Source organism: Pituophis catenifer, unplaced genomic scaffold (assembly GCF_029215685.1).
Source record: "Pituophis catenifer annectens isolate HBS135680 unplaced genomic scaffold, rPitCat1.0.hap2 SCAF_2, whole genome shotgun sequence".
In the NCBI taxonomy this organism is placed as follows: domain Eukaryota; kingdom Metazoa; phylum Chordata; class Lepidosauria; order Squamata; family Colubridae; genus Pituophis; species Pituophis catenifer.
The window spans coordinates 164,466,929-164,583,323 of record NW_027256882.1 but is presented as its reverse complement, the minus strand read 5'-3'; the positions used below and the strand labels follow the sequence as shown (position 1 = coordinate 164,583,323).

The 116,395-nt window shown below is 40.9% G+C and overlaps 2 protein-coding genes across 4 annotated transcripts; both read right to left on the bottom strand.

Moving 5' to 3' along the window:
• Positions 1-2,008: 2,008 nt before the first annotated feature.
• On the bottom strand, positions 2,009-46,690 carry LOC139312832 (sterol O-acyltransferase 2-like). Of its 3 annotated transcripts, none has more exons than XM_070937961.1 (16): positions 46,625-46,690; positions 40,960-41,057; positions 39,336-39,394; positions 38,692-38,819; positions 36,959-37,015; positions 36,142-36,249; positions 31,484-31,766; positions 30,550-30,625; positions 29,407-29,488; positions 29,173-29,218; positions 28,405-28,534; positions 22,701-22,798; positions 21,480-21,578; positions 20,945-21,080; positions 20,249-20,394; positions 2,009-2,684 (listed from the first exon to the last, which is right to left on the bottom strand). In XM_070937961.1, the coding sequence occupies exons 1-16, from the start codon at positions 46,687-46,689 to the stop codon at positions 2,634-2,636; spliced, it is 1,662 nt and encodes a 553-aa protein (XP_070794062.1). In that variant the 5' UTR covers position 46,690; the 3' UTR covers positions 2,009-2,633. The 3 variants fall into 3 exon arrangements, with proteins under 3 accessions (XP_070794062.1, XP_070794063.1, XP_070794064.1); XM_070937962.1 differs by having other exon boundaries at positions 39,336-39,391; XM_070937963.1 differs by having other exon boundaries at positions 40,960-41,111; positions 46,625-46,681.
• Positions 46,691-51,090: 4,400 nt separating this feature from the next.
• On the bottom strand, positions 51,091-91,236 carry LOC139310743 (sterol O-acyltransferase 2-like). Its single transcript, XM_070934955.1, has 15 exons — positions 91,146-91,236; positions 87,961-88,019; positions 87,255-87,382; positions 86,877-86,933; positions 85,562-85,669; positions 76,164-76,455; positions 75,601-75,676; positions 74,783-74,864; positions 74,551-74,596; positions 73,805-73,934; positions 61,264-61,361; positions 60,277-60,375; positions 59,772-59,907; positions 57,763-57,908; positions 51,091-51,525 (listed from the first exon to the last, which is right to left on the bottom strand). The coding sequence occupies exons 1-15, from the start codon at positions 91,234-91,236 to the stop codon at positions 51,475-51,477; spliced, it is 1,599 nt and encodes a 532-aa protein (XP_070791056.1). The 3' UTR covers positions 51,091-51,474.
• Positions 91,237-116,395: the final 25,159 nt, after the last annotated feature.

The following is a 116,395-nucleotide window of genomic DNA, read 5'->3' as shown; positions in this document are numbered from 1 at the left end:
AGCTAGCTGCCCAGGTGACTCTGGCATTCATTGTACTACACATAAAAACAGGAAATCATTAAACAAAATCTAATGTACGTGGGTCAGCAACCTGCGGCTATGGAGCCGCATGTGGCTCTTTCACCCCTCTGCTGTGGCTCCCTGTCACTCAAAATGTGCGTCACAACCACCAATGTGTGACACCTGCTGGCACGCAATTTATTGAGCTTTTCAATCCCCGGTAGGCCAACTATGGATAAATCCAAGAAAAGAAAAGTTTCAGAAGAAAACAGAACATTTTATTCAACTACATATGCTAGTTTTGTGGCTGCTCAAGAAATAGTCAGACACGGGAAGGGTTTTTGTGGCTCCCGGTGTTTTCTTTTCTGTGGGAAACAGGTTCAAATGGCTCTTTGAGTGTTTAAGGTTGCAGACCCCTGCCTTAATTCAATCAATCAGAATAGAACTGGAAGGGAGCTTGAAGATCTTCTAGTTCAACCTCAAGCAGGAGACCCTATGCCAGTGATGGCTAACCTTTTTGCCATCGCGTGCCAAAAGCAGGGGGAGTGTGGGGGGGTCGTGGGCACACGTGCCCACACCCATAATTCAATGCACCCCACCCCTGCGCTCCCCCCGCTTTTGGCATGCGATGGCACAGTGGGCCCAATAGGCCTGTTTTTTGCCCTCCCCAGGCTCCAGATGCTTTCTTGGAACCTGGGGAGGGCAAAAATGGCCTTCTCTAGCCCCCTGGAGGCCCTCCAGAGGCTGGAAACAGCCTGTTTTCTGACTTCCAGAAAATTAGCTGGCCGGCACGTGCATGTGCGCTGGAGCTGAGCTAGGGCAATGCTCGCGTGCCCACAGATATGGCTCCGTGTGCCACCTGTGGCACGCGTGCCATAGGTTCACCATCACAGCCCTATACCATTTCAGACAGGTGGTTGTCTAGTCTTTTCTTAAAAACCTCCTGTGATGTAGCACCTACAACTTCTGAAGGCAAGAAAGTTTCTCCATAATTCCAAGTGGCTTCTCCCCTTGATTAGTTTTCATCCATTGTTTTTTGTCTTGTCTTCTGGTGCTTTGGAAAATAAGTTGTCCCCCTCTTCTTTGTGGCAGATCGTGATATACTGAAATACTGCTATCATTTCACCCCTAGTCCTTTTCTCTAGACTGGCCATACCCAATTCCTGCAACTGTTCTTCATGTTTTTGTCTCCAGACCCTTAATCATCTTAGTTGATCTTCTTTGCACTTTCCCCCCAAAGTCTCAACATCTTTTTTGTAATGTGGTGACCAAAACTGGATGCAGTATTCCAAGTGTGGTCATTAAAGATTTATAAAGCAATACTAAAACTTCATGTGATTTTGAATCTACCCCTGTGTTTATACAATCAAGGATTGAATTAGCTTTTTTTTTGCTGCTGCCGCACACTGCTAGCTCATGTTTAAGTGATCATCCACTAAGGCTCCAAGGCCCCTCTCACAGTTACTGTTTTTGAGCCAGGTTTCACCTAATCTGTACTTGTAGCTTTGGTTTTTTTCTGTCTAGGTGTAAAATCTTGCTTTTTTCCACATTGAATTTTATGTTGTTGGATAGGACCCATTGTTCAAGTCTGTCAAGATCTTTTTGGCTCCTGAGCTTGTCTTCTGGGGTGTTGGCTACTCCTGCCAGCGTAGTGTCATCTGCAAATTTGATGAGTTCCCTTTTTATTCCCTCATCTAAGTCATTTATGAAAATATTGGAGAATACCGGTCCCAAGATGGAACCTTGTGAAACCCCACTGCTTACTTCCCTCCATGTAGACATCATGCCATTAAGGACTACTCATTGAGTACAGTTTGTCAGCCAGTTACAAATTCAAATTCAAGTGGTGGGGATGTGTCTACCCCACATTTTTCTAGTTTTCCAAGAAGTAGATCATGGTCTACTTTGTTGAATGCCTTGCTGAAGTCTAAGTATACTATGTCCACAGAATTTCGCTTGTCTACTAATTTAGTCACTTTGTCAAAGAATGAAATAAGATTGATTTGGCATAATCTGACTTTATTTCCAAATATAGTTTCAAAAATCATTCACACAGTACAGTAGGTACTGCTAGAGATAAAATGTTGAATGAAAGTTTAAAGATAGAAAATATAAGCAGTAATTCTGATATTGTTGAACTGTAACTCCCATCACTCCTCATCAATGGACGTGCGGGAGCTGGATTTCACCTGTATCTGGAAAACTGCCTATCGATCTAAGTCACCTAGTTTGGATTAAAGCTGGGATGTGGGATAACCTATGTTTCAAGGTGGAGCTCTCACGTTTTCTTTTAAGTAGGTTAAGAAAGAAAGGTAAGTCTTATAAGTCTTGGAGACAACCAAGGATTGTCATTTATACATTTTCCCTTGTCCATTTTGCCTGGAATTTTAGCACCAAGAAGACCCATGAACTTCACACAGCAGGGATCTTTGTAGATGTTTTGTCTCTACTAGATGAGAACCTTTGAACCTACAAACCAAATTTTAGCAGCCACAGGTAATGAATTTCCAAATACAGCTTTGGAAGCCCTTGTTGAGAGTCCTTGTTGTCGCAGCAGCAGAGTCATGTGCTATCCTTGTCAGACGTGATTTCTGAAGCAAAGTAGAAGGCTAGGGTAGGCTGGAAATAGTTGCTTATGGGTGGCAAGACCAGGAACGTGGAGTCACTAGCCCCCAGAAGGTCTTCTGAAAAAAGAAAATGATGACTATGTCAAGAGAGAAAGAATAGCTAGAAGGGAAAGAACTATCACATGACTGCGTAGATCTGGGTCAACAAGATCAGCCATATATATGTTCCAACATAATCAGGAGCCCATCAGCACAATAATATTCCCAAAGTCTCAGCAATGTTGAAGGCAGCACTGGAGAGACTTTGAATTGCAGGCCTGACCTATTCTGGGATGGAGAATCTGGCAGTTTTGCTTCTCAGGCCCCTCAACTCCTGGAGGCAACCCAAGGTAGCCCAGACTTGAAGGATGCTGCTTGTCAAAGGCTTTCCTCACCACACCTGGCCCGGCATCACCCCTCCCCTGCCAGTCACTACTTGTCACTCCTGGCCATTCACTTCACCGGAGCGAGTAATTTTCAAATAAAAAGAATGCTCACCTTTTGCAAATAAATAACAAACATCTTGACTTCAGGTTTGATGCATCTTGCAAAGTATTACTGCTCATTCTAGCCTCTTTTCTTATTAACAGGTCCATCTCAGATTGTAATTTGCTACAACTTTTGCATCATTCTAGGGGAGATTATTCTGAAATGTTATCTGTGATGTTTGCAGCTTTACAAGTTTGTTTCCTCCAACCCTGTTTTCACATGCAATTCTTACAAGTTATTTTGACATTCCTTCCTCCTTTTTAAACAAAGTAGTGGTTAAAGTGCTGGCCTAGAAACCAAGAGACTCTGACTTCTAGTCCCATTTTAGGCTTGACAAAATGGCTGAGTGACCAGTCACTCTCTCACAGCCAAAACCACTTCTTAAGTTGTGGTTGTGGGGAAACTAAGAGGAGGAAGGAATATTAGGTAAGTTCTCCACCTTGAGTTCCTTATAAAGTAATGAAGACAAAATAAACATCTAGCAAAATAAATAAATCATTTGTGAGAATGATGTCCTTCTAAAGGAGAAGGGGTGCTGACTGCCTTGTCACATGCCTTACACTACTGCATTTATTTCATTTTTATCCACTTTATTTTTCTCTACTTTTTGGTTTATTCTTCAGTGATGGCATAGCCTGTGAAATTCTTACCTGTCTCACATCCTAGGATTATGTGGGAAAACATCAGGTAAATACATCCATGTGACTGAAGGCAATGGTAGCAGAAATCACTAAGCAGCTACATTAAGACAGAAAGGTGGAGGTACCAGGGTGCAAAAAGTAGAGGTAGGTAAAAGTAGTAGGGAGAAGAGAGCTGAGACATCCACCTTTCGTCAAACTGGCACAACCTAATCAACTAATTAATGGCTGACGCGAAGCCGCGGTAACCAGCAATCAGATGGAAGCAAGAGAGATCGGATGCTGCAGTGAGGATTGACACACACCTTCCCTGCATTGAGGAGAGAAGACATCAAGAAAGGGGCCGGTGAAGTCGGGCAGGAGCGTCTCACAAACGAGAGAGGCGGCGATTAAAAGTTTCCTGAGTATCCTGGCAGAGAGAGAGCCCAACGAGCCGGCATCGAAATAAGAAAGGAAATCTGTATTGACAGTGTGCGTGCCAAGAGAGGATCGGAAGCTCAGCCATTAGTGTGACATGACGGAGGAATAATCTGCCTAGCGGTGGACAGTTTGGCAGCAAGAAATACCATAGAGTGCTGAACTTGGAGGAACGTCCTGAGCTTGCAGAAGACCAGAGACTGAGCAAAAAAAGAATTGAGTATATCCCAAGAAGGAGAAAAAATTATATATATATATATAAAAAAAAAATTAATTAAAAATAGCACTTGAACTTCTAGATATTCTGTCTTCAGTATCCTGACTGTTAAAATTGAACATATCTTGACAAATTGATTTTTTCTTGGACTAGATAAAATTATATACTTTCAAGCTTTGATATTTTAAATCTTTCTATAAACTTACTTAGCTGCTTAGCATTTATAGTATCTACCAGTATTTTTATAGTATCTAAAATTACAATTGTATTTAAAATTAAATATTCAAAAATTTCTATTTATAGTATTTATAGTATTTTAAGTATTTAAGTATTTAAAAGTACAATATTTAGCCAAATTAATTGCTATATTGCTATATTCGATATATTGATTGTAAACTGTTGATTAACTGATATTTTGATTTATATAGTATTGAACTATTTAACTTATATTTATTAAGCCAATTTAATATTTAATACATTTAAATAATACACTGTGAGGAAGAGATTAGAATTACAGTATAGATATTGATATTGATTGCCCACCGGAAAACTAGCTATACTTGTCTATAAATTTAGAAGGAAAAAGTAGATACAGTAACATATATATACAAATATACATTTATATAAAAAAAAAAGATAATAGAGGCGCTAACTGGCGAATGAGAATTTGGTGTAATATTGATAGGATAATTAGAGAGCAAAAGAAAATCTTGAAAGAAATGACAAGCATGGCATCCACAGTGGGGAAAACAGGAAAAAAGACTCCCTCTAATCCCACTATAGCGACAACCTCTCCGGCGACACAAAAATCAACAGAAAGCCTGGCAATGCAAACTCTGCAAGCATCATTAACTTTGATCCAAGAAACGATGATGGCAATGCAGGAAAAACTGTTAAATAACCATGTTGAATTAAAATCAGACATACATGCATTGGACCAGAAAATGAATGATATCCAAACATCAATAGTTAATAATGAAGTGCGAATTCAAAAAGCCGAAACAAGAATTGACCAAACTGAAAAGAAATTAGATATTGTGGACCAAACATTAACCAGCCAAAATAAAGAGATTGAAGATACAATAATCCAATTGGAGATGGACCGGGCTTCCTTCTATTTACGATTTCAGAATGTTGTCGAGGACAAAGAGGAAGACCTAGGTGAAAAGATGGCGGAGCTGATAGCTGAGGCACTTCACCAAGACAAACAGGCGATAATTAGGGAGCTGGACGACATATATAGAGTCCAGACTAACTATGCAAGAAGGAACAAGCTTCCTAGAGAAGTACATATTCGCTTCGCACGGAAAAAAGTTAGAGATATTCTTTACAACATGGCAAGGGACGAACAGATTACATACCGAGGAAAAGAAATAATAATTTTAAAACAGATACCAAGAAGAGTCCGGGAGATGAGGAAGGGATATAGATTTTTGGCTATACAGTTGAATAAAAGAAAGATACTATTCAGGTGGCTTCTCCCAGAAGGGATGCTAATAACCTGGCAAGGAAGAAAAATAAAAATAGAAAGCCTGAGTACAGCACAAGACTTCCTTGACCAGTTAAGAGGTGTGGAAGAAGAGCAGGGGAGCAAGGAAGAACTAGAAACAGCAGTAGTGGAGGAGGAAGCCCTACACCAACAGAACACAAACGAAGCAACTGTAGAGGAGAAAACAGAAGAAGAAGAAGAAGCCAAAGAGAAGAAAGCAAGACCAGTAAGGGCCGTAAGAAACAAACAAGAACCAATAATCAGATAGGGGTATAGAGATGAATGACTTGAAGCTAATATCCGTAAATGTTAATGGACTAAATGATTATAAAAAGAGGAAAAGAATATTAACAAAACTAGGTAAACAAAATGTTGATATAATGTGTTTACAAGAGGTGCACATAAAAAAAGAAGAAAGTAAATGTTTAGAATATAAAAAATTTGGTCAAATATTTGATTCGCTGGCAGAGAAAAAGAAGAGGGGGGTGGCTATCTACGTAAAAAAAGGAACTGAAGCAGAATTGAAATTCAAAGATACAAAGGGTAGAATCCTTATGATTGAAATTAAGAGAGGGAATTCCAAGGTATTATTAGTGGGCATTTATGCCCCGAATAAAAAACAGGGAGAATTTTTTAAGAAACTTCACGAACAATTAGTGAAAATGGCATATAACGAAATCTGTATGATAGGGGATTTTAATGGCATTGTGGATCCGGAGAAGGACCACAAGAGCAATAAAGTAAAAAAAAATAAAAGGACAAACTTACCGAGAGCTTTTTTTGAGTTAGTTGATGAATTGGATCTAATTGACATCTGGCATACCTTGCACCCAAATGACAGACAATATACCTTCTTTTCAAACCCACAAAAGTCGTGGTCCAGAATTGATATGGCATGGGTCAGTAGGAGTTTGGGGTTAGAAATTGGAACAGCTGTAATTAACCCAAACGATTGGGCAAACCATAATCCATTAGAGATTAGATGGAAGCCTGTTCAGAGAAAATACCAACGGAGGTGGAGGTTCAATGCTAAATTACTGGGCGACAAGGACTGTATACAAAAATTCAAAGAAGAAATAAATTTCTTTTTCAAGGAAAATGAAAACAAAGGCACATCCCGTGCAATAGTTTGGGACACAATGAAGGCCTACCTGAGAGGAGTTGTGATTTCATACACCGCACATAAAAATAAACAAGAAAGGAAGACCCTGGAAGACTATTTAAATCATATAGGAGAAGCAGAAAGAAAACTCCAAGATGATCCAGAAGATGAAGCAGCCAAAGAAAATTGGATGATGTGGAAGCATAAAATAAATATCATGGAGCAAGAAGAGTTGGCACAAAGAATGAAAAGAACGAAACAATATCTTTTTGAGAATACTAACAAATCGGGGAGGTGGCTGGCCTATAAATTAAAAAAGGAAAATGAAAGGGGAATAATCCATACTTTAGAGGACTCTAAGGGCAAATTATTGACTAACGAGGAAGAAAAACGAGATAGGGTGAGAGAATATTACGAATCTCTATATAAAGAAGGGGAGATATCGGATGACAAAATAGAAAAGTATTTGATAAAAGCAGAACTCCCACAAATAACTGATGAAGAGAAAGAAATGCTTAATAGAAAGATTACAATTGAAGAATTAAAAATAGCCCTCTCCAAATTGAAAAACAATAAAGCCCCAGGACCTGACGGATTTCCAGGGGAAATATATAAAAAATTAGAAGAAATACTCCAACTGAAATTAGTAGAAATTTTTAATGACGCACTGTTAGACCATAAAATTCCAGAGTCATGGAAAGAGGCGCATGTCACACTTGTGCCGAAAGAAGGTGCCGACCTAAAACAAATTCAAAATTACAGACCAATTTCGCTTCTAAATACGGACTACAAATTATTCATGGGCATAATTGCGGAAAGAATGAAAAAGATTTTAAATAATTGGATATATAAAGACCAGAACGGATTCTTACCGGGGAGACAAATTAGGGATAACATGAGAATCGTGCTAGATACGCTAGAGTACTATGAGGAACACCCCGGAAAACAGATGGCTCTGATTTTTGTCGATGCTCAAAAGGCATTTGACAATCTAAATTGGAAATTTATGATTAAACAAATTGAGATTATGAAATTCGGAACAAATTTTGAAATGATGATCAAATCCATCTATAACAACCAAAAGGCGAGTATCCTGGTGAATGGGGATAGGACTAAAACATTCCAAATTAGTAAGGGAGTAAGGCAAGGCTGTCCCCTATCCCCTCTATTGTTCATTCTGGCCCTAGAAGTCCTTCTACAGAAAATTAGAGCTAACGATGAAATAAAAGGATTGAAGATCAGGAAGGAGACTTATAAGACATAAGCATTTGCAGATGACGTAGCCCTAATCCTTGAAGACCCTATAGAGTCGGGACCTGAAGTATTGGAGGAATTAAGTAAATATGGAGAGGTGGCAGGCTTCATATTGAACAAAACTAAAACCAAAGTATTGATTAAGAACATAACTGAGAGTCAGCAAAACGAGATAGAAGAAGTATTAGGATTACAGGTTGCCAAAAAAATTAAATACTTAGGAATTTGGATTACATCAAGATGTTCGACCCTGAAAGACGATAACTATATTCCCCTAATTAGAAAAATAAAACAAGACCTAGATAACTGGAAAAAAATAAGATTATCACTTTTGGGCAAGATAGCCACAATTAAGATGAACATCCTCCCCAGAATATTATTTCTATTCCAAAATATACCGATAAATTTAGATAAAAAATTCTTTCTAGAATTAGACAAAATCATTAGAGAATTTATATGGGAGGGGAAAAAACCGAGATTTTCCATTAAAATTTTAAGAGGCAAAAGAGATATAGGTGGATTTGGACTCCCGGATTGGGAAACATACTATAGGTCAGCCAAGTTAGTTTGGATAAGAGATTGGATCACCCTGGAAAATGTGAGAATTCTTACTCTAGAAGGCCATGACTTGCAAAAAGGCTGGCACGCCCACATCTGGGAAATGGAGAAGAAAAAGAAGACATATTTCCATAGACATAAAATTAGAGATTCCTTGATACAAACATGGACCCAGATCAGACAAAAACACTACAAGAAAATCCCAAATTGGCTCTCAACGATGGAGGCCCTGACTCACCCAAATAGGCGGGAGAGGGAGAAAATGGCCAGATATAAAGATATTCTAGACGAAGGAGGGAGGCTTAAATCAAATGATACCTTACGAGAGCAAGGAATAACTTTAGATTGGTGGACCTACTCACAAGTAAAATCCAGATATCAGAGGGACAAAGAACAATACGGTCTAGAACCGGGACCAAATGGATTCGATAAAGTCCTGATGGGAACAAATAAAAAGATTCTGGCAAAATTATACAATTATTTGCTAAGCGATGAGAAGTTTGAAGATGTTACAAAGAATCAAATAATTGCATGGGAGAAAAATATAGGGTGCAATATAAATTTTGGGGAATGGGAGGAGGCATGGAACAGAAATCTTAAATTGACTAGAGCGGTGGCATATAAGGAAAATCATTACAAAATGTTTCATAGATGGTACCTAGCCCCGGCCAGACTAGCGAAGATATATCCCAATATACATCCCAATTGTTGGAAATGTGGCCATGGCCAAGGCACCTTCTTTCACATGTGGTGGACATGCCCGGAAGCGAAAGGATATTGGAGTAAGATCAGGAGATGGTTACACGAAATAATTGGGGAATATATTGAACTAACACCAGAGATTTTCCTCCTGGGAATAATAAAGAAGCCATATAGAAAGGAAATGACACATTTAATGATCCATATAATTACAGCCGCTAGATTGGCATACACACAGTACTGGAAAGAGAAAATTCAACCACCAGAAGAGCTTACAATTAAGAAAATACTCGAGTGCGCAGAGATGACTAAATTAACTTATGAATTAAATGATGAAAAGTCAGTATACTATATGGTGTGGGAAAGGTGGTACAAGTGGTTGCATGATAAAATGGAAGAAAGATCTAAGGTGTGTTAAATATTGGTTAAAAGTGAGTCAAAATATCAACAAGTATCATTTATGTAAATAGTTAAAACACTGCACATCCGATACAAATTGAAAATGTTTATTATATTTATGTGTTCTACGTTACTGTTTGAATGATTGTTTGTTTGTTTGTTTGTTTGTTTTCTTTTTATTTCCTTTTTGTTCTGTAAAAAATCTCAATAAAGTTTCTATAAAAAAAAAAAAGGAAAGTCATTTGGAACCCGGAAGTGTTGCAGCAAGCCTGGTGAAAACTCAGCCAGACGAACCGCCGTTGGGGGGGGTCTTCGGACTGGAACTGTCCTGTAGGGACAGTGAAAAAGAAGAGGCATCTCGGTTGGCTAAAGAGGAACAGGCAAGTTTCTCGGAAAGCCAGAGAAAACTCTTCGATCCGATGGCGGTGGGGCGGCGGCCATTGTGAACCACCATGAAGCTGGGGCAACCGGAATAAAAATTATGCAGGAGCGAAGATTTGGACGGAGTATTGGTACCGGGTGAGTGATTAGCCAACTCACAGATAATAAAAGAAAAATTGGAAATTTTTAAAGTTACCCCAGCGTGGAAACAGCAGCTAAATAGCGTTGGGGGGAGACAATTGACAGAGAAAAGAAAAAGCGGAAAAGTGAAAAACATTAAAGCCCAAAATGGAATCTGATGCTTAAACTTTAAAGGTGGATATTGAATTTGGAGAGATTAAATTGAACATAAGAAAAAGAGCCTCAAAAGAAAATATTTTTAACAGGATTGGACATAAACCATATAGAAAATTTCAGATTTGATAAATTTGGACTGGACTATAAATTGATTTGGTGCATACAAAGCAGTGCTGGGTTTCCTCCGGTTCACACCGGCTCTATAGAACTGGTAGTAAAACTGGTGGGAAGCTCCGCCCACCGACCTCAATGTCATCAAAACGCTTCTGCGCATGCACAGACAAGCGCGTGCACACGCGAGCGAAGGGCACATGTGTGTGCTGCCCCACTGCGAACTGGTAGTAAAGGTAAATAGAACCCACCCTTGATACAAAGGCAAAAAAGAAGAAGAAAATTAAAGTAGTAAAGATCGTAAAAGTGGATTGCAAACAAAATGGATACTCTTTTACACTGCTGACTCAGATTGTTGATTGTAGAGAGACATCTTCAGGAGAAACAAGATCATTACAGTACTAACATTTTGTTTTGGAAACCCATAACAGCCGTGAGAACTTCCAAAGAGGGTTTGTTTGTCTACAAACGGTTTGACTTTGATGATTAAAAATGGAGGACTACAACACAATTTTAAATTGGAATAATATTAACTTTAAAAGAACAAAATGATGCAAGAACTTAAAGAAATGATGAAAATGATGTATTTATCACTGAAAATGGATATAAGGGAAATGACTATAATATTGCATGGAAAATCAAAACCAGATGATTTAAAAATTGAGTTAGAACACATGCAAGCTGACAAGGAAACAACCAATGAGAAGCAAGAGAGACTGACAATAAAGAAGAAGACAAAGACAAAGAGATGGATCATGGAAAATTAAATGACTATGTCGGTAGTAATAATAAAAAGGAGAGCTTTAAAGATTACATTGGGATTAACAATGGAAAAAATAGAAAAGGGGGAAAGAGAAAAAGAAGGAAAAGAGGGTGGAATAGAAAGAATAAAAAAAATTAAGTGATTACACTGAGATTAACAGTGGAAATATTAGAAAGAAGGAGAAGGGATGGAAAATAATGGGAAATACAGAGCAAAATAGAGGAGCTTATGATTTTAAAACACAAAATGATTACACTGGAATTAACAATGGAAAGAAAAGAAAAAGGGGAAAGAGATGGGAAATAATGGGAAATATAGGATAAAACAGGAGAGTTCAGGATTTTAAAGCACAAAAGAAAAGAAGGGGAAAGAAAAAATAAATAAATAAAAACAGAAAGAGAAAGGGAATGAAATAAAAGAGGAATATGTTGTATACATTTAGAATTGAAATATGAATTGAAGTATGATTTATAGATGAAATGAATAATGGTAAAAAGATGAAATTGTGACAAGTTTTAAAAATATGAACAAATTTAATTGGGGAAATTTTAGTAATTGGAAGGTGAAATGATATTGTATTTTGAAATAGTTAGACTGTGGTGAAAGTAGAAATGATAAAAATCGGAATACTTTTAATTACACTGTTGGAGTTTATAACAACTGGAAGGGGAAATGATACTGTATTTTGAAATAGCTAAATTGTGATGAAAGTAGAAATGATTAAGATATTGTTTGAAGAGATATAAATATATATTTTTGACAAAGTATTTGAAAATTAGAGATAAGATTTAAGGATATAAAGAAAAAACTGTTATATAATTAATTGATTTTTACTAAGATACTGGAATGTATGATGTGGAACAAGACTTAAGGAAATACATGGTATAAAATGTTTTTGATTTATTATTTTGATATGAAATAATGATTGTAATATTAGGAATTATGTTAAATGAGATTTCAAACTTAAGGGGTATAATATAGAGAAGAAGGAAAAAATGGAACTTGGTTAAGATTAGAGTTAGGATGAATAGATAATATTGATTTAAAAAAGAAAAAGAAGGAAGGAAGAAAGAAAAAAATAGAATAAATACTATGGCAAAAAGGGAATATATAAATTGTGTTGAAATGACTAAAATTGTTTAAATTTGTGAACCGGCCAATACTCTGTTCAGAAAAAATACATTGTATGTGTATTTGTCTCTGTGTTAAAAAAAATTTAAAAAAAACTTTTTATATAAAAAAGAAAGGTAGGAAAGTCATCGATGCCTCTTTTATGTGCTCTTTCCATTGGAAATTTTGAGATTGTTTCAAATTGACAGTGCAAAAATTGCACCAGCTCTACAATACTGGTGATCGTTTTAATGTTCTTTCACTTTTTCTCTCGAGAAGTGCTAAAAGGATTTAAAAAGCAAATTTAACCATGCCCTCTTTTCCATTTAATCAATTTTGCCAAACATCTCCCCAATTCACAATAAAATAGCGCTCACAACTCACAATACAATAGCACAATAAAATAGCACTGTTCCAATATTTGAGGGGCTCCAAAAAAAGTTAGGGGTCCATTTACCTAGGACTAAGGAGAAATTTCCTAAGAGTGAGACCAATCAACCAATGGAATAGCTTGCCTTCAGAAGTTGTAGGTGCTCCATCACTAGAGGCTTTCAAAAAGAGATGGGACAATTTATTTGTCTGAAATGATATAGGGTCCTGCTCGAGCAGGGAGTTGGACAAGAAGACCTCTGAGGTCCTTTCCAACTCTCTAGGTTCTCTATGTTCTAAATCAGGTGCTTCACAGCAGAAGCAATACAGCTGGCTGGACCACACATGCATTACATTCACGGCCTGTATGATCAAGCTGCTTCATTGTCCACTCCTGTATCTTTTTCCCCCAGGAAGAAACAAGAAATAGCTAACACTGCAGCAGCTATTAAAGGTCTTGGGAAACTCCAGGGAGTATCAGCTGATCACAGAAGTGTTACTTAATACTCTTTATAATGAAAATGTTTGTAATCTTGTCTTTCTTCCTGAAGGGAAGAGGTTAATCCCAACCCTAGATGGGTGATTGATGGGTTTCCTGGGTGTTACCCTGCCCTAATCCTGTCAGTTTCTGTTCTTTATTGACTTTATTCAAGGCATGTGTCGGCTTTTATCGCAACTAAGTAGCCTGTTAATTGATGAATGTATCTTTCCTTTTAAATTTTTAAATTAATTTTTCAATAAACACGAAACCAAAAACATACATACAAAAATACAAGCAAAAACAACAACAACAAAAAAGAATATAAGAGATACAAAAAAAGAAAGAGAGAAAGAAAGGAAAAAGAAAGAAAAGGGAAAAAAAGGGATGGAAAAAAAAAAGAACAAAAAGAAAACAACCATTTTTTATGCAGAACTGTGTCATTTACAAAACTTATCCCTATAAAATACTTATGGTCTATATATTTTACTTCATCAAATTTTGTTATGTCTGAGCCTGTTTCATCTTTCTCTTTTTAATCCATTCGTACCATTTCTCCCATGATACATAGTACTCCGACTCTGTCATTTCTTTCAGTTCCAATGTTAGTTTGTCCATTTCAGTGCAGTCGTAATTTTTTTTGATTATTTGATCTTCGGAGGGCGTCTTCACATTTTTCCAACATTGCGCAAAAACCAATCTCGCCGCTGTCGTTATGTGTAAAATCATATGTCTTGTCTTCTTATCGTAGGTTTTTCCCATTATTCCCAGGAGGTATAGTTCTGGTACAAATTCTAATTGAACACCTGTTATTTCTTGCAACCAATTTTTTATTTTTTTTCAGTATTTTTTTGATTCTGGACACAGCCACCATGAGTGTTTCTGTCCACATTTCCAGCAATTTGGGGCCAAATTTGGATATATTTTTGCCAATCTTGAGGGAGCCAAATGCCAGCGGTAAAACATTTTATATTGGTTTTCCTTATATTTTACTGATCTAGTTAGTTAATTATTTTTATTCCAAATTATTTTCCATTTTTCTAATTCAATATTGTGCCCTACATTTTTTGCCCATGCTATCATCATTCCCTTCACTATTTCCTCTTCTTTATCAAATTCCAAAAAATATTTATACAATTTGGTTATTAATTTTTCATCTGGGCCAATCAGTAGTTTATCTAAATATTGTGGAACCAATTCAATACCATAATCCTCTTTGTTTTTTGAATACCGTGATTTTATTTGTAAATATGGCCACCAATCAATAATAATTCCTTGTTTCTCCAGATCTTGCCTGCTTTTTAAATTTCCTTGGGGGTCTAAAATTTCATAATATTTGACCATTTTGTTCATATCCATAGCGTTTGGGTGTATCATTGCCTCTATTGTCGACACCCACCAGATATTTTCATATAAGTTTTTTAAAAATTTCTTGCGATATTGGCATTAAGGCCTCTTGTATTTTGTGATGAAAAAAATATGAATGGGATTTATTTTCTTTATCTCATAGAAAGGCATGCCACCCTTTTTTAAAAATCATGCCCTTCCAGTATAAGTAATTTTTTATTTCTTAAATTTGTCCACTCCTTAATCCAGGTTAAAATTGCTGCTTTATAATAGAGTCACCAATCTGGGAGCCCTAGACCACCTCTGCTTCTGCTATCTTGGAGGTCTGTTAGTTTTATTCGTGGTTTTCTGCCAGCCCATATAAATTTCAGTGTAATTTGGTTCAGTTCTAGAAAAAATTTCCTATCTAATTTTATGGATATGGTCTGGAAAAGATATAACAATTTTGGCAAAACATTCATTTTGATGGTTGCAATTCAGCCCAACATAGATATTTGTAGTGCATCCCATCTTTCTAAATCCAATTTTATTTGCTGTATAAATTTTGTATAATTATTGTCTTTTATTGAGGAGCATCTCGCCGTCAACCATATTCCTAAATATTTAATTTTTTTAGCGCTTTGTAATCCCAATTTCCCTTCTAATTCTTTTTCTTGTTGTCTTATCATATTTTTGACTATCATTTTTATTTTTGTCTTGTTGATTTTAAGGCTGGATATTTCTCCATATTTTTCTATCTCCCTTATTAATATCGGCCCTGTCTCTTTTGGATCCTCAATGAAAAACACCAAATCATCTGCGAATGCTTTTAATTTATATTCTTCTCTCTTAATTTTGGTCCCCTTAATCGCTGTGTTTGCCCTAATTTTTTTCAAAAAAGACTCTAATGTCAGAATAAAAATCAGTGGTGATAAAGGGCATCCCTGGCGAACTCCTTTTTTTAATCTCGAATGATTTTGTAATTTCCCCATTAATTATAATATTTGCTTTTTGGGTGGAATAAATTGTTTCGATCATCTGTTCAAATTTAGTAACAAATTTCTTTTTTTAATTGTATTATCATGTACGTCCAATTTAAATTATCGAAGGCTTTCTGCACATCCAGAAAAACAAGGGCTACTTGTTTCTCTGGATGCGCTTCGTAATATTCTAATATATTCAAAACCATCCTTGTATTATCTTTAATTTGCCTCCTTGGGAGAAAGCCATTCTGATCGGAGTGGATAATTCCATTCAATCTTTTTTTCATCCTTACTGCCATAATGGTCATAAAGATCTTGTAATCAGTATTCAAAAGAGAAATTGGTCTGTAGTTTTGAATCTGGGTTGGGTCAGTACTTTCTTTCATGATGACTGTGATGTATGCCTCTCTCCACAAGCTGGGCATTTTTGCTTCCAACAATACCTCATTATACAAGTCTAAGAGTATCAGTTCTAGTATTTCCCCCATTTTTTTATAAAATTCACCTGGTAGCCCATCAGGTCCCGGAGTTTTATTAATTTTTTGTCTATTAATTGCTTCTTTTAGTTCTTCCAAAGAGATCTCTCTATTTAATACCATCTGTTCTTCATCCTCTAATCTGGGCATACCTTCCTCTTTTAAAAAAGTATTTATTTTTTCCATCTCCACTTCCTTTTGATTATACAAATTTTCGAAATATACTAATGTTATCCTAATTTCTTCCTTACTATTTTGTAAATCGCCCACCTCATCTTGTAATTGGTAAATTATCCTGCTTTCTCTTTCTTTTTTAAGTTTATATGCCAGCCACCTCCTCGGTTTATTTGTGTTTTCAAATTGATATTGTTTCATATATTTAATCTTTTTGATATGGTCTATTTGTTCAATTAAGTTCAGTTCATGTTTAACTGATATTAATTCTTCTTTAATCTGAAGGTCATCTAAATTTAATTGAAATTTATTTTCTAGATACTCTAATTTTTTCAGTAGTATATCCTGTTGTTGCTTTTTCCCCCTGTTCCTCATCGATGTATATGCTATTGTTATTCCTCTCGTAAATGCCTTTAATGTATCCCATAAATTCTGTAATGATGTGTAATGTTTTTTATTTATGTCGAGGAATAAGATCAATTCTTTTTCTATTTTCTCTAAATATTTCTTTTCCTGTAGTATTTGTATATTTAGAGTCCATCTCTTAGGTTTCCTTTTTTGGCCTTTCCAAGTTATTCTCAGGGGGTTATGGTCTGCCTAATCATTAGGGAGAATCTCTATCTTTTCAATTTCTTTAATTATTTCTTTATTTGCCCATACCATATCTATTCTTGAAAAGGAATCATGTGGATTAGAATAGAAAGTAGATTTCTTTTCTTTGGGGTTTAATAACCTCCATATATCATTTAGATTCAATTCTTCAGTCATATTAGAAAAAGTTTTCAGCAGTACATTCTTTTTTTGTTTTTGTTTTATTGCAAATATAATAATTTCTTATATCTATTATTCCATTATAATCATCCACTATACATATATTTGAATAGTCCACCTCAATAATCATATCATGCAGTTTCCTATAATATTCCTTCTGTTTTTTGTTGGGAGCGTAAATATTAATTAATAACATCCTAGTTTCTCCTCTTATCACTTCAATCATAAGTATTTTTCCTTTGGGATCCTCATAAATTACTTTAGCTATTATTTCTTTTCTGACATATACCACTACCCCTTTCTTCCTTTTTTCTGATAATGCTGCAAACAAGTTCCCTAATTTATTGTATTCCAGGTATTTCTTTTCTTGTTTTCTAATATGTACCTCTTGGAGACATATTATATCTACATTCTGTTTCATTAATTTTGAAAGTATCTTTTTCCTTTTCGTCTGATCATTTTTGGTCTACCTGTTCTAATTTTTTTTCCAGTTTGTTCTGTTTTCATTTCAACTGATTTAATTCTTTGTCCATTTTTTTGCATTGCCTGTTGAATTGAATCCATTTTGGTATCTAATGTTTGTATATCCAATTTCAGGTCACCATGATTTTTAACCATTGTCTCTTGAAGTTTCATCATGGTGTCCTGTATTGTAACCAGTGTAGATTGCATCATTTCAACTGATAAGTTAGTATTAGGTTTTTCTACTGGGAGCATCATGTCTATTGTTTTCTGGCTCGACGGGGAGGCCATCACCACCGTCGGATTTGATGCCACCTTTTTCTCTGCTCTTAAGGTTGTGGTAGTAATACTAGTCATTTCTTTTAAGATTCTGCTTTGTTCTCCCAGAATATTATAAATTTTTGCCCAAATTACCATCCACTGTTGTCACTGAGTTGCTTATCTATTATTTATAGTTTATATATATTTTACGCTCTAGTTTCTATTTCTATTGTATTATCCTTAATTACTTAATCAGAGATTTACAATTATATATCAATAACCCAACATAGAGATACAGTACAATATAATTACAATCCAGTTACAAATTAATTGCTTAGTTAATTACTTACTTATAGTAAGTTGAACTATATTATATGAATATAATTGATATAATAGGTATTTCTACTCTTAAATATTTAATTTACAAGAATTTATAAACATTTATAACTATTTCTCTGTTGAATCTGATTTCTTCACCATAATCTAAATAATCAATAATTATTAATAATACTAATAACACTTAATGTATATATTTTTAGATATAATCTTACCAAGGAACAATATCAAATATCAAAACAAAAACCAACAAAATTATTCAAAGGAAGAAAAGGGGGAATTTCTATTTCTAAGTCATTAATCATTTTCTATAATTTATCTGTCTTGTCAATATTCCACACAAGACAAGCTCCACGTGCCTTCGAGGGTCCCCAATTGCGGAAAAATCAGAGGTAAAGGACGGAGCTCGTCCTTTTCCTTCTGCACCGCCCCAACAGCACCACCGGAAGTCTATCAAAGCATCTCCGTATCTTTTCTTTTATGTACACTGACAGCGTATGCACCAAGACAAATTCCTTGTGTGTCCAATCACACTTGGCCAATAAAGAATTCTGTCCTGTCCTGTCCTGTCCTGTCCTGTCCTGTCCTGTCCTGTCGTGTCCTATCCTATCCTATCCTATCCTATCCTATCCTATCCTATCCTATCCTATCCTATCCTATCCTATCCTATCCTATCCTATCCTATCCTAGGAGACTGTGAATTCTAGGCTTCCCTTAGGGATGAAAGTAAGCTGAGTGACTTGGGGCCAGTCACCCTCTTTCAGCCCAGCCCACCTCACAGGTTTGTTGTTGAGAAAATAGGAAACAGGAGCATTAGATATGTGTAGCACCTTGAATTGACCAGAAATAAAAGCAGGTTAAAAATAAAATACATATTTATATGTATAGCATAGATACAGGTAAATAAGGCTAGGATTAAAGAACGTTGGAAAAGAAGGAAGGAAACAGAAGAGAAGGATGACCAGCAGCAAAGTGGATGGAGTTATACTGGCTATGACTGCACTATAGGGAGACTTGAAAGAACAAGTAGGCATAGATCCACATGGAGAAGATTTATTTATGTTGTAACTAGGAATCAGAACCAGCTTAATGGCGCAAATCAACTGGTCAGTCGGTCGGTCAGTCTGTCAAATTACTTAATAAGTATATATTAAGGCTGGGGCCGGGGTATCTACGGGACCGCCTCCTGCCACCAATTGCCTCCCACCGGCCAGTTCGCTCCCACAGAGAGGGCCTCCTCAGGGTGCCGTCAGCCAGGCAATGTCAGCTGGTGACCCCCAGGGGTAGAGCCTTCTCTGTGGTAGCACCCACCCTCTGGAACAATCTACCCCCAGAGATACGAGTGATCCCAGACCTCCGGACTTTTCGTCGGGCTCTCAAAACCTATTTTTTTCAGTTAGCCGGGCTGTCCTGATTTTATGATTGGTTTTAAATAATTTTGATATGGTTTTAATTGGAATGTTTTAAATTAATGGGCCAAATTTATTTAATTATTTTAAATTTATTTTAACTTTTGTATATAAAATGTTTTATTTTTTGGCTGTTCACCGCCCTGAGTCCGAAAGGAGAAGGGCGGTATAGAAATTTGAATAAAGATAAAGATAAAGATATATAGGTACAGACTATATTAGAATCAGCTCTAAGGAAACAGAAGAGAAGGATGACCAGCAGCAAAGTGGATGGAGTTATACTGGCTATGACTGCACTATAGGGAGACTTGAAAGAACAAGAAGGCATAGATCCACATGGAGAAGATCTATTTATGTTGTAACTAGGAATCAGAACCAGCTTAATGGCACAAATCAACTGGTTAGTCGGTTGGTCAGTCTGTCAAGTTAATTAATAAGTATATATAGGTACAGACTATATTAGAATCAGCTCTTAGCTTTATAACAATTTCATTTGCAAGTTCCTGGTGTTTCTGAATTCCCCACCTTCTTTACCTTAATTTTAGCAGATGGAATATATACCAGTTAGTAGGCTTGACCCTCTTGGAAGAAGAGATATTTTCATTAATGAAAAATGGTATAAAGACGGAATCCAAGACTTATTCTATCTCCACAAGGTAAACTGCCTACTCACCTCCTTGAGTGGACAGTGGACCTGAGCAAACCACTCTTGGAATAATAAGGAGAAAATAATTGTTGAGCCCAAAGAGAGGCATATCCACATGATGATGTTCCAGAAAGGGCCTTTTCTCTTATCATTGAGAACAAAGTTAAAGAACACTATAAAGACAAACAAAAAAAGGGTTAGTTGTGTATATTCCAGCCACACTGAGCCAAGGAGATCTCTCAGTTACTGATTTCTAATAACTCTTATCTACAATAAGAACTTTCCTCATTATCAAAACTAAAATAACAGCAATTTCCATTTTAATTACAAGTCAATATGCCCCATCCCTTCTCCCATGGAGGTAAAATAATTTGGGAAATAGAATTCTCAAAGCAATGCCCTTGCAGGTGGAACTCTCTGCTCCTAGAACCTAGAACCAAGGCCTAGGCTATTTTCCTGTTGCTCTTCTATCTGTGTCCTAATTGTGACTAAAGCATCTGTTTTGGAAATGTAATTGGACTTCTGAAATAACAAAATTTTGTTTTCCAGATATTAGCTTTGTTTCTGGTCTTGCTTTTCAAGTGTAGAAACCCCAAACCAAAGGAGGGTAGAACAGAATGAAAGAAGGTTCACCAGGAGCAATCCATGCCACATTATTTTTTAATGGGCCTTGCTTGAATCCTCTGAGGAAAGGTTCAGTCCATTTCCTGAGGCAGTACTAACCTCCAGGCATGACAAAAAGCACAAATATGACAGGATAGAAGAAGCCAAGGGACAAGGTGAGTATGTATTCATGGAAAACTGCTGACAAAAGGAAGACGAAGAGCATAGCTCCAGCTCGGGTTCTCCCTCCAATCAGCTGGAAGAGAAGGAGCACAGGTGAATTATAGACCTCATCTTGGTGTTCACCAATAAACAATGAAGATAGGCATCAAGAAATTACGCACGGCTGGTTTACTTTATGGGGTAATATAGGGTGGGTCTGGTAAGCTTGTCAGCCCTTTCAGGTAGTCCAGACAGTAAACCAATAATAGTACTTTTATTGCAAGGTTACAGAAATAGAATCTTGCAAGTCTGAAAGCACTTCCCCCATTCCTGACCTTTATTTTCTGAACCACAAGGAAGAATCCCTCCTGAGATGTTATTGTACCCCCATTCCTGCTCCGAGCTGAGACATCTCCTTTTGACCATTGCCCTGGCTGCAGTTCTTCCTCCTGCCCCCAAAGATTATTCTCACAGCCCATTACAGATTACCTACCCACAGAAAATCTTGATAAATATAGCAGTACAGCCAGTCGTGTACAATCACATTCCATGACCGAAAGAATGTAGAGAATGATGTGGTATTCCACCAGTCCTAGGCAAGGAGAATGAAATAAAGAGCATGAAAAACATAGAAATGCCAGGCTTGAAACGGGAACATCACTATATTTTGGCAAGGAAAGAGACAATCCACCTTAGCTTGTCTGTGTACAGGTAGTCCTTGAGTACCTGTACACAAGGGGCGTGCATAAGTGCACCAGCGTGCCTACCATCCCTGTTCTAATATTCCTTTTTACTTACTCTTTTCATGTATTCAAATTATGTTTATACTTTTACCTGTTATCTTATATATCCTTGACAAATAAATTTATGATTATGAGTTAAAAGGGCAATCGGGATTAGGATTTCCATCACTAAGTCAGTGGAGAAACCAGTGGGAAATTGCAACTCCCAAACAGGCAGGTAAGTGGCTACTGTCAGGTGTGGGAGAGCAAGGAGATGCACAGGGTGTTAGGGAAGGGGTGAGATCAAGGATAGGGGAGGGTCAAGGGGGGGCATGAAAAGTTAGATTTCAGCCATTGAGAAGACATGAATGAACCACCATGTGGGGTCTTGCAAAGTCTTTCAGAACATGTTATTTGATCTCTCTTATAGTCCCTAAACATACATGTTTCTACAGGCAATATTCATTTAGTGACCACAATTGGGAGCAGCAACAAAGTTGTTAAGCGATCATTAAGTGAAACAGTTATGATAGTTGCCTAATTTATTTATTGCCAAATTTACATGGCTGCCTATCTCACCTAAAGTGACTCCGGTGCCATATGATAAAAGCAAAAATTAAAATATTTTACAAGCCCATTAAAACAATTAGTATGGAAAAAACAATGCTTGCAATCTTAGTTCTACTTTGTTTTGCTTTACAGACCTGCAGAGGTTGTAAATGTGAGATTTGATCATAACTTTACTTTATCATCAAGTTGTAACTGCACCCAGTTGCTAAATGAGCGACCACCTGTATTTATTACTTTGATTACAATTAATCAGATACTTCAATGTCAGCTTCTTCAGTACAGTTGTTTTAGTAAATTGAAATTTGCTTCTCTTTTAGAGCCATAACCTCTCAGAACTCTGTGCGAAGTTTTTCAAACTGTTCTTCATGGCCTTCCAGACTCCCCATATCTTTCTTGCAACCTCCGCCACCCCTTGTTATCACCTTGTAGAAAGAACGGTCTGCAAAGCGCAGGATCTCAGCAAATATGTTTTGCCAGCAGTCCAGCAAAATATAGGCGATCAAGAGTAGCAAAGTTGTCCCTGAATGAGAGAGGTAAAGAAATACATCAGTTCTTCCCAGAGATTAAAAACTCAATTATTGTTACAAATTGAAGACAGACAATTGCAACTCATATTAGACTTTTAGGTTAGTATCCTAGTGGAATATCTATTGAGATTCTTAATCATCCAGGTCATGGTTGGTCCAAGCAAAGCTGCCTTTTGCAATTAACTAATAGTGGTTTGTCAATGCTGATGGTGCTGAAGTGGTGCAACAGATGTTTTGGGATTGCACCCATGGTACCTATTATTATGAGCACTCTCTTTGCTTTCTTTGGCTACAATTGTTCTGTTTACATATCTTTATATTTTGTGATTTTTCTGCACTTTTTTTCTCTTTACTTCTGCTGTTTCCAGGTACTACAATGTCTACTATCCAGACTTTTTTGTTGAAGGAGCCAATCTGGGTCAGTCACTGGGACCAGAGGTTTTGTCTTGTGAACTTTCGGACTCTAGCCTAGGCTGGAGAGAAGTTCCCTGAAAATGGGCTCCAGCACGAGTCCGAAAGCTCAGGAGACAAAACTTCTGGTCCTGGTAAGTGACCCAAATTGGATCCTTCAACATTATCCTGGGACACATATATTCGCCTTCATTCGTGAATTTTGTCTTATCAATAATTGTTAACATAAACTGTTATGTGGCAGGTACTTGTTTATTTTAATTCTAAAGTGTCAGTGCAGATTAATCTCTTCATTTTCTACTATTTGTCTATTTGGTGCTCTTATCAGTTCCTGCTTGCAGGCAAGTGTTGTTATTATTATTACCTTTTAATCCACCTTTTGAATATATAAGTCAAGGTGGAAAACATACACAATATTCAGCCTTCTACTTTCTTCGCAACAATCCTGTGATGTGGATTGGGATGAGAGGAATTGACCGGCTGCCTTTCATGCTTCTTAAGGCAGGCCTAGAACTCACTATAAACTGGTTAGAAGGCCAGCAGTTTTACCATTATACCCAACTGGTCTTGTTCCCAACATGTGTGCAGAGTATCTGGAGGCAGGCAGCCAGCCAGCCAGCGTAGTTTGAACTGAGGCATCACTCCGCTCCATAATTCAGTAAACACCTATGAGTGATTTTAGCTGGGCACAGAGGGAAGATAGCTTCACATTTTTACAAGGAAAGAGGATTGGTTTAATATAAATCATTCTTTTTCAGAGGCAGATAATAGGCTGCAGTCAAATAATCAAAGGATCTGAAATGCAGATGCACTGCTAAAATTATATTTTTATAATTATCCCCCCACAAAAACCTAAAGCAATATATTTACAATTCTGTGATCAGAATAGATGAATTGCACAATCGCTTTATATATATATATATAATATATATATATTATGAAAATACTATGGGAAGTCCTACCTCCCCGGAACAAAATTTTCTACAGAATATTAAAAGAGGCAGAATAGAATATTTCCCCTAAAGGAGAAATATTCTCCTTAATAAATGCAGAAAGCATCCCCCAGTCTTTCTGCTATAGGAAAACACCCTCAAGCAGAAGCCTGAAGAGGCTAGGCCAGTGACGGCTAACCTTTTTGTTGTCATGTGCCGAAAGCTCTCTCTCTTGTGCACCTGCATCCATAATGCAATGTGCACGTGAACCCCTGTGCCCTGACCCCCTGCGCATGTGTGCGCGACCCCCCCGCGCTCTCCCCATACCCTATTTTGAGCCTAGTAGGCCTCTCTGCAGCCTCCTGGGAGCAAAAATGGGCCATGGGGAGGTCGCACTGTCCCTGATGCCCCATTTTGGGCCTCATGTCAGCCCCGGTGCGCCTGGCGGCATGGGGCTGCCACTCCAGCGGTGAAAGGTGACACCAGGGCAGTTCCACTGGGGCAGTTCTAGTGGGGACCAGAAGACTCTGAGGCAGTGCTACACCCACTGCGCCCTATGCTTGTGGACCTCAGCTCCATTGCAGACACCGACTGGGTTCTGGCTAGGCTGGGCCTGGCCACCACTGCCGCCGCCGCGGATGTCAATTGGCTAAGGGCTGGCCCGTGGGAACGTTTAAATGGTGACAGGGAGCACTGGGCAACTAGCCCTGATTTCATTTCACTCTATTGCACTCAGTGATGGTCAGTTTGTGCCGGAGCGAAGAAGATAAATATACTACGACTCAGGACTGAGTTTTGTGGAGTTTTCTTTTCTTGACTACCAGAACCTGACAGGAACTCAGAGCTACCTTTGTCAGCATGGCTGAGGGAATGCAGCCGGGTCTGGAGGCTGCAGGCTCGGCAGAGTCCATGGACCCAGTGGAGCCTGCCATCCTGGAGGCCCTGCCAGTTCCATCAGTGGGCCCTTCCTGGGTGTTCGACTCAAGGAATGGCCAATATCAAAAAAAACCCTAGCAGGCCAGGACATGTTGGAGGCTTCTCAGGGTATGTTGCCTATTAGGCCTCCCTGCAACCCCCTGAGAGCAAAAATGGGGTGTGGGGGGGCGCACCGCACCATGTTGGGCCTAGTAGGCCTCCCTGCACTAATAACCCATAATGCAATGCACGTTCGACTCCCCCCGCCCACCCACACCTGTGGACGTGCTCGCTGCGCCTGCCTGCATGTGTCCTGCATGCACCCCACCCCCCTGCACATGCGCACCAGAGACTCAAAAATCAGCTGGCCAGTGGGAGGTGCGCACACATGCACGATGGAGCTGAGCTTGGGCAATGGCTCGCGTACCCGCAGAGAGAGCTCTGCATGCCACCTGTGACATGTGTGCCATAGGTTCGCCAGCACGGAGCTAGGCTTTGTGAATGGATATTTTGTATCCATTCATAAAGCCAGTCCTTCTATTCATAAACAAAGGAAAGTAAATAGCTCCAAATAAGCAGCACAATAGGCAAGGAGCCGAAACTGACAAGATTGCCTCAAATGAACAAAACACCTGGATATTGCATTTCCCCTTCTGCCTATAGAACCAGTCATGACCCCTACATGACGCCATAGGAATCTGGCAACAGCCATTAAGATAATCCCTACTCACGGTCACTCATGCCCTAGTCGCTTCCTGTCTTGACTATTGCAACACGCTCTACATGGTGGTGCCCTTGAAGAGCATCCGGAAGCTCCAGCTGGTGCAAAATGCAGCAGCCCGCATGGCTTTATGCAGACCTCGGTGTGCACATGTATCACCTCTCCTGCGGGAGCTGCATTGGTTGCTGATTTGCTTCCGGGTGCAATTCAAGGTGCTGGTTGTCACATTTAAAGCCCTTCATGGCTTGGGACCAGATTATCTGAGGGACTGTCTCTTACCGGTCACATCTACCCAACCCACCAGAGCGGGGAAGCAAGGAATGTTGCGGGTCCCATTCCCTAGCCTAGGGAGATACACCTTGTATGACCCAGAAGAAGGCCCTTCTCTGTGGTGGCTCTCTCTTTCTGTAACATCATTCCCCCAGAGATTAGAATGGCCCCCACTCTAACACTCTTCCGGAAGAAACTGGTTCTTCCAGTGGGCCCGGGGAACACAGAGCAAGGATGGAGCCCATTAAATGGCTCGTGTGATGTGTTGTCGCTGGGGTGGGGGGTTATTTTATTTTATTGCATTATTTTATTATATGATTATTCTCATTTATTAGTTTTATTATTTTATATATGAGGTTTTTACATTCCTGTAAGCTGCCTTGAGTTGCCATGTGCGAATAGGCAGCAATATAAATTTCCTGAAATAAATAAAATTAAATTAAAATATTTAAGGGCATGAACAGGCATCTCAATCGGAAAGCCCCCCCAAATTGTATAAAAGCCTATCTACTCTCAACCAAAATTTGTCAGCCACATCATAGACATGCTGCTGTTACTATTGTTTCTGGCTACCAAATAAATGCAGACCTCCTTTCCAACTGCAGCTGCCTTCAGTTCATTTTTCCTGCATTTTTCTCCCAGCTTGGAATAAGAACCAGACCAGATTTTACTTCCCACAATGCAAAACATATCTTTGCAACCAGGACTACAAATTTCCATTTAGAAGTAAAAGTAACATTTTTGGCAAGTAGAATTTTATGAGCAGCACCATATTCTCCAGCTTTATCTCATGTATACAGGATTTTTGCATATCCCTTATTCAGGGGTGAAATCCAAATTTTTTCCCTATCGGTTCTGTGGGCGTGGCTTGGTGGGCGTGGCAGGGGAAGGATATTGCAAAATCTCCATTCCCCCCCCCACTTCAGAGGAAGGATACTGCAAAATCTCCATTGCCTCCCCACTCTGGAAGAAGGATATTGCAAAATCTCCATTCCCACCCCACTCTGGGGCCAGCCAGAGGTGGTATTTGCTAGTTCTCTGAACTACTCAACATTTCCGCTACCGGTTCTCCAGAACCTGTTAGAACCTGCTGGATTTCACCCCTGCCCTTATTGCAAAGAAAGATGATAGACTTTGACAATTTGAACAGGACAATGTTCAAATGGCCATAGAGCACAGCAGTTGGAGAATAATTCAGGCAAAAGAGGTGGATGTTACATATAGTCCAAAATCATATATATATATATATATTGGGCTGTAAAATGAGGTAATTAATTATTTATTAAATTTATATACTGCTTATCTTGCTACCCAAAGCAATTCTGGGTGGCTTACAATGTATCACTTAGCTGCTACAGAGTCCTCGACTTATGATCATAATTGAGCCCAAAATTTTGGTTGCTGAGACAATTAAGTGAGTTTTGCCCATTTATTTTTTTTTAATTTGATTTATATGCCGCCCTTCTCCGGAGACTCAGGGCGGCTTACAATGCGTTAAGCAATTTTATGACTTTTCCTGCCAGTTGTTAAGTGAATCCCTGCAGTTGTTAAGTTAGTAACCTAGTGGTTAAGTGAATCTGGATTCCCCATTGATTTTGCTGGTCAGAAGGATGCAAAAGGTGATCAAATGACTCCGGAATACTGCAACCACAATAAATACATGCCAGTATTTATGGCATGTAGTTTGATCACTTGAGCATGAAGATGCTGCAACAGTCATACTGTATTTTTCGGAGTATAAGACACACCTTTTTCCCCCCAAAAAGAGGGTGAAAATCTGGGTGTGTCTTATACTCCGAATGTAGCCCTGCCCAGCTTCTCAAACGGAGGTTTCAGAGGCTGAAAAAAGCATCAGAAACGAAGCTTCAGAAAAGAAGCCCCCAAACATATTTTCAGAAGCATTTTTTCTGAAGCTCTGTTTTGGAGGCTTTCAGAGGCAGGAAAAAAAGTTTTTTCTGAAACAGAGTTTCAGAAGTTTCAGAGGCAGAAAAAAAAAGCCAAAAAAAAAAAAAAAAAAAGCAAGGCACAGAGCTCACAACCAAAGAATCTGTTACTAAAATTCACCTCTGGGAACAGCTGATTGGGGGTATTCCAGGAGGCAGATCCACCTGCCAATCAGCTTTTTTCTTATTTTCCTCCTCAAAAATTAAGGTGCGTCTTATACTCTAAGAAATATGGTAAGTGTGAAAAACATTTATAAGTCACTTTTTTCAGTGCTGTTATAACGTTGAAGGTCCCTAAATAAATGGTTGTATGTTGAGAATTACCTGTAGTACGTCTCTCTTCACTTTTTCTAAAATGTTACAAATCAGCCTGATCGCATAATCCTATTACAGGAATTTCCACATACCGGGTACAACTGAATCAAAGATGTAGAGCAGCAGGATTTTGATGGTGAAGGGCTGTTTATGCATGTTGCTGAAGTTAGGGATGAAGTAGTATTTCAGAAGGAAATTCATAAAATATACACTCGCCAGAAACTGTGGGACAAAGAGAAAGTACTCTACCTTAGTGATCTACTGACATCTCAGTATTCTGGCAAGGCATACTGGTTGCCAGCTCTTGGCTATAACTAAGAACAACCTTCTTCTGGTCTATGATCTCAGAAGCTGGATTTGGCTGCCATTTTAATATAATCCTACAATGCCCAAATGCTGTCCTCCAACACCAGTCCCTCTTCTGTTTAGTTTTAGTCAATCTGTCATAGATTTCTGCACCACTCACTTCCTGAGTGGCTCTAAGTTCCATCCCCCCTTTTTCCTTTTGTTTTCCTGTGTGAGATATTTGAAAATATGTACGTTGTGTCTAAAGTTTTAAGTTGAACATCTCTTAGGAAAGTGAACTTTTTTGCATCAAAGATGACTCAGGACAAATATTATAATTCATTCACTCAAGGCTAGAGAACTCTGGGAAATTTAAATGGTGGTCTTTGGTCACTCAGGGCTTCTTAAATAATTATTGCTACAGTATTTACTACCTTGGCCAGCTAAGACCCCTTAGGGTTTCCAGATCAGCTCAGTCTCAAGGGAAAATCCAATTGTCTCCAAGCTCATTTCTAATCCATAGACAGACCAGATAAAACCAACCAGCCAACGGAAACTTAATGTGTTTCTCTCACCTCAACCAGTTTTTGGATGACATAACTCCAGCGGATGTATGGATCTCTATAAGGAAAGAAGCAGGGATGGAGTTGAGATATGATAAGAGAGTTTTCCCTTTTCTCGGGTTGTACCATTGCTCTGGGGGCATGGGCCGTAGATCCAAAAGCCTGTTTTGCCCACCCTTTTTCTGATAGAGCTGAGAAACCGGGGGAGGGTGTGCAAAAACACAAGGATGATATGCAAGGAATTACCTTGGATAGCTCTTTCTGTAGATCAAAGTAGGGCAGAAGAGAAAATACAAGTAGGTTGAGAATTCAGGAGGGCTTATCTTCCCTGGAGTGGGGGGAAAGAAGCAAAGGAACAGTTGGAAGTACACAGGGACAAGTACAGAGATAGCAATTTGTATTATACACTGAAGAAATAGTTGTCCTGGAGGACACATGGTACTCAAGTGCAGGCATCTTCTCTCTGCATGCCGTTTCAGCAGGAAGAATGCAGAGCTTTATGTTTACGTGATGATAGCAGCAGCAATAGTACTCTTGTATACCATTTCACAGTTCTTTACAGCTCTCTCTAAGTGGTTTACAGAGTCAGCATATTGCCCCCAACAATCCTGGTCCTCATTTTATTGACCTTAGAAGGATGGAAGGTCAAGCTTGAGCTGGTAAGACTCGAACTTCTAGCATTCAGCAGAATTAGCCTGCAGTGCTGCATTCTCACCACTGCACTACCATGGCTCTGCTGATTAAGATACTTCTTATGTACAAAAAATAGCTGCAAAACCCGCTATAGTTAAAGAGTGATACAGGATGTAGAATACAGCTTTGTGAAAACCTGTCTCCATTGGTATACAAAAGCAACAAACAAGGAACATTTCTATTCCACGTGTTCACAAAGATATGCATAAGAAAAAATGCAATCAATAATATCTTACACTACATGTCAGATTTTTTTTTAATTTTTGAGTTGCTTTGTATTCTGATAAGAAAGATCAATAAATAGATCAATAAATAGATCAATAAATAAATCACCCATGTTCTGCAGCTCTTCATGCAAAACAAAGTCTGGCAAATAGGAGAAATTGTAATTTGATGAGGGATATGGAAAAATAATTCTTGATCCTTTTCTTTGCAGCCATATAAGCTTTCTCATTATTTTGTTATACTTAAAATCTACTACCGTACCCAATCAATGACAGGAAAATGGAAAGTCTAATTCAACAGTTTCATAGATCAAGAAAGTCTGTGATAGCAATTAGCATGCGGAAGCCAATGGTTGCATGACTATTTTATGCTACAACTAAGATGCTGCATCGGTGGAAAATCAGTTTGGGGACTCTGGGGGCGACTTATAGCCATCATAATAATCACTAAGAGCCTCTTAGTCAAACTCACCAACTTGGTCCCTGGCATGGAGAAGAGGCGGCATCGATTCTCGCAGAAATGAGTAGCTTTTCATCAGGAACCGGATCTATGCCAGAGAGGGAAATGAGCAAGGAAACAGTGTGAAGTTGAGTCATGTTGTAGATATCCTTGCAGAGGACTTTAGTAATCTGCTATGCCACCTACCTGCCCTTTGGTACCATCCTTGTGGCTATTCAAAGAAAGGAATTGCACCCATTAGCTCAGCAGGATGGGGTGATCCAAGAAGTCTCAAATGTTCCCATGGTGGATCCCATGGATCCCATGGTGCTCCAGACTGTCTGTCTAGACTTTTCAGACAGAAATGGCCCCTGCTTACTCACTTGGCTAACTGTCAGCTATACTGCCTGCTGATCTTTCTGCTCAACTTCTTGCTTGGATGAAATCTGCTTATCTTCCAGCTTGCAAGAAGAACATATATTTGAGGCCATGGCAAGTGCTACTGTAAGCATTTATATATGACATATACATGACGATGGCTGCTAAGGACCATAACTTCTGCCACAAAATTTTTAAAAATGTACTGTATATCTTCTTCAGGGCAATGTATAGTGAAGTATATATCTTTAACCTGGCCTACCCTTAATGACTCTATTTGGGGATTGTCCAGACCATTTAGAGGACACCAGATAGGAGAAAGCTGTCTTAAACCTGGAGTGAGGTTGGCATTTCTTCTCTGTACAACGGCAAATATATGGCCTGTGTATGGAACTATACATTTATGAATACAGGGAGCCTTTCTAGCACTTGCTGCTATCTATACTTTCCACACTGAGATGTCCTGGGGCAACCAGGATTCCTTCATAAATCCAACCTCACTTCAAAGTTCAACCTTAGCTTCCCCCATTTCTGTCTAAAAACACCTTTCCCCTATACCCACTTTCTTTGTGCTGCCCCAGTGCCATACCTGCTCATAGATGACAATTTTACGGGAGGCAATTCCCAAGTTACAGTAGACAGCAATATAGACAGGGAAGAAGCCCAGCACTGCAGCATGGCAGAGCAGCACCAGCAATACCAAGGTGACCGTCAAGAGGTTGGGGAACCTGGTCATCTTCAAGCAGCCTGACCATATTTGCAGGGCCTGGTAGGGCACAAATAAGGTGTAGAGGAACATGCAGAGCCAGGCCAAGAGTGCTGTGGGCAGCTGTTGAAAGCCAATGATAAAGAGCTCGAAATCCAGAACAAGACTGTGGAAGACAAAGAAGAAAAAGAGCTCTAAGGATGCTCCCCAAAAGATAAGGATGTTTCAAATTAAATAAGCAATTTCTCTGGGGCAGCTCCAATATTCAGTAGCATAACTCCTGAAAAGTGAAGGGGATGGGTCCTGCTATTTTGAGAAGGTAAACTCAAGAAAGTTCCCATGAACTCTTCAAAATAGTCAGAACAGAGTTAGAATGAAGGAAAACCCACCACCAACTGAAAAAATTACAATCCGTCCCCCTCATTTTGTCCATAATCTTGTTTTGTTTCATAATCTTTGTTTCATAACCTTCATAATTTCACCTATTGCTCATCCTTAAATATTGGGCCCACAAAAATGTCCCCAGCACAATTTAAATGGGTCAGGAATAGAGGACTGCGAGGTATTTGAGGGGTCTGTCATATTAGAAACATTACTCAACATTCCTGTCAGAATTATTTTATTTATTTATTTGTTTGTTTGTTTGTTTAGACTTATATGCCACCCTTTCTCTGCGAGGACTCAGGGAGGCTCACAACAATAAAACAGAAAAATAAAACAAAAACTCCGGGTTAAAAGTTACACATAAAATCGCTAAAATCAATTAAAATCCATTTTAAAATGGATTAGAATAATGTCTAATCGTTTTTTGGTACATCTCCCTGAGCTTTCTACTCTGCTGGTCTACAGCTCATGTGGAGTTTAGGTTATTGTATAAGACATTTATTTATCCCACGTAAATCTTCTGTTTTGAAAATTCAAGGCAAACACCTGGAATTTCCTCCTAATCTTATCCCCAGTGAAAGCTGAGAGGTTGATCAACTGACCCAAAGCGACTCAATTAGCTCCCTCGCTGTGAAAGTGAACTTGGTGCTCTGTCATCTAGTGGACTTCTTCCTTGACCTGCTTCATGCTTGTTGGAATATATGTTAGAATTGGAATGTATTACTTAATTATTTAATTAATTAGCCAGTAGATGGCAGTGTTTAGTTAGCATCTATGGTCATAATCCATGGTTCCTTTATGTTCTGAGGAGAGTTTCCTGCAACAGTTGTGACAGTTGAAACTATTAACCAGCAAGGCCCATAGTGACTATACACTGTACACTTTATTTGACCTGTATGGCTACATAACCATCCTCTGCTACCAATCTGTATGGCAATATAATAATCCTCTGCTACCATTTCTACAGAGTAAATCAGAATTTCTAACAATGGTTCAGCTTCAACAGAACTGCTGATGATTTCAAGAATTTGCCTATCATGGTCATTTCCTTCTCCTTCTTTTCCTTTGATGAATTATTTTATTCGTAAGGCTTGCCAATTAAAAAATGGCCCATGGCAGCATACAACATTAAAAACAGATAAACATTACAATGAGCAGAATGGGCAAAAGGCTGGAATAATGCCAGAACCAGATTTTTCGTAGGCAGATGGAGACTGGCTCAAAGACTTCATGTTTTTCCATGAACGAAGGCAAAAATACGTATCCCAGGATAATGTTGGGGGATTCTATCGGGGTCAATCACTCGGACCAGAGGTTTGATCTTCCAAGTTTCAGGCTTCTGCTGGAGCCCATCCACAGGGAACTTCTCTCTCACCAGAATGTTTGTTTGTTTCTTTTTCAGGTCTTTCAAGGTGTGTTGCTTCGTTGGACTGAGCACATTGTATGGTTTGTGTGCAATCAGCATTGCCAATACTTTTTGCCTGATGGCATGTTTTTCTGGCTCTTCTATCTCTGATCTGTTGAATATAGAGTCTAATGCTGCTATAAATTCTCTTAGAGTGGCATCTCGCTCACATTCTGGTGAGAGAGAAGTTCCCTGAGGATGGGCTCCAGCACGAGTCTGAAAGCTCATGGTGACCGACCCGGATTGGATCTTTATGTTTTTCTTTCCTACGGCCACTGGATCTGGATTGCAAAAATCCATCTGAGATATAGGTGACACAGAGAAATATTTGTATCTCTCTCAGGGGTGACATTCAAAATTTTTCTCTACTGGTTCGGTGGGCATGACCTAGTGGGCGTGGCTTGGTGGTTATGTGACTGGGTAGGTGTGGCTTGGTCATGTGACTGGGCGGGCAGGCATGGCCAACTCAATGTTACTCCCACCCTGTCACATGAACACCCCCCAGGCACACCTGCCCAGGTTTTGTGGCTCCTAGTGTTTTCTGTGGGAAATGGGTCATGTGACTGGGTGGGCATTGCCAACTTGATTGGTCTCACCCTTAGGAAATTTCTCCTTAGTCCGACTCACAATAAAATAGCACAATAAAATAGCACTGTTCCAATATTTAGAATAGAATAGAATAACAGAATTGGAAATGACCTTGGAGGTCTTCTAGTCCAACCCCTTTCTTAGGCAGGAAACCCTGCACCACTTCAGACAAATGGTTACCTAACCTCTTCTTAAAAACTTCCAGTGTTGGAGCATTTACAACTTCTGGAGGCACGTTGTTCCACTGATTAATTGTTCTGTCAAGAAATTTGAGGGGCTCCTAAAAAAATGAGGGAGTCAATCTATTTTTCAAAGTACCAAAAGGCAGAACAAGAAACAATGGATGGAAACTAACCAAAGAGAGAAGCAACCTAGGAGTAAGGAGAAATTTCCTAAGGGTGAGACCAATCAACCAATGGAATAGCTTGCCATCACTAAAGGCTTTCAAAAAGAGTGACGGAAGTGCACCCCAAAAGGACAGTGCCAGGAACCACTAAAACAATGCAGAAAACATAAAACAGCTATTCCCCCTTTTTAAAAAAGTCAACCCCAAAGCAAACACAGTAGCTGAGAGGGAAACTAAGAGCAGCTTCTCAGGCTAATTGAAAGCCTGGGTGTGCTGCCAAAAGCTATCCAACCAGGGGTGAAATGCTTCCGGTTCGGACCGGATCACCTGATCCGGTAGTGATGGTGGCGGGTCGTTTGGAGAACTGGTAGCAAAAATCCCTGCCCCCCCCCATGCCCAGCTGAGCAGCAGAGGCTCATCAGAGGCTTTTTCTTTTACTTTTAAAAGCATTTTTTCTACAACCTCTTCCGACAAAAAAATGCTTTTAAAAGTTAAAAAAAAAGCCTTTGATGATCGTGTGGCTCAGCTGGGATCGTTAGAGGCTTTTCAAAGCATTTTTTTCTGCAACCTCTTGGCCGAAGAGGTGGTAAAAAAAATGCCTTGAAAAGTCTCTGACGATCCCAGCTGAGTTGCCTGATCGGCAGAGGCTTTTCAAAGCATTAGAAAAAATGCTTTGAAAAGTTAAAAAAAAAAAAAAGTTGGCCATGCCCACCCAGTTACATTACCCCCCCAACAAGCCATGCCCACAGAACCAGTAGTAACAAATTTTACATTTCATCCCTGCATCCAACTCTATTATTCTATGTTCTCTGTGTTCCAAATTGGGTGCTTCACAGCAGAAGCAATGCAGCTGGCTGGACCACACATGCATTAGATTCACGGCCTGTACGATCAAACTGCATCATTGTCCACTCCTGTATCTTTTCCCCCAGGAAGAACCAAGAAGTAGCCAACACTGCAGCAGCTATAAAAGGTCTTGGGAAACTTCAGGGAGGATCACAGAAGTGTTACTTAATACTCTTTATAATGAAAATGTTTGTAATCTTGTCCTCCTTCCTGAAGGGAAAAGGTTAATCCCATTCCTAGATGGCTGATTGATGGGTTTCTCTGCCCTAATGCTCTCAATTTCTATTGTTTATTGACTTGATTCAGCGTGTATCGGCTGCATTCCAGCTACAACTGTTGAGCTATTAACTGAAGTGTGAGAGAGAGAGAGAGAAAAAAAACCTCTCTTGCACTTTATTTTTAACTGGTTCTCTGAACTGCCTAAGCAATTTACTAACGGTTCGGGTGAACCGGTGAGAACCGGCTGAATTTCACCTGTGATCTCTCTCTGCCTCCATCACATGGTCGTTTGGACTTTTGCATATCCCAGAAGGAGGGTAGAAGAAGTGAACTGCACAAGTAAGCTACTAGCATAGAGAAGAGTGTTTGGATGCCTAGCAAAGGGGACACCAAAGGAGGCACTCCGCACTTAGGCTAAGTCTCTAGGCAGGCATAGGAGGGTCCCAAGTGTTACTGCTCAACAGGAGCACAAAGGCAAGGAGAAGAACAAATTGCATTTTCTTTTTAGCTAGCAGATGAACAGTGACAAGTGGGAGGAGATGCAGCTGGATCAAGTTCCCTGCAGGGGCCCAAGGACTTGGCAGGGGTCCAAGGTTGTTAAACTTTGGATGGAATCTAAGTTCACAGATTAGGTAAATATGTTTTTAGGATTATTACTGTGTCCGTAGGCACAAAATAAATAGCATCATATCCCCAGAACTAGCATACATCAGAGGACAGGCCTTCTACCCCACCCCCTCTCCTGAATCATACCGTCTTTCATCGATGGAATCCACAATGATTTGTTTGAGGACAAAGATACAGAGCATGGCCACAAATATGTGATGGATTGTGCGGAAATGTTCCACCTCCAGCAACGTGCTGTAAAAGAGAGACAAGTTGCCAGCAAGTAAGTTGTTGGGAGAGATGGGCAGATGGAGATCATTGGACAAGACCTGGGAAAATCTGGGAAAAGATTTTCATGTTGTCTTCTGTGCAAAAACTTGTAGTTTCACTTTTACAGAAGAAATAACATTCAAGTGGCTGAGGGGAAAATGTTCCATCTCTTATGATATACAGGTAGTCCTCAACATACGACCGCAATTGAGCCCTTGGACCAGTGGTGAAATCTGAACTGGTTTGCTACCACTTTGCTGGCTCCACATGCGTGCTTTGCACCAAGCACGCACTTGTACTGTGCACCAAATGTGTACTGCGTGCACACATGTGCAGTACACACCAAAAGGAGGCTTGGAAAGGTAAGTAGAACAGCGGGGGGGGGGAATCAGCTGTGGTGCGCGAGCTTGGGAACCTTTTAAAAAACTTTTTAAAAGCATTTTTTACTACCGGTTCTCCAGTAGTATACTCATACTCATACTCATATTCTCCCAGCACCTGCCAAAGAGTCTCAGCATTGTGTTGCTATGGAGCATGCTCAGTCCTTATTGGGTTTTCCAACTCTTGTTCTTCATCAACAGTGGAGTATCAGTTGGAACCTGAGGCCTTTGGAGCCTGAGGCCTTAGAGATCTGGCTACTTTGCACATTGTCCCTCTATCTAAGTCTTATCATATCATAGCCAGGCATACTTACTCAAATAAGGACCGTTGAGGGACAAAGACTTTCTTCTTCAGTAGCTGACCCTTCTCTCTGCAAGATAAGATTTCAAAGCAGGTAATATTTAATATATCTCTCAAAACCCTTCTCACCTCTGAGAAGTGGGGTAAAGGTGAGAGTCCCTGAGGATTTTACTCCAGAGTCATTGATGACTATAGGAGGCGGTGCTCATGACTATAGGAGGCGGTGCACCATTTTGCGGTAGTTCTCCTCCTATCTCTCCGACCGGTCGCAATCCGTGTTGACAGGGGGGCAGCGGTCGACCCCGAAGCACCTTGTTTGTGGGGTGCCACAAGGGTCGGTCCTCTCGCTCCTCCTGTTCAACATTTATGTGAAGCCGCTGGGTGAGATCATCCGTGGTTTTGGGGTGGAGTTCCATCAGTACGCTGATGATACTCAGCTGTACATCTCCACCCCAGACCATCCCAACGATGCCTTGGAAGTGATGTCCCAGTGCTTGGAGGCCGTGCGGGTCTGGATGGGGAGAAACAGGCTTCGACTCAACCCTTCCAAGACTGAGTGGCTGTGACTGCCGGCGTCCCGGTATAGCCAGCTGACGCCATCGCTGGTTATTGGGGGCGAATCATTGGCCCCCACGGAAAGGGCCCGCAACTTGGGCGTCCTCCTGGATGCACGGCTGTCTTTAGAAGGGCATATGATGGCCGTGGCCAGGGGGGCTTTTTATCAGGTTCGCTTGATACGCCAGTTGTGCCCCTTTCTGGATCGGGACTCCCTACGCACAGTCACTCAAGCACTCGTCACCTCTCGTCTGGACTATTGTAACGCTCTTTACATGGGGCTCCCCTTGGGGTACACCCGGAGGCTCCAACTGGTGCAGAATGAGGATGCGCGGGGGATTATGGGAGCGACTGGGCGCTCCCATGTGACTCCTCTCCTGCGCGAGCTGCATTGGCTTCTGGTGGACTTCCGGGTGCGCTTCAAGGTATTGGTGATCACCTTTAAAGTGCTCCATGGCTTAGGGCCAGGGTACTTACGGGACCGCCTTCTTCCACCAATAGCCTCCCACCGGCCAGTTCGCTCCCACAGAGAGGGCCTCCTCAGGGTGCCGTCGGCTAGACAATGCCGGCTGGCGACCCCCAGGAGGAGAGCCTTCTCTGTGGTGGCACCTACCCTTTGGAACAATCTACCCCCAGAGATACGAGTGATCTCCGACCTCCGGACTTTTCGTCGGGCCCTAAAAACTCATCTCTTTCAGTTAGCTGGTCTCTCTTGATTTTATGATTTTATGGTTGGTTTTAAATTTTGATATGGATTTTAAATTGATAAATTTTAAACTATGGGCCAAATTTAATTATTTTAAATCTATTTTTAATCGTACTTTATGTATAAATGTTTTTATTTTGGCTGTTCACCGCCCTGAGTCCGAAAGGAGAAGGGCGGTATAGAAATTCGAATAATAATAATAATAATAATAATAATAATAATAATAATAATAATAATAATAATAATAATAATAATAATAATCTGCTGAGCTATTAACCAGCCTCAAAGGCTGTGAATCTCACTAAAGATTAACCAATAAATAATAATAATAATAATAATAATAATAATAATAATAATAATAATAATAATAATCATCATCATCATCATCATCATCATCTCTGTTTCAAGGCCATTGAACCAGCACTGTCTGCTGACTCCATTTTCCCATCCCTGTTCTAAAATCAATTGTGAGAAACCTCTTCCACCTGCTTTGCTTCTTTGCTGGGACAATACTCAATTGCTGGGGTCTGGAGTGAGCTGCTTCTTCCAAGGTCTTGTCCAAGAGATCACTCAGCTGATTGTGTACCTGTTCTAGTACCTTCGCCTTCATTACCTACCAGCAAAACAGAGGGAATTTAATGATGCCCAGGCCTGTCATAGATAGATTCCTAGAATGCATTTAGGTGATGGACACTGTCAGGGAATTGAACATCACAGATGATGTCCAAATGGCATTAGACATGCTGACAGGAACTTGCAGTTTTATATAAACAAATATATTTACAGTAGGAACATCATGAGGTAAATTGCACACAACACACAGCAACTAATCACGCCTTAGATTGCCTCGTGCAGTGGCCAGCTCTCCTCAACCAATTAGCTAGAACTGTGTGTTCTTACTCATTGTTCGGTTGCTTCCCTTCTTTGTTCTGTTACAAAAGCTCCCTTGCCCAGAAAGCCTAATAAACATACAGGACCTAATATTCTATGGCAAGGATAGAGACCATGTGACCGTGGAGACATAGAATTGACCATTTTCATCATTCTTGATAATTCATCATTTAGGGAGAATATTTGTTTCTCTAGTCCACCTGCTTTTATTATTACCTATTATAATATCTATTATTACCTCCAGGTGTCTCTTCCATTGGATGTGGGCAGCGATTTTCTCCAGGTGTTCAACTTCTGCTAGAGAATTAGAAACAGGTTCACTTTAAAAGCATGATTGGACATTGGGCAAATGGAGGAAGTCAGTTCATTGCTGGGATTAGACAGAAATCTTCCCATTGTACAGAGTTTTTTCTTCTAAATTACTACTCCAAATTTCAACCATTAGTTTCTCCACTCTTCGCATACTTTTGTAGCCTTTTTTAAAAAGCAAATTTCCACATTATAGTAACTTCTTTTAAATAGCAGATCTGGAAGTCTGTGTTTAACCTACAAGTCTATTTTGCTTAATTACCAAGTAAAGCAGCACAAAACATTATATCATTTTAGTAGGAAGGAATATTGCCAGTACCTCTAACAAATATTTGTGTGCAGTACAGGTTGTCCTGACCTGTGACCGTTTGAAGTTACAATGGGACTGAAAAAAGTGACCTATGACCATTTTTCACACTTACAACCATTGCAGCATCCCCATGGGCACGGGATTAAAATTTGGACATTTAGCAACTGGCATGTATTTGACGGTTGCAGTGTATTGGGGTCATTAGATCCTGTTTTTGCGACCCTCTGACAAGCAAAGTCAATGGGGAAGACAGATTCATTTAATAACAGTGGTACGGTCTTGTGATGAAAATTTCCAAATGTTTTCTTTGTAACTAGTTAACTAAGATGTTAATTGTTCCCTTCAGCTAAATGCTTGCATTGTTTTGTCTTTGAAAGATGAACTTTAGCATTTTCGGACAAATATTAAAGGCACACCTGCTCTTTATGCAAAGCTCTTGATCTTTTTTTGTCATTATTTTGTATATTATTTCGTACTGATGTGTGGCTCAACCATTATCGGATGCTTGCCTCTCTGCCCCACTTCATAGGTTGCTGTCAAGCCCAAAACCAAGAATGCCATGTAGAGATTCTTCCCAGCTGAGTTCTTCATTATTTCAGACCTACAGGCAGAATTTTGCCAAACCCTGGACTCTACTATCTGCATCTACAATACACTATTAGGGAAGGGCTGTCTTCAGCCTCTTTTCTCACATATAATGTCTGGACTGAACTGTCTCCTTACCCCTTTGTGAATGCACCCCTTCCTTCCTGGGAATCAGCTCCTTACTACATTCCATCATATCTGGAAATGATTAAAGATTGCATCTGCCATCCTTTCTGTAGAACCCTTTGGTATAACTTCCCCCTATTTTCCTCTTCCTTTAGTGCACATTCGATCATCTCCTGTTCCAGAATCCCTACAATTACTTTGTAAATAAAGAGAACGCTCTGTATTAAGGAGAATACATAGAACATACACTATACCTTTAACTACAAGTTCTGCAGTCTTTTAGGAGGCATTCAGAATGGCAGGAGCTTCTTGGGGTTAAACTGCAAAGCATTTGGGGGACACTATGTATCTCTCTAGTAAAGTAATATAAGGCTTTTTGCTTTTTGCTGTGGTTCCCAAAATGCTAATCTCTGCATAGTACTACCTAATTCCAAGACCTAATTGAAAATCCCCAGATAATTTATCCACATTAAGGATATCCCCCCATTTGTGCAACAAAATATATCATCCATGCCCTTAAATGCCTCCTTACTATTGAGTAATTGTGTTTCCTCTTCTCCTCTGGTCTGCGCCTGAGAGCTTCTTTGCCTCATGCCTCCAGTGCTCATTTCCCTTGGGTCCATGATGGTTCTGAATGCAGAGTTTCTTAGGTTAATTTCGCACTCTAGCCCAGCAGTCAGATAACTAATTCACATGGGAAGAAATAAAGCCTCTGGAATTAGAACTTTGCAGTTCCTTAATGCACCAATGAGGTAACTGATATCAGATAGTCATAGCAAAGGTAGAGGTCTGACCTCCCTATCCTGATTGTCAAGTTATACATTTTCAACTGAACTTTGCTTAGAGAAGAGTTGTAATGGAGTCAGGTTTCCAAGATCTTTAAATATTCATACCATTTTATTTTCTGAATCAAATTAGCAAATATTTATTTCTTACAACTGAAACAGTTCCATCTCAGAGTCAGTGCAAAGGAGGTATTTATTTCCCAGGTGCTATGATTTGAGAATATATCAAGGATGGATTTTCCTGGTCAAACACGAATTCAGCTGCATTTCCCCCAGCTGTTTAGTCACAAGGCCAGAATGTTCTCTAGTAATAATATTGGGGACAGAGGTAGAACCCTCTGGACTTAATTCATTCAGATCTTTGTGGTTCAATGAAAACATTGACTCCAGGAAAGAAGAAGTATTTTCTCACTTTTATAGATGATTATTCCAGGTATATTACACAATATCTCTTACACAACAAAAGTGAGGTACCAGAGAAAGTAAGCCACAAATTAGGCAAAATGCCAAGTGTCTTGTACACAGACAACGAAACTGAATATACAGGTGACAACACACAGGCAATTCTCAGAAAGCATGGCATAATAATTCAAAGTCCTGTACCATTCAACCCAGAACAAAACAGGTTTGTAGAAAGAAAGAATCATACTTTGTGAGAGTGTAAGAACTATGTTGTTTGATGCAGATATGCCAACCACATGGGGGGGGGGGGAGGCCAATATGACCGCATACTATCTCCAAAATCAACTACCAGGAAAATCCACTGAGAAAAACTCCACATGAACTGTGGAATGGAAAACCCCCCAAATTTAAGCCATCTAAAAAATTTTTGTACCAAAGCCTATGTGCACACCCCAAAAGAAAAACATTCAAAATGGGATGCTTGTGCAACGGAAGGTGTACTTGTGGGGCAGGGGTGGGTTCCACTTACCTTTACTACCAGTTCGCAAGAAGCTTCAGCGCATGCGCAGATTGTCATTGATGACATCGGGGTGGAGTGGGGGTGGAGGTTTTTATTAAGTTACATAGTTATACAATTCAACAATTTTCATTTAAGCTGCGGTTTTTTCATATACATATACACAAGTTTATATACATGGTGTTTCTTAAATTACTTGATTAATTTAATATTACACTCTGTCTCCTTTTACTTCTTGCGTTTACTTTCCATCCACTTATACCACATTTCCCACACCGTGCAAAATTCTGAATTCTCTTTCTCATTTATCGCATAGGTTAATTTACACATCTCTGCGTCCCACCGCCATTACTATCAGTTTGCAAGAATCGGACCGAACCGGGAGCAACCCACCACTGTTGTGGGGTACCGTGAATCTCAAAAGGGACACAAACAAGGTACCCATCAGTAGAAGTATAATTACTGATGAAATCTCAGTGGGTTCAAAATTTCCTGAAGTAACACAAATGCTTCAAACTGAGGAAAATTCTACTTCAGTGTCACATGAACATAAGAAACAAAATGAAACAGAAATAGAAATTAATGCAGAAACTAGGCCGCAAGAAGTTTCAATCAGGAGATCCACCAGAAGCAATAAAGGCATCACAGCCAAACTTCTCTCCTATGTTGCTTGCATAGTTGAATGTTGCATAGAAAAACATTCCAATAATGAATTCCAACATCCCCACTCAACCACTAATTATATTAGCCCCATTTTGAATCTTAGTTCTGCAAATCTGTTTCTTATGCTTCTTCTTGTCCTCCCCACTCCCTGCTTCTTCTTGTCATCCTGTCAGTCTGCAGAGTTGCTGGTGTTGCTGTGGCTCTCCAAAGGGCTGGCATTGAGCAACTGGGGCTTTGGTTCTGGCTCTAGCTGGGCTGGGGCTGCAGCCTCTTTTGGATTCTCCTTCCTGTCTCTGGGTTTTAGCGTTACACGAGCAACATACGAGAGACGTTTGGCTGGGATGCCTTTATTGCTTCTGGTGGATTTGGTGACTGAAACCTCTTGTAGTCTGGTTTCTTCTTTTATAACAGAATAGTCACTGGATAGTGATTCTCAGTTAATTTATTTGTTATGTCAGGACTTCAGTGTTCAAATCGTCTGTGCTAAGTGTGAATGCAGTTTGAATGTTTTTCCTCCTTGGCAGTATTAGCTACCGGATTGCAGTTCAGTTGGTACAGTTCATCTGTAATTTTAGCCCTTGCAAGTAAGGTTTAAAAGCAAATTATGTTGCAATGCAGACCAGCCTTTTTTAACTGTACTGGCACAGGATGATTGAACTTGGAGTAGGTTGTGGACAACAATCTGGACTTTATCTTCTTTCTGTTCAGTTAGATTAAGAACAATGTTTCTATCAATTGGCAAGAAGATGATAATCACATAAATTCATGGACACATGGACACTATCAACTGAGGAGTATAATGAGAAAAGTTTCAAAAGAAAAATGGGGTTCAGTGATTTATTACTTAAGTGAGAGCATTAGTAAATCAATAAAGAAGCATGGGGCAAAGCAATTGCATTTTGTTGTGAAAGAATTGCACAAGTGAGTAAATTTCAGAACTGGCGCTCAGATTAACTAAGTGAACTTGGTGCAAAAGGGAAAATTCTGAGCTCAGGGAATTTATTCTCACCAGCAAAACTGAATGGAGCTTATAGTTCTTCCTATATAAAAATCTACTAATAAACACCGTGTTTCTTGCATTTGGTAGTGGTAGTAGAAGAAGATGATGGTGAGTTTACCAGGGAATCCTGATTTATCTCCTGTCCTTTTCTGAGTTTTATACATTATAATAAACTCTGGTTATATCTTTATGGTTGTGTTAAAGATAACTCTATGTCCCTTCTATTTTCTATTTTCAAGTCCTGCTCTAAAATGGCTCACTCACTCTAAGCCAGGGCTGTCAAATTCACGGCCTGTGGGCTAGATGTGTTATGCGCTGGCCATGCCCATGCCCGGCAAAGGGGGAAAAAGTCACAATACATTACGTGACGCCGCCATTATGACGTGAGTTTGACACCACTGCTCTAGGCAAAGTTCTCTCTCTCTCTCTCTCTCCCACCCTCCCTCCCTCCCTCCACCTATCATCTATCTAATGTAGATACGTGCCCAGCTCAATTCTTGTGACTCTGGCAGCTCATTGTATTACACATAAAAACAGGAAATCATTAAATAATATTACAGTATAAAGATACCATGATCACTGCTATTCAAAGCCACCAAGAGACCTAGAAGCAGGGATGAAATGCTCCCGGTTCAGACCGGATTGCCCGATCTGGTAGCGATGGTGGCAGGTGGTTCAGAGAACCGGTAGCAAAAATCCCTGCCCCCCCTCATGCCTAGCTGAGCCGCGTGATCATCAGAAGTTTTTTTTTACTTTTTAAAAGCATTTTTTCTACAACCTTTTTGGCCGAAAAAATGCTTTTAAAAGTAAAAAAAAAAAAAGCCTCTGATGATTGTGCGGCTCAGCTGGGATAGTTGAAGAAAAAATGCTTTTAAAAGTAAAAAAAAAAAAAGCCTCTGATGATTGTGCGGCTCAGCTGGGATCGTTGAAGAAAAAATGCTTTTAAAAGCCTCTGACAATCCCAGCTGAGTTGCCTGATCGTCAGAGGCTTTTAAAAGCATTTTATTTTACAACCTCTTGGGCCAAAGAGGTTGTAGAAAAAGTGGTTTTAAAAGTTTTTTTTTTTAAAAGTTGGCCACGCCCACAGAACCGGTAGTAACAAATTTTACATTTCACCACTGCCAGATTGCACTCAAGAAGTGCAAAAGTCAAGAAAAGAAGAAGCAGGTCACACAAAAACAAAAACTTTTAAACCAAACAACAGTGTAATGCCAGTTATTTAAGAGATGATTGAACACATGAAAAGATAGTTGAGGCAAAGTATTGGTTTATATTATCCTGAGGAGAGTGACAGACTTCTGCAGTGCTGTACTTTTGGGATGTGAAAAGGGCCTTAAACTGAAATGATTGGAACTATCTTTTTTTTTTTTTTTTTGGACTCTTTGATAAATATACTACGTTTATGCTGAGCTACAAGGCAAGAGAGCTATGGAATTGGGGCACGCAGATGATCTGGCTGTTACCCTATTACGGTGGTTGGAATTAATAATTTGGATAAAAGACACCTCTATAGACACTATATGGAATACAAATATAAAGTCACTCGGGTGGTTGTTTTTTTATTTTTTTTATTTTATGAAGATATTTGCTATTGATGGGGGCAGATGGTAATTGAAGATACCGAACATACTGTTGGAATTAGGATGTGATGTTACCCTAACATGGGTGATGGAGTTAACAATCCAGCTGAAAGACATTACAGAAGATATCATATGGATTACAAGCTTAAAGTCTTTTTTAAGAGGATTTTATTTACATAAGGGAATATTTTTTAGTGGTGTGGGCAGAAGAATAAAGATATTATGAATGATTAAGTATGGTAGTCTTGTAAGAAAGTGGGTGGAGACAGGTTAGTTTATTGATTGTTTAGTTTAAGAAAAGGGATATTATGTTTAGATATGAATAAAGATTTGAGTTAAGAGATATAACGATGGGGGTGAAGGAAATGGGTAGACTATGAATTGAATAAATGTTAAATTAGGATTTATTATATAGTTTTATAATGGAAGGTTGCTTTGAAATGTTATATTAATATACATAAAAGATTTGATTTAAGAGATATATGTATGGGGGGGGGTAGAAAAAGGGTAGATTATGAGCAGAAATCGCTAAACTGGGAGATATAATAATATTATTATGCTAAATTAGGAGTTATTATATAATGTTATAGTAGAATGTTATTTTGAAATGTATAGTATAAGGGGGATATAATAATATTATTAGAAAGAAAGGGTCAGCATATTGGGATGGAGTAAGGGGATGGTAAAGTATTATATAATCTGTTATGAATTTGGGTTTTATTATGAAGAAGCCACAGGGGGAGGGGAGGGGGAGGGGGGGTTAGGGAGGACGGGGAAAAAAGGGAGGGGAAATTTGTATTTGAAAAACTTTTTCAATAAAAAAAATAAAAATAAAAAAGAAAGCAAAAAAAAAAAAGTGCAATCACAATCAAGTCTCAGTACTGTAACCTGGCCTGAAATCTGACTGAAAAGATCTAGATAAGGTCTGGGGAACTTTGAAGCTGTAGGCTTAGGTACAACTCAACATTCTCCCCCCAGATCGAAAGATTTGAGGTCAGAGAGGAATTCTCAAGGTCTGTGGAATCGAGCAACTGTTTCTTAAGGAAAGAGGACTCAAAGCAGGCAGAATCATCTCCTCCTTCAAAGAAGCGTTCACAGCTCAGGATCCAACCACATATCATTTCCTAGGAAGCCTTGTGCGTGTCATTTCCTTGGCTATAATGTAGAAGTAGATTGAATTTATTCCTCAATGGTTTTTCAACTCCCTAGTCTACAGATTTGCAATTCCCCGGATGTCTCCACATACTAACCTGATCTGATTCAGCTTAGCTTCCCAGTTCTGACAAGGCCGTCCAGGACTGTCACCATCTCCCATCTCCTCCACCAAATGCAGGCGTGAGAGCAGCATTGCTCAGTTTTTCTTTTGCTCTTTGTTTATAGAGGCTACAGGTTTGTGTACATTATGTTAAAAGTTAACTTAGTTTTGTCTGTGGTGATTTCCATGCTACAGATAAAGAAAGTCATGGTGACCTGGAAAGAGAGAACTTCATCCCTGGCTACTACAAACAGGAAAGGAGGAATCTCAAGGTATAGGCATTTTATTCCAGTTATTCTCAGTATTAGGTGTCCAGATATTGTTCTGTCATTTCCAGCCAAAATGAGCAATTGTCAGTGGTGATGACAGCCATCAGGTGATTCATGATTGGAAGCCACAATGTTTCTTCTATGTGAGATGTACAACTGCATAAATTTATATCTAATTTTGTAACAATTTAATTATAATTATAGAGATGATGTAATGCTGTGCGCACATTCAAATATTCTGCAGACAATGCTTCAGCCTCTGCAGTGAAATGAAAGATGTCACTTTTTTTGTTACATTGAAAGAAACAATTGAAACACTATAAAGTTTGTGACCAAAAGTTTGTTTTTTTAATACTGTACTGCGGGAACAACTTGTTTCTCCTTGGATGACAAATATGGCATGATGAGCAGATGGCTTTATCCTTGTCTCATACTGCAGACTATTCTATTGTGGATGAGGCATCCCTTAGTTCAGGGATCAGCAACCTGCTGCTCTGGAGCCGCGTGTAGCTCTTTCACCCCTCTGCTGCGGCTCCCTGTCATTCAAAATATGCATCACAACTGCCAATGTGCGACACCCACCAGCACGTGATTTATTGAGCTTTTCAACCTCTAGAAATAGAAATAAAGGAAATAGTCAGGCATGGGAAGGGTTTTGTGGCTCCCGGTGTTTTCTTTTCTGTGGGAAACGGGTCCAAAGGCTCTTTGAATGTTTAAGGTTGCAGACCCCTGCTAATGTAGCTAGCTGCCCAGGTTAATTCTGGTGACTCTGGCATTCATTGTACTACACATAAAAACAGGAAATCATTAAACAAAATCTAATGTACGTGGGTCAGCAACCTGCGGCTATGGAGCCGCATGTGGCTCTTTCACCCCTCTGCTGTGGCTCCCTGTCACTCAAAATGTGCATCACAACCACCAATGTGTGACACCTGCTGGCACGCAATTTATTGAGCTTTTCAATCCCCGGTAGGCCAACTATGGATAAATCCAAGAAAAGAAAAGTTTCAGAAGAAAACAGAACATTTTATTCAACTACATATGCTAGTTTTGTGGCTGCTCAAGGAATAGTCAGACACGGGAAGGGTTTTTGTGGCTCCCGGTGTTTTCTTTTCTGTGGGAAACCGGTTCAAATGGCTCTTTGAGTGTTTAAGGTTGCAGACCCCTGCCTTAATTCAATCAATCAGAATAGAACTGGAAGGGAGCTTGAAGATCTTCTAGTTCAACCTCAAGCAGGAGACCCTATACCCGTGTTGGCAAACCTATGGCACGCGTGCCGGAAGTGGCACACAGAGCCATGTTGCCTGGCACGCGTGGCATCGCCCATTCCTCTTCCGGGTTTCCAGGGTACACATGCGCACCAGCCAGCTAGTAACTTACTGGTGCGCATGCGTGCATGACAATCAGCTGGCCTTTAGTGCGGGTGCGCACTGGCCATGCCATCGTTGCCCACATACAGCCCTGGGATATCCACCCCTTGCCAGCCAGGAGCACTGCCACCAGTCACTGCCTGCTTGCCTCATCACCGCCACCGCCACTGCGAGGAAAGGCCCTGCAGCTGCGCTGCCTGGAATCCACGTGGGCTGGCGCAGGGGGAGGACAGATATGGCTGCCTGGACGCTGCCTGGAGTGCGAGGGTGGCAGGAGGAGGAGCCACTGCTGCCTTGTAGCCAGTGCGACCAGCCTGCTGCTACAGCCTGCCACCACCCTCTCCCCCGCCAACTACTCCTGCCACCGCTGGGGAAGAGGACCACAAGAACCACCGCCGCCGGGTGCAAGGGGGTGGTGGGAAGGATCTGCGGTATGGGGCTTCCCTGTCTCCACACCCAAGCAGGCTGTCCAGGGAAAGGGATTGAAGCACCAGCCCGCTGCTTCTGGCGCTGGCACCCCCTCATCCCCGGCAACAGCGGTTATTGCAGTGCCTCTTCCCTGGCAGCACCAGGAGCAGGTCTTCCTGTGGGTTTTTTCCCCCTTCACACCACAACGAATGAAGAATGGGGGGGATGGCAGTGGGAGCGACCCGCTTAGCCATTTTCTGGAGGAGGTAGAAAGGGGTTGGGGATGGCGTTGTCTTCGTTATTCTGAGGCAGGGCTGTTTGGGCCAGCCGATTCTTGTTGTGCCACAGAGGCTTGTAAAGCTCGGGCTGAGCCTGCGGGCTGCCAGGTCTGGAGCCGGCAGCAGCTTTTTCCTGCCCCTGGACAGCCTGGACAGGTCTGGAGCTCGGCTGGGGAGACAGGGAAGCCCCAAAAGCAGATCTTTCCCCCACCCCCTTGTACCCAACGGAGCCGGTTTTTGCGCTGCCAGAAGCAGCAAGTGGGGGCTTCAATCCCTGCCCCTGGACAGTCTGCTCAGGTGGGGAGAAGGGAAGCCCCAAAAGCAGACCTTTCCCCCACCCCCTTGTACCCAACGGAGCCGGTTTTTGCGCTGCCAGAAGCAGCAAGTGGGGGCTTCAATCCCTGCCCCTGGACAGTCTGCTCAGGTGGGGAGAAGGGAAGCCCCGAAAGCAGATCTTTCCCCCACCCCCTTGTATCCAGCAGAGCTGGTCATTGCGCTGCCAGAAGCAGCAAGTGGAGGCTTCAATCCCTACTCCCGAAAGCCCAAAACAAGTCGCGGGAGAGGGGGCACAAAGCGCATGTGGGGGACTGCGCATGCGCAATGCAGAACCTATGCATGGGGGAGTGTGCGCAATGTGGGGCGCATGTGTGGGGTGTCATGTGTACATACACATGTGTGGGGGGTCGCATTGCATTATGGGTGCTGGCACGCGCAGGCGTTATAGTGCGCACACACACACACTTCCGGCACGCAACGAGAAAAAGGTTCGCCATCACTGTCCTATACCATTTCAGACAGGTGGTTGTCTAGTCTTTTCTTAAAAACCTCCTGTGATGTAGCACCTACAACTTCTGAAGGCAAGAAAGTTTCTCCATCATTCCAAGTGGCTTCTCCCCTTGATTAATTTTCATCCATTGTTTTTTGTCTTGTCTTCTGGTGCTTTGGAAAATAAGTTGTCCCCCTCTTCTTTGTGGCAGATCGTGATATACTGAAATACTGCTATCATTTCACCCCTAGTCCTTTTCTCTAGACTGGCCATACCCAATTCCTGCAACTGTTCTTCATGTTTTTGTCTCCAGACCCTTAATCATCTTAGTTGATCTTCTTTGCACTTTTCCCCCCAAAGTCTCAACATCTTTTTTGTAATGTGGTGACCAAAACTGGATGCAGTATTCCAAGTGTGGTCATTAAAGATTTATAAAGCAATACTAAAACTTCATGTGATTTTGAATCTACCCCTGTGTTTATACAATCAAGGATTGTATTAGCTTTTTTTTGCTGCTGCCGCACACTGCTAGCTCATGTTTAAGTGATCATCCACTAAGGCTCCAAGGCCCCTCTCACAGTTACTGTTTTTGAGCCAGGTTTCACCTAATCTGTACTTGTAGCTTTGGTTTTTTTCTGTCTAGGTGTAAAATCTTGCTTTTTTCCACATTGAATTTTATGTTGTTGGATAGGGCCCATTGTTCAAGTCTGTCAAGATCTTTTTGGCTCCTGAGCTTGTCTTCTGGGGTGTTGGCTACTCCTGCCAGCGTAGTGTCATCTGCAAATTTGATGAGTTCCCTTTTTATTCTCTCATCTAAGTCATTTATGAAAATATTGGAGAATACCGGTCCCAAGATGGAACCTTGTGGAACCCCACTGCTTACTTCCCTCCATGTAGACATCATGCCATTAAGGACTACTCATTGAGTACAGTTTGTCAGCCAGTTACAAATTCAAATTCAAGTGGTGGGGATGTGTCTACCCCACATTTTTCTAGTTTTCCAAGAAGTAGATCATGGTCTACTTTGTTGAATGCCTTGCTGAAGTCTAAGTATACTATGTCCACAGAATTTCGCTTGTCTACTAATTTAGTCACTTTGTCAAAGAATGAAATAAGATTGATTTGGCATAATCTGACTTTATTTCCAAATATAGTTTCAAAAATCATTCACACAGTACAGTAGGTACTGCTAGAGATAAAATGTTGAATGAAAGTTTAAAGATAGAAAATATAAGCAGTAATTCTGATATTGTTGAACTGTAACTCCCATCACTCCTCATCAATGGACGTGCGGGAGCTGGATTTCACCTGTATCTGGAAAACTGCCTATCGATCTAAAAGTCACCTAGTTTGGATTAAAGCTGGGATGTGGGATAACCTACGTTTCAAGGTGGAGCTCTCACGTTTTCTTTTAAGTAGGTTAAGAAAGAAAGATAAGTCTTATAAGTCTTGGAGACAACCAAGGATTGTCATTTATACATTTTCCTTTGACCCTTTTGCCTGGAATTTTAGCACCAAGAAGACCCATGAACTTCACACAGCAGGGATCTTTGTAGATGTTTTGTCTCTACTAGATGAGAACCTTTGAACCTACAAACCAAATTTTAGCAGCCACAGGTAATGAATTTCCAAATACAGCTTTGGAAGCCCTTGTTGAGAGTCCTTGTTGTCGCAGCAGCAGAGTCATGTGCTATCCTTGTCAGACGTGATTTCTGAAGCAAAGTAGAAGGCTAGGGTAGGCTGGAAATAGTTGCTTATGGGTGGCAAGACCAGGAACGTGGAGTCACTAGCCCCCAGAAGGTCTTCTGAAAAAAGAAAATGATGACTATGTCAAGAGAGAAAGAACAGCTAGAAGGGAAAGAACTATCACATGACTGCTTAGATCTGGGTCAACAAGATCAGCCATATATATGTTCCAACATAATCAGGAGCCCATCAGCACAATAATATTCCCAAAGTCTCAGCAATGTTGAAGGCAGCACTGGAGAGACTTTGAATTGCAGGCCTGACCTATTCTGGGATGGAGAATCTGGCAGTTTTGCTTCTCAGGCCCCTCAACTCCTGGAGGCAACCCAAGGTAGCCCAGACTTGAAGGATGCTGCTTGTCAAAGGCTTTCCTCACCACACCTGGCCCGGCATCACCCCTCCCCTGCCAGTCACTACTTGTCACTCCTGGCCATTCACCTCGCTGGAGCGAGTAGTTTTCAAATAAAAAGAATGCTCACCTTTTGCAAATAAATAACAAACATCTTGGCTTCAGGTTTGATGCATCTTGCAAAGTATTACTGCTCATTCTAGCCTCTTTTCTTATTAACAGGTCCATCTCAGATTGTAATTTGCTACAACTTTTGCATCATTCTAGGGGAGATTATTCTGAAATGTTATCTGTGATGTTTGCAGCTTTACAAGTTTGTTTCCTCCAACCCTGTTTTCACATGCAATTCTTACAAGTTATTTTGACATTCCTTCCTCCTTTTTAAACAAAGTAGTGGTTAAAGTGCTGGCCTAGAAACCAAGAGACTCTGACTTCTAGTCCCATTTTAGGCTTGACAAAACGGCTGAGGGACCAGTTACTCTCTCACAGCCAAAACCACTTCTTAAATTGTGGTTGTGGGGAAACTAAGATAGATCTTGAGATGGACCGAGGCCCTTTCTATCTGAGGTTTCAGAATGTAGTTGAAACAAAAGAAGAGGAGTTAGGGGAGATAATGGCGGAACTGATTGTTGAAGCCCTGCAGAGAGACAAACAAGAGATTAGGAATGAATTTGATGAAATATACCGAGTTCATATTAGATTTTAGATTCTTGAGGATGTATATAAAACTACAAAAAAAGAATCAATATTTTATAAAGGGACAGAAATCATAACACTAAAACAGATTCCTAGACGGATATGAGAACAAAAGAGGGATTATAGGTTCCTGGCATCACTACTGAATACAAAAAAAAAAAAAAATTCTATTTAGGCAGATCATCCCAGAAGGAATGATAATAACTTGGCAGGGGAAAAAAAATAAAATTGACAACTTGGACAAAGCCCAAGAATTATTTGATCAATTGACGGGGATGGAGGAAAGAGATATAAATATATATTTTTGACAAAGTATTTGAAAATTAGAGATAAGGTTTAAGGATATAAAGAAAAAAACTTATAAAATTAATTGATTTTTACTAAGATACTGGAATGTATTATGTGGCAGAAGACTTAAGGAAATACATGGTATAAAATGTTTTTGATTTATTATTTTGATATGAAATGAATGGTTGTAATATTAGGAATTATGTTAAATGAGATTTTAAATTTAAGGGGTGTAAGGGGCTTCCAACAATACAGCATTATACAAGTCTAAGAGTATCGGTTCTAGTATTTCCCCTATTTTTTTATAAAATTCACCTGATAGCCCATCAGGTCCCAGAGTTTTATTATTTTTTTGTCTATGAATTGCTTCTTTTAGTTCTTCCAAAGAGATCTCTCTATTTAATCCCATGTGTTCTTTGTCCTTTAACCTGGGCATACCTTCCTCTTTTAAATAAGTATTTATTTTTTCCATCTCCACTTCCTCTTGATTATACAAATTTTTGAAATATTCTAATGTTATCCTTCTAATTTCTTCCTCACTATTTTGTAAATCGCCCACCTCATCTTGTAATTGGTAAATTATCCTGCTTTCTCTTTCTTTTTTAAGTTTATATGCCAGCCATCTTCTCGGTTTATTTGCGTTTTCAAATTGATATTGTTTCATATATTTAATCTTTTTAATATGGTCTATTTGTTCAATTAAGTTCAGTTCATGTTTAACTGATATTAATTCTTCTTTAATCAGAGGTCATCTAAGTTTAATTGAAATTTATTTTCTAGATACTCTAATTTCTTCAATAGTATATCCTGTTGTTGCTTTTCCCCCTGTTCCTCATCGATGTATATGCTATTGTTATTCCTCTCATAAATGCCTTTAATGTATCCCATAAATTCTGTAATGATGTGTGATGTTTTTTATTTATTTATTGTTTTCTAATATGTACCTCTTGGAGACATATTATATCTACATCCTGTTTCATTAATTTTGAAAGTATCTTTTTCCTTTTTGTCTGATCATTCAGTCCATTTATGTTTGTTGATAGTAGTTGGGTTCTTTTATCTATTTTCTTATTTGTCTGCCGGTCTCTGATTTCTGATTGCCCTAGTAGTTCTTTGTGGTCTGATCCTAATTTCCTTTCCTTCATCTTGGTTTTCCTTTGTCACCCTAGTTCTTTCTTCCATTTCCTCACTTCCAGATCCTTGTTTGTTCTTCTGTACTAACTATCTCCAATTGCTTTCTGCTGCTTGAGCTTTCCTCCACCCCTGTCAATTGATCGAATAATTCTTGGGCTTTGTCCAAGTTGTCAATTTTAATTTTTCCCCCCTACCAAGTTATTATCATTCCTTCTGGGATGATCCACCTAAATAGATTTTTTTTTGTATTCAGTAGTGATGCCAGGAACCTATAATCCCTCCTTTGTTCTTGTATCCATCTAGGAATCTGTTTTAGTGTTATGATTTCTGTCCCTTTATAGAATATTGGTTCTTCTTTTGTAGTTTTATATACATCCTCAAGAATCTAAAATCTAACATGTACCTCTCTTGGGAAGTGGTGACGTCTTGCGTAATTGGTTTGAACTTGGTATATTTCATCAAATTCATTCCTAATCTCTTGTTTGTCTCTCTGCAGGGCTTCAGCAATCAGTTCCGCCATTATCTCCCCTAACATCTCTTCTTTTGTTTCAACTACATTCTGAAACCTCAGATAGAAAGAGCCTCAGTCCAGCTCAAGATCTATCAGGGAATTTTCCAAATCCTTATTTACCGCCATTAGTTTTTGGTCTACCTGTTCTAATTTTTTTTTCAGTTTGTTCTGCTTTCATTTCGACTGATTTAATTCTTTGGCCATTTTTTTGCATTGCCTGTTGAATTGAATCCATTTTGGTATCTAATGTTTGTATATCCAATTTCAGGTCACCATGATTTTTAACCATTGTGTCTTGAAGTTTCATCATGGCGTCCTGTATTGTAACCAGTGTAGATTGCATCATTTCAACCGATAAGTTAGTATTAGGTTTTTCTACTGGGAGCATCATGTCTATTGTTTTCTGGCTTGACGGGGAGGCCATCACCACCATCGGATTTGATGCCGCCTTTTTCCCTGCTCTTAAGGTTGTGGTAGTAATACTAGTCATTTCTTTTAAGATTCTGCTTTGTTCTCCCAGAATATTATAAATTTTTGCCCAAATTACCATCCACTGTTGTCACTGAGTTGCTTATCTATTATTTATAATTTATATATATTTTACGCTCTAGTTTCTACTTCTATTGTATTATCCTTAATTACTTGATCAGAGATTTACAATTATATATCAATAACCCAACATAGAGATACAGTACAATATAATTACAATCCAGTTACAAATTAATTGCTTAGTTAATTACTTACTTATAGTAAGTTGAACTATATTATATGAATATAATTGATATAATAGGTATTTCTACTCTTAAATATTTAATTTACAAGAATTTATAAACATTTATAACTATTTTCTGTTGAATCTGATTTTTTCATCATAATCTAAATAATCAATAATTATTAATAATACTAATAACACTTAATCTTTTAAATATAATCTTACCACAGGAACAATATCAAATATCAAAACAAAAACCAACAAAATTATTCCAAGTAAGAAAAGGGGGAATTTCTATTTCCAAGTCATTAATCATTGTCTATAATTTATCTGTCTTGTCAATATTCCACATAAGACAAAGCCTCTGTTATGACATTCAGTTCCCCTCCCCAATGTTTCAATTTCTTTACTGATCTCACTCTCATTTCCGTAGCACCACTGTTCTCTTTTCTATTTAATCACTTAATATTATATCATGTTATATTATGTTCAAGTCTCTTTATCCTTGCCGTTCTCCTTTCTTTTTTCCAGTCGTTCTCTTACTGCTTTTCCTTGGCTTTCTTACTTCCGCCAGTAGCATCCAATTTAGCCTAGTCACTTCCTTTCCTCTTCACTTCACTTTTTCTCGTTGAAAATCATCAATTTGTTCTTTCTGATGTTGCTTTCCCCAAAACTCCAAATCTTCCCATTCGTATCACCTCTCCTTTCCAAATTATTCTTTTTCCATTTCTTTTCACTGTTGTCCTCCGCTCCCTCTCCTACATTTGTTTTCATGCTTATAGTCTTATTCAAATCCCACTTTCCTTTTTGTTTTCCTCTCTCGGCAATTTCCTTTTTTTTGATGAATCACAGCTCTCTCTCTCTCAGTCGCCGCTAAGTTTCAATCAGAGCTTCTTCTGTTTGCCCAAATAGTTTTTAAATTAACTTATTTTGACAGATCCAATAACCACACATAAGAGAATTTCTCATTTGGAAAATAGACACAGTCTGCTAACAATACTTGCTTCTGACCCTCTTGTGGGCTGTCACAGCCTCGGGTCTGCCATATCTGGTAGAATGATGGAACATCTTCTCGCCGGGTTAAAGAGGGCTTCCCTTGCTTCAGTGGGTGATTGCCCATCGCCACGCCGAACTCTGGGATTCACCTCTGCTTCGCATGGCTCTACAAGCTCCACGCGCCTTCGAAGGGTCCCCAAATGCGGAAAAATCAGAGGTAAAAGACGGAGCTCGTCCTTTTCCTTCTGCGCCGCCCCAACAGCACCACCAGAAGTCTATCAAAGCATCTCCATATCTTTTCTTTTATGTACACTGAGAGCATATGCACTAAGACAAATTCCTTGTGTGTCCAATCACACTTGGCCAATAAGAATCATATTCTACTCTATTCTATTCTATTCTATTCTATTCTATTCTATTCTATTCTATTCTATTCTATTCTATTCTATTCTATTCTATTCTACTCTACTCTACTCTACTCTACTCGAGTCTATTCTATTCTATTCTATTCTATTCTATTCTATTCTATTCTATTCTATTCTATTCTATTCTATTCTATTCTATTCTATTCTATTCTATTCTTGGCTGTCTGCCCGGAGCTATTAGCTGAAGGGAGAGAGAAGGAAAAAAACCTCTTGCACTTTATTTTCAGCTGGTTTTCCGAACTGCACAAGTAGTTAGCTAGTGGTTTCGCCGAAACTTTGTGAATCGGCTGAATCCCACCACTGCTTTCTTTATATCTGAAAGCAACAAAAGTTGAGAAACCATTGTGCTCTCATTTTTAACAATACCTACTGTAGTTTCCAAATTCATGAAAATATGTATGCCAGGCCTCGGTTTCCCCCAATAGTGATGAGATAGAGGTTATTTAACTTAAGAGCCAGTTTGGTGTGGTGGTTCAGGTACTGGCCTAGAAACCAGGAGACTGTGAATTCTAGGCTTCCCTTAGGGATGAAAGTAAGCTGAGTGACTTGGGGCCAGTCACCCTCTTTCAGCCCAGCCCACCTCACAGGTTTGTTGTTGAGAAAATAGGAAACAGGAGCATTAGATATATGTAACGCCTTGAGTTGAGCAGAAATAAAAGCAGGATAAAAATAAAATACATATTTATTTTGAGCTAGCAGAGATACAGGCAAATAAGGCTAGGAATAGAGAACGTTGGAAAAGAAGGAAGGAAACAGAAGAGAAGGATGACCAGCAGCAAAGTGGATGGAGTTATACTGGCTATGACTGCACTATAGGGAGACTTGAAAGAACAAGAAGGCATAGATCCACATGGAGAAGATCTATTTATGTTGTAACTAGGAATCAGAACCAGCTTAATGGCACAAATCAACTGGTTAGTCGGTTGGTCAGTCTGTCAAGTTAATTAATAAGTATATATAGGTACAGACTATATTAGAATCAACTCTTAGCTTTATAACAATTTCATTTGCAAGTTCCTGGTGTTTCTGAATTCCACCTTCTTTACCTTAATTTTAGCAGATGGAATATATACCAGTTAGTAGGCTTGACCTTCTTGGAAGAAGAGGTATTTTCATTAATGAAAAATGGTATGAAGAGGGAACCCAACACTTATTCTAACTCCACAAGGTAAACGGTCTACTCACCTCTTTGAGGGGACAGTGGACCTGAGCAAAGTACTCTTGGCAGTATAAGGAGAAAAAGATCGCCATGCCCAAAGAGAGGCATATCCACATGATGATGTTCCAGAAAGGGCCTTTTCTCTTATCATTGAGAACAAAGTTAAATAACACTATGAAGACAAACAGAAAAAGGGTTAATTGTGTATATTCCAGCCACACTGAGCCAAGGAGTTCTCTCAGTTATTGATTTCTAATAACTGTTATCTACAATAGGAACATTCCTCATTACCAAATCTAAAATAACAGCAATGTCCATGTTAATTACAAGACAATATGCCCCATCCCTACTCCCATGAAGGAAAAACGTCCTACCTATTAATGACTACTTTAACTTCAACCGTAATAACGCAAGGGCTATCAATAGATACAAACTAAATGTAATCCGCTCTAATCTTGATTGCAGAAAATACGACTTTAGCAATAGAGTAGTAAATGTCTGGAACACTCTACCTGATCCTATTGTTAGTTTCTCTAACCCCCATACCTTTTACTTAAACTGTCTACCTTGGACCTTACACATTTCTTAAGAGGTCCCTAAGAGGGCGTGCATAAACGCACCAGCATGCCTACAGTCCTTGTCCTACTGTCCCCATTTATATGTACTCATGTGTTTATGACTATGTTTTGCTTATTTATATCCATTTATTTGTGCCCTTTTTTCATGTGTTCATGTCTATGTCTATACTGATACTTGTTTCCTTGTACTTGTTGACAAAATAAATAAGTAAATAATAATAATAATAATAATAATAATAATAATAATAATAATAATAATAATAATAATTTGGGAAATAGAATTCTCAAAGCAATGCCCTTACAGGTGGAACTCTCTGCTCCTAGAACCTAGGCCTAGGCTATTTTCCTGTTCCTCTTTTATCTGCGTCCTGATTATGACTAAAGCATCTATTTTGGAAATGTGATTGGACTTCTGAAATAACAAAATTTTGTTTTCCAGTTATTAATTTTGTTTCTGCTCTTGCTTTTTAATTTGTAAAATTGTTCATGTTTGAGATTATATTTTTCCGCCTGTTGAAATAAAAATTCTTAATTTTCTCAGGGAAGAACCACTGTTTACTCAGTCAATGATCAGCAAGATTTGAAAAAAAATAACACCAAAATTACTTTCTCAAGCATGAAAAAGCAGCCTCCATCCTAACCATACAGGGTATCATCTGGGGCAATAATACAATGCACATGGCTGCCTGGGGAATTCTGGGAGCTGAAGTCCACACATCTTAAAATCACCAAGATTGAGAAACATTGGTAGGGGGCGAGGAGTGTGGTGGGCAGGGTAATACCTTGAATCTTTCCTTAACTAGTGTTTCTCAATTTTGGAAGCTCCACTCATTTAGGCAAGCAGTTCCCAGGATTCTGTAGCCAGGATGTCTGAAGGCTGTAATGACTGAGCATACTGGCAATTATAATAATAATAAATCTGGAGTATATGAGGTGGGTGTGGTTAATTCTCTGAGCTTGAGGGTTGGTTTCCAAACATTTTGTTACCAGGCTAGGTAACATCTTCTATGGAATTTAGGGGATGTTGGTGTCAGTGTTGTTCTGCTTATAAGGTCTCCATGTTGTCAGTAGGCATCGTGATGGTGAGGTCATATCAGATGAGGATCACATTAGGTCAGGTTCTTGTGATGGGTCGTGTGATGGGTCAGGTGTGGGTCACATAAGTTGACACTCTTGTAATGGGTTAGCATTTGGGGTTAGATGGATCACAACACCCTGGCCACTGGCTTAATGTATTTCAAATAAATATGGAGCAACCCCACCTACCAGTGGTAAAATAAAATCAACAAAAAGGACATGAATGTGTGTCAATTGGGAAGTGTGGGAACTGCAAACCAGAGAAAGGCAGAACAGAATGAAAGAAGGTTTACCAGGAGCAATCCATGCCACATTATTTTTAATGGGCCTTGCTTGAATCCTGAGGAAAGGTTCAGTCCATTTCCTGAGGCAGTACTAACCTCCAGGCATGACAAAAAGCACAAACATGACAGGATAGAAGAAGCCAAAGGACAAGGTGGCTATGTATTCATGGAAAACCGCTGACAAAAGGAAGACAATGAACATAGCTCCAGCTCGGGCTCTCCCTCCGATCAGCTGGAAGAGATGGAGCACAGGTGAATTATAGACCTCATCTTGGTGTCCACCAATAAACAATGAAGATAGGCATCGAGAAATTACACACGGCTGGTTTACTTTATGGGGTAATATAGGGTGGGTCTGGTAAGCTTGTCAGCCCTTTCAGGTAGTCCAGACAGTAACCCAATAATAGTACTTTTATTGTAAGGTTACAGAAATAGAATCTTGCCTTTATTTTCTAAACAACAAGGGAGAATCTCTTCTGAGATGTTATTCTACCCTCATTCCTTCGGTAGGCTGAGACATCTCCTTTTGACCATTGTCCCGGCTGCAGTTCTTCCTCCTGCCCCCAAAGATTATTCTCACAGCCCATTACAGATTACCTACCCACAGAAAATCTTGATAAATATAGCAGTACAGCCAGTCGTGTACAATCACATTCCATGACCGAAAGAATGTAGAGAATGATGTGGAATTCCACCAGTCCTAGGCAAGGAGAATGAAATAAAGAGCATGAAAAACCACAGAAATGCCAGGCTTGAAACGGGAACATCACTATATTTTGGCAAGGAAAGAGACAATCCACCTTAGATTGTCTTTGTACAGGTAGTCCTTGAGTTACAAGAGCAATCAGGATTAGAATTTCCATCGCTAAGTCAGTGGGGAAACCAGTGACTGAAACCAGTGGTGAAATCAAGGATCGGGGAGGGTCAAGTGGGGCATGAAAAGTTAGATTTCAACCATTGGGAGGGCATGAATGAACCATCATGTGGGATCTTGCAAAGTCTTTCAGAACATGTTATTTGATCTCTCTTATATAGTCACTAAGCATACATGTTTCTACAGATAATCTTCATTTAGTTGCCACAATTGAGAGCAGCAACAAAGTTGTCAAGTGGTCATTAAGTGAAACAGTTATGTTATTTATTTGCCAAATTTATTTATCGAATTTACATAGCTGCCTATCTCACCTAAAATGACTCTGGTGCCCTATGATAAAAGCAAAAATTAAAATGTTTTGCAAGCCCATTAAAACAATTAGTATGGATAAAACATGCTTGCAATCTTACTTCTACTTTCCTTTGCTTTACAGACCTGCAGAGCTTTGATTATAACTTTACTTTATCATCATAGTTGTAACTGCATCCAGTTGTTAAATGAGGACACCTGTATTTATTACTTTGATTACAAATAATTGGATACTTCAGTGTCAGTTTCTTCAGTACAATTTTTTTAGCAAGTTAAAATATGCTTTTCTTCCAGAACCATAACCTCTCAGAACTCTTTGCGATGTTTTTGAAACTGTTCTTCATGGCCAATGAAATCCAGACTCCCCATATCTTTCTTGCAACTTCCCCCACCCCTTGTTATCACCTTGTAGAAAGAACGGTCTGCAAAGCGCAGGATCTCAGCAGATGTGTTTTGCCAGCAGTCCATGAAGGAATAGGAGATAATGAATAGAAAAGTTGCCCCTGAATGAGGGAGGCAAAGAAATACATTAGTTCTTCCCAGAGATTAAAAACTCAATTATTGTTACAAATTTAAGACAGACAATTGCAAATCAAGTTAGACTTTTAGGTTAGTAGTATCCTAATGGAATGTCTATAGAGATTCTCAATCATTCAGGTGATGGTTCTCCAAAGTTTCACGTCTCATCCAAGAAGCTTCTTCAGTTCTGAAAATGAACTGAAGAAGCTTTTTGGATGAGAAATTAAAGTTTTTAAAGAAAATCCAATTGCCTTTTGAAAAATACTTTTGGGATATCCAAGTGGAAGAAGAGCAGAATGGCCTTGCCTATGTTGTTTTGTCAGGGTATTGTGCAGTCAGTGTCCAAATGGAGTCAGAGAGGCTGATATGTACCAGTTTTATATAAATAAATATATTTACAGTAAATAAGATAGGAAAACAGGAGCACCATCAGGTAAATCAACACAGCAGAAACATCATGAGGTAAATCTCAGACAGCACACATAGTACCCAGAGGAAAAAGGCGGGAAACAAGAAAACTCCCTCTTTACTCTCAAAGCAACTGATTACAACTCAGATTCCCTCATGCAATGGCCAGTTATCTTCAACCAATTAGCTAGAACTGTGTATTCTTACTCATTGTTCAACCCTTCTCTGCTCCATCTAATAAAATTTAAATATCACTTAATGGCAGGGCCGGATTTTCCTATAGGGTAACTAGGCTTCAGCCTAGGGCCTCAAGATCAAGAGGGGCCTACACAGTGGTGGGATTCTGGGGGTTCGGCCGAGCCCTTTGTTAAATTGCTGGCTCGCCCGCCCCTCGCCTCCCACCCGCGCGGCGCCAGCCTACCGTAGCCAGGGGTGGGCAATTGTGGCTCTTTTACAACCTGTGGCCTTCAACTCCCAGAATTCCTGAGACAGCCAGAAGGCCACAGGTTGTAAAAGAGCCACAATTGCCCACCCCTTCCCTAGCCTGAGTTCCGCTGCCTGGGATCCACGTGGGCTGCCACGTGGTTCCCCACCGGCTCCGGATGGAGAAAGCAGCTTCCACGCCTCACTCTCTGCTCTGTTGGATCGCCGGCCGTTCGCTTACCCCGCCCACTCCCAATCTATTGCTGCCTCCGATGGCTAGAGGAAAAAAAACCTGCAAATTCTTGCCACGGGGCTTCAAAGGGCCGCCCTAGAGCCAGTGGTGCAGCCAAACCGTTTGTTAAATTGCTGGGTTGCCCCGCCCCTCCGCACCACTATTTATTGCCAATAAATAGTGGTGGGCGAGGGGCGGGGGAGCCAGCAATTTAACAAAGGGTTCGGTGGTTTTTTTGTAATTTTATTGGCCCCCGGAGCTTCAGCAGAGGCTAATTAGCCCTTGCTTAGATCGGCTCCCGACCCCCAGCTGATTTGCTCTCAGCTGTTTTGCTCAGTGCTCTTTTGCTTGCTTGGAAAGAGTGCAGATTTTTTTCCCCCTAGCTATACTGAAAAACGAAAGAGAAAGTAAAGCAGGCTGTTGGCTTTGCACGTTGGAAAATTAGGCAGGCAGATTTCTTTTCTTTTTCCTCACCAAAAAAGGTAGGTGCAAACAACGGGAAATTTAGGGAAAAAGAGGAGATTTTAAAACACAAAAGAAAAAAAGCTCTATTTAACTAGGGAATCGTAATAATTGAGATACTATTAATTGTATATTTCTGAAAGCAGAAATGGTTAAGTTGTGGTTTGGAGGAATATATGGGGGAAATTATTTGGTTTATTATTATTGGTAAATATAATTAATGGATTTGTAAGAAATTGGATTGCCTAGAAATAATTGGAATATTGATGTTCAAATTGATTAATATACAAAAAAGGTAGTTATATAACTAATTGATTTATATTAAAATGTTGAATTTATATTAAACAACTAATATTACATAATTAACCAATGTGAGGATGGATATAAAAATAGATGACAATGGGAAGGGGTATAATATAGAATAGAAGGGAAAAATTGAATTTGATTAAGATTAGAGATGAGGATGAAGGGTAATATTGGTTTTTTACAAAAATAGATGAGGAATAAATATGGCAAAAAGGAAATATAGAAATTGTAAATTTAATTGAAATGACTAAACACTGTTTAAATTTGTGAACCGGCCAAATACTCTGTTCAAAGAAAATACATTGTATGTTTGTATGTGTGTTTCTAATTATTGTTATTTATTCATATTAGTTCTCTTTTATTCTTTAAAGTTTAACAATTCATTCTTTATCTTAATATCTTTATATTTGTTTGGGGTTGGCTTTCTTCCCTTTCATCTTTTTTATTGTACAGCAATCTTTCTCCTCAAACCTACCACCTCTCTCTTTTCTTTCCTTCTTACTTTCTCTTCCTCCCCCTCTTCTTCTCCTCCCTACTTCCTCTTCCTTTCTCCTTCTCCTCCTCTCTTCCTCCCTCTCTTACCCTCCCTCCTACTCTAATTTCCCTTCCCTTCCTTCATCCCTCTCTATTGCTGTATCCTTTTATGCATATGGACTACTCAGAGGGCTGAAAAAGTTATTTCTGACTGGTCCTCGCACTTTTGACCAGTCCTTGAACTTACGACTGTCCTCACATTTTATGTTTTTGCCCTATCTTGTCACCATGGTGAAGAGAAGCAGTTGTGAAATGAGTGACATGGTTGTTAAGAAAGCTGCAAGGGCATAAATGTGAGGATGGTCATAAGTGTGAGGACCGGTCAAAAGTGCGAGGCCCAGTCAGAAATGACTTTTTTCAGCCCTCTGGGTAGTCCTTTTGTGCATATGGACTACTCAGAGGGCTGAAAAAGTTATTTTTGACTGGTCCTCGCACTTTTGACCAGTCCTCGAACTTACGACTGTCCTCACATTTTACGTTTTTGCCCTATCTTGTCACCATGGTGAAGAAAAGCAGTTGTGAAATGAGTGACATGGTTGTTAAGAAAGCTGCACGGGCATAAATGTGAGGATGGTCATAAGTGTGAGGACCGGTCAAAAGTGCGAGGCCCAGTCAGAAATGACTTTTTTCAGCCCTCTGAAAAAAGTCTATGCACATAGCCACGCCCACCCCGGTCACATGACGAGCTACCCACGCTTACACAGTCACGTGACCAGATAGCCACGCCCACCGTCACATGATTGCCAAGCCACACCCCCAACTAAGCCATGCCCACAGAACCTGTTGTTAAAAAAATTGAATCCCACCACTGGTGAAAGGGCCTCATAAGTGGAATAGCCTAGGGCCTCTTTTCATCTAAATCCGGCCCTGCTTAATGGCCAGTTGCTTAGAAAGTGTTCTAATTTACGACTGACCTCCCCAGAGCTACTTGTCCTGTTTTTGGAGTTTTGACAGCCATGCATGCATAAACACACACACACACACACACACACACACACACACACACACACACACACACACACATTTATGATCAATTACAATATCCCACACAGTCATGTAACTGAGGTTTTGTATGTTTTTTGCCAGTTTCCAACAATTCCTTCTGGTTTCCTGTTAAAAATGCCCATTGGGGAAATGGACTTGTTTAACAACCACAGTGTTCGCTTAATGACCACAAGGTTCACTTAAACAGGTTTCTCTCTCTTTCTCTTTCTTTCTCCCTCATCTCTTTCTGTTTCTCATCTCTTTCTGTTTCTCATCTCCTCTCTCTCATCTCTTTCTTTGTCCTTCCCTCTCTTTCTCATCTCTCTCTCTCTTTCTCCCTCCCCCCCCCCCATCTCTCTGTTTCTCATCTCTCTCTTTCTCTTTTTCTTTCTCTTATTTTTTCTCATCTCACCTCTTTCTCACCTTACTGCACAGGTGCAGTATAGATGGTACCTTGCTCAATAGTGGTGACTGTGAGGGATCTTGGAGTCCTAGTGGACATTCATTTAAATATGAACCAGCAGTGTGCAGCAGCTGCCAAAAAAGCCAACACAGTTCGTTATGTATCTAATTTTGGAGGGAAAATTAGAGCGGGAAAAAGCTTGATGATCATTGGCTAACACATTTGGCAAGTAGCTATATAAGGAGAGCTGTTGGACTGTAAAGTTGTTGGATTCTCACTGTACATTAAAGAGTTGTTGTTCACTTCAACCTGGCTCCTATCTCCTCATTCGCCCTATCTAACACTGGTGATGAAGGTGGGATTGAGGTAGACAGGTAGTGCAAAAAAAAGCTGACAACTGAATCCAGCCAGGTGGGAAAATCTGCACGAGCCGAACACAGCAGAGAAATGTCCACCTTCACACTGCCAACGCTGTTCGATCCCGTGAAAGAAAAATGGGGATCGTACATGACGCGGTTTGAATGCTTCCTCGAAGCAAATAACCTCCAAGGACTGTACAACAATTGGAAGTGAGCCCTCTTCTTGAGCCACTGTGACCATAAAGTGTTTGACACAGCCAAATCACTGTCAGAGTCAACACCAGTGCAGTCTGTACCCTGGCAGGTCCTGCAGACCACGTTGAGGACACACTATGTCCCGGTGCCGTCCAAATTCGTTCAGCACTATGAGTTTCAGCAAAGACTCCAGAGGGACGGTGAGTCAATAAAGACATACATAGTGGCACTACGCAAGGCTGCCACGCATTGCGAGTACCATGATCTAGATGATATTCTCCTAGATCAACTAATCTGTGGGGTCAAGGACATTCGCCTCCAGAGGTGACTGCTGGCCAAGAAAAACCTCACCCTCCACATTGCCCTAGACAAAGCCAGAGCACATGAATCGTCGAATAAAACAGCAGAGTCTCTGCAGCGGCAAGTGCCACCCCAGCCGGCACAAAAATCTACCCCCATCCATAGTGAATCCCTCTTTTGCTTATTGACTCTATGGACTCTGGCCCTATCACTTCTGCTGAAGTTGTGAGGGCCTCTGCTAAAGACTCTGTGTTGAGAACTGTTATTAGCTGGGTGCATAGGGGATGGCAGAACGGCCCTGTTGGCGGGGAATTCAAACTATTTATCTGTAAACAACATGAACTGTCTGCGCAAGGGAGCTGTTTACTGGGGGGGGGGACCGGGTCATAATTCCACCTTGCCTAAGGGAAACAGTATTGGCTACATTGCATATTGGCCATCCGGGTATTGTTAGAATGAAGGGATTGGCGAGAAGTTATGTATGGTGACCTAATATGGTGTGCATATGGTATAATATAGTATACATATGGACAATTGTATTGCTGAGTGGGTGGCTAAGTGTACTCCCTGTCAAGAGTCTTGCCCAGCTCCCCCGGTAGCCCAGACCAAGAGTGGGAAAGGCCCCGAGCACCCTGGTTGTGCATTCACATTGACTTTGCGGGACCATTCCACAGCCAAACATTTCTGATCATAGTGGATGCTTATTCTAAGTGGCTGGAGGTCATCCTAATGCACTCCACCACTGCGGAGGCTGTAGTTAAAGCACTCTGGAGGCTATTTGCCACGCATGGCCTACCAGGCACCCTGGTCTCTGGCAATGGGCCTCAACTTACGGCAACACAATTTGAGGGGTATTTGGCCGAAATAGGGGTCCGACACACCCTCATGGCACCTTTCCATCCGGCCAGTAATGGTCAAGCTGAAAGGATGGTCAGATCGACCAAAGAGGCCTTGGCCAGACTAGGTCTGAGAGATTGGCAGGCCAGGATTGACATTTTTCTAGCAGGACAAGATGTTACCCCATGCATGGCAATGGAAAGAAGCCTGGCAGAGTTCCTAATGGGTCGACGACTCTGCTGCACCCTAGATAGGTTCTATCCCAATTACTCCCATGAGGGGTATATGGAAGCCAAAAATAGGACCAGGAGTTTCCCCATAGGGCCTGCTGTATTTGCAAGGAATTATGCGGAGGGTCCCCTCTGGCTGGGCATATTCACGAAATCACTGGGCCCCAGTCATATATTGTGGAAGTTAGTAATGGGAAGGTATGGCGAAGGCATATTGATCAGCTAAAAAAGCGTATTGGCCAGGCAGAGCTTGATGAACCAGAATACAACAAATGCAATCCAGTCCCTGATTTACCAATCATTCATCCAACAGCTAACTCAAACCCGAAGTGGCCAGAAGCCTTGCCTGATGACTTTGGTGTCCAGCGCCGCCTCCACGAGAAGCCAAGCCCATCTGAAATGGGTGACGCCCATAAGAAATTCTGGGCTGGGAGAGACAAATCGACCAGCCCAAATCTTCGCCTCAAACTGAATTGCACAGGTCAAGTAGAATCAGGGAACGCCCTAGTCATTTGCGTGATTAGATATGTAAATAGTTGGTAAAATGCCTTCTGGGAGGGGAGGAGTGTTATGTATCTAATTTTGGAGGGAAAATTAGAGCTGGAAAAAGCTCAATGATCATTGGCTAACACACTTGGCAAGTAGCTATATTATGAGAGCTGTTAGACTGTAAAGTTGCTGGATTCTTACTGTACATTAAAGAGTTGTTGTTCACTTTGACCTGGTCCCTGTCACCTCATTCGCCCTATCTAACAGTTCTAAGGTGCATAAACAGAGTTATAGAATCAAGATCACATGAAGTGTTAATATCACTTTATAATGCCTTGTTAAGGCCACACTTTGGATATTGCATTCAGTTTTTGTTGCCACGATGTAAAAAAGATGTTGAGACTCTAGAAAGAGTGCAAAGAAGAGCAACAAAGATAATTAGGGGACTGGAGGCTAAAACATATGAAGAACAGTTGCTGGAACTGGGTATGTCTAGTTTAATGATAAGAAGGACTAGGGGAGACATGATAGCAGTGTTCCAATATCTCAGGGGCTGCCACAAAGAAGAGGGAGTCAAGCTATTCTTCAAAGCACCTGAGGGCAGGACAAGAAGCAATGGGTGGAAACTAATCAAGAAGCATCTTAGAACTTCAAATGATTCCGGTGCTTAAAAGTGATAAACAACTGAAAGAATGGCAAAGTGGAGTGAATAAGTTTGTCTGGAACGAGAAAAAACCGAGAGTGAAATTGAAAATTATGCAAGATGTTCCAGAAAGGGGAGGTCTTAAACTTCCAAACCTACAGTTATATTATGAAGCAGCAGCTCTGACTCAAGCAAGCGATTGGTTTGGAAGGAAAAAGACTGGAATATTGAATATAGAAAGTTTTGATCTTGAATTTGGATGGCATGCTTACTTATTTTATGAAAACAAAGTGGATAAAGTATTTAAAAGCCATATACTTAGAGACTCTTTGATGCGAGTTTGGAAGAAGCACCGACTCAAATGGGATTACAAAATACCGCTATGGCTGGATCTTGGTCATATTATGTGGAATACAAGTATAATGTCACTCGGGGGGGGGGGGGTTATATAAAGAGGTTCTTTTCACAGATGCGGGCAGATGGCAACTGAAGACATTTGAGACACTGTTGGACGAAGGGATTAATTTAACTTGGTTACAGTATAATCAACTTCAATTGAGATGGAAAGAGGACCAAAAAATTGGTATTATGTTGCATGAGGAAGAATTGGTTAGACATATAAAAGAGAAAGGTCCAATGCATATTAAAAGGCTTTACAATGTTTTGTTAGAAAGGGATTCAGAAACTGAATTGGTTAAAGATTGTATGATTAAGTGGGCACAAAATTTTGCAGAACCAGTGATGTTGGAAACATGGGAAAAAATTTGGGTCCAGAATGTTAAATTCACACAGTTGCAGAATTTGAGGGAAATTTTTTATAAAATGTTTTATAGATGGCATTTAGATCCTAAGAAATTGTTGTGTATGTACCCTAATGTTCAGCCAAAATGTTGGAGATGTGATTGTTTAGATGCTACATATTATCATGTTTGGTGGACTTGTAAGAAAGTTAAGGCTTTTTGGATAAAAATTTGGTGTGTCATGCAGAATGTCTTGAAGAAAAAAATTCAATTTTCTCCACAATTGTTTTTATTGGGTATAGTTAAGGGTTTCACATTGGATGAAACAAAGTTGATATTGTATATGATAACAGCAGCGAGATTATTGATAGGTAAATATTGGAAAAATGAAGCTTTGCCCACTATCGAGGAATGGACTTTGAAGATGGCCAGTTTTGCAGAGATGGCGAAGGTTTCAGCATATCTAAAAGACCGCTCACAAGAGACTTATGAATGGGAATGGAAAAAGTGGATAGAATATGTGCAGAACAAATTTCAAACTAGGAAGTATCAAATAGCTTTCCACTGACAGTATTATATTAAGATAGAAATATTTGAACTTTGTGAAGATGAAAAATTATATGGGGGATGGATGGAGGGGTTCAAGTTTTATATAAAGGGGATTTAGATGGGAGTATATTCTGGGGAAGTCCGGGGGGGAAGGGGAGGGTTAGGGGGGGTTTGGGAGGGTTAGGCTGGGGAGCTTGGGGTGGGATGGGGGGGGGGAATGGGGTGAAAAGAAGCATCTTAGAACTAAGGAGAAATTTCCTGACAGAACAATTAATCAGTGGAACAACTTGCCTCCAGAAGTTGTAAATGCTCCAACACTGGAAATTTTTAAGATGTTGGATAACCAACATCTTAAAGTGGTGTAGTGGTGTAGGATTTCCTGCCTAAGCAGGGGGTTAGACTAGAAGACCTCCAAGGTCTTTCTAAGTCTGTTATTCTATTCTATTCTATTCCCTCTCTTTCTCACCTCTTTCTCCCCCCTCTTTCTCTCTCTCATCTCTTTCTCTCTCTCATCTCTCTTTCTCCCTCTCTTTTTCTCTCTCATCTCTCTTTCTCCCCCTCTCTTTTTCTTTCTCCCTTTCTCTCCCTTTCTCTCTCTTTCCCCATCTCTCTCTCTCTCTTTATCATTGCTCTGTTTATCCCCCCCCTCTTTCTCTCGAGTTTGTGTGTGTGTGTATGCATGTGTGTGCGCGCGCGCAAACCTGATAGAGCCAGCCAGTTCCCTGGCATAGGAAGGGGTTTGAGGCCACGTTGCGGCCCTGAGCGCCAACATCACAACTGCCCCTTCCTCTTTCCCCACCTCTTGTTCCAGCCTCACTCTCTTCTTCTTTCCCCCTCCTCCACAAGTTTGACATTCCCCTCGCGGCGCCTGCAGGGCAGAAGGCTTTCCCGCCTCCTCTTTCCCGAGGCATGGGCTTTAACAGAGGGGAAGCAAAAGCGACCAAATGGTGCACATCCTCCCGGAGCAGCAGCTGCTTGGCTTGCCCTGACAGATCGCCTTTTTTTCCTCCTCTCGCCTCGTTTTTTAAACTCACCACTTTAGAGGCAGCGTATACAGGTAAAGCCCGGGAGGCACGCGCACACGGGGCACCCTGCCCCCTCCCCTCCAGTTTTTTTCCCCACCTTCCTTTTCTCTCGGGAGCAAGGGGAAATAAAGAGGCCAGCTGGCAGGTAAAGGTTCACTCGCTTGCTTTGCTCACCTGTCTCCGCTGCCTTTTCTCTGCTCCCCTCATCTTGCAGCCAGCTTTCTCATTATTTTTTTTTTAAATTTGATTTATATGCCGCCCTTCTCCAGAGACTCAGGGCGGCTTACAATGCGCTGAGCAATAGCCTTCATCCTTTTGTATATTTATACAAAGTCATCTTATTGCCCCCACAACTGGGTCCTCAATTTACCTACCTTAGAAAGGATGGAAGGCTGAGTCAACCTTGAGCCTGGTGAGATTCGAACCTGCAGTAATTGCAGGCAGCTGGTCTTAATAACCAGCTTAATAACAGGGTGCCTTAGACCACTGTACTACCAAGGCTCATTTAGGGAGATGCTGCAGCCTCAAAGATCGGGAGGGCAGCGCAGCAAGCGAAAGGGCAGTGAAACTTGTAAGAGCGGAGATGGGATAGCAAGGTAAGCAATGCTTCGGGCTGCCGGCTGGCCTCTTTATCCCCCTCGCTCCTGAGGCAGCCAGAGAGCACAAGACGAGGCTGTTTCTGCCCTCTTTTGAAGCTGCTGCTGCCGTTCCAGAGGGTGGGTGGGCGGTTGGGAGGCTAGGCACTCCCACATCGTGACTGGGCAGGTGAGCTCAGGCTGGTTGGCAGAGGGCGATTGTTCCTTCGCTTGCGGCCCCTGGGGACTGGCCAAGAGCGCCTGGGCTAGATGGGCTGGCTCGTGTGAGAGGGATCACTGCTGAGGGGAGGGTGCTGCAGGGCCTAGATGCGGCAGGCTGCCCTTGCCCAGGCGGCTCCAAAATTAAATGAGGAAAGCAGCATACCATGGGAGGGAGACCAACTCCGGACCTGCCCGTTTGCCCGAAGGGCTGCCTCGGGGGCAACGTGGCAAGGCCCAGCTCTCAGCTGCTGCCTCTAATCTGCAGTTTACTCGTGAGCACCATTGGCCTTTCTCCCTGCCTCTCCCGGCCAATGGTGCTCACGAGTAAACTGCAGCTAGGAATGTCAAATACGGCTGGGAATGAATGTTTATGTGGTAGCTGCTGGCTGGAGTTACTAAACAGGTGGCCAAACTAAGTGCTGAAGGACCCCATCCTGTCACTGGGAGTCCAGGCGACTTGGCGATTGGCGAGTGGCTGGGCTCCTCAAGAGACGGAGTTTGCAGGGGGCTGATCTACTGCTGGCTAAAACACAATGTTCATTCTCATCTGTTTTGAGATTCCTAGCTAGGGCTGATTTCTGCAGCTTCTCTCCACTGGTGCGCTGCCTGGATGTAGCTTACAGCTCTGAGCCCAAAGCAGCAGGAGGCATGGGCTGCCTTGGCGCCACCAGCTTTGGGCTCTTAGCCGTCTGCAGAGGACACGCTCGAACTGGCGCAGAGACCAGGGTCTGTTGTGGCCCATATGTGGCCTGTGCAGCTAGTAGCTGATTCAGACAGCGAGGAGGCTGGTGTGGTGCTGTGCCAGCAACCTGTGCAGCTGGCACTCGAGTCGGACAATGAGGAGGCTGGAGAAGATGTGGTGCCAGAGGTGGGGATTTAGCCAGGGCCTTTAGAACCTCCAGAAGCTCCCTTAAGTGAAAAGGACGAAGAGGAGGAGCCTCTTCTCGATGCACGAGTGCACAGAGCTGCCAAAAGGCAGGAGTGGCTCCTCAGGAGGAGGTCTCCTCGAGAGTAAGGCTTGGGGCTAATTTATTTATTTATTTATTTATTTATTTATTTTATTTTATTTCTATACCGCCCTACTCCCGAAGGACTCAGGGCAGTGCACAGCCAAATAATAAAATACATACATAATTTATAATTATAATTTTTTAATTTTATAATTAGCCACTCCTTTAGCCTATTTAAGGAGGAACACCAACAGAAGCAATTTGCAGGGAACAACTTAGTTCACATACCTTTGTGTCTTATTTTGCTTATCTTATCAGCTTTCTGCAAATTGCTTCTGGGCATTCTGCCAACCATAGTAAGTTTTCAATTACTCTTCTTTGAATTCTTGGTGGCTGTTAATGCAATTAATTAACAGCTGTTGTTATAAAAGACTGGTTTATTCAGTAAACTAAGGTTTGAATGGACTTTGTGTGTGCTGTGTTCTTTGGGGTCCGTAGCTGGGGCAGAACAGGGTCCCAGAAGAGTGCAGGCAAAGACTTTTATGGCTTTCTTTCTGCCTTGCAGAAGCACAGATGGGTGGGAGGCCCCAGAGCACACAGACCCCAGCGCAGCGCTCTCCTGAGGGCTGCCCGCCCACCCCCATCCACCTCACTAGTCCAGCTGGTGATCTCCCGCACGCTTCTGTTGCAGGTAGGTTGGCTTCAGCAACCACACGGAGAGGGCTTTGGGGCTGCTATTCCCCATGCGCTTCCCTTGCAGGCAGGCCAGCTTCAGCAACCACAATGGAAGGGCTCTGGCTGACTTGGGATGGAAACACAGGGAAATACCCGCCGAAGCAACTGCCTTTTCTCTCCAACTTCTGTTCGCAGAGAGAAGGAAGAGGCAGAGGCTGAGGCAGCAGTGGAAGGGGCCGACTGCTTCGCAGCGGCATGGTTACCTGGCCTCCCTTCACCGGGCTCTCCTTTAGTGGTCCTGGCCCTAGCCCTGCTTCCTCCCTCACCACTGCCTGCTTACCTTCCATGGCAGCTGGTCCAGAGTCCAGAAGGCAAGCTGACTGGAGTTTTTGGCAGCCCCCAGCCAGCTGCTGCTGCTGGAAAGCGGCTGGCAAAGAAGCCTCTGAAAAGGCTTCTTTCCCAGCCACTTTCTCCACAGGCCGCCGAAAAGTACCAGTGGAAAAAGCTGCTGCCGTTGTCACCATGTTCTTCACCCTTGTGCATCCCATTGGACTTGCAAGGCAATGGGATGCGCGTGCACGAAGAACATGGCAGTGACAAATATGGCAGCCGGAGCGAGCGGGGATGCTGCAACAATTGTAAGTATGAAAAACATTTATAAGTCACTTTTTTCAGTTCTGTTGTAACTTCAGTAAACAGTAAACAAATGGTTGTATGTTGAGAACTACCTGTAGTACGTCTCTCTTCATTTTCTCTAAAATGTGATAAATCAGCCTGATTGTGTTTGAGGCTCTCCTGTTTCTTCTACTGGAGGTCAACATTCCAGTTCCATAGCATTACCGCTTAATCCCATTACACGAATGAAATCATAATTGTTTCCACATACCGGGTATTACTGAGTCAAAGATGGAAAGCTGCAGGATTTTGATGGTGAAGGGCTGCTTATGCATGTTGCTGGCATTAGGGATGAAGTAACATTTCATAAGGAAATTCAAAAAATACATATTTGCCAGAAACTGTGGGACAGAGAGAAAAAACTACCTTAGTGATCTACTGACATCTCAGAGTTCTGGCAAGGCATACTAATTACTAGCTCTCAGTTATGACTAAAGAACAGCTTTCTTCTGGTCTGAGAAGCTGGATTTAGCTGCCATTTTAATATCCTACAATGCTCAAATGTTATCCTCCAACACCAGCCCCTCTTTTGTTTAGTTTTAGTCAATCTGTCATAGATTTCGGCACCATTCACTTCCTGAGTGGCTCTAAGTTCCATCAACTCTGCTCTCTTTCACACCCTTTTTTCCTGTGGGAGATATGTGAAAATATATACATTGATCTGAAGTTTTAAATTGAACATCTCTTAGGGTAGTGCATCAAAGATGACTCAGGAGAAATGTTATAATTCATTCATTCAAGGCTAGAGAATTCTGGGGAATTTAAATGGTGGCCTTTGGTCACTCAGGACTTGTTAAAAAATTGCTATTTACTACTTTGGCCAGCTAAGACCCCTTAGGGTTTCCAGATCAGCTCATTCTCAAGGGAAAATCCAAAAATCCCCAAGCACAATTTCTAATTCATAGAGAGGCCAGATAAAACCAACCAGCCAATGGAAACTTAATGTGTTTCACTCACCTCAATCAGTTTTTGGATGACATAATTCCAGCGGATGAATGGATCTCTATAACAAAAGGAGTAGGGAGTGAGTTGAGATATAACAGAGTCGTTCCCTTTTCTTGGGAAATACAATGGTTACACTATTGCTCTGGGGGCATGGTATCCAGAAGTCTGTTTTGCCCACTCTTTTTCTGATAGAGCTGAGATACCAGGGAGCCCAGAAAGACAAGGACAATATGCAATGAATTACCTTGGATAGCTCTTTCTGTAGATCAAAGTAGGGCAGAAGAGAAAATATAAATAGGTGGAGAATTCAGGAGGGCTTATCTTCCCTGGAGTTGGGAGAAAGAAGCAAAGGAACAGTTGGAAGTACACAGGGACAAGTACAGCCTGCAATACTGCATTCTAACTAGTGCGCCACCATTGCTCTTCTTATTAAGATACTTCTTATGTACAAAAAGTATCTGTAAAACCAAAATGCAGAATTCAGCTTTCTGAAAATCTGTCTCCATTGGTATACAAAAGCAACAAACAAGGAAGCTTCTATTCCTTGAGTTCAAAAGGATATGTATAAGAAAAAAATGTAATCAATAAAATCTTGCACTGTGTGTCAGATTTTTTCTTTAATTTTTGAACTGTTTTGTATCCTGATAAGAAAGACAAATAGATAGATAAATAAATAAATCACCTATGTTCTGCAGCTCTTCATGCAAAATTAAGTCTGGCAAATAGGAGAAATTGTGATTTGGTGAAGGATATGGGGAAATGTACTTGACCCAGGCAAGAGGTTTCCTTTGCTTTGCATTCATATTACTTTTCTTAGTATTTTGCTATACTTAAAATCTACTTACATCTACCATACCCAATCACTGACAGGCGAATGGAAACTCCAATCCAATAGTTTCATACGTTGAGAAAGTCTGTGATAGCAATTAGCATGTGGAGGCCAATGGTTGCATGATTATGCTACAACTAGGATGCTGCAATCGGTGAAAAATCAGTTTGGGGACTATGGGGGTATCTTACAGCCATTGTAATCATCACTAAGGGCCTCCAAGTCAAACTCACCAACTTGGTCCCTGGCATGGAGAAGAGGAGGCATCGATTCTCGCAGAAATGAGTAGCTTTTCATCAGGAACCGGATCTATGCCAGAGAGGGAAATGAGCAAGAATGGCATTTGTACATGACATATATGACGATGGCTGCTAAGGACCATAACTTCTGCCACAAAATTTTTAAAAATGTACTGTATATCTTGTTCAGGGCAATTTATACTGAAGTATATATCTTTAACCTGGCCTACCCTTAATGACTCTATTTGGGGTTTGTCCAGATCATTTAGAGGACACCAGATAGGAGAAAGCTGCCTTAAACCTGGAGTGAGATTGGCATTTCTTCTCTGTACAATGGCAAATATATGGCCTGTGTATGGAACTATACATTTATGAATACAGGGGGCCTTTCTAGCACTTGCTGCTATCTATACTTTCCACACTGAGATGTCCTGGGGCAACCAGGATTCCTTCATAAATCCAACCTCACTTCAAAGTTCAACCTTAGCTTCCCCCATTTCTGTTTAAAAGCACCTTTCCTCTATACCCATTTTCTTTGTGCTGCCCCAGTGCCATACCTGCTCATAGATGACAATTTTACGGGAGGCAATTCCCAAGTTACAGTAGACAGCAATATAGACGGGGAAGAAGCCCAGCACTGCAGCATGGCAGAGCAGCACCAGCAACACCAGCAACACCAAGGTGACCGTCAAGAGGTTGGGGAACCTGGTCATCTTCAAGCAGCCTGACCATATTTGCAGGGCCTGGTAGGGCACAAATAAGGTGTAGAGGAACATGCAGAGCCAGGCCAAGAGTGCTGTGGGCAGCTGTCGAAAGCAAGTGATAAAGAGCTCGAAATCCAGAACAAGACTGTGGAAGACAAAGAAGAAAAAAAGCTCTAAGGATGCTCCCCAAAAGAGGAGGATGCTTCAATTTAAAATAGGCACCCCAGGTTACCTATACCCCTCCTCCTCTACTGCAACCCCTTGAGCTTCCTCTGGGGCATCTCCAATTTTCAGTGGCACAATTGCTGAAAAGTGAAGGGGATGGGTCCTGCTATTTTGAGGAGGTAAACTCATGAAGATTCCTGTTAACTCTTCAAAATAGACAGATCAGAGTTAGAACGAACTGAAAAAATTATGATCAGTCCCCTTCATCTTGTTTTGTTTCATAATCCTTGTTTCATAACCTTCGTAATTTCAACTATTGCTCACCTTTAAATATTAGACCCACAAAAATGTCCCCAGCACAATTTGAATGGGTCAGGAATAGAGGACTGCAAGGTATTTGAGGGGTCTGTCATATTAGGAACATTACTCAACATTCCTGTCAGAATAATGTCTAATCCTTTTTTGGTACATCTCCCTGAGCTTTCTACTCTGCTGGTCTACAGCTTATGTGGAGCTTAGGTTATTGTATCAGACATTTATTTGTTCCATGTAAATCTTCCCTTTTGAAAATTCAAAGTGAAACACCTGGAATTTCCTCCTAATTTTATTCCGTGAAAGCTGAGAGATTAAGAGGCGGTGGTGAGACCTCTCCTCAAGAAGCCTTCCCTGGATCCGGCAATATTGGCTAATTATCGTCCAGTCTCCAACCTTCGCTTTGTTGCGAAGGTTGTCGAGAGTGTGGTGGCACGACAGTTTCCCCGGTACCTGGATGAAACGACGTATCTAGATCCGTTCCAGTCGGGCTTCAGGCCTGGGTACAGCACGGAAACGGCATTGGTCGCGTTGGTGGATGATCTCTGGAGGGCTCGGGACAGAGGTTGTTCCTCTGTCCTGGTCCTATTAGATCTCTCAGCGGCTTTTGATACCATCGACCATGGTATCATGCTGCACCGGTTGGAAGGGTTGGGGGTGGGAGGCACCGTACTACGGTGGTTCTCCTCCTTTCTCTCCGACCGGTCGCAGTCTGTGTTGACAGGGGGGCAGAGGTCGACCCCGAGGCCCCTTATATGTGGGGTGCCACAAGGATCGGTCCTCTCGCCCCTTTTGTTCAACATTTATGTGAAGCCGCTGGGCGAGATCATCCGTGGTTTCGGGGTGGAGTACCATCAGTACGCTGACGACACCCAGCTGTACATCTCCACCCCAGACCACCCCAACGATGCCCTTGAAGTGATGTCCCGGTGCCTGGAGGCCGTACGGATCTGGATGGGGAGAAACAGGCTCAGACTCAACCCATCCAAGACCGAGTGGCTGTGGTTTCCGACGTCCCGATATAGTCAGCTGGTGCCATCGCTGACTATTGGGGGCGAAGCATTGGCCCCCACGGAGAGGGCTCGCAACTTGGGTGTCCTCCTGGATTCACGGCTGTCTTTAGAAGAGCACTTGACGGCCGTGACCGGGAGGATTTTTCATCAGGTTCGCCTGATCCGCCAGTTGCGTCCCTTTCTGGATCGGGACTCGTTACGCACGGTCACTCATGCCCTCGTCACCTCCCGTCTGGACTACTGTAACGCTCTCTACATGGGGCTCCCCTTGAGGAGCACTCGGAGGCTCCAACTGGCGCAGAGTGCAGCTGCGCGGGTGGTGATGGGAGCGACGTGGCGCTCCCATGTAACGCCCCTCCTGCGCGAGCTGCACTGGGTCCCGGTGGTCTTCCGAGTGCGCTTCAAGGTTTTGGTTGTCACCTTTAGAGCGCTCCATGGCTTAGGACCTGGTTATCTACGGGACCGCCTGCTACCACCAATAGCCTCCCACCGACCAGTACGCTCCCATAGAGAGGGGCTCCTCCGGGTGCCGTCGGCCAAACAATGTCGACTGGCGGCCCCCAGGGGGAGAGCCTTCTCTGTGGGGGCACCTACTATCTGGAACGAGCTCCCCCCCAAGATACGGAGGATTCCGGATCTGCGTACCTTCCGTCGCACGCTTAAGACATTCCTATTCCAGCAAGCCGGCCTGACCTAAACTTCTCCGCTTTTAAATGGGAATTTTAAATTTGGTTTTAAATTATTGGGGTTTTAAATATGGTTCAGCCAAATTTATTTAATTTGTTTTATCTCTATTTTAAATTTTGTATTTCCATGTTTTATTTTTATGGCTGTTCACCGCCCTGAGTCCTTCGGGAGTAGGGCGGTATACAAATTCAATAAATACAAATACAAATACAAATCAAGTGACCCAAAACGACCCAATTAGCTCCCTGGCTGTGAATGTGAACATGCCTCTCTGTCTTCTATTGGACTCCTTCCTTGATCTGCTTCATGCTTGTTGGAATACACGTTATAATGTATTTTGTATTGTAGCAACTACACAATTAATCAGCCAGTAGATGGCAGTGTTTCATTAGCATCTATGGTTATAATCTATGGTTCCTTTATTTTCTGAGCAGTTTATTGAGACAGTTGTGGATGTTGATACCGTTAAACAGCAAGGCCCATAGTCAGTGGTGGGATTCAAATAATTTAACAACCGGTTATCTGCCCTAATGATTGGCTGGGTAGGCGTGGCTGGGTGGTCATGTGACTGGGTGGGCGTGGCCAACTCAATGTCACTCATACCCAGCCCCACCTCCTGGCAACTCGCCTCAAAGGCAGAGGTGGAATTCAGCCGGTTCGGACCAATTCAGGCTAATCCCACCCATTTTTTCAGCCTGTTTTGAAGTCCACAAGTCTTAAAGTTGCCAAGGTTGGATACCCCTGAGCTAGATGTTCTGATAGATCGGTATTTTTCAAATTTGGCAGCCTTTAAGATGTGTACATTTCAACTTCCAGAATGATGTCTGGGCAATTCTGGAAGTCCACACATCTTAGGATTCTAACTTTGAAAAACCCTGTGAAAAATGGGCAAAGTAAGATCCATTTTAGGGATCTGTTCTTTGGTCTCCTTTAAAAAAAACATATTACAGATTATCCTGAGCAGCATATCTATGAAGGAAGACTCTAACAAAAACATGCTTTATGTATAAAAATATAGAAAGGCATCTAAGGATCACTAATCTCCCCATCTTCATGGACCATAATTTATGAGAAGAAGTTTGCAATGATCTCAACAGAAGTTTTCCTCAGCTCTGCTTTGCCTGAATATGCAATATCTATGCTTTGTCATTGAGCTGTGATCATTCGGGCCTCAAAAATAGACACAAAGTTCTCTCAATCACAAGAATTGTCCTCCATTCTCTTTATTTATAGTATGGGACCCTAAAAATAGACACAAAGTTTTCCCAATCACAAAAGTATCCTCCTCTGTCTTTATTTACCATATTTTTCGGACTATAAGATGCACTGGAGTATAAGATGCACCAAGATTTTGAAGAGGTAAAGAGATTTTGAAGAGGGTTTTTTTGCAAAAAACAGGGCCTTTTTTTTGCAAAAATGGGATGGGCAGAGGGGTTGGGAGGCCTGCAGAGTGCTCCTGGGGGCTGGGGAGGGCAAAAACATGACACATGGAGGATTTGGGAGGCCAAAACTGGGCCCGTTTTTTGCAAAAATGGGCTAATTTTTTGCAAAAATGGGGAGCGCAGAGGGTTTGGGAGGCCTGTAGAGTTCTCCTGGGGGTTGGGGAGGGCAAAACCACAAGCCCTTTCAAATCCAGATTATTGTACAGCTTCAAGAGAGATAATTTTCGAATCCTGCCAGGCTCAAGGTTGACTCAGCCTTCCATCCTTTCTAAGGTAGGTAAATTGAGGACCCAGTTTGTGGGGGCAATAAGCTGACTTTGTATAAATATACAAAAGTATGAAGGCTATTGCTTAACGCATTGTAAGCCACCCTGAGTCTCCGGAGAAGGGTGACATATAAATCAAATTAAAAAAAAATTGAAGATTTGAAATCTTAATTTTTGGGCAGTTTTTTGGGGCATTTTTGGCTGTTTTCAGGCCATTTTCCGTGCCGTTTTTTGGGGCGGTTTTCGGCCAGTTCTTGACCATTTTCAGGCCGTTTCTTGGGCTGTTTTTTTTTTTATTGAAAAAGTTTTCAAATACAAATTTTCCCCCCATTTTTCTCCCCCCCTCCTCCCTAACCCCCCCTCACCATCCATCCCCCCCTGTGACTTCTTCACAACAAAAACCTAATTCATAACATATTATATAATATTTTACCATCCCCTTACTCCCTCCTCTAAATACTGATCCTTACTTGCTAATAATATTATTAATATTATTACTTCCCCCTTTTACCATACATTTCAAAAAAAACACATTCTACTATAACATTGTATGATAACTTCTAATTTAGCATAATATTATTATAACTCCCAATTTAGCAATAATCTGCCCTTTTTCTCCTCCCCCATACTTGTATCTGTATATTATTACAACATTTCAAAACAACCTTCCACTTTAAAACTATATAATAAATCCTACTTTAACATTTAATCTTTTGTGTATATTAATATAACATTTCAAGGCAGCCTTCCCTATAAATCCTAATTTAACATTTATTCAACTCTATCCATTTTCTCCACTCCCCTAAATATATCACTTAAACATCCCTTTTCTTAAGCTAAACAATCACTAACCTATTTCCACCCACTTTCCTACAAAATTGCCGTGCACAACAATTCTTAATATCTTTAATCCACTGCCCGCCCTGCTAAAAAAAATATATATTCCGTTATATAAAAAAAATCAATGACTTTAAATTTATAATCCATATAATGTCTTCTTTGATGTCTTTCCACTGGATTGTTGAGCCCATCATCCATATTAGGGTAACATAGCATACTGGCTTCACTATTGCTTAATTTAGAAATTTTTATTTTTGTGAGACCTATTTCTTTTTTTCTTTTCTTTTTGTGGGTTTGATCTCCATCCTAGTTTCCTTTCTACAAGTTGTATATCAACTGATCGGTTTTCATTCTGCTTTATAACTTGATCTTGTTGGTTTTGTTTTTGTGTCTCATATTTCTTTTTTGCTCCATACTTGTCTGTGACTTGATGAATCATCACGTTAGAGTCCGATGCCACTTCTCTCATATTTGTAGATAATCCAGCTGAGGTATCTAAAGAATCCAAAGGCAATTTGTCCACCGCAGCCTCTGTAATTCGATGTTTTCCCTTTATTTCCAACTCCTTCTGCTTATCCTGTATTGTGCCTAAAGATGTTAAGTTCATTTTCAAAATTTTTTGATAAAATTCTTCCGCTTTTTCAACAGTATTTAGTTGGTATCTTTCTCCTTGATATCTTAATATTGATATCCTCAATATTATACCAACTGGGGCATCCCACCTGAATGGAATATTTCTTTTTTTTAGCTCAGTCACCAGAAAACCAAATTTCTTCCTTTCCGATAACATCTTGGGCGGGAGCTCTTTATAAATCCAAATCTTTCTTCCAAACAATTGCAAAGTAGAGTTGAAGGAATTTTGCACAATATTATTTCTAATTTCTTTATCTGTAAAATAAATCACCACATCTCTAGGCAATTGCCTTTGCTTTGCAATCCAGGAGTTTATTCTATAAACTCTATCGATCCTACAAAATACTTCCTCAGGTTGGACCTTTAAGATCCCAGCCAGAATTTCAGAAGATATTTTCCTTAAATCATCTCTGTTATTTTCCTGCAATCCTCTCAGTCTAATCGCATATTCAGTGAAATTATATTGCATCATTAAAACTTCTCTTTCAATCCGTTGTTGCATGTTTTCTACATTACAAGTCTTTTGATCAGCCTCCATTTTAGGTTTTTCTTCTGAACTATTGTCTTGAGTGTTTGTCAAATCATTTTCAATTTTTTGTATTCTATTGTCCAAATTGTCCTCAATTTCTTCCACTTTAGATTCTAATAAGTTAGTATTTGCATCCAACTTGATCATAAATTCTGTAAAGCCATTAGCCATTTTTATAATCTTTCGGTCCAGAGTATCAAACTTTAATTGCACTAATTCTTTAATTTCCTGCTTAAATTTTTCAAAGTTCTGATTCACAATCTCATCCCTTCTTACAATCTCCTCCAAAAGAAATTCAATTATATTAAAATCAGTTTTCTGAGACTGGAGCTTTAAAACTTGTTCACATAATTTATTAATGGGGGAATCCCCCCCCCACAGCTTGTTTGTCCGGCTTTGCAAGCTTTAATGCCATATTTCCACACAGACAAACTATTTTTAAAAAAAAGAAAAGAGAGGCAAAGAAAAAAAAAAAAAGACTTCTTTCCAACCAAGATCAATTTCAGATCTCCAGGAAGAGAAAAACACAAAAATAGAGCTTTATCTTAAGTGTAGCCAGAAGTATTTATTCCGCTACTTTGTATCTTAATAGAAAATGGAAGGACTCTCCCTTTCAGCCCCTTCTCAAGCCTCGGCAGTCGCCATTTTTAAAAATTAAAAAATTTTTTCCTTTTCCCTTTCCTTCTTCAATAACTGTTGTAAAATGAATAAAATACTTGCGATTCAGGGTCACAGGTCCAGCTCATATCCTTTTTAATTGTTCTGTTAATTTTTGTAGGCTTGTTCTTGTCGCCTAGCTCTGCATAGGCAGAGGTCTCCCAAAGCCTGGAGCGGCGGTGGGGGAAATAGGGAGCTTCGTCTGCTTCGTCCCCAAAAGTAAAAAAAAAACTTTTGGGGCTATGCAGAGAGCTCTACCTGCCCCCGCCGGCTCTATCTCCATTTCCACATGGAAATGGAGTTTTTCTGAGCCGCCTTTCAGTTGTAAAGGCGGCTCTTTACAGGCAATGGGGCGGCGATCCCGAGGGATCGTCTGGCGGCGGCAAGAGGCAAACCGGAAGTCAGTCTTTTGGGCTGTTTTTGATGTTCAGTAGTAGTAAATAAATAGGGAAGTTGTACCTTGTTGAACATCCAAAACGGCCCCCAAAAAAGGCCCCAAAACAGCCGAAAACAGCCCGAAAAACGGCCCTAAAACAGCTGAAAACAGGCCAAAAAATGGATGGGGGTAGGGCCAGACAGTGGTGGAATGAGCCGGTTTACCACACTGGACAGAATTTTAACAACTGGTTTGCCTGAACCGGTCCAAACTGGCTGAAGCCCACCTCTGCCCATAGTGACTATACACTGTACACTTTATTTGACCTGTATGGATACATAACCATCCTCTGCTAACAATCTGTATGGCTATATAGTAATCCTCTGCAACCATTTCTATAGAGTAAATCAGAATTTCTAACAATGCTTCAGCTTCAACAGAACTGCAGATGATTTCAAGGATTTGCCTATCATGGACATTTCTTTCTCCTTCTTTTCCTTTGATGAATTATTTCATTCGTAAGGCTTCCCAATTAAAAAATAGCCCATGGCAGCATATGACATTAAAAATAGATAAACATTACAATGAGCAGAATGAGCAAAAGGCTGGAATAATGCCAGAACCAGATTTTTCATAGGCAGATGGAGACTGGCTCAAAGTCTTCATGTTTTCCAATGAATGAAGGCAAAAATACGTATCCCAGGATAATGTTGGGGGATTCAATCGGGGTCAATCGCTGGGACCAGAGGTTTGATCTTCCAAGTTTCAGGCTTCTGCTGGAGCCCATCCACAGGAAACTTCTCTCTCATCAGAACGTTTGTTTGTTTGTTTTTCAGGTCTTTCAAGGTGTGTCGCTCCATTGGACTGAGCACATTGTATGGTTTGTGTGCGATCAGCATTGCCGATTCTTTTTGCCTGATGGCATGTTTTTTCTGGCTCTTCTATCTCTGATCTGTTGAATATAGAGTCTAATGTTGCTATAAATTCTCTTAGGATGGCATCTCGCTCACATGTTCTGGTGAGAGAGAAGTTCCCTGAAGATGGGCACGAGTCCAAAAGTTTGGAAGACTAAACCTCTGGTCCTGGTGACCGACCCTGATTGGATCTTTATATTTTCCTTTCCTATGGCTACTAGTTCTGGATTGCAAAAATCCATCTGAGACAGGCCCATATTTTTTGAACTATAAGACGCACCAAGATTTCGAAGAGGTAAGCAAGAAAAAAAAAAGTTTTTGCCCTCCCCGGCCCCCAGGAACACTCTGCAGGCCTCTGTGCACCCTGTTTTTCATCCGCTTTTTGAAAACAAATGAGGGCAATTTTGTCCTCCACAGCCCCCAGGAGCACTCTGCAGGCCTCCCAAAGCCTCTGGGTGCCATTTTTGTGAAAAATGGGTCCATTTTTTGCAAAAACAGGACGCACGGGGCAGGGCTTCAGAAGGCCAAAAATGGCTGTATTCGGTGCATAGGACGCACCAACATTTCCACCCTCTTTTGGGGGGGGGAAGTGCGTCTTATACTCTGAAAAGTATGGTAGGTGAAACAGAGAAATATTTTTATATCTCTCTGCCACCATCACATGGTTGTTTGGATTTTTGCATATACCACCCTCTGAAAGGATTAGTTTCCTTCATATAATCTCTTTCACTGTTCCTATTTTCTATATTTTTCCATTCCTGTATTAATAGTAAATTTAGCCTGATTTTCTTTAAAGTCAATCAGTCAGTTAATCAATTTATTTATTGTTTTTACCACTGGTCAAATGGAATGAAATATAGTACAAATACAAATCATGACAACAAATGGCAGGTGCATACTATGTGACACAATACATATGCTCAGCCATGAACACATCCACAGAAAGATCCAAAAGGTAACATGATTCATTCAGAAGGAGAGTACAAGAAATGGATCTGTGTAACTAGGTGATTAGCATAGAAAAGAGTATTTGGATGCCTAGCAAAGGTGGCACCAAAGGAGGTATTTCTCACTTAGGCTAAGTCTCTAGGCGGGCATAGGAGGGTCCCAAGTGTTACTGCTCAATAGGAGCACAAAGACAAGGAGAAGAACAAATTGCATTTTCTTTTTAGCTAGCAGATGAACAGTGACAAGTGGGAGGAGATGCAGCTGGATCAAGTTCCCTGCAGGGGCCCAAGGACTTGGTAGGGGTCCAAGGTTGTTAAACTTTGGATGGAATCTAAGTTCACAGATTAGGTAAATATGTTTTTAGGATTATTACTGTGTCCCTTGGCACAAAACAAATAGCATCATATCCCCAGAACTAGCATACATCAGAGGACAGGCCTTCTACCCCATCCCCTCTCCTGAATCATACCGTCCTTCATCGATGGAATCCACAATGATTTGTTTGAGGACAAAGATACAGAGCATGGCCACAAATATGTGATGGATTGTGCGGAAATGTTCCACCTCCAGCAACGTGCTGTAAAAGAGAGACAAGTTGCCAGCAAGTAAGTAATAGAGATGGGCAGGTGGAGATCATTAGACAAGACCTGGGACCCAAAGATATTCATTTGGTCTTCTTGTAGTTTCACTTGTACAAAAGAAATAACATTCAAGTGGCTGGGGGGAAAATGTTCCATCTTTTATGATATATAGGGAGTCCTAAACATATGACCGCAATTGAGCCCTAGGACCAAACAGGAAACTCACTCCTGTTGAGACTACAAACAGCCTTATTTTAATATGCTAGTAATAACTCTTTGTACTATCTGTTGTGACCCAGGCTCAAGTAAGAAATCAAATAGGAAAATCAGTCAGTGAAAAAACAAACAAACTTTATTTGAACAGCTGAGAATTACTTCATTCCCAGCGTCGTTCAACTAAATTAAAGCAAATTCCTCCCAACACAAATTCCTCAATCCTATCTCAAACCTTGGTCCAATTAGGCAAACTGCCAAAGGCCTTTCTTGACAAGCGTTCAGAAGTCACAGATAAAAATAAATACAAGACGTAGATGAGGAAGATGAAGCTACCAACGTTGTTTTCCGGCAAAGCCCAAACGCCGTTGCTGGTCTATTTTAAGCGTTATGGGAAGGGCCAATCATCTCTTGGCCCTACTCCTGAGTTGTCCTCTTTGCTTGAGCTGCTCTTGCCTTCTGGCAGCTCTTCTCATGCATGCATTAGGAACAGGCTCCTCCTGTTGCTCTGCCTCACTCCTATCAGGCTCTGGAAGCTCTGGAGTCCGCACCTCACTCCCTGATGGCCCTGGCTCCATCTCTGCCTCTGACGTTGAGCCCTCATCTGGGCCTTCCCCAGCCTCCAGGACTGGCCCATGTTCTTCCTCAGCCTCATTGTTGTCCAACTCCACTGCCAGCCCCACAGGCTGCTGGCGGACCACAACACTATCGTGCTAGCCAGCTAATCAACCTAATCCTTTCAAAAATACTTCTTTTTGTTTCCCGCAGTATCTATTCTTTTCATACTCTACTGGCACTCACCAAAGAGTCTCAGCATTGTGTTGCTATGGAGCATGCTCTTATCGGGCTATTTCCAACTCTTGTTTTTCATCAACTGTGGAGTATCAATTGGAACCTGAGGCCTTTGGAACCTGAGGCCTTAGAGATCTGGCTACTTTGCACATTATCTCTCTGTCTAAGTCTTATCATATCATGGCCAGGCATACTTACTCAAACAAGGACCGTTGAGGGACAAAGACTTTCTTCTTCAGTAGCTGACCCTTCTCTCTGCAAGATAACATTTCAAAGCAGGTAATCTTTAATATATCTATCAAAACCCTTCCCATCTCTGAGAAGGGGGGTAAAGGTGAGAATCCCTGAGGATTTTACTCCACAGTCACAGATTTTACTCCAATATATCTCTCAAAACTCTTCTCATCTCTGAGAAGCGGGGTAAAGGTGAGAGTCCCTGAGGATTTTACTCCACAGTCATCGATGACTATAGGAGGCGGTGCTCATCTCTGTTTCAAGGCCATTGAACCAGCACTGTCTGCTGACTCCATTTTCCCCATCCCTGTTCTAAAATCAATTGTGAGGAACCTCTTCCACCTGCTTTGCTTCTTTGCTGGGACCACGCTCAATTGCTGGGGTCTGGAGTGAGCTGCTTCTTCCAAGGTCTTGTCCAAGAGATCACTCAGCTGATTGTGTACCTGTTCTAGTACCTTCGCCTTCATTACCTACCAGCAAAACAGAGGGAATTTAATGATGCCAAGGCCTGTCATAGATACTGTAGATACCTAGAATGCATTTAGGTGATGGACCCTGTCAGGGAATTGCACAGATGATGTCCAAATGGAGTCAGAGATGCTGACACGAACTTGCAGTTTTATATAAACAAATATATGTACAGTAGGAATATCATAAGGTAAATTGCAGACAGCACACAGGGCACACAGAGGAAAAAGGTGGGACACAAGGAAACTCCCTCTTTACTCTCACAGCAACTAATCACAACTTAGATTGCCTCATGCAGTGGCCAGCTCTCCTCAACCTATTAGCTAGAACTGTGTGTTGTTACTCATTGTTCAGTTGCTTCCCTTCTTTGTCCTGTTACAGACGCTCCCTTGCCCAGAAAGCCTAATAAACATACAGGACCTAATACTCTATGGCAAGGATAGAGACCATGTGACCGTGGAGACATAGAATTGACCATTTTCATTATTCTTGATAATGAATCATTTAGGGAAAATATTTGTTTTTCTAGTGCTAACAGCCATCTGCTTTTATTATTACCTATTCTAATATCTATTATTACCTCCAGGTGTCTCTTCCATTGGATGTGGACAGTAATTTTCTCCAGGTGTTTAGCTTCTCCTAGAGAATTAGAAACAGCTTTACTTTAAAAACATGATTTGACATTGGGCGAATGGAGGAAGTCAGTTCATTGCTTGGCTTAGACAGAAATCTTCTGTCAGTATATAAGAATTTATAAACTGGAATAGCCATAACAACAAGTCAGCCAATGGAAAATGTATAAGAGTTGGTTTGTTCTTGCAATATTGATTCTGGGCTTATGTACTCATGTGATTTCTGCTTCTACTTCTGCTTCTTGCAAGAGCTGTATGGGTATCGTATACATGCATCATGTTTTATATTATTGTATATAAACAAGTTTCTTCTATAAATGAATCCTGGTGAATTATTTACTTGTGTGCTGGTTGGATTGCTGCAAACTCTAACATCTTCCCATTGTACAGAGTTTTTTGTTCTAAATTACTGCTCCAAATTTCAAGCATTCGTTTCTCCACTTTTCGCATTCTCTTTCCTTTCAAGGGAAAAAGCAAGTCCAAAACTATCTCTAACAGGTTTCTTAAGTATTTATATGGCATGTTTTTATTCACTTTTGTAGCCTTTTTAAAAAACAGATTTCCACACTATAGTAACCTCTTTTAACCAACAGATCTGGAAGTCTGTGTTTATCCTACAAGTCTATTTTACTGATGGTTGTATTTCAAGATATTACCAAGTGAAGCAGCATAAAACATTATATCATTTTAGTAGATATGGAGGAAGGAATATTGCTAGTACTTCTGACAAATATTTGAGTGTAGTATAGGTAGTCCTCAACTTACAACCATTCATTTAGTGACTGTTTGAAGTTACAATGGGACTGAAAAAAATGACCTATGACCATTTTTCACACTTACAATCACCGATGCAGAAAAGATGTTATTAGTATTGAAATTTTGATATGTTTGTTTTTGGTTGTTTATATTTTTTGGTTTTTGTGTATGTGTGTGTGTGTTTTTCTTGTTTTTTTTTTGTGTGTATTATGTTTCTTTTTGTACTGTGTATTTTAATCTTTGGAAATTTAATACATTTCTTTTTTTAAAAAAAAAGAAAGAAAAAGAAAAGGTGCTTGGAGCAAAATGCTAATTTAAATCAAAGAAGAACGACAGGAAACTCTATTTGTTAATTGGGAAACTTCTTACCCGATTTCTCTCAAATGCAATGTTAAGTATATAAATGTGCAATTCTGAGTAACCCTTTTAGAATGGGCCCAAGACAATTGGTTCTAAAAACCATTAAAAAGGAGCTGATGAAAAATTTGAAATCTTTTCTTTGTAACTAGTCAACTAATTAAGGTGTTCCTTGTTTCTCTTCAACTAAATGCTTTCATTGTTTTGTCTTTGAAGACTGAACAAAAAATAAAGCCACACCTGCTCTTCATGCAAAACTCTTGGCTTTTTTTGTCATAATTTTCCATATTATTTCTTATTGTAGCGGGAAAACCCACTTTCCCAAATGCAGGAGACAAGACCACAAAGGTTGGAGAACTCAGGTTTTTATTTGCGCAAAGGTTCAGGGCATTTGCATGTCAAATCCTGAACCCCAGGGTTTATCTTTTATACCTTTTGCAACCCCAACCCCGCCTGGTGCGTTACACTTCTGACTATATTTCCATATATGGGTATTATCTTACACCGACTGTTACTTTCCGTGAACACTTCTGGTAATATGTTTCTTAATATAAGTTCGTTACAGGAATGATATACTGTAGAACATGGTCATTAAGCTCATCAGTACATTTAACAAGTTCCTTATTTCTGTTCCTTGTACTTTCCTGAAGTTTGCAACATAACTTCTGCTCCAATGTCAGTACCTCAGAAAACAATATAATACTGTGCATGATACAATACTTAGATTAATATAGGTATAGTATAAGACCCTTCTGTCTCATTATTGATGTGTGAATCAACCATTATCGGATGCTTGCCTCTCTGCCCCACTTCATAGGTTGCTGTCAGGCCCAAAACCAAGAATGACATGCAGCGATTCTTCCCAGCTGAGTTTATTATTTCAGACCTGGCAAGATACAGACAGAATCTTACCAAACCCTGGACTCTACTATCTACAATACAGTATTAGGGAAGGGCTATCTTCAGCCTTTTTCTCCCACATATAATGTCTGGACTGAACTGTCTCCTTACCCCTTTGTGAATGCACCCCTTCCCTCCTAGGAATCCAGCTCCTTACTACATTCCATCATATCTGGAAATGATTGAAGATTGCATCTGCCATCCTTTCTGTAAAACCCTTTGGTATAACTTCCCCCTATTTTCCTCTTCCTTTAATATACATTTGATCATCTCCTGTTCCAAAATCCCTTCCATCCCTACAATTACTTTGTGAAAAGGTGTATTAAGGAGAATACATATTACATACACTATTCCTTTTACTACAAGTTCTGCAGTTTTTTAGCGGAGGGTTAGAATGGCAGGAGATTCTTGGGATGGAACTCCAAACATTTGGGGGACGTTACTTAACTATTTTTAGCTTTTTGCTGTGGGTCCCAAAATGCTAATCTTTGCATAGTACTACCTAATTCCAAGACCTAATTGAAAATCCCGATAATTTATCCACATCAAGGATATCCCCCCCATTTGGGTCTCCCAGTGGTCTTCCGGGTGCGATTCAAGGTGTTGGTTACCACCTTTAAAGCGCTCCATGGCATAGGACCCGGGTACCTTCGAGACCGACTTCTGCCACCAATAGCCTCCCACCGACCAGTCCGCTCCCACAGAGAGGGTCTCCTCCGGGTGCCATCAGCCAAGTTATGTCGGCTGGCGACACCCAGGGGGAGGGCCTTCTCTGTGGGAGCCCCAGCCCTGTGGAATGAACTGCCCCCCGAAATACGAAAGATTTCCGACCTCCGGGTGTTTCGCTGCGCTCTGAAGACCCTGTTGTTCCGCCAGGCAGGGCTATTAACATAACGTTTTAAATTGGGGTATTTTAAATTTTTGGGATTTTAATTGGAGCCTAATTATTTAATGATTTTAAATTTTAAATTGTTGTCGTGTTTTTGTGTTTTTAAATAGGCTGTACACCGCCCTGAGTCCTTCGGGAGAAGGGCGGTATAGAAATAAAATTATTTATTTATTTATTTATTTTATTTGTGCAACAAAATATATCGTCCATTCCCCTTAAAGGCCTCCTTACCATTGAGTAATTGTGTTTCCTCTTCTCCCCTGGTCTGCTCCTGAGAGCTTCTTTGCCTCATGCCTCCAGTGCTCATTTCCCTTGGGTCCATGATGGTTCTGAAAGTAGAGTTTCTTAGGTTACTTTCACCCTCTAGCCCAGCAGTCAGATAACTAATTCACCAGGGGAGGAAATAAAGCCTCTGGAATTAGAACTTTGCAGTTCCTTAATGCACCAATGAGGTAACTGGTATCAGATAGTCATAGCAAAGGTAGAGGTCTGACCTCCCTATCCTGATTGTCAAGTTATACATTTTCAACTGAACTTTGCTTAGAGAAGAGTTGTAATGGAGTCAGGTTTCCAAGATCTTTAAATATTCATACCATTTTATTTTCTGAATCAAATTAGCAAATATTTATTTCTTACAACTGAAACAGTTCCATCTCAGAGTCAGTGCAAAGGAGGTATTTATTTCCCAGGTGCTATGATTTGAGAATATATCAAGGATGGATTTTCCTGGTCAAACACGAATTCAGCTGCATTTCCCCCAACACATATAAAGCCAGAATTGAGAAGACACCAACAGAAAGCAGATGCCGCCTCTGAAAAGAAGCTGAAAAGGGTGGACCACATTGTGAACTACAAGAAGCTCTCACAGATTGACAACAAGCAATGGCATAACAAAGTAGCAACAATAACACATTGGAATATCACAAGAAATATATTGCCTGTAAACAAGAACTACTGGGAGCACAAAATAGACAAAGTAATAGAAAAAGAAGACGCTAAAGTGCTCTGGCACTTTAGAATTCAAACAGACAAGCACCTGCCCCTTAACACTCCAGACTTAACAATTGTCAATTAGAAAGACAAAAAAATTTGGATAGCAGACAGTACAGTATCTGGTGAAGAAAGTTAGCACACACTCCCTTCCTAGAAGAATGAAATATTTTAGGAAATATCAAAAAGGTAAAAAATTATATTTCCCTGGATGAGAAAAGGAGAAACATATTTTAAAGATAAAGTAGCTCCCTGCAGCTGCCTGCCCCCCGTTCAGCTCCAGGGTGATGGGATTAAGATATGGCCCTCAGGACATGATAGGATTAGCCCTCTACCTATCTAGCAACAGTACTCAACACATGGTACCTGGGGAGATTGCATCACTCAGCAAGATTCAACTAAGCCTGGGACTCAAGACAACCTACAAAGTTACCCCTGCATGGCCCCATGGGAGTCTGACAACCAAAAAGAATACATTTCTTACACAGGAACAGGAAGCTCCAAGGCAGGGCCCAAGAGAGTCTGGGTGAGAATCTCTCTCTCTCACCCATGTGCTCATTTTGCCCAGGACCCAAAAAATCCATGTGTCCTGTCCACCAGTAAACCATCTTTCCAAATAGCCTCCATGTTTCCAACGTCTTTCTCCCCACTTGGAACTGAACCCAGATGGACATTTCTTCCAACAACTGAGACAGTAGAACAGAAGAGAAAGAATCACAAAATATAGAGACCTATAAATGGAAGTAAAACAATTATGGCAAGAGATAGCAAAAAATAATGCCATTAGTAATAGACCTCTTGGGTGCAATCCAGGGGTGGGTTCTATTTACCTTTACTACTGGTTCGCAGCAGGACCGCACGCATGCTCTTCTGCGCAAGCGCAGAAGCGTTTTGATGATGTCGGGGTCGGTGGGCGGAACCTCCCGCTGGTTTTACTACCGGTTCTATGGAACCGGGGGCAACTCACCACTGGTACAATCCCAAAATATCTGAAGCACCACTTGAAATATCACCATCAGTCAATTGCAAAAGGCACTTTTACTTAGAACAGCTTATATTCTGTGACATTACCTTTAACCGTATTACGGTGGTTCTCCTCCTTTCTCTCCGACCGGTCGCAGTTCGTGTTGGCAGGTGGGCAGAGGTCGACCTCAAGGCCTCTTATATGTGGAGTGCCTCAGGGGTCGGTCCTCTCGCCCCTCCTGTTCAACATTTATGTGAAGCCGCTGGGCGAGATCATCCGTGGCTTTGGGGTGAGATACCACCAGTACGCTGATGACACCCAGCTGTACATCTCCACCCCAGGCCACCCCAATGATGCCCTTGAAGTGATGTCCCAGTGCCTGGAGGCTGTGCGGATCTGGATGGGGAGGAACAGGCTCAGGCTCAACCCTTCCAAGACTGAGTGGCTGTGGCTCCCGGCATCCCGATATAGTCAGTTGACTCCATCACTGACTATTGGGGGCGAGTCGTTGGCCCCCACAGAGAGGGCTCGCAATCTGGGAGTCCTCCTGGATAGGCAGCTGTCCTTGGAGGAACATCTGACAGCTGTAACCAGGGGGACCTTTTGTCAGGTTCGCCTGATCCGCCAGTTGCGGCCCTTTCTTGATCGGGATTCCCTGTGCACAGTCACTCATGCCCTCGTCACCTCTCGCCTTGACTACTGCAACGCTCTCTACATGGGGCTCCCCTTGAGGAGCACCCGGAGGCTCCAACTGGTCCAGAATGCAGCAGCGCGGGTAGTGACGGGAGCAGCCTGGCGCTCCCATGTAACACCGCTCCTGCGCGAGCTGCACTGGCTCCCAGTGGTCTTCCGGGTGCGCTTCAAGGTGTTGGTTATCACCTTTAAAGCGCTCCATGGCATAGGGCCTAGCTATCTTCGAGACCGCCTGCTGCCACCGACAATCTCCCATCGACCCGTGCGCTCCCACAGAGAGGGCCTCCTCGGGGTGCCATCAGCCAAACAGTGCAGGCTGGTGACCCCCAGGGGGAGGGCCTTCTCTGTGGGGGCACCTACCCTCTGGAATCAATTGCCTCCAGAGATAAGGAGAATCCAAGACCTCGGTGCCTTCCGCCGTGCCCTTAAAACCTTCCTTTTCCAGCAAGCCGGGCTGGCCTAATTTTTTTAAGTGTTTTTAAGTGTTTTGTTTATTGTTTTTAATTAATGGGGCCAAATTTATATATGTATATTTTAACTGTATTTTAATATTTGTACTTGATGTTTTTACTTGGCTGTTCACCGCCCTGAGTCCTCAGGGAGAAGGGCGGTATACAAATTCAAAATAAAATAAAAATAAAATAAATAACACTATCAAACAACAACTTTCGTCTATCCCGAGTTCCTAGGAAGGACTCAATTACTGGATAAAAATGCTAAATCCAGTCTAAATATCTGGCTGACTGTGCATCCAATCCTGATAAATCATAATACCATTTTGTGGGGAACAATTAAAGAGGCGCAAAGGAGTGTGAAACTTTTGTACTTTCTCAGAATTCATCAGGCTAAACATTATTAAAAGCACGGGTTAGGGAAGACTCCAAAAGTTTAAATATTTGACAAGATGTTTCAACCACAAGAGCTGTATCTCATGGTCAATCTCAAGACTGAACACATGAATTCATGATAGGTTTTATCAATTGTAGGCAGACTGTATAATGGCAAAAAAACAGGAATCTGCTAGCATATTTTTTTTATTAATGAATATTATTAAAAGGCATACACTTTGCAAGTTACAGCTCACTTCATCAGATGTTATCAGAAGAATAACTTTATTGTCACTTTGAACGTACACTGATTGGCATACATTAAAATGAAATTTCATTGCATATAGCTCTCAAAGGGTAATCATCTCCAATATACACTACATAAGCAAATATATGACAAAATAAATAAATACATACATACATACATACATACATACATACATACATACATACAGGTACATATGACACAGAGAAATAACACGATCTAGTCTGGATGTACATGGAGAAAAAAACGAATCTTGTGAGTTTACCAGACGGATGGTATAGGGAACAAAGCTGTTACAGAATCTGGTAGTCCTGTTAGAAATACTTCAAAACCTCCTCCCAGAGGGTAGCAACAGAAACAGACTGTGAAGTGGGTGTGTGGAGTCTCCAACAGTGCTTTGAGTTCTAAGCACATAGCACTTATAAGCAGTATTCTGAATAACAGGAAGTGAGCTTCCTATAATCTTCTCTCGGCTGTTCTTACCTCTCTCTATATGTATCTGAGGCACTGCTGCCACCACATCCAACAGTGATGCAGTTTGTTAAAACACTCTCAATTATGCCTCTGTAAAACGTGGCCAGGACAGAAGGAGAAAGATGTGGTCTCCTCATTCGACACAGGAAATGCAGACACAAGATAGATTATATCCAGTATTTAGGGAAGAAGAAAACCAAGTCCATTAGTCCTTAATCTGTCTCTTGTTGTAAGTGAAGCTGGTAAGATTCTGATCTGGCAGAGAGCAGCAGGGTGTACTGTAGGAAAATTACGGTATAGTCCTTATCTGACCATGGTCATCACAAAACATTAAGCAGGGTCAGACTTGGTTAATATTTATATGACAGAGCACCAAATAATCCCAGCGTTGTGGGCAAATTGGAAAGTTGAAAAAATATTCTGAGAAAAAACCCCAAAACAAATAATTTCTATATCGGACATGACCATGAATGATTTTCAGGAATTGAGCTCAAATCAAGGTACGATTTTACTGTCTTTTACTTACAGGGGGTATTTCTTATTCTTATGCTCATATAGCCCTAAGGCTGTGTAATTCTCCTTAATAAAAATCCAATTTATTTCATTGAGGATCAATATAGCTCATTCCCAGCAAATTGCACTGATGATGATGTCAGCTAGTTGGTAATGAAACATCTGCAAAAACAACCAAGCTCAAAGAGCATCAAAGACTACACGGTTCAAACCTTAGCTACAAATATTCTCTTTTATTGTTGGATTATATGATTACACATTGCATAATTATGAAATCTCAAGTCAAACGGAGACTGCCTGAAAAATCATACAGAGAAATGTCTTTGCTCAGCTCTCGTTGTAAAGCTCCTCTACATAATGCAAAGAAAAGTAGCCTTTGGGAGATTTCATTGATCACTCCTTTAATCACTCTTGATCCTGCAATTCTTGTAGATGAAACGAGCAGGGGGTGGGGGGGGTGGGGGGGGGGGTGGAAGCATGCTGGGTTGGATCTGATGAGACTGTAGACAAACTGACTCTCCGTGACAGAGAATCTCAGTCAACTCTCAGTCACTCAGAGTCACAGTCTTAAGCAGTGGTGGGATTCAAGTAATTTAACAACCGGTTCTCTTCCCTAATGATTTCTTCCAACAACCAGTTTTCCAAACTGCTCAGGAAGTTAACAACCGGTTCTCCCGAAGTGGTGCGAACTGGCTGAATCCCACCACTGGTCTTAAGTCTACCTGGCAAGATTATTGTGAGGATAAAAGAAAAGACTTATTTTGCACTGTTTTAAATTTATTGGAGAAAACATGGAGCGAAAAGACACAAAAAAGAGCTTCTGCTTCTACAGGTAGTAGAGATTTCAAGTATATGTCAGAATGTTCGTACCTCACCTATAATACAATGATTTTTGTTTCAGGAAGCTGTCCTTTAGATATATTTATTTTTCAAAAGTGTCTTTTGTCCTTTATTTTGGTCATTTAACTTTTACCAAAATAGTACCACAGTCATTCTGTGAGTGAGATGGATGGTGACCAAATTTGATAATAAATAAATAAAACAAACAAACAACTTGATGCACAGTCTTTCACATTCATGTGAAAAATACTGAAATTGGCTTGTCTTTTTAAGCTAAATGAACATACAGTTAAGTATACTGTTGGATTTTAGATATTTTTATTAGTGTATGCAATTTTGTTTTTCTCGGCTGTGCTCTTGAATTTTCCTTTGTGAAGCAAAGTTATAAGCAAACTATTTTTAAGCCTTATAAACCTCTGCCCTTTGCTGCAAAAGAATTGCACAAATGAGTAAATTTCAGAACTGGCACTCAGATTAACTAAGTGAACCTGGTACAAAATGGAATATTCTGAGCTCAGGGAATTTATTCTCACCAGCAGAATTGAATGGAGCTCATAGTTCTTCCCATATAAAAATCTACTAATAAACACCATGTTTCCTGCATTTGGTAGTGATGATAGAAGAAGAAGATGGTCAGTTTACCAGGGAATCCTGATTTATCTCCTGTCCTTTTCTGAGTTTTATACATTATAATAAACTCTGGTTATATATCTTTACGAAATTGTGTTAAAAATAACTCCATCTCCCTTCCATATTCATTCACTCTAGGCGAAGGTCTATCTGTCTGTGTGTCCATCCATCCATCCATCCATCCATCCATCCATCCATCCATCCATCCATCCATCCATCTATCTATCTATCTATCTATCTATCTATCTATCTATCTATCTAATGTAGATAGCTGCTTAGCTCAATCCTTGTGACTCTGGGAAGCTCACACTAGCACACATAAAAACAGGAAATAATTAAACAACATTACAGGATAAAGCCAAGGCCCTAAAACCTAAAAATCAAAGCACCATTCTGTGTCAAACTCTACTGACAATCTGGCCCCATCACCACCTCTTCAAGGTTTTTCAGGATTGGGGTTTTCTGGATCTTCAGGAGGATACAATTTTCTTGGATAATTGTCATGCAAAGGCACTTTTCCCACTGGATGTCACCTTTTACACAAAGGGAGCCATAGCTACAGTAGCATACCTGCCCTGATACACCTGATAGACAATTTCAAAAGAAGTAAATAGGTACACTGAAGTACCTTAACACTGCCAGTGGTGCTGTATTCTGAACCAACTGAAGTTTTTGAAGGTCAGCCCCATGAAGAAAGCATTGCAAAAGACCAGCCAGCAAGTCACTAAGGCATGAGTGACCATGAACATTGCCTTCCAGACTAGGAATGGATGCAATTGGTGCACAAGGTAGATTGTTGCAAATGTTCCTGGCCACAGCTGCCATCTGTACCTCAAACAGAAACTGCAAGTCCAGAAGGACGCACAGATTGCATACCCATTTTACCTGGAAGAAAATTGCCTCCTCAAGAGTTAATGATGGAAAACATCTAGACGCAGGAAGCCTTAAAACCCACAACCACATAGACCTGTGATGGCAAACCTATGGCACACCTGCCACAGGTTGCACAAGGAGCTATTTGTGTGGACATGCGAGCCATCACCCTAGGTAGCTCCACTGCACATGTGCACGAGCCTCCCACTGGCCAGCTGATTTTCAGGTCTCTGCCATGTATGCAGTAAACACGCATGCATGGCCATGCCGCCCCTCCCCTCCCAGGATTCTCCACGCAGCCCATTTTGAATGCCAGGTAAGTACAGGGCTCATGTGGAGGTTCTGGGAGGGCAAAAAATGGGCCAACCAGAAGTCCGGAAACAGGCCATTTCCGGCCTCTGGAGGGCCAGGGAAGGCCGTTTTCACCTTCCTGGAGATTCCAGGAAAGCCTCCGGAGCCGGTGGACGGCAAAAAACAGGTCTCCTGGAAGTACCGGAAGTCTGGAAACAGGTCATTTCCGACCTCTGAAGGCTTCATGGAGGCAGGGCGTGGAGGGGTCGCGCAAGCCTGCGTGGAGGGGTGGGGGAGCACAGGGGTCGTGAAGCCAGCGCAGGAGGGCGGGGCAATGCAGGGGGGTTGTGCATGCATACACAGGGGGTGGGAAGTGTGTGGGGGGCATTGCATCATAGGTGTGGGCACATGCGCGCTATTGCGTGCGCGCACACATTTTTGGCACCCAAGGAAAAAAAGGTTAGACATCACTGGTGTAGGGTCTCCTGCTTGGGTGGGAGGTTGGACTAGAAGACCTACAAGGTCCCTTCCATTCCAATTCTGTTAATTTGTTAAAACTGTTAATTTCCTTGGCTATAATGTAGAAGTAGATTGCCGTGGATTTGTTCCTGAATGGTTTTTCAACTTTCAACTTGCAACTACTCTACAGATTTGCAATTCCCTGGATGTCTACACATCTGATTCAGCTTAGCTTCCCAGTTCAGACAAGGCAGTCCAGGACTGCCACCATCTCCAATCTCCTCCACCAAATGCAGGAATGAGAGCAGCATTGTTCAGTTTTTCTTTTTCTCTTTGTTATAGAGACTATGTGTTTGTGTTCATTATGTTTCAAGTTAACTTAGTTTTGTTTGTGTTGGTTTCCATGCTACAGATAAAGAGAGATTCTTGATGACCTGGAAAGAGAGAACTTCATCTCTGGCTACCACACATAGGAAAGGAGGAATCTCAAGGAATAGGCATTTTATTCCAGTTATTCTCAATATTAGGTCCGGATATTATTCTGTCATTTCCAGTCAGAATGAGCAATTGTCAGTGGTCATGGCAGCCATCAGATGATTTATGATTGGAAGCCATCATGTTTCCTCTTTTTAGGTTTTTCAATTTTGGAAGGGGCAGTTCAATCCATGTTCGTAGAAGGGAGATTTCCTTTAGTGGAATTGTTTAGTGATATAGCTAATCCAGGTAATGCACATTTAGCAGTCACAATTGGGACTATCCTCTGGATCATTAAATGAAGCAGTCACTAAATGAAACAGCAACTGTGCCTATGATCTTGCTTCATCTTTCATTTGTTTGCAGACCTGCAAAAGTCATACATATGAGGATTGATCACAAAGTTACTTTTTCATCACTATTGTCACCAAGAACAGTAGCTGCATGAGGCAGTCACTAAAGAGGACTACCTATACCTCTTTAACCAGTAATAACATTACATCCAAGTGATCTTGTTTCAGATATTGCATTAAGATCTATTTTCCATGTTTCTTTCTCTCTCTCTCTGAAAATAGGTGTAAGGAGAAGCAAGTACCTGAAGTTCAAATACAAACAATAGCACAAGTGGTATATATACAGTTCTCATTTTAGTGCATCAGTATTACTTTATAGTATAAATAATCCTCAATTTATGACTACAACTGGGACCAAATTTTCTGTTGCTAAGCAAGAGAGTTATTAAGTGAATCATGCCCAATTTTATGACTTTTTTTGCTACATTTTTTAAGCAAATCACTCACGCAGTTGGTAGGTGATCATGCAGTCGTTAAGCAAATGCAGCTTTCCCCATTGGCTCTGCATGTTGGAAACCAGCTAGGAAAGTTGCAAATGGTAATCAGATGGCCCCAGGAGTTGTAAATATATACTGGTTGCCAAGCACCCACATTTTGATCACATAACTGGGAATGGTACAACAGTTGTAAGCATGAGATTTGTAAATCACTTTTTCTGTGCTGTTGTAACTTGGAATGGTTACTAAACAAATGGTTATAAATCGAGGACTACCTGTTTGCTTTATGTAGGATTTATATTCAGGTTTTGGAGATAGTGGGCAACTGCTTTTCATATCTCCTATTGCTGGCCAAATTCCTGGCCCCATATCTTACATAAACCTTAAATAGGACTCTTATGCAGACCTTATATCATTTTGAACCTTGCATCTGTTGTGTGGGGAATGAGTTGAATTAAGAAATTCCTTTCTTTTTGCTTCAATTGCGATTTCTCCATTTCTCTCATTTGAATAGAAGTGATCCCTTGAATGCATTCTTGGACTTGCCTTCAATATTTTCTCTTATTTTATATAACCAAAAGTGGGTGGGTTTTTTTTTTTTGGCATCATCTAGCAGTAGAAAGGTCATAAAATGGGGGCAAAACTCACTTAACAACTGTCTTGCTTAGCAACAGAACTTTTTGGCTCAAAGGTCTACTTACACTACAAATCAAGGATTCAACAAGAGGAATCTGGTTGCTTAATTACTCGAACAGATAGAAGCTGGGGGATACTCTTGCAATAGTATCTCTAAGTATTTTTTTTCCAGATTCTTCCATAAAAGCAAATGACTTTACTTTTCTCCCTGGAGGAAAATGAAAAAGCCACAGCAATTTGAGAAAGCCATTATGGTAGCACTAACACTGCTCTCTGCCCTGGATACTAGATAAACTCATTGGCAAGGATCTCGGGCATGTTAAATACTTACAGTATCTTGTGTATCTATGTGTACAGAACACATAACATTTACACTTATATGCCACCCCATAGTGCTCTACAGTACTTTCTGGATGGCTCACAATGTAAGCATTATTTGCATATTGCCCCCAACAATCTGGATCCTTATTTTACCGACCTCAGGAGGATGGAAGCGTCTTCATAAAAAGCCTCTTTAAGATACTTGCACTATATAAACTTCAGGTACATTCATCCACCTATCATACCGATGATCACTTTTACGAGGAAGTAATGATTAATCCTGTTGACTTTGCAGCTTTTTGCTCCTAGAGGAGGAGGAGAAGGGCAGGGATGACTGGCAACGCAAAAAGGAAGTGGGTGTGGCAGAGAGAGCCCTGCTATCAAGACGACGGTTCAGAAGTCATAAACTATGGACAGCTCCTGCTGAACTGGAGTTGTCGGTCATTTCTCTTGCCTTCCATCCAGGCTGGGACAGTGAAGAATCTCTGAGATAGAATCTCAGAATCTCCTTCCTTATCAGGGTGAGTCTGCCCCTGCCTTGGGATTTCTTTTACAGAGTATAGCTCCTTTGCTTCTCAGGAATCTTTACTTCCAAGCTCATCCCTTTGCAGCTAGATCAGATTTTTTTCACAGTCAGGCCCAAAACACCCCTCCTCTCATTTTTTTAAACCTCTGTTACATAGGAAATCTACATCCTTGAAATGTTGTTGTTTGTTTTCTAGTCAGACATACTCTCTGTGTTATTACAACCCTCTCCCTGTAAAGGAGACAGCTTTTGTCTGAAGGAAATCCTTGTGTAAAGTTTGTCTAGTTTCTGCTTTTGTTAGGAAGAGTTAAAAGCTTATTCTCTCTCTTCCTCCCTCCTTAATACTTCCTGGGGTGATGCCAAAAAGCATAAATGGAGAGGCAGATGTGTGTGTGTTTGTGTGTTATTATTTATATATAGTCAAGGACATGCTAATTAAAAAAGAAAGCACGAGGAGAAAGCAATCTGCTTCTGGAGCTTGATCGTACCTAATTTCTTAATAAAGGAGGTGTGGAGATCAAGTGTACAGTGGTGGCAACCACAATTCTGGTTTCAGTGTTAAATACATAGTAGGCACAGATTCTGATTAGTCGGCAATGCAGAAAAAGATTTTTTTTTTCTCTTTCTTACTGATGTAACCTTTTAGGACAATGGTTTCTTAGCTGAGCAAGTTACGGTTAGATGACATGGTTTCCCAATGGTTGAATAATATGCAGAGGGCCATCTATTTAGAAGGATGCAGCCTCTGGATGAGAGAAAAGATGGAGATCAGGGCATGTCCAGTGTGATTAGCCATAAGTTGGTGGCAAAAAAGAAACATGTGAATATGGGCTATGCAGGCAGAGGAAAAGGCTGAAGTCTGTGGGCAGCAGCATCAACAATCTCAAGTAACTCACAGCTCATCAAAAGACAATATTTTCCTCAGAGCAGGTGAGAGGTTGCATAAACGATATGCCTATGTTCTTTCAATGCATGGTTGGAACCAATTTTCTGAGATGTATGACAGAAATCTTGCGGTGGATTAGCCAAATTGCTAAACCAAGTCAGAATTCTGGTTTTTAAAATGCTGAACCTGAAGCTTAGAGGGAGTTCTCTGCTGAGAAATAATGTACAAATAGTGGAAGCGAATAATGCTAGTAGAGGTATGCTTGTCTACCAATATAGCCTTTTATTCATATTCAAGAAATTATTTATTTGGGGTTAACGGGTTGACCTAGCTAGAATTGTTGTTCTGCAATGACTGTTTTCATTCATAAATACTCAAAGCATATTATTTTGGAAATAATATTTCCCAGAATGTGTTTTCAATAGCTGCAGTGAATGTTAGAATCTGTAAATAAAGCAGTTGTAAATAAAGCTATGATGGTCTGTAAGTGAGAAATTCCAACATGAAAAACTATTTCCTTTCCCCCTTTCCCCTTTCCCCTTTCCCCCTTCCCCCTTCCCCCTTTCCCCCCTTCCCCCCTTCCCCTCTCCTCTCCTCTCCTCTCCTCTCCTCTCCTCTCCTCTCCTCTCCTTTCCTCGATCCTGAGGCAGCAGTATATTCTTAATACATGTTTATGTGTATTCTTTTCCTTTAGTCAATTTAATTTTTTCTTCTTAAAGGAACTGAAAGTAAAACAATCAAGGGTTAGTGATAGTTCAGTTTTGTGACAAGAATGTTTTGCCAATACACAAGGTGAGCCTAAGCAAAGGGAAACTAGCATATGAGGACAAGTATTACTTCCTTATATCAGAGAGAAAAAGAGATTGTTATTTCTGCCTCTTTCAGCTAAATGACTAGGACAATGAACTTGCCATTTCTCTCCACTCCCGGCCATTCATCTTTCTCTTGCTCAGAAGTAGAACAATAAAGTGTCTTCCTGAAGTTTGGCAGTTGTTCACCACTTGTAGGCATTTGTATTACCTCTTTTGTATTACCTAATTCAGCAAAGCCAACAATAATTAACTATGTTAATGGCTTCAGTCTGTAATGTTTAGCCTAAAGAGCCCTTTAATCATAAGGATATAAGAACATGATTGAGCTTTGCCTGTACTGGAGAACTTTGACTTGTTCATTCCCATTATCACCCATCAGATTTAAGAAGACTAATTATGTTCACGCTGCATACATGCTTTCTCCAAAAGTAAGCATGAGGCACTTCTTTGTTTCTGTGAGAATGACCTCCCTCTTAGGGTGGAATGCCGTGGCTTTCAGGAAGCGAAGCCAAGATTATACAGGTAATCCTCGACTTACGACCACAACTGAGCCCAAGGTTTCTATTGCTAAATGAAACATTTGTTAAGCGAATTTTATTTGTTTGTTTGTTTGTTTTATTTTATTTTATTTTAGGAAATTTATATTGCCGCCTATTCGCACATGGCGACTCAAGCCGGATTACAGAAATATAAATACCTCATATATAAAACAATAAAACGAATAAAAGAGAATAATCATATAATAAATTAATATAATAAAATAACGCCATGCCCCGTCAACAACACATCACACAAGCCCTTTAATGGACTCCATCCCGCTCTGCATTCCACAGGCCTGCTGGCACAACCAGGTGTTCAGCACCTTCCGGAAGAGTGTTAGAGTGGGGGCCATTCTAATCTCTGGGGGAATGATGTTCTAGAGACAAGAAGCCACATGGAGAAGGCCCTTTTTCTGGGTCCCACCAGGTGTATTTCCCTAGGGGATGGGACCCGCAACATTCCTTGCCTTCCCACTCTGGTGGGTCAGGTAGATGTGACCGGCAAAAGACGGTCCCTCAGATAACGTGGTCCCAAGCCATGAAGGGCTTTAAAGGTGACAACCAACACCTTGAATTGTACCCGGAAGCAAATCGGCAACTATTTTACCCCATTTTACAACCTTTCTTGCCACAGTCGATAAGTGAATCACTACAGTTGATAAGTTAGTAACCTGGTTGTTAAGTGAATCTGGTTTCCCCATTGACTTTGCTTGTCAGAAGGTCACAAAAGGGCAAGGCATTGCAACAGCCATAAATATGAATCAGTTGCCAAGCACCTGAATTTTGATCACGCGACCACACGGATGCTGTAACGATCATATCAAAAATGGTCATGTCACTTTTTCCAGTGCCGTTCTAACTTGGAATGGTCACTAAATGAACTGTTGTAAGTCGAGGGCTACCTGTACTCCATCTCCATCTCTCTTTCCTGTCCAGTGAGCTGTTGTCCATCCTTCCTCTGATTCTGACTTAAAGATAGATTCTGGGCTGCAAAAATCTGGACAAAAATTATTAATGTTTTCTACATATCTAGCTGCCCAGAGTTACTCCATGGTAAGATGGGTGGCCAATAAATTATGATAGATAGATAGATAGATAGATAGGTAGATAGATAGATAGATAGATAGATAGATCTAATGGCCATTTGGACTTGCAGATCTTGCAGCCAAGATCTGATAGATCTACCTATTCTCTGTGTAATCTCATGGATGCCAGACATTCACCCTTCCACCAAGAGCTTAAAGCCTACAATATATGTCTGAAGCTGGAGGGTCCATAGCTTGCATCCATGACAAGAGAAAAATAGACCTAAAATAGTTTCTGCTCTGTAAGCTGCTGCATGCTACACAGGTAGTCCTCGACTTATGACCAAAATTTATGTTGTTAAACAAGGCAGTTGTTCAGTGAGTTTTGCCCCATTTTATAACTTTTCTTGCCACAGTTGATAAGTGAACCACTACAGTTTGTTAAGTTAGTAACAAGGTCGTTAAGTGAACCTGACTTCCCCACTGACTTTGCTTGTCAGAAGGTCACAAAAAGTGACCCCTAAGGCACTGCGACCGTCATAAATATGAGCCAGTTACCAAGCGGCCAAATTTTGATCACATGACCATGGGAATACTGAAACGGTTGTGTGAAAAATGGACATAAGTCACTTTTCTCAGTGCCATTGTAACTTTCAACAGTCACCAAATGAACAGTTTTAAGTTGAGGGCTACTTGTACTGTAAGTTGCACAAGGGATTTCTTGCAAACTAGATAATGACATCCTCTTCCTCCATTCCTGGCTGTTGCCAGGGGAGTAAAGTATTACTTATTGCAGTTGGAGAGTTTATTTAAGCAAACCAGATAAGGTTATTGAAATATCATGGCTATGTGCGAAGTCCAGGATAACCTGACAAATCAAAGGTGAAGGCTGGCAGTTTTATGAAGTGCTATAAAGTAGGTGGTGCTCTAAAAAGATAGCTGGTGGTATGTTGATCTTGGAACACTTGTAAGAATAAGTGCGTTTCTTTTCTTTCTTCTTTTAAAATTTTTCTTTATTCTTAAATGTTTTTTTTTTACTTTGTGAATGTTTGCTTTTTTAAAATTTTATATGTTTTTTGGTACATTTTATTTTGTACAAAATTTTATTTTGTAGTCCCTCCCCCCATTTTCCTATTCCCCTCCCCCCCAGCCTTTTCTATTTAAGTTATGTGTTTTTGAAATGTAAAAAGGAAGGAAGGAAGGCAACCATTATGTACAGATAATCAGGTATTTATCACAGATGGGCACTGGTGGGAGTGCTTCTTGCTTACTAGCAAATGGAGATCTCTAGGCTTTCATGCAATTTTTCAGGGGCTTTTTCAACTCAAAGAATCGCAGGCTGTCAAGCTGGGAGAGACCCCTGCCCTCTCCTCCTAGAGCAAAGAGGAAGGTCCTATGTTGGTGGGGCTGTTGGTGGGGCTGCTGGGTAGGGCTCCTGAAGTTCAGCAGTTCTCCACCCATGTGAAAAGAGTGGCCAGTCATTGGCCAGATGCCAATCTTCCCCAACTTGCCCTCTCCTGATGCATTAGGATTATAGCTCTCAGAAAGAAAAAGGGAGGTCAACTTATTTTTCAAAACACTTGAGGGCAGGACAAGAAACAATGGATGGAAACTAATTAAGGAGAGAAGCCACCTGGAACTAAGGAGACATTTCCTCCCTGATATAAAACAGAATCAAGGCAGAGTTATGCTGAGGTTCTTTCTCATGTAAGTTCTCCTTTCCCAGCATTGAGCTGTTGTTTATTTAATGCTTTTGACATTCTATTCCTCAAGGTTATCTCTATAGTCCTCTGAATAAAAGCAGGTCGAGTCAGTTACCATGATTGAATGATTGATTATGTGCCATCAAGGTTTTTGGTTGTTGGGTTTTTTTTTTTTTGACTCCTAGTGACCTCATAGTTTCTACACGAGGCTGGTCTCCTTGGTGACCATGGCAAAGGCTTCATACTACACTGAAGGAGACAATAATCAACTGCTCCCTTTTTTTTTTTTTTACCAAGAAAACCACAAGGATAGGAAGTTACACTTAAGACTTCAGTAATCTAAATCATGACTAAGAGGCAGTAAAAAGTTGGCTTTTTCTGACTCTCTTTGCTCCCAGGTAATGGTCAGGTTAAGTTTTGTAGCCCAGCGTCGATAGCTTTCAAGTGAAATGCAACAATTAGTCCTTGACTTACAACCACTCATTTAGGGACCGAAGTTACAACGGCACTGAGGAAAGTGACTTATGACTGTTTTTCATACGACCATTGCTGCAGCATCCCAATGCTCACGTGGTCAAAATTTGGGAGCTGGGCAACTGGCAAGTATTTAAGGATGGTTGTAATGTCCCTAGGGTCACTGTGACCTTTTGACAAGCAAAATCAATGGAGAAGCCAGATTCATTGAAGAATTATGGTAAGAAAACTTGTAAAATGGGGCAAAACTCACGTAACAACTGTCTTGCTTAATAACAGACATTTTGAGCTCAGCTGTGGTCGTAAGTCAAGGATTACCTATATTTTGTTGTAGGGCCAAAACATATTGTTAAATATGCACTTGATGTATAATAACCTTCTTGTTTTGCACACACATATACTACTGATATCCTGTTGAACATCCTGGTATTTGCTTGTGATAGAGGCACCAAATTGTGTAAGTGTATTGTCTGAGCTTTTTTACTGGAAAGGTGATTCAAAACTATTGTTAGCTACCTCACAACAAAATCCTTCTTTTAAACACAGCATATTCCCCTTTCCTTATTACAGGTTTGTCCCCTTCCTTGTCAGTTTAGCTGAAGCTAAATTTTTGCCACATCTACCGTACTTTGTGTTACAACAATTTGGCAAAGGCGCCCAAAAAGTCTAGTCATTTCAGAGAAGAGCAAGTGAGATAAGAAATAGTTTGGCATCCAAAAGACAGGGGAAATTTGCAGAAGAAGAGGAAGGAGTTAACTTTCCTCCAGAAGAGAAATCTCTAGAGCCTCGTTGTTTTTTTTGTTTTGTTAACATTGAGACACAGCAAGTTTAGCTTGAATTAAAGGAAAAGGAATTACTGGCCTAATTTCCTATCTGTAAGAATATGCATGAAATGGGATAAGTTGTCAGAGGAAATTGGAAGATATATTGTAAATAGGGTGAACAAAAGAACTTGGAAAGGAAGCCTAGCAGCCAATCCTCATATAAAGAATTGTCTCTCTGTCTCCATGCCTCACTGTCATTTTCTGATAGCCTCCCTCAATTTATTCTCTTTTGAATTAGTTATAATTTGCATATAATCCAAGTGTCAAACACAACTGAATGGATAACCTCATCATTACATGTAATGGCAAAGGGGTTTTTGGGTAAGTGGAATGTGAAAAGAGAGCTCCCTTGCTTATTCAAAGGAATTTCTACAGGATGAAAAACTAATATCTAGATAGGTTTTTGGTGGATTTTCCTCTATACAATATTTGTTTATATACACAGATAGTCCTCGACTTACAATCATAATTGAGCCCACAATTTTGGTTGTAAGTGTGCAGGTTAAGCGGGTCACCACATGACCTTGACTGATTTTATGATTTTTTAAAATGTGATTGCAATGGATGCTAAGTGAACCAGTGGTGGGTTCGACCTGGTTCCGCCTGGTTCCACCGAGCCGGTAGTGGTGACAATATGATATCACCGAACCGGTTCTCCCCCCCCTGCCCCACCCACTTCCCCACCCACCCCCGCGTTATTCTTACCTATTATTTGGCCCCACCCCCAATCTATTGCTGCCTCCTGAGTCCCAGCTGATGGCTAGAGGGAAAAAAAACTCTTGTTTAAACTCTTGCCGCGGGGCTTCAAAGGGCTGCCCTACAGCTGATCAGTGTTAAAAGAAAACAAATGAGTAGACCGGTGCCTGCAAAAATACATGAGTAGATCAGTGCCTGAAAAAATAAATGGGTAGATCGGTACAGCTCTGCAAGCAGTTAAAAGCCTGGTAGACCAGTACCTCTGCTAAATCCTAAATAATTGTCACATGACCATCAAGCCACGCCCACAAAATAAGCCACACCCACAGAACCAGTTGTAAAAAATTTTAGAACCCACCCCTGAAGTGAACCCATTGTGCAATGGGAAGTAAATGCCAGTTTCTGGCAACAAATGTTGTAAATCACGATCACACAACTGCGGGATGTTGCAAATGACCATACATGCCGCATGATATGGGGGTGGACAGATGTCAGAACTTCAAAACCAGATTGTAAGTAACTCGGGGAAAGTCCATCATAACTTTGAATGGCTGCTAAGCGATCAGTTGTTAAAGTGAGGATTATCTGTATGTACAAATATTCTGTATGTTCTATATGGGGGTCTTGTAAACCAATTATGGCAGGCAACCTTATGCAAAATGAACAAGCCCATAAAACGAACAAACCACATTGTAGCTTGGTGCAATATATGAATTCTATTAGCATAAGGTAGCTAAAAGTAGAACCTTATATCATATAATTATGTTCTATAAATGGCTCTAACCATTTCAATTTTTAGTAAGTGATCTTTTATATCAAGGTCAAATGGAATTTGTTCGGATTCTAACATTCAACAATTCTGCCCTCTTGCCTCTAAAACGTCATGCTTAATTTGAAATTTGCTTCCCAGTCAGTATTTAAAAAGACTCTTAAGCTTGGCTGATGAATCTTGAGGTAATAATGTTACAATGGAATTATACGCATATCTCATAATTAATTTTTTACAGTCGGCATTTGAAAACAAGATTGTTGAATCATATCCTTGAATTTATTTACTTGCTCAAATCCTCCTTCCAGTTTGTTTTGGTTTTATTTCACGTTTAAGCAGCACAACAATCTCTAACCAGGCAACCTGGTGGCTGGCTGTAAATTTCTGGAATGTACACTGTCAATACACATAGAGGACATTCTGTTGGCAGTCTTTATATGAAATATTAATTTGTGTGATCATAGGCCCACCCACTAAGCCTGTCTAATATAATGTGCATGAGAAGGCTGCAATGAAAAGGTATTTCAGCTGTGTATTTTTTTCCTTCCAGCTGGCAGGTGTCTAGACATACAATTTTTAGAAAAATTATAATTTCAAGAATTTATTAAAAAATTGGGTGTCTTTCTGTTTGGATCTGTGGTACTGGCAGTTGCAGTCTGCATTTGCGTATGCGTGTATATTTTTTCCCTTAGGATGCTGACTAAGGGTGAAATGGGAGAGCAGGGAGCCAAGGCAGACATTTTCCTGGCATGGCTTCACCATCCTTATGCAATCTCACTTAGCAAAGCATTTAGCCCTTGTCTAAGTTGAGTCAGTGGTTATTTACTCAAGAGAAGATTCAGCAAGAAAGTACGATAAAGCTCTGTCAGCAGCACTAATCGACTGGTCCCTCTTAACACGGTCATTAGAGCGGCCATAAAAGATCTTTATCACCAGAAAACAGATTGGATACTGCCATTTCCCAGTGGTAGTTTGTGCAATTCCTAGGTGAAAAAAGCCCATCCCTTTATCTGCTGAAGAACCTATTTGGTAGACCTCAGAATATGGGTTGGTGCAAGGGTGAAATCTACTTACTTTTCCTACCGGTTCGGAAGTGCATGCATGCATGCAGACTCTCTGCGCATGTGCAAATGATGACCGGGTGGGTGGGCGGAGCCTCAAGCTGCTGTCGCTACCAGTTCTCTGAACCACCCGCCACCATCGCTACTGGTTCGGCTGAACCAGTCTGAACCAATAGCATTTCACCCCTGGGTTGGTGATACTGAATATTACAGAGAGCAGAATCAGTGCAGGAGCTGGATTAGCTGAGCGGGAAGGTATTGCTTTTGAATTATTGCAGAATCCTTCTGGTCTGTGGCTTCCATCTAATAAAGCAGGGGAGAAATGTGATTGCTCAAGACTTTTTGAGGAGTGGTTCATAGCAGCGATGGCATTTTGGTTCTTTCAAAAGAACCAAAAGTAGAGGAAAGTAAGGATTTACACTTAGGCAGAAAAAACCAAATGTATAAGGACAGATTAGGTGAAATCTGGCTCAAAAGCAATAACTGTGAAAGGGGTATTGGCAGTGGTGGGTTGCCTCGGTTCGCACCAATTCGCAAGAACCGGTAGTAAAAATTTGTAGTAGTTCGGAGAACCGGTAATAACATTGGCTGGCCACGCCCCCGAACTGGTCCCCGGCCCGGTCACACGCTCGCTTACCCCGCCCACCTCATCAGAGGCTTTTTTTTTTACTTTTAAAAGCATTTTTTCTACAACCTCTTCGGCCGAAAAAATGCTTTTAAAAGTAAAAAAAAAAAGCCTCTGATGATCGGCTCAGCTGGGATCACCAGAGACTTTTAGGAAAAAATGTAGGAAAAAAAATGCCTTTAAAAGCCTCTGCCGATCCCAGCTGAGTTGCCTGATCATCAGAGGCTCCTAAAAGCATTTTTTTTCTGCAACCTCTTAAGGTTGTAGAAAAAATGCTTTTAAAAGTTAAAAAAAAAAAAAGTTGGCCACGCCCACCAAGTCACATTACACCCACCAAGCCACGCCCACAAAATAAGCCACGCCCACAGAACCGGTAGTAAGAAATTTTAGAACCCACCCCTGGGTCTTGGAGTCCTGGTGGACAATCATATAAATATGAGCCAGCAGTGTGCCGGAGCAGCCAAAACAGCTAATGCAATCCCTGGTTGCTAATGCTGGTAAAGAAGGAGGGATAGAGGCAAGATCACATGAAGTATTAGTACCACTTTATAAAACCTTAGTAAGACCACACCTGGAATACTGCATCCAGTTTTGGTCACCACATTATTAAAAAGATGTTACGACTTTGGAAAGAATGCAGAGAAAAGCAACAAAGATAATTAGGATCCTGGAGATAACATATATGAAGAAAGGTTGCAGGAATTGGCTATGGCTAGTCTAGAGAAAAGAAGGACTAAGGGTGACATGATAGCAATGTTCTAATATTTGAGGGGCTGCCACAAAGAAGAGGAGGTCAACCTAGTCTCCAAAGCACCAGAAGGCAAGACAAGAAACAATGGATGGAAACTAATCAAGGAGAAAAGCGACCTAGAACTAAGGAGAAATTTCCTGACAGTGAGAACATTTAACCAGAGGAATGACTTGCCTTCAGAAGTTGTAGATGCTTCATCACTGGAGGCTTTTAAAAAAAAGACTGGACAGCCACTTGTCTGAATAGTTTCTGCTTGAACAGGGGTTGGACTAGAAGATCTCCAAGATCCCTTCCAATTCTATTATTCTGTAGAAGCAGCAATACATTTTGGCGAGCACAGCCCACCTTCTAATACACCTTCTTGTAAAGATAAAATTCGGGAAGTGAACCAGGCTTCTTGGAGAAAAGGCAGGATAAAAATAATTACAGGATTCAAATCATTGTTCTAGTGGAGAGAGGGGGAACACTCTGCATGTTTGATAACTGCATCGTGGGCAAAAATGTGATGCTGAAACTATTTCTGGCATGGATATTCAGCAATGAGAAAAGCTTCAGCTGTGCGGTATAGTAGACATTAATGGCTGTCATTTGATTTATCTACATTACTTCAGCCTTAACAACAAAACAGCTTTGATTGCTAATTCATTTCTGGCTCCAGTACAGGAGGGTGGTATTTTCCTTTGAAGACTCCACATAACTTGAGAGCAAAAGGAATCCTTTTCTTTAAGGCAAGCTGTCCAGTGACTTAAGTACTTCTACCAAAGTTCTAAGGGTTTTTTTTTCCCCTTTGGAAATGTATCTGTCAGGGCCAAGAAGAGGGCTTTTTCAGTAGTGGACCCCAGCTTCTCAAATATTCTTGGCTAAGAAAGTGTGCCAAACATGTCTATAGTAGCCTTTAGACACTGTAGGAAAACATTTTTACTTAAGCATTTTAAAATTGCTGTTTCTCAACGTTGGGCTTGATTCTGAAGCTTTTTGATAGACATGGCTTATCACATGTTGTGATTTTTTGGGAAGTCTTATTGGACAAATGATGGAATAAAAATAATGTATATAATAATTTAGCAATATCCTGAAAGAAACCCCTCTTCTTGGGGTTCTGCAGTTCAAAGTGTATCAAGGCTCCCAGATAAGCTTAGTTTAAAATAATTGGCTGTTATGGCTCAAGATCTGTGGATGAGTTTGAGATTTCTATTCTGCCTTGGCGGTAGGCCCTTGCAGCATCCTTGGAGGGGCAGGCAAGAAGGAGCCAGGCTGTCAAAAGCAGCATCACAGTGTCACAATGCAAGTCCCGCTGCTTTCCAAATGCATTGTGGAGTCCTACACAGATCCCCAAAGGGTGGAGCTTTCAACTGATGCCACAATTCTGCTTTCAATCTTTTGCTGAAGCCAACAAGATCCTGCAGATACAGCTGGTAGCAGTAGTGGGTTCCACTTACCTTCGCTGCTGGTTTGGAACGGGGAGCGCTCGCATGAGCACGTGAGCATGGGACACTTCTGCGCATGCACAAAACCTTCTGCACATTCACAGAGCATCCGTGATGATGTCCAGGCAGGTGGGTGGAGACTCCTGCTGCCACCACTACCAGTTTGCCCGAACCAGGGCGAACCAGTAGAAACCCACCACTGGCTGATAGTCTCCAGATTTTGGACTGCAAGTCTAGGCGACCAGTTCATTTGATTTGCTTACAAAATGGCAATTCCTTTTGAAGAAGGCCCCAGTAGCAAACTATTCCAGGGGGAGGGTGTTACTTTTTACAGGGAGCAATGCTTTGGAACCAGAAGGAAAGAGGTTAAATGCCACTGAGAAGCATGGGGTAATGGGCTGGCAAAGACTGAGCTAGAGCAGGAAGTTGCATCACCCACAGCTGTCAGCTGGTGTAGGGATCAATGGGGCTGCAGGATGTATATGTGACGGGTGGAAGGAAAGAAGGAGATATACCCAAAACATTTCCGAAATGGTAGTCTTTAGGCCTTCCTATACATATTTCCCTTGAAAAACCAACCTAGCTATATTGATCAAAGAGAGAGAGGGAGGGAGGAATCCACAATTCAGAGTGAGGAAGATTCTTGGATGATAAGCGAAACGTCTTCAAAGAAAAACCAGAAAGTCCAGTTGCCTTTTGAAAAAGCATCTTTAGGTCCACAATTTAGAGTTGGGCATTACATTCTACCTCTCCACTTATGTTCTAAGATGGAGGAGGCTGCATTCGTTAGGATATTTGCTAACTTGTTCTTGCCTCTTCTATAAAGAGAATACCAGATGCTCAAAGCCACAGCATTGTTTCTTTTTGAATTAAAAGAATATAGAGCAATGCCCCTACAATCGTTTACAGAACAAACCCACATGCTAAACCATGAACTAGGATTTCTGCAGTATATCAAGCCATAAACTAGCAATGTCTGGGGTGTCAAACTGGCAGCCCGCAGGCCGGATACATCACATGCAGGCCACACCCACACCGGCTTTGCAAAGGCAAAAAAATTGCGATACATCACGTGACGTCATGTGACGCTATCAAGTTTCACACCCGTGAACTAGCTGAATATGGTTTTGCTTGGTTGCTCGCTTAATTACTTAATAAGCCTATCTGTCCACCCTCTCACTAAGCAACTCTGGAACAGCTAACAAGGTTTATAATCATCCAAAAAAGAAAATTGATATAGTAATAAAATGAGTTAAAACATTTTGTTGGCATCTTGAATAAACACAGCTAAAATCTTGTGACTTCTTAAAAGTTCGTAGCCCAGTATAACATGAGGCTGCTTCAACAGAAATATTGGTATGTTTCACTTGGTTGGAAGGGATGAGGTTTGTCTTATTGAAAGCAACAACTTTGCATCTCTAGTCCAAGAATCCCATAAAGGGCTACAACGGTTTAGAGGTTTTTGCACAATGTTAACTTAGATCCCTTTTGGAAATTTTAATGTAGAAATAAATATCATTGGCTAGTTGTTAAAGGAGGTTTGCGAAGAGCAGTGGAGAGAAGACGATCTGGCTGTCTACCAATCACATTTAGTGACCATCACAATCCTGAGGGACTCTTAATACTTCATAAGATAAAGCAGGATAAACAGTACATAAAAAGCTACCCTCATGGGAAAATGCTATTAGATTTGTAAAAAAAAAAAAAAAAAAAAAAGTAAGAAACTGGTAATACCCTTTCCAAATAATAAGTCTACTTCACAGATTTATTAGAAGGCTTAGATTGTGAGCTTTGAGTATTTTTTTCGGATACATAACATCTGTGAATGGACAAGATGTAACCAGACTCCTTCCAATTCCAATGTAGCTCTCCTCCTTCGATGTCTACAATGACTGCAAGGAATATAAATCTTTCCATTCCCCCTTGCCCCCACCATTCAATCAGAACTGAAAGAGCTTTTTGGATGAGAAGCAAAATGTCTTCAAGGGAAATACAAAGAAAGTCCAGCTGCCTTTCAGAAAAGCACCTTTGGGACAACCATGACCTGGAACCTCCATAGACATTTACAAATCTTAAAGCAGTTTGAAGGAGTGGAGAGAGTACCAAGCCCTGTGGCATGCCACAGAGGAGCAGCTGTGGGATGGACCTCTCACTCCCTATCAACACGGATTGGGACCCGCCTTGGAGAAAGGAGCCAAAACTGCACTGCCCAGCCCCAAACTCCTCAGCCAGTGCAAAAGGATACACTGATGGATGATACCATACTAAGAGCTGTGGTGGGTTAGAAAAGAGATATAAATAAGTAAATTAATAGTTATATATAAAAATGCCACAATCAGAATATTTTGTTAGTGATGAATTGTTGTAATTGATTCGATGAGAACGAAGACAGAAGAAGTAACAAAAAGAAGAACGATTGGAGACAACACCGATATGCCACACGGAAGGAATGGCTGATGTATTAAATGTTTGTTTGTTTTAAAAAATAAAAAGCTTTAAAAAAAACAAACTAAGAGCTGTGGTGGTGCAGTGGTTAGAATGCAGTACTGCAGGCTACTTCTGCTGATTGCCAGCTGCTTGAAGTTTGGCAGTTCAAGTCTCACCAGGCTCAAGGTTGACTCAGCCTTCCATCCTTCTGAGGTTGGTAAAATGAGGACCAAGATTGTCAGCAATAGGCTGACTCGGTAATCCGCATTGAGAGGTCTGTAAAGCACTGTGAAGCGGTATATAAATCTAAGTGCTATTGTTATGGATGATATAGAAGATTGCTGAGAGATCAAGGAGAGCGAGGATGGTGGCACTACCCCCATCCCAGAGATCATCAACAAGTGCAACCAATGCCATTTCTGTCCCATAACCTGACTAAAAAGGGTCCACTTAGTGACCTCTTTGCTTAATGACTGAGTTGCTGGTCCCAACTGTGATCATTAAATGAGGATTACCTGTATTGTGAAATATAGTATATGCAGTCATAATTTCCTTGGAGATTATGCACTGGGATATTAATAGTCCATTTCAGATTTCTATGCTATTTATCCTGCATGGGCACATTGAGAAGGAAGATCAGGCTTGGTTCTTATTGTATGTGCATTTATTGACTTGTCTACATTATGTTTATGGTATGCTTACATATGCTGGTGCATCTCTGCATGAGAGGAGGCAAAACCTGCATCCGAGGAGTTGTCCTCCCCCCCTCCCATTACATACATTTATTGGTGGAATCATAAACATCTGGAATGATGTTCTGAATGATTACAGATATCTAAATCATTATAAAGATACAGGTACCTAGGTACTACAGTCAATTAAGTCTGCAATGAGGC

Bases quoted from the DNA above. Each gene is read 5' to 3' on its own strand.
- LOC139310743 (XM_070934955.1), bottom strand. From the start codon at position 91,236: ATGGACCCAAGGGAAATGAGCACTGGAGGCATGAGGCAAAGAAGCTCT. The intron at 88,020-91,145 runs GTAAGGAGGCCT...CTAATTCTCTAG, and splicing joins GGAAACACAATTACTCAATG to GAGAAGCTAAACACCTGGAG. The intron at 73,935-74,550 runs GTGAGTGAAACA...TCTGTCCCACAG, and splicing joins TCATCCAAAAACTGATTGAG to TTTCTGGCAAATATGTATTT.
- LOC139312832 (XM_070937961.1), bottom strand. From the start codon at position 46,689: ATGGGAGATGGTGACAGTCCTGGACGGCCTTGTCAGAACTGGGAAGCT. The intron at 37,016-38,691 runs GTGGAAGAGGTT...CTTATCTTGCAG, and splicing joins CCAGCAAAGAAGCAAAGCAG to AGAGAAGGGTCAGCTACTGA. The intron at 2,685-20,248 runs GTGAGTAGGCAG...TTCTTTTTTCAG, and splicing joins TCCACTGTCCACTCAAGGAG to AAGACCTTCTGGGGGCTAGT.